Here is a 121,896-nt window from a genome sequence, read left to right as displayed (position 1 = left end):
GATTGCGCTCTCTTCAGAGCAGAGATTGCCTCGTTGTGAAACATCTGGCCTGCTACCAGCACAAATAGGTATAAATAGCAAAACTCTATTAGGCTGGTAATAACCCACGTCTGAAGGGCTGAACATGGAAGAAACAGTCCGAAACGAAACTAACTAAAATAATACTAATCAATCGGAACACCTATCTTAAGACAATCCTTCTACGTCAAAAATGTCACAAAGCTAACTCCAACCAGCTGTGTTTGAACTGGTTCTTCTTGTGGCACTGCTATTGTATCTCCTGTGTTACTAATGGAACTGGTGACTATTAATTCTGCTTTAGCAGTTGGCATAAATGGTTCAAAGCCAACAATTAACCAAAATTTTAAGGGCTGCTTTTTTAAGCAGTCAGCCTTACCAGGGCACCGTTCCAAAGCCATCCTGCTCCTTTTGATACTTAAAACTGAGAAAAGCTGTAAGTGTAGGAACACTCTCATTTAATTCAGCAAGACTCCGTGCTTTCTTAACACTATAAATACAGAATATAGATTGAATCAGTCCTATCCAGATTTCCTAATAGAGAAATAATAATTAGACACACAAGCTCCCTGCCTGCCCCTTCCTGTTAGCCACTCACAGGACAACTTCTGCTGGCTCACACACACACCAGCCATCAGGTGGCAGCCAGAAAACCACAAATTGATAGGAAAACTTCATAAGCCTCAGCATCACAGACCCATTTGTTCTGTTTGAATCAATACTGGCATGCTTGAGTACACTCAGCAAATTAAGAGAGAAAATCAACAAGAGCAAACCCCTTAGTGACAAACCTCTCTCTTTGGGATACGCCTTGGAGGAGTCTTGCTGGACGGCTCCTCTAGGAAACCAAGGCAACCTGTAGAACTCCCAATGGTCGCCTCCAGTGTTGCCTGAGATGGGAGGACCATCTTGATCTTCCCTGGAGGAGGAAAGGAGCTTGTAGTTTTCTGAATGCAGAAAGAAGTCCTTCTAAAGCATTTTCACTCTTTCAGTGCTGATCCAGGGGCTATTAAACTCTTCCCATTTCTCGCTTCATAGGTCTCACACAGTTGTTTTTAATCTGTGCTGTAACTGTTTGCATTCCCTGGCACTACAACCGTTTCTCATACAAAGACATAAACAGCAAGGATTGCAGCTCCAAAAAAGCCATATGTTCTACAAAGCCATCAGACAATGTGTGGGAGGCAGAGGTACAGGGAGAAGGGGAAATGCTTTGCCTGGAGTCACACAGGAGGACAGGACTTGGAACACTACTGTTTGTGAAGCAGCTCTAACCCCCAGGAGGTCCAAAATTGCTAACCAGACAAGTTCGTGGGAGATACTGAGTGTCTCAGGAAGTAAAATGCCACGAGCAGCATCCCAATGCTGTGATAGAGCTAGTACAACATCTTCGAGCAGCTTTGGCTATTGTACAATTGCCATGGGGTTTTATTCCTTTTTATTCTCCTTCCTGTAGGTTAAGAGAGAAGATGCGAGGGTTTGGGAGTAGGAGAAAAGCAGATTGTAAGCTCCATCAGAAAACTTCTGATTTGTATTCTAGTCTATTATGAAAGTTGGTCATCAAAGTTGATAAAAAGAGATTGCAGGTGACGGGAATTAAAAACCCAGTCTGGGAACTGACACAGTACTTTGCATTTTTCTTCTTTATACAGGATCAGTGCAGCCCTGATCAGTACAACTATGCCATCAATGGTGAATCAAAGCCACCACTCCATAGGCAGAAAGTATCTGAATGTTCTGCCCTCAAAAGCCCTTTGATGTTATGTGCATGATGCCATCTGCAAACAAAGGGACTTTTTTTTCTCATCTGTACTTCAACTTTTGAATGTACTCTGAAAACCAGGGAGAATACTTTTTTTTTTTTTTTTTGGTGGAAAAGGATTTTGCTCCTTACCCATGGTTTTTGCCATCTCTAGATTAGACAACTTTAGGTGATGCATTTAGCAGTACTAGTCAATGCAAAATGTATTATTAAGCATCACCATTAGAAATCATACGGTAGTTGGGTAGTTGGTCAAAGGTACAGAGCAGTCAAGGGAAGGAACAGGCTGAAGAGACTGCTTGTCATACGGAGGGTGGATCAACCTCTGGAGATAATCACCTTTTGCATCTGCTGAAGATGCACACAACAAGCTTAGACAGCTTATTTTAAAATGGATTAAATGAAAGGAGAGCTCATCCTTAAGTAGCTAGCTCATCCTGCAAAGAGCCACACCTCTGCTCCATCAAATTCATTACTTCTCTCCCAACATGCTGCCTAACTTGTCTTCTCCTTGTAAGATGGGCATCATGAGTTTTTCCCTAACACTTGAATGCAACCAGAACATTCAAAATCACCATCTTTCATATTTTTGCCATGGGATTTAAGAGTCAGAAATGAGAAAGAAGAGCAACCACCTGAATTTTTCAAGATGGGAGTCAGTGTTCCCCAGTAGAGCCTAAAGTAGAGTCTTTAGGACTCTGCCAGCACATGCCTTACTGCTGGCATTAGCCCAAGCTTATGGTTGAGTAAATTTTCTTCTCTGCATCAATTTTATGCACTGTAAGCAGCTGATGGAAACCATTACAACACTTCAAAGAATTACCTAAAATTTATGAAAAGACAAGTTAACAGGGAAGCAGGGGCTATTTCATAATTAGTTGCATGGCAGATGCAGTAACGAACAGCTGAGTAACAAATAAACAGCTGTACATGGATGTTTTATGAGTAAGGTAACATACGTTCCCCCGAAGGACTTAGCCAATATTCACAACAAAATACATGAAGTCAGGCTACTGCGGTTTTGAAGAACCATTACCAGGCATGAATTCTTTGGAAATGCAAACAGATGAAGAAGGTAGCTTGCTACCTCCTTGGTGGCAACACCAACTTATGGTATGGTCACCACACAAAGTGTAGGGCACCTGCCTACCTTCTGTATGATGGTATGATGTCTATTCACAATGCTCGTTGCTACACTTCTAAAGAAAATACCAACCGACCAACCCAAGTGCTGTAAGCAAGATGTAAACTCACAAGGGTATTAATGCCTAATTTTAAGCGTGCATTAGTGCAGTCTGTGAGCAATGCTACGTGATCCAGAAAAGGTCTATTTCCATTCCACCTTTGACAAAGCCAGTACTGCCCACTTGTGCCCCACGTACAGCTACTTTAGGTTCTTAGGGAACCAGCCTTACTCTTTACTTAAATCCTGACATTGCTCATCACCAGTGAGACTGACACAATAGAAATCAGCGTGTGTGGCAATCACTTGATTCAACCATATGACCCACCGGAGCATTAAGCAGCAAGCTGGATCTTTTAGGTAAGAAAACTTTGCATATTACATTTTTTTTCCCACTTGAATTGAACTTCTTTCCTTTAACATGCACCTACCTTATTGGCTTCTTCCAAAACTCCAGGTGAGGAGTCTCTGCAATTCCTTCTCCCAAGTCCATGATCTTCATGGTGCTGTATTAGACTTTCCTGAAAGTGATCTGACTCTCTCAACAACAGAACGTATGCATACAGATCTCCAGTCAACGTTATCAGGCTTCCAAACAGCCTTAGGAAAGGAATACAATTTGACTTGCTGTTGGCTCAGATGACAATCAGAAATTCAACACGCACGTTTTTAATAAAAATCTACCCAACAGCAGTACTTGCTCACACCTCTGTGAGGCTTTCTAGATTAATAAAAAAAATTACTTGCAGTAAAACAGAGGTAAACATTTGCATTAGAACTGATCATCTTCAATTACATATAAAAATATTCAGGGATTATTTTATGAACTGAAAAGCTACAGTAAATTACAAAAATTACTTTGATGTCCGTAGGTTCCCCCCTGCCATTTAGGCTCTTAATTTCTGTTACTGAAAGAGGGGTGAGGAGTTTTCTATGGATATGTAGCAAACTATTATCTAACTAAGAACGTTAAAGGCTGTGTCAACTCCCAGCTCTGCTTGCTCCAAGACAAATGCAGCAGCTCTCCCCAAGTCTAGTCTCCTTCAAACGGCGCGTGACACACAGATTAGAGGAGAAGCCATGCTTTGTTCATAAACAATTTATTTCAAATATGTGCCCTTGTTAATTCAACAATGATGTATGGAGAATCACGTCCTCCACCAAACAAAGAGAAAACTGATTTGGAAATCTTCCACCTGACTCATTTGCTCATGATACCTTGACAATGCCTCCCTGCTCCTTCCTGAGCTGCTGGAAGTATGGCTCAGAGAGAGCAGAAACTTGCACCTTACTCTGAAATGACCAGAAATACAGTGAACAAAGAATCAGTAAAACAACCATTCAGGGAGGCAGAGGGCTATGAATATACAGACAAATATAAAACATCTTATTGGGATTTCTACTCTTTTTTTTTTCTTTTTCTTTTTCCCTGCAAATAAGATTAAAAAAACACTTTGACTTCAGAGTCCTGCTGTTCCCCACCTTCATTCTCTCATCTCCAACAGAAAGAAATCATTCAAAAAATGCTAGATGTTCCTAACTCCTTTTTATTTTGTTTTCTAAATAAATGTTTGAAATTCTGTGCCTCTCCTTCCCAAAAAGCAGGCAACGTTGCATGGAGTAAACAGGACTGGACAAAGCAGGAGTTTCACATGGATGAACTGCTGATTATCTCTTCTTACTATTTGGTACGGGTGTGTGCTTTGCATTTCTATTGACCTAGATTATAAGACATGAAGCAAGTCATTTTGGACGCTGAATGCCAATCTGAGCATTAAGGAGAAACTAACAGTGCCTGGGTCCCGGTGCAAGTGGTTATGGACTCACGGAACTTCCTTGGTTTAATATTTACATGGATGTTTTAAAATTACTGTCTGTGAAACATTTTCCAAAGATGCCTCTATATCTGAGAAAAGATAAAAGAACCCTTGATCCAAATCCCACCTCCTTTCAGAAGTCTTGTTAAAAATTTTGATTCATCAATTTATCTTAGCACACTTAAAAGCGGAGTAGTGAAGAATGGCTTTTTAAAAAAAGAAGGAAAAAAGAGAAAAACCACCAATCTCTATGGTGACCGTCGCTCTTTTTTCATAAGTAAATGACACTGAATGGTGTGGATTCGATTCTTTGCTGGGGCAAACTCCGGCTGAAGTTTTAATGTTGACTCATACCATTTCATCGCCTTTTCAAACTCTTCCTATAAAAAAAGAACAGAAGGTTGCATAAAGTCAGATTCTAAAAACAGTGAACACTAACTTTCTCATTCTTTCATTTCCTCCTCCAGATAACTCTGGTATTCTCTGGATTCAAATAACTGCAGAACATTACTGACCGATTCTCTTGCCTTTTCTTTTTAATAATCTTGGTACTCTTGCTGTAAAATGGTTAAAAACAAACAAACAAACACAAACCCCAAGATTTAGACTGAATATAACAACTTTTTCTTTTATTTAAAATGGCAGCAAAGCACTGAAACAGGTTGCCCAGAGGGGTGGTAGATGCCCTGTCCCTGGTGACATCCAAGGTAAGGCTGGACAACCTGATCCAGCTGTTGGTATCCCTGCTCGCCGCAGGGGAGTTGGGTCAGATGACCTTTAAAGGTCTGTAACAGCTCAAATGATTTCATCTTTCTTTTCAGCCACTTTCTGCATGTTTTTCCTCCTCTTTCCTCCTTATAAGAACTGAGCTGCTTCTATATTTTTGAGACCGTGGATTATTTATTTCATTTATTTATTTATCTATTTTCCTGAATCTACTAAAGGGGATCCCCCCCCAAAAAAACAGTGTTGGATTTTGGCACCTTTCCTCTTAAACAGCATATTCAGTATTTCCTATGGCAAGGCTATTGATGAACTACTGGTAAAGAGCTAAACTAACATCCCCACGTGAAAGCAGGCAGCAAGTGGCACAGCACTTCCACACTCTCAATTTTCTTTATACATAAAAGACGACAGAACTTCGGGCAGACTATTGCTCCCTACTTGGAACTCCCCAGGATCTCACTCTAAGCATTAGCTCAGCTTTAGTCAGGTTCCTTTTTCTCAGTAATTTGTTCATACACTTCAGGTAATGCTCATTTTTAGCCACATTATAAACACTAACTACATCAATGTTGGAGTTGTAAAGCCTTGATTTTTAAAAAGTGTATTTCCATACAGCGTCAAGAGGACTTACAATGGAAATCCCATATTACCTTATGGGAGTACTGACAAATGAAGATGAAAAAAAAGCAGATTTTTCCAGTATTACTGGTATTACTTTGACAATCGTTTACATTTCTTCTATAACATCCATGCAGAGTTTTTACTCTTTATCAAGGCCAACAGTTTCCACTTTTCAAGGCAATGTGATGAAAAGTCTTGCAAATTAAGGAACGTTGGCCTCTATGATGCTACACTTTTGATTACTGTTTTTTTTTTTTTTCCTCTAAACAATCTGTTGGGCAGACTCAGTTCTTAAAGAAAACTTCCTAAATACAAAATAAATAAATTCACTTCTATATCCGTATAATTTCATCCAGAAGAGAAGTTTTGTCCTGTTGCTAACCATTTCACGTAATGAATATGTGGCTTCACTGAGAAATCTCTCAGATCCAGGAGAATAAAGTTATCCTTAGGCACTGTGCTCACTTGAAAAAGACACTGGCAGCTCAAGCATAAAACTTCATTTCTTTCAAACTACTGTCAGAAGCAATAGCTTAATAGAACAAAGTCATTCCTTTCTTCAGTGTGTTTCTACTGTGTGTTCAACAGTACCACACATTTCAAGTCTTTCCAACCCCGCTAACCACAATACACCATTACCTCTCAAACTTATCCTGTTATCAGCATGATCCCCCCCCAGCCAGAAGAGCAAACCACTACAAACAGATCTATGACAAGTGCTAAATACTGGCAGGGATAGATAGAACATGTGTAATTGAAAATACTTTTGACATGAATATACATATCAACTATGTTCCAGTTTAATGGTGCCACTCTTACCTTGAAATATACTGGTCCTGTTGAAGAAAAAAAAGCAACCAAGAACCAATCCAGCTTTAGTAAGGAAAAAGGAATGAACATTTTGCATTTGTGTGAAATAGCAAAAGCTGAATTACAGACTAGAATACATAGGGAGTGTGAAGAACTTTGAATTCAATCTGTAAATTATTTTGGGTGTTGATAATCCAAATAGTGAAATTAAACATCTCTTTTGCTTGTTTATTGCACCTGCAAACTGGGTTTTACTAACTACATTAAACTAAGCTCTTCAGGATGGAAACTTAGTTTATCATTAATTTCCCAGTGCAACAAAAATATCCTGTGTTTATTTAGAACGGAAGCCAGTCAAAATCATCAATTTTTTGCTGTTGTCTTAACAAAGCTTTGTAGGCAGCATCCTGAAGCCAGCCCGTAACAACACTACCTTCATGTATTAAATGAGTAATAAAAAGCTTTGAAGCTCCAAAAAGTGTATTAAAAAAATATTTTCTTACTGACACTCCCCCTCTTTCATGAATGCTGCTTCTCCAAAATGATTTGTGGAACTATGAATTCCATGTGTCATAAACAAGACACATCAGAGTAACAAACACGCTCACCATCGCTACGTAGACATTCGCCAGTGTGAAATGATTAACCACGAAGTGCGGTGCTATTTCCACTGCCATGGTAGCAACAATGATAGCATCATTCCAAAGTCTGGCGTTGTGGAAGATGTTTGCCAGGCTTATTAGTGGTACATCCTTTAAGAGAAGAGAAAGTGATCAACAGTGAGGTTCTTTCCACTGAAATTGTTTCAGGAGCGAGAAGACTGACAGAAGGCTCCACCACCTGGTCACTTTGAAAGCGATGAGTTACACTTACCAGAAAAAAGGCACTTGACCCTGAGCTATGAACAAAAACGGTAACTCATATACATATATCCGCTCACAAAAGTGAGCAAACATTGCTTTTGCATAGACAACTCAAAAATCAGCTCACATTAAATATCCAAGCACATATATTTATTTTTAAGATGCTGTTACTTTTTCCCCAAAGATAAGATGTACTCTGAGAGACAAGAGAAGCTCTTTGATCCCTCTCCTTCAGCACAAAAGGAATACGAATAAAGAGAAAGTAGGGAAGTGAAAAAAGAGTTAAACATTAATGGAACTCACACGCTGTTTTCTATCCCATCCCTGACACAGATTTCCTATAAGATGCTAACAGCTATATACAAAATCTTCTCAGGTAGTCACCAATGTTTTTATTTCCTGAATTTCCAGACTGTGTCTGACTGACAAAACTGTGGAGCCCTGACAGCTATAACAAGCTCTCAGGGAGATGGACTTCACACCTAGGAAGGGAAAATACCACTCAGAGGTGATCTGCAGATGCATTCAACAGAAAAACTAAAAATTTAGGATGCAATTTGATCCCTTCCTCCTTGATGCCATGCAGATACTACAGAAGCTAGAATCATAGAAGAAACCCCCAGGAAAAAAATTACTACTTATTTGGATGAGGAAAGGTGAGATGGAACACAAAGCCAAAAAGGAGGATTAAACAAATAATACATTGCTATTCATCCAGTGCTAAATCACTAATTCCAAGTTGCAGCTGTATCTTTGCAAACAAGACTCAGAGTTTTTCTCTGGAGCCAGGACAAAAACTAAGCACGGATTTGGTGTGAGCCAGTCCCAGTCAGCTTTATATCATGGTATCAGAAAACAGTCAGCACTACTGCACCATAATAGAAAGACAGGCTTGTTGTGTTGGGCCTTGGTTCCAACCTCGTTTTAAAAGGATGATGATAAAAAGATAGAATTACAGGAGACAAAAGATAGTAATGATGTGAAATAGGAAGAGATCAACATTTCTGAGTTGAGGCCTTTCTTTGGTTAATGGATAAATCTTCTTAATAATAACATGACAGTGTAAACTACTTTGTCTTCTGATTTTCAGGAAACAACTTAAGACCAAGAGTTAAAAAGTGGTTTGCATTTTACGATGTTGAACAATTTGAAAGTGAAATCCACAATGCTGAGTTAGGGGCCTATACTGCATTTACCAGTTCAGGAGGGTGAAGCTGGTGTCTAAGAACAGACATAATATTCAACACCCCATGGGGCAGTGCTAAGGGTGCAAAGCATTGCAGTCAACTGAAACAGTGGGCTATGTCCAAAATATTACCTTTTTTGGATTAAAGCACAAAACTGCCACTCAAAATCAGGCACCAGTCAGCCAAAGCAGTTATGATTTCAGCATTTAAATTATCCTTTCGGATCTCACCTCCTCCCACCCCTTTAAAAGCACAATCATATTTTAGGGTCAAAGATTTGTACAAGACGAGGCTGACAAAGATTCAAAGTCCTACATAGCAGAAGGAGGTTTAAGCCTGTAGTGCCCAACAGAGAAGTGTTAAACCCACTGAAATGCAGGAAATTGCTCTTTTGTAGCCCACATTCACAGCTGGTGAAAGTCTTGCTATTTCATCACAAGTACCTGATATACAGTACGTATACAGACTCCTGATACGCACAATTCTAGTTTTAATAATCGTTATGTGAAAACTAAGCAGCTATCTCACGAGGACATTATTTTATCTGTGTAGCAGGCAGACGTGTACACACCTTCATGTGATGGGGTGCATAGTGTAATGCTTGCCGTAAACAATCAATCGCCTTCTTTCCTTGGCCCTTCACCCTCCAGTAGAGAGCTGCCATGCTAGAGAGGACCCATGAAGTCTGATTCTGCAAGAGAACACAAAAATGAGTCATATAGACACCTGTAGTTAACAACCTTCCTACCTCTCACTCTTTGAGTTTACTCAATATATCGGGATAGAGGATGCTTCACTTAAAAATAGTATTAAACTATTCCAAAGTGTCTTAAGAGTTTATCTAATAACATATAAGCAAAAGCCTCATCAATGAGCCAAATAAAACACAAATTCCAAGCAGGACATAATTTTTCTTAATCTTTTGTACAGTAACAACAGCTTCAGCAGTCACAGTATCTTCTAACCAGCTGTCAGGTGCTGAGCATCTAGATGTGTACATACATTACCATATATAAATCAACAATTTTCACTAGCTAAGATGGCTGATTGTTCTCTTTGGGCTTTCTGTTGCCACCAAAGGAGAAAGGATGCTCTGGGATGCAACTCAAAGCAAAAGCCTGAACAGACTAGCTAATCAAGTTTGTTGCCTCCAGTTGGCGGACTCCCATGCCACATGTTAGAAAGGAAAATACTACGTGCTTGAATTCAATGGACTCAGACACTTTAAGTTAATGTTTATGCTCACATGTGCAATTAATTAAGTAGTCATCTTGATTTGATTAACTCTTGTGAATAACGAATGAGATTGGTAGACAGAAGAACTGTGCTTTATTTTCATCACAGCTAGCCTTATGAAGAATTCTGTTTTTCTTCTGTTAGTAGCAAATTTTCCATGTATTTGGACAAAGCTTGCTGTTTGCAGGGTCAAGTGTAGCACATAAGACAAGACTTAGCATACCTAAAGTCAAAAGAAACTAAGCTTATGCAAACTTAAGAGTAATATCTTCACTTTCTGGGAACAATAAAGGCTTATTGACTTCAGTTTCAAACCACAGTAATTTCCTTAGAGAGCCTTCAGTAGAATAGGCCAGGGGCACCAAACTGTTCTGGTATATCCCTCTTTCGTGTTATAGTTTGAGATATCTTCCTGACAACACTGGAAGTATACAGCAATCACTGCATTCTGATTTGTATGTCATTGGAAAATTATGTCCCTAAGCAACTCTCCAGGTGAGGCCCTCAGTAGCCTTGATCTAGCTAGGAAGCTTGGTTTTCTCAGTGGGGAACACAAATACGCACACATATACAGCCTTGCATATGGTGCTATACCACTGCCTGAATGCATCTGACACTTCAGCTCAACATTGCATAGGGAAAAAACAAATAGGTAGGAAAGAGAAGAACTCTTTTCCTGCCACAAGTGCAATTGGAAGAGCTGAGCCATGGGTTAACTCTGACTTTCCTTAAGCTCCAAGTGAATGCAGCACCTGAAGAAAGACTGAGAGTTATTAAAACAGTTTAATATCATAGAACGGCTAAGGTTGGAGGAAACCTTAAAGATCATCCAGTTTCAATCCTCCTTGCTATGGCCAAATTTGCCACCCACTGGATTAGGCTGCCCAGGGCCCCATCCAATCTGGCTTCAAACGCCTCCCAGAGATGAGGCACCCACAGCTTTCCTGTGCAACCCACTCCAGCACCTCACCACCCCCTCAGTAAACTTTTTCCTCCTAACATCTAACCTAAATCTTCTCTCTTTTTGTTTGAAGCTATTTCTCCACATCCTATCACTATCAGACAATGTAAAAAGTTGGAAGATTGTTAGCTCCCTTCAAATACTGGAAGGCTGCAATGAGGTCTTCTCAGAGCCTTCTTTTCTCCAAGCTAAATAAGTACAGCATTCCCAGCTTTTCTTCACAGAAGGTGCTCCAGACCCTTGATCATCTTCATGGCCTTCCTCTGGACCCACTCCAACAGCTCTGCATCCTTCCTGTATATAATATCCACTGTCAGCCAACAACACAGCTCACAACACGGTTGGAAATATTGGGAAATTTTACAAGCTTAGGTTTTTGTAGAAAGACGGACAAAAGACCTGACAGTGGGACTCCCAAATGTAAGCAAAGTATATAGAGCTCAAGTAAAAGCCTGTGAGGGCATTATAGATGCTAAATAGACACAAATCTCAAGTCCAAGTACAAATTCATCCCTTATTTCAGACAGATGGTTTGAGACTGGATTGACTGCTAAGCCAAGCAGTATGTCCAGACATTATTCTTCTCACATTCATACGTACCTTCTCCAGAGCTTTGGCTATTCGAGTACCAACTTGTTCTAATGACTGTGGTGAGTACTGGTCTTTGCCAAGATTCTGTAGCACCTGTGAAAGAGAAAGGAAAAGTACTTAAAGGAAACTGAGAAAAGATATCCTTCACTTGCTGGCTACTCTCTTCACCCAGCATTTTGCAAATCACTGATTTGTTTGAACCTAACCAATCACTATATAACTAGAGTTGGTACTATCATCATAGAATCTTTTAACTCCATGCCATTGAATACTGAGAATTCTAGAAGTTTGTGCATATTCTGGTTTTATTCTACTAACTCATCTATCTAGAGCGATAAGTACCAAGACAGCAATGGTGTTTTAGTATTTCCCTCATCTCAGATCACAGAAGATTGGGAAAACAGTTTGGTAAATATTCTGGTTAAAAATCACTTTTAGCCTGCATCATTCTTACAGTCTTATTCAGGTGTACATGTACTGCAGGGCACTTTGGGAGACAGGGCACTAAATGTACCTTGAATCTGCCATGGTATAGATGTTTTTGTATGACAGCCTTCAACTGTGGCATACCTCTTTAAGTTGACTCTCTCCAGTGTAATGCAGGCTTGCTCGACTAGAGACACCTTGCAAGTGGTCCAAAGTATGCATACTAGCTGGCAGATTGGGGTTACAAAGGGGCTCCATGGCTGGTTCTTGCAGCTGTGTTGCAAAATCAATGTGTTCTGTAATGCTACAAAGGTAATAAATTGAATCAGTCAGGACAAGAAGAGAGAAGAGTCATTACAAAGCTCCCTAGTGAATGTAAACTGCACAGAAGAATCTCCTTTGAACAGCTTGAGAAGCAAGAGAAACTGGATCTTCAGTCTGAAGTTGCATTCTTCTTTGCAAGACTACTATTAAAAAACCACATCATTATTCCAAATGTCTTAGTAATCCTGATAGTTCCTTCTTACTTTAATGAACAATAAAATCTTTAGTTAATGTACACTTGAGGCCATACAACTGCCTTGCTCTGTGTGAGTGCTTAAGGTCCATATATAAGATACTTACTCAATGTTTTTAGCAGAAACAGCGAGCCATGTGCTGGCCACAGTTGTGAGCTCTACCCTACGGAGTTTCAGACATTCATCAGGACTTGGCCACCCAAGGCTACGATAGTCATGCCTCTTTCCTGAAGAAAAAAAAAAAGAAATAATAAAACTGATTATTTTCAAGCAGAAAGACTTAGTACAATGAATTACAAAATACACCAGTAAATACCTACAACACAAAAGTCACAGAGTTGCCATCAGATTTCTTTAAGAACAATTCCATATCCAAATATACTGAATAGAACTTGTGGGATCCAAAGACAGAAGTGGATGCTATGGCAGATTGAGGTTTGATGAGATTTGATGGCAAAGTTTTAAGATACAAGTTATAAGTTAGAGTTTTTCAATAGCTGCAGATTAAAAACAATTGCCATTCTTGTTCACAAGTCATATCTCTAACTCCTTCAAGTTCTTAAGTGAGTTATCATTTATGATGTACAGCTACAGTAAGAACTAATAAAAGCTGATTACTCCATCTTCTGACAATCTGAGACAAAAAATACTGTCATTTCTTATCCATGAATAAAGGTTTTACTGCATTCACACTCAAGACAGCAACATTTCTGAAACTACTTACAACCTCTCATTTTGGAAATGAGTTAACCAAGGAAGGGAAAGGTTAAATAATTCACTTTATTTTAGGAATCTGATCTTCACTTTTGATCCAAAAATCCACTGAAATCTTCCCCTCACATTTGATGGATCTTGTACCAAATCCTACAAATCCAACTTAACTGCTAGGAAACATGCTTCTCTCATCAAAATCATCTGAACTACTTTGAAGATAAAAACGACTCATTGTAGCCTTAAATTTGCACAGTGAGAGGCCAAATTCACAAACATGAAGGTCTATCATATCAGCTACAGATGCAGTATTCTCGTACCTATTTCTGGTTACCTAAAATTTTGACTTCTTGGATGCAAGATCTATTTCCCATCAAGGTTTAAGTGCTTCACCACAGTTTTGCAAAATGATGATAAAGTCTGCAACACTATGTCTTTTGTAAAACATTCCGATTAAAGGAAAATCTACTCTGAAAAACTTGAGGAAATTCCAAAGGGGAAAGATCATTTTTTGTCAGTGGCACTGTGCAGTACCTGATTTAAAGTTACTACCAGCATGAACAGGAAAAGACTCTGAAAGGCATGAAAATATTACACAGGGACAGATCAGTTATCAGAGTACCAGTCAAACAGAGGACGGTCATTTCCCTGTTCTGCTTGGAACTCCCCAAGTGAACCTCCAAGGCATTATTTAAACTTTTGATAATGTAGTTCTTGTAAAGAGGATGTCAGCAGAGCTTGCCTCTCAGGAGTGTGAGAAAGTTAATGACTTTACAATTAAGGAATGCTGTGTAATAAAGCTAGGAAAGAAGCTCAGGGAGAGAACACACACTGAGAAAAGGAAAGGTGCGTCCTCACAAACAGTTACTTGTTGTCATGCAACCCCCTCCTTATTTAATTTAATAACTTGTATTTGTTAGTTGCTAATAACTTTATAAGCTTGCTAAAGACTTCACGTAAAAGCCTTCAAAAACGTGAATTACTTTCTAGGTCATCAAATTGTCAATGACTGGAATGTAGAGAACATATTTTTGTATGCCCATAACATTAAAATTTTACATCAATTGAAATCACAGTAAGATGAAACGTATGAGGAACAATTGTTCATCCCCTCTTCCTTGGCATCAATAAGTTCTAGAAATTCCAAATTTTAATCAAAGCAATCAAGTGCTGACGATTTCTGTCCAAATGAATGCACTGATGGAACTAACGTGCACTATCTTAATAGATCTCTCCACAATACTTGTTTCTTAAGTAGCAAAATCTCTCTCTCTTTCTGCAAACCTCCTCAACCACATTGGTGCAAGACTGCACTCTTCACTAGCTCTACTAAAAAAGAATTAATTAACTCCCCACTCCATTCACTATTCCTACTGACATTATCACTGTCTTTCACTCTCCACTTCTACCACTTTATCTCCAGAAGTTCTGGGTATTATCTAGAAAGTTTTCATACAGTGGAGGAAGTTATGTTGTACTTCATGTAGAAGATACTCACGGAAGAGAGCTGTTGTTTTTCCACATTCTCATCCAGAATTTATATTCCACTACGTCATCTTTGCGGTACATATTTATAGTAATAAACCAATGTAAAATAAAAGCTGCCATGAAATAAACCATAGTCTAGAGGAAGGTCCCTGCCTACAGCAGGGAGCTGGAACAAGATGATCTTAAAGGTCTCTTTCAACCCAAACCATTCTATGATTGTATAGTAATTCAAAACCTGCAAGGGATTTGCTTTCTCTCAAAGTGGCAAGTTACCTATTGGTCCAGGAGAAGGTATCTTTGGTCCACTGATCTCCAAGGCAGTTTGGTAGAAGTTCTCATTTTCTACGTTAGCCCCTTCTTCTCCATTTCTCCCATTTGGCTCCTGGAGATCCAAGCTATCAGCTTTTGGTTTTTTTAAACGTTTGACCTGAAAAGTGATCTACCAAAAGGACAATATTGGCAAGATTAACATTAAGAAACATCACAAGAATTAGCTGCTCCAATACACTACCTGTTTTAGCCCAAGGATTCAATTCCAAAGATGCTATGATGAGATCTCCTCCCCATCTCAACTCATTCTCTGAGCCTGCTCATTTTTAATGCATCACACTATGCAAACAACATACAACTTCAAACTCTAGCCTAAGAGAAAACCAATTTGACTGCTGAAGAGCTGAAATGCATTTCTCATTACATATTTTGTTGGCAACATGATGACTACAGGTATTTTTGTTATCTTCATGCTAACTAGGACATTTGGTTAAAATCTTGTCTCCTTTGTAACTCTGTACAGGTAGCATGGAGGAACTCAGCAACATTCAACACCCAATCACCTGCTGTTGATAATCAGTGATGTTAGTTTTAGTGGAAGCCTTTCCTTTAGAATGGACTGAAACTAATAGCTCATTTCACGTAAAACACAAACCAGCTCTGTGTAACCTACAGGGGAAGTTCCCAGAAACTGTTTTAGTCTATCCCTCTGTAACAGTAAGTTGGTACAAGTTTTTTACAAACTCACCCAAACTTACCCATTCAGCTTCATCATCATCACCACAGTCCCCAAAACAGGAGCTTGCCAGGCCATCCTGAGCTCCCTTCTTTAGGACACGGATTCCCTGTAAGTCCATTCGACGACCTTTTACTTCCAGCGCCCCTTCAAAAGCTTCTTGAGGCCATGAGTTTTCAAACTCATCCACCAAAGCCAGCATCTCTTCAGACATCTGATCATCTTCTAAACTCTCCATTCCTTCTGAACCATTGCTTTCTGCAGTAACAGTGTCTAAAAGGGAATACCATAACCTCATTTTTTCGTAGCTTCATCCATAAGTTTTATTAAAAAAAAAAAAAAAAAAGGTTTGTTCATTTATTTTTTCCCTGTGATCTGACTCTTTCATTTGCACAAACTAAATACTCCATGCTGCATATGGAGAAAAGGACTGGAGAATGCAGACTACATTCTTTACCTTGGAAAGCATCCTACCTTTAATTTCACTTTTCATGCCAGACTTGGAGAAGAACAGTAAATACCACAAACTAAGTTTTAAGGATCACTTTCCACTTTATAGGCAGAAGCGAATAATGTAGGTCCTCGGAGGAAGGAAGGCAGCTCTTCCAAAAAGTCTAGAAAATCATTCATCTGTCAGTATTGAATTTTAAGGCTGACTTACTTTCCAGTCTCAAGATGGAGGGATCTCTTAATGAATGCTGAGTAAGGATTTCTGTATCTTCTGTACCTCTCCCAGAGTGTCCTTCTGCCATTTCTGTGACTGACTCATGGTGGTCATCAAAGTATTTCTCCTTGTCATGACTACCTTCTGGACTCTTCTCATGACAGTGACCTGAAAGAGAGGAATTTATTGATACACCACATAAGACTTCTCCTTTTAGTCATAAATGCGCAATCTTGCAGTTGTCTACACACAGATTAGTAGTAGGGTTTCACAAAGTATCAAAGCCATTGCTTAGTGGAAAACAAAACCAATCAAAACAACCCTGCTCTGCCTTTTGACAAGGCAGATTACCAAAAAAAGTTACAGAAAATGTTTTTATCTACACACTGTGAATGACTAATGAAAGAAAACACAAGCATCTTTTGATAGGAAGCTGCACAGTACTTGAGAAATAACTGTGTGGTGGTAGCACTTTCAATGAGTGTTTCCAAAGATCTCAGATTTCCTAACTGTAATTCCTTGTCAGATTCTCAGGCACAGTGTCTAAAGGGCTGACCCCCTTCACCTCCCCAGAGTTCCACAGTTACAGGGACGTGCATCTCCCACGCGGTGTGAGGGTTGGGAGCTGCCCTCACTTTGTGGCACAGCTACAGAGCCAAGACACGGGAAGCCTGTCACTGAGAAGTAAAGCAGATATTCCAAGTACTAAACTACTATTCTAAAATCCTTCCTTTCTCCTTCCAATCACTTACGAGTGAACACAGCTCATACACACAAGAGAATTAAGAAGCATGCAGCGAATCAAAGAGCCCATGCTAAATGCAAGATCCTCAAGTATGTTCCCTGCTCTACTTGTGAAAGCTATTTGTACTATACACTGCATATGGAAAGCACTATTTTTCCAACTGGCAGCATGAATTATGAAGAATATGAATACGGCAGTTTTCTCCACACAATGATGCCATGTTACAAAGGAATACTTTTAATGCCTCGCTCTTCATCAGGCCAGCATGAAGGGGACGGCTCAACTCTCAGACAGGTGTCACCTGTTCCACTACTTGTCAGTGATGGAACATACACTGTATGCTCTGTGCTTCTGCATCTGTCAACATTCAGGTAACACCCCTGGAGATGTCAAAAAAACCAAACAAATAACTGTATTCACGAAATTGTCCAGAAAAAGTTTCAGTAAAAACTAATTTTCTGCCAAATATGAAAAGACAAGAATTAGGTAAGCAAACATTCAAACCAGAAGCTGGTAACTTCAGAAACTGTCCTAACATCTACCACGTAATTATATTCTTCCCTTCCTACTTATCCTATTAGTGACTCTTTCTTTAATCCTGCCACATCTCCCTCTGTGCTGTCAATAAAAAAAGTCATTGGTTTCGCTAAAAAAAAAACAACCTTCAATCTATGGAGATCCTCATGTTTATTTCACGAAGAGTGGCGTGCACAGAACACTGAAGCTTAAACAAGTCCCCCTGCCTGCCATCACAACCAGTCTGATTTTGATGCAAGGCAGGTGCTACTCAGTAATGTAATGACCACAACTCCCTCTGCTGAAGGTCAATTCATAATTAGTATGAAGGGGAAGAAAAAAAAAAAAAGCAAAATGAACAACATATACAGACAATTATTTCTGAGATAAAAACACCCAAAAAAACCTAGAAATAGCAAGCAAGAGGGAAAAAAGGCACAATTCTACTTAAGACTAACCTTGCTAATATTAATTTACAAATACTAACTGCTAAAAACAAACTAAATGAGAGTGCTGGTTTTCTTGGGATCTGAGAGCTGCTATATATAGAAATCCGAGTGGCCTGATTTTTTGAAATTACTGCTTTCAGTTGCCTGATGTCACAGGAGGAAAAAAAGACTGGCTGAAAAAAGAAGAGAAGGTCTTGGATGAGCTTACCATGGACGTGGTGGTATGGAAACACCGCCCACAGAATGTTACAGCTTGTATCAGCTGCATGCTTGCAAAGCAACAGGGAAGAACACCTAGCACAAGTTCCACCAAAGGAACAACGCAGCTCCAGGTTCCAGAAACATTCCCCGGCAGCAGAGCGCGACCCACGTCATTTCAATACCTACTGCACACCACCTTGGTGAAGGACAAAAGTGACCACTGCCCTAGGAATGCTCAGTTATACAATATTCATTCTTATTCAGAAATATTCTGGTTGTCCAAATGTGCACATGTGAATTTTGGGTGTTAAGTCCAGACACAGGGATTACAATTACAAAACCTAAAGTCTAAAACCACTTTGCAGTACTTGATCCTCCAGCTTACTGCATGAAAATGTACTGAAGAAGGATCTCTTTGTTGCTCATTCATTTTCTGGGAGCAGATGTTGTGACTTTATATCCGAGCTCAGAAAGCCCAGATAAAAGTGTATCAGACTGTTCTACCTCATGTATTCTAAGACTCCGTTGTTACTCACCAGTCAGTGGAACAAAGATGTTACCAACACAACACATGTAGTCTTTTGCACTTTATATAACATTAATAATAATATAATTATAATAACAATTATAATTCATAAGAGAGGGAAATGCGACAAATAAATAATCTGACTGTGCCTATTTAATGAAAAAAATGGGAGAAAAAGAAATGAGAAAAGTTCATAAGCTATAAAGCAAATCCACTAGATAGAAAAAGCAACACAGATTCTAAAACAAAGCATGGAGATCCTTAAGATGAAAAGCAGAAAACAGTATTAGATGCTAGAAGTCTCTATTCCTCATGTCATTTTAATCTGCTTAATTCTGGGGCTGATGCAGAAGTGCTTGTACAGCACTATTGCAACACATGATCTCAACCACCCTGCCATGAAGAGAAGCATACATTTTAAGTACAGAAAAGATCTGATAAGGTCATCCTTTCCATCTAAAATTGACCACCTTGATTCTAAGGGCCCCTCCTCAATTTCTACCAAAGCTTTAGTGCCTACTATAGACATTACAGCTAAAGAACCTTACAGCAAGAAGTCAAACTCCATGTTTCCTGATGCACACTCAAAACCATATTCTTCACAGAGAGATGCAGTGACAATAACTATCTTTTCTTATGAAGAGTGTTAGATTACCCTTTAAACATGAAGATTAATAACAATCTCATTAGACCACATGAAAACTTTGGGGGTGCCTGCTGTTTCAGTGATACTGCATTTTTAGTATTAAATATATTCACTAGAGAAATGAAACTGAAGAATTGTCATCTATCATTTTATAGGACAAGTCCTGTCCAGTGCTCTTTGAGGAACCCTCCTTCAGGCAACATCTAAAACACGAGCTCTGACTTGGAGAGCGATAATAACTCTGGGGATTACATACTGCACAACCCAATTACCTTGATGTTTCAAGGTGAACAGACCATTTCATAAAGCTCCTGTGAGCTATTACCAGAAAACGTGTTATTCTGCCTGCATACAAAAAGATATTTGGTTGCAAAAGAAACTGATAATCTTTAGATCTTGGAATTTGTTAAAGGGAAAAAAAAAATCCAGGCCAGTTATTTTATGAGTTTTTTAAATCAATAGGATGAACAGTAACAAGAGAAGAGGAACATCTCTAGAAGCCATTGCTGCTCTGCTATACTGAATTATGAACTGTTATGCTTGTATTACGATTTTTGCCCTAAAACTCATGCATTCCTTTTCTTACTCATTTCTTTTAATAAAAAACAAAACAAAACAAAACACACATTTAGACTTCAAAAAATAAAATAAAATCCCATGATTGAGCTCAGAAAGCAGAAACTGCAAACCACACTGCAATGACGGAACAGAGCTGTCACTGGAAACACAACAAATCCACCCGAGCTGCATGACTGAATGGTACTCCAGTAGCTGTATCAAAGTTTTGTGCTTACCACACACTGAAGTGCAAAAATAACAACATATAACAAAGGGATTCTCAGTTTATTTTTAGAGAAAATGATTAACAGTGACAACTGGAGGTGGGAAGAAAAGTAGAAGCTTTTAATTAACAATTACCTGGCTATGCAATACTGATACAAGTGCTCAGTGGGTCTATATTTAACTGAGGAAGAATACCCAAGCTTTACGACATACTCCCTCTATGCTCTAGGGCTCAGAAAAGACACAGAGCAGAAGGGCAGCCTGCATCTTCAGCAGCACAGAACTGCCAAAAGCCCTGTTGCACACTTGAAAAGCGAAGCAGTCCATTCAGCAGTTAAGTCTTGCCCACTGCTAGATTCAACAAGGCACGACTAGGTTTTGCAGTCCAAATACAAATGTACCTCCAGTATCTTTTACAGCTGTAATGTACTCCAGTAATCACTACAAATTGCCCCTGCCATCCACGTATCACCACTGTTACTATTCTGGAATAACAAAGGATAGAGAATAGGAAGTTGCTTCTCAGGCCAAGTATCTCTAGTCAGGTATCAATACTGATACTAGCTGAGAATGACAGCAGCCATGTCTCAACATTTGGACGAAGCTTCTGATATGTTTTCTGCCAAAATGGAAGCACCCTTTATTTTAAGCATTATTCCTTTCATAAAAACCCTCCTTTCCAAAATTGGGGTTACAGGATAAAACCAAAACAAACATCTTCCCCCCCAACTCCCTCAAAAAAAAAAAACACCAAAAAACAACCTAAAAAAACTGTTTCAATATCACAGTGCAGGATGTTTTGCTAACCTAAGGTAAAAGCTTAACAAGCAGCAATGAAAAGCTCTATGAAAGTAGTAGCAAACATTGTAAAAGTTTCATAAATCCCTACCTCATCTTAAGTTCCTCCCCTAGAAGAGCAGTCAGTAGCAACTTCCTCAAAGATGCAGGGGGGCAGACACAAACCCAGTAGTCATAAGAGTGCGCTACATAACAAGCTTTGGTTCGATGCATAGCAAACAACAGAACAATTTACACGGTCAGAGTTTAGACTCATGCACACAAAATGAAGCATTCATTTTTTAAAATTATTTATTCCAATAATGGATTTTCAATTAAGAGGATTATATTGTAAAACAACTGCACTCACTTGTAGCGAAATAGTTTTAAAATGTGATTTGTAACCAAAAGATGCCTCTAAATTGGCTTAGCTATAGATTTGAAGATTAGCTATTTGTCTCATTACAACAGCTTTGAGTAAAGCTTTAAAAACACACAGATGCCAACCATACACGGTCAGATCTCTTCATGCTGATAGAAACACCTCAACATTGTGTAACAGATTAGTCCCTGATGCAGACACCACATTTTCTTTATGAAATATAAATCATTAAATATACACACACACACACACACACACAAAATAGGAAGACATACCTGTTTAAACTTGATCACAGTGCAAGGGACACGCCTGCTAAACTTCTAGAAGAATTCAGCAGTGTATACCATGTAGCAGAACAGAACACTTCAAACTAAACAACCCCGAAACACCTCTTTCATAACTAAGAACAGGGAGGGAAAATCAAGGAAGTTGACTATCTAAAGCCTTCACTGGGCTCCTTCCTCACTGTCCATTACAATAAGAGGTTTTGCTTTTGCTTTATTATGAGGCATACCTAGAAGCCATAACTTGCTCTATGATGCCTAGGAATAGTATCCAAAATATAGAAACATCTAAATTGAAATTCTCAAATATTGTCAGTGAGTAAGTGAGATTGGAATATATCTCATTCAGAGTATGATGGCAGAGTAGCAAGGTAAGCAGCACGTCAGCCTGAATTTCAGTTTGTGCTTCAGAAATAGCATCCTTTTTTTTTTTTTTTTTTTTTTTTTTTTTTTTTTTTTTTTTGAGAAAGAGAGAGAGAGAGAGGGGGAGAAAGTAAGAGAAACAAGTACATATGAATTTCAAAGATTAAGGTTTGTCCTCAGTGAGTTCTCCTGCATGCTTGGGTATTTTTTTTTCTCATGACATATAAAATACCTACTTATTTCTTAACATTAAATGCCCACTACAACAGATCACAGCACAACATACGCTGTGACAACTAAATGGCCAGTATTTGGTTCCTTGATTTCACATAATATACTTCCGAAGTAGGCTTGGATTAAGCCATGGAAATTCTTATTTTAAGTATTGTTATCATAAAACAGAGACATTGTCTCATGTTTGTTTTGCTCTTTTTCTTCTCTTCTCTCCATGTTCAGCCCTATATACCTCTCAACTAAACATTAAATATTTTGCATGACTCAAGCCCAACCCTTAGATCCCCTATTTACGTTCAATATCTATGAACTGAAGTTTAAAAAGGACTAAACACAGGAGTAGCCCACTCTTTAAAAATGAACAGCTAGCAGTTACTCATAATGGGGTTAGCTAACTTTCCACTTTTCTCACCATGCTGACACTGGAAAGTCTGATTTTCATTATACACCTGCTGAGTGTATAATGGTGTTATGCACGTAGATTTAACTACCACAGTCTGTAAGGTTTGTGCTACATGGTGAATTTAAACGGGTTTCTGGAATGAACTGATTTTGCATTTTTAAGAAAATAGTTTTGATAGGTTGTATTTTATGTTCATCTGTGCATCTTTTCTCTACATTATACTCTTTAACCAGAGCAGATTAATGGTTAATACTAACCCACAACAATTCACAGATTTGTTTGGGACAAATATCTGCACAATCTTACTGAAGATCAAAGCACAAAGACACAGACACACTCAAATAACAAAGAAGGTGTTGACTTGCCAGGCAAGTGTGCCCCTTACTAAGATAGCTTCTAAGTGTTCGCTCAGCTGTTTGTCTGACAGGTTATATTTTACACAATTCCTTAAAAAGAGCAAAGTTATTGCTCCAGATGAAATAGACAAAAATCAATCCTTGTTTTGATGGAGCAACAAGCAGAAATTGGATTAGCCTTTTCTAGAATCCAGGCAGGAAACTCCTGCAGAAAATGAAGTTAGACAAGAATACTGTCAATTGCCCCAGCTTAGGATTTAAGAGGAAAACACTCTCCTCGCAATGCCAGTATTGTACAAACCCATAAAGCAGGCCCTGCAAAAATACAGGGATTTTTGGAAGAATTTCCTGCTTCCCCAGAACTGCTGCATCCAAGAAGTATCTATTTCTTCATCTGGGGAAACTGGAATTGTCCTAGTTTCGGTCACTAGTAGCTGGAATGGATGATAGATTTCAAGCTTTGAGGATAATCAGAGCACAGCAGATTCTCACATGAATCAGGCAACCAACCTTAAAAGGAAAAACAAATCAATAAAGTAGACAGATCAGGGGTAGTTAAGTGTCTGGCACTCCATGGCTCAGCATGCAGTGCTCATTTTAATCTGAACACATGGCATCACATGCTGCTTTGAGACAATCTCAACATGGCTCATTACAGGCTGAAGGTACACATCACCACTTTAGAAGTTCTCAGATTTAAGCCAAGTGAATACAGCCTACAAGCTATTGGCAAGTTGTTAATGAGACTAAACAATGCCTTGTCAATTCCCCCCCACACAGGGGCCAGGCCACATGCTCTTTTCCTTCCAAATATGCTTTAACCAACTCACTAATTCAGTCTATGCAGTTTTACTACACAGTTGTTCACACAAACACATCTGCCTTGAAATGTAGTTAGGGAACTACCCCTAAAAAGCCTTTGAAACATATGTAGTTGATGCAGCTTTTAAAAAAGATCTGCTGCATGCAAGAAATCACCACTGGCTAATGCAGCCTCCTAAAAGGAGATGAAGGCAGACAGTAGCACAAAAAAAAATCACCAAGAGCATTGCAGAGAAACATTAATACACCTGAAAATTAAAAATGAAGGTATCAAGTTCTAAAAGATTCAGTCAGAAACTCTTTCCTCTTTCATCCTAACCCCTGATGATCAATTCTCCTATTACATGAACATGTAATTATGTTGAAGTAACAGAAAGATCCAGATAGTATATGAGGAAGAATCATTTGTGCTATGAAGGCAGACAAAAATGGGAATTGTCATACTATATTTAATCTAATACTGTACTACTTTCCCTTTCAGTGTTAATAGTTTTGCATCTGTAAACTCTGACTGAACTCTCCACCATGCTATCCCCATCTCCTTAGTCCTGCAGCTGAGAGAATGGCTTTTTTCTCTTTCCTCTACTGCCAGTTTGTGGTCTTCTGGTCCTGAGAAAAGACAGAATGAATACAGAACACTGTATTTTGCAGATATTCAGATGGTACAAAGTGACAATAGTGAGTTTTGAGAGCAGCTGTTAGATACACCATTATCCCACAAATAAGCAGAGTAAGCACATAAGCTAGCAAGACAGGCTTTGCACATTGTACAGAAATCATTTGATGTGAACATAAAAGGAGTCTGTAGACCAAGTTCACCCACATCATCAGCTTGTTTGACAAATGCAATAGAGAAGGACATCTGAGGAACACAATCTTAAAACAGCATGCACTGTCTGGTGGATACAGGAGCCTTTAAGGTACACAACAGCTTTCCAACAAGCAGTAGCTTGGAAGCAGTGTGCATGGACTATGAAGAATATGAAACAGGTAGTACCTAGAAATGCCATGTTTAACACAGTGCTACATTATTTGATTCTTAAGGTGAAGAATCAACATCTATACTTCTCTGCACAGTACTGAAGACAAAAACAGCTGGAGCATTGGAAAGCAAAGATTTCTTTCAAAGCAGCATGGCTTTTCAATTTTCTGTTAGGCAAATTCCTTCACTTTCAACTTCCTTCAGCGACTCAAGAGAAGCTAGACAAAGACTTTTCAGGGAAAGGTTTAATTTACACAGCAGATACCAAATAAAATAGAAGTATTACAGAGCCCCAAGGAAAGAAACATGCTTCCAAATGCAGCAGTTTGTAAGCTTAGAAGAGAGATTTATCATCTGACAACAACATATCTACTCAAAATCTTCCATATCACAGCAATGAAACTCTATGAATTCCATACATATCCCAGCAAAGTCGGATGGTAGGAACTGATTCTCCTCTTGCTGTGCTAGCAGAGCTGAAATGGTCACGCAACACTGAAACAAGAACTAGGTCTCATTTTTACCAAAGAGCACAATCCCACATAAGGTTTTTTAAGGACCTCCCAGTCAGAGATGCAGCTGACAGTAGCAGGCACCTCCACCAAAAGTGGCCCTCTTTCTCTGTCTCCCACCTGCCTGCATCAGATGTCATGTCTTCATTCTACATGAGTACAATGTAACCTCCCCTTACTCCTTTAGCAGTGCTGAACTCAAGGTAGGTGACCTAGATTCCAACAGCTCCTTCAGATGACCTTATACCTGTTGTCAGGGATACCTGAGAAAGTCTCCAGCTCCATTCTCAGATCCCAATGAAGCTCACTGGGCACAGTGTCCTTACTTGTGTGCACGGGGGGTGTGGAAACAAGCCAAGCAGAATTTCACTTCAACTGACAAGAGTAATTGCAGAACTGCTCCTGTTTAAGACAGGACCCAGTTTCTGCATGGAACTACCTGGTTATTAAGTGACAACACAAACATCTGCCATGACATGTTTCTAGGAGCTTTAACATGCACTCTGCATGCTCAGTAGAAATCCCTGTGTTTGAACAATCTACTGTGGGAGACCATTCCTTTTGCACCGATGAACTTTCCCATAAGATTGCAGTGAGAGTAAGAGCAACACAAAAACAAATGGTCACAGACCCAATCCCTCCCATTAATGTACTCAAATAAATAAAAATACTAACATTAAATGGTAGCTTAAAGGTGTTTCAGGAGAACTAAAGAATTCCGCTTTGACATGACAAGCAAGATAAAGAAAGAAAAAGTAGTGTTCAGTTCCAGAATTCTATTCAATTGGCAGATTCTGGACTTAATTTAAGAATGCTTAAGAACGTGCAAAATGAGTACTTCACATCTCTGCTTTAGCACACCATATTGTAAAGGAAACATATGTTTGTCTTGGAATATCAGGGCCTTTGTTTAGTGTTTGAGTAGCTAAAACTGCTATATGAAACCTGAAGCAATTGCAGCTAATAAGTTAAGATTTGAAGGCTTCAACTGTGATGTTGATTTAAGTTATTTATTTAACCTGCCCATATAAATGGGATTTTAAGCGGAGATTCTCTCTTCAGGTGAGCCTCTCCCTTGTCAGGTCTATGTACTTGAAGGTCAGAACTTACTAACTTTGTAGGACTTAAATGTGCTAGGAGATAAAGGAAAACGTATACACTTAAGTGCTCAAATACTTTTTTCCTCATGTTCTATTATTTTAAGATGAAGCAGATGAAATAAACCAAGAGTTATGATTTTATATGGTATGGGGTATTTGCACCACAAGAGGGCACTAAGCCCACACTTAAAGCGCTGTCGCTAAGCTGAACACATCACAGAGCTCAGAATGTGAACAAGTACGCGCTGCTTCTACAAACTTGCATACTCACTACATACAAGTACTTGGAGATCTTGACAGTGTATAAAGAGAAATTCCTTGCTCTCAGTGCCTCTATTTCCAGAAGGGTTGCACAAAGCTTTTTGTAAAAGCACTATCCTACCAAGTAATGAAACAGTAAGATTAGAGACACTCAAAGCTTAAACATGTTACACTTCATGTATTAGTAGAATGGTATTCCAGACGTTTAAGATCTTGAATTTTGATCTTGACTAAAAGAACACGAAGGGCATGAGCTCTCACATCTGTGAAGTGATTTGAGTTTGAGAAACAAACTTATGTCTAAAACAGAAACAGAAAAAAAACAGCATGAGGCAGAAGTGCAGGCAGGAACATACTAGCAAGCATCCAGTAAGTCAGCATCGGTGCACCAACTTTAAGTCCTGTACTAACAACAAATGTCCCAGTGTGCTTCAGAAAACTCCCGTTTCACTTGTATGAAATATCCATGACACATAATGCAACCCAATACCAGATCATAAATTCAAAATTTTGATCCTATATTCAATTCACTGCACCATGCACCTGACTCCTCCGAGCATTTGCTGCAAGAGCGTGCAGCCTAAAGCACAGGCAGCCCTACTATTGTTACTTTCAAAAATCGTGAAGAAATGCTCAAAGTAATTAGACCAGAGACAATACCTGACATTCCAATTTCTGGGTGATTTTTTTTTTTCAGTGGACCAGGTACTGCAAAACAGCTCTTCTTTAGCTCTCAAAGGAGACGGAGGAGGTAAATATCAGTTTTAGAGACTCACCTTCAACTTTCCCATAGCCTGTCAAGTTTCCTTTCAAGTCTGATGAGAGGAAGAGCAGGGGAAAAATATTTCCCCAAACCATATGAAAATAAGATTTGTCTGCCTTTTCATTTAATTCTCATTTTTTATTTAAACCACAAATCATCACCAAAGCTGAATTAGCCAGCATGTTTATTTTACACTCTGCAGAAGAAGGTACAAAGAACGTTTACACTATTTGTCAGGTTCACGCTTTCAGGTTTTTCTTGCACCCAGACAAAAGATGACCTAAAGGGTATTAGAGATAAAAATGAAAGAGAGAGAAATATTAAGACAGAAGGAGTCCCATGAAAAAGCAAAAATATAAATAAAGAGTAGAATACTTATATACTACAATTCTGAGTCAGAAAGTGACCCCCAAGATGTGCTTTCATACCTATTGCTACTTTAACCAAATAGCACTCAGTTCTCTGCAAAACTGGCATGCTGTAAATTAGTGAAAATGCAGGACCCCATAAAACATACTATTATTCTACTGACACAGACCTGGAATAGCAACTACATTAAAATAATCCATATTTAGGAGGTATATAAGGCCTCTGGCCTGCATTTAGGCAGCCTAATTCTAGATGATAAATCAAAGGAAACTTTTTCCATGTTTCTCACCTGGATGTGGAATTATAGAACAATACAAGAAACAAAACAGTAACAACAACAACAAAAAAACCACAACAGAGAAAGTCCTAGTAATACTAAAAATCAAAAGCATTACTCTCACATGTTCTTTCACAAGGGAAGAAGATACTTTAGTGACAATTTGCAAGAAATCTGGGTTATTAAGCATATTCATAAATGTTCTTGAAGATTGCTTGTGACCAGCATATTAGCTATGTGCAAGACCAGGGAAAGTACTGGAAATATTTAGTGAGACCTACAGAAACAAAACCTGTCTCCAATAGCTATTTGTGGGGGATTTTATTCAAGTAGATACTAAGAGCAATAAAGCATTATGCCTCAACTTTTTAAAAGTATTTTAACTGGGAGAGATTGGGTTCAAACACATTCTTTTTATAGATTTTTGTGAGTTTAGAAGCAGTGAACACAGACCACATATAAACAAAATAATACTGTACTGACATGACTCAGTCTATTCCATGAAGACTGAACACTATAAAATGACATCCAATGGACTCAACACAGTGGAAGGATAAGAAAATTAGAGCTGCTCTTTGCCAATTTCTTCAGCTTTGAGAAAACAAATCCATCTGACTGTAAAATTTGAAAGGATGTACAAAGGGGCTGTTGAGTACCTGAGCCGTACATTTCTCTAAGCATTCCTCATTTACCAGTAAGAGCTATCAGCCAGGCTGTTAAGGTATTACTGACATACTCAGGCAGTAATCTGCACTCACTGGTAGCCCTCTAGATATTTAAGAAGCCATCCTCAAGCACTTCTTAATGGACCATAACTTTTCCATTAAAAGCAGTGCCTCAACCTCGTCCTCACAGGGAGAACACACTACAAAGCAAAAAGGAGAATCCTTGAAAAGAAGCAGCACAGTAAACATGAATTCCAGGTGCACCACTCAAGGCAGATATGGACAGTACTTCACTCACAGTCCATCTTTCAGCAACTGCTTACCACTGCATACAGAAGAGGTGATGTTGTAGAGAAAAGGGTAGAACTGCAGACAGCGAATCATTTTCAGGCTGCTTTCACACTCCAAACACTTGGTAGTCAAATCCAGTGCATGTCTGAAGGCCTGTAGGGCTGCACTAATGTTGTTCAGAGCCAGATAGGCATTTCCCAGGCTCAAAAAAGTCAGGGGCTATGAAGAAAAGAGCAACACACCTCAACATAAGTACGTTTAGCAGCTGAAATGTAAACTAAGTAGGCAAAACTCTTGCCAACCCACACCCTCCCCAGTTTGTCTGGAAGGAATTTGGAAAACTTCTTCAGTAAGGATTGCCTATTCTTCAAACACAGAACTAACAGCTTGATGCATTTGTGCTAAACAAAAGCTGTTCTGATATAAGGTTGTCTTCTGGATTCCAATTTTCCACGATGAAAACCAGCTGAGATGAAGCATTAAATACTTATCTATAAACCATCACAAACATAATGGTCACTGCACAGAACAGCAATAGCTAAACTTAAATGTTTGAAGATATCTTAGAACTACTAGAAGTCAGCAAAAGCATAGAAATATTACTACAGCTCTAGAAGGACAGATGCATTTCATTTGTCAATAATATTCAGCACTTACTTGAGCAGAACTGGGCTACTGAAAACATCAATTTCACACTAGCTTAGAGATGAACATTTATTTTCAACTCTTTATAAAACTTCATATTTTTGCCCTCTGCTTTTGGCAAGTCTCTGCATAACATCCATTGGTGAAGTACAGATTACAAACACCCTTTCACTGGATAGAATTTAATCAGCAAATATAGGCACGAAGTGAAACATTACTTTTTATTTGTTGACTGAAAACAATCACACACACAAAAAATAATAGTTAATATAACGCTACAATAATGACTATAATATTGTAACATAGTTGTTTTAGTTGTTTTTTCCCTTATAAGTAATTTTACATTCATTATCCGAAAATTTGGAGACTGACCAACAGCTTCATATTTGCCAGACTCAGCTTCTATCATTAAGCATTATTCAGAAAATCATGCAACTTCAGCAAGTGCATTCTAATTTATTTATTTATTTATACAAATTTTTGCTCACAGAGCACACACTTAACTCCTGCATCTGCAATTCATTTTGATTTATATCTACTTTTCATTATATTCCAGGAAGTTTAATTTGAGTGCAGATTTTCCTACCAATTTTTTAAAGCAGTATTTTTTTTTACAGGACTGTGACTGACTGAAAAAAAAATAAGAGCAGGCATTTCTGTAGTAGGCAAGACTCACCAACATTTTTGAGGAAAGCCCTAATCCAGGCAGTGTGATCCTTCGTTAACTTTCAGTGTTGTGCTTTCAAGTGTTCCTCTCAAGGCACATGTCTTAAGTTTTTTTTTATAACTCCTTTCTGCACTCCTACCTGCGACTCACATTGGCCAGATCCCTTTACATTAGAAAGGCTTATGCCACTTCTTGCATTTAAGTGCTAGGTGCCTGACAGACTGGTGGGTTACAGCCCTCTATCTCGGTGCAGAAGTACAAGCATGGGAAATATTAGCTTTCACTTCTTACAGAAGTATCGCAAATTTAATACCAAGTCACTTGCCAAATAAAAGGTGGTGTGACACAGATACATACACACCAATCTAAGTTCAGGTCCCACCTCAGTTTAATTCTTTTTCTTCTTCTCTACATTTCACAATTGCTCTGGCCAGTTCCACAGTTTAATCAGTTTACATGGTGAGTTTCTATGTTAGATAGGTGCCCATCTGCAAAATGTCTATAATGTTACTATTCAGGAATGAAAAAACTGTTTTGAATCTGCAACTGGAAGTAAAGGCAAAAGAACACCAACACAGGTTTATACCCAGCTACATACCTTAAATCTAGGGACAAATAAAACTGTATATAATAAAAACTACAAAAACAAGTGGCAGAGAAAGATGTCTATGCAGTCAAAGACCTTCAAGACACATCTGCTGCTTTAAGAGTTTCTTTTTTGCAAACCAAGGTAGAACAACACCATCATAATCTCTTTTTAAGGTGACAGAGTTCCCAAAACATCATGATTGGATTCCTTTGAGCCACTGGTGATGCAGGTTTTTGGAAACAAGAACCTGTCATCTATACAGAAGCATTATGTTCCAGATGTGTATGTTCTCCGTAACCAGCACCAACTGGTTAGAACAAGAATGTAAATGAAAATTAACACTCCTTTCAAACCACAAGCTGGAAGCTAATCAGCATACTTCAGGTAAGTCATCACAGTTACAGAACATGTATCTAACCAAGTAATGGAAAGGCACCCACTGCTGAACTAACACAAAAAAACATCATCTTACCTCAGAGGCATTGATGGCCAAAGCCTGAAGCAAGAGCCTGCTGGCATCCAAATGAAGACCATAATGAATCAAGAGGTTAGCAAGATTGACCAGAGGGATGTCCTGATAGTCATGTGGAGCCAAATTAAATGCTTTTTGCAAACAGGCAACGGCAAAGGTGCTATTTCCAACTGCACGCCAGTACAATCCTGCTTCATTAAGCACAAGCCATAGAGGATCTTGAGGCTACAGGAGAATTAGAATGCAAATACCCACAGAGGTGTTTCAGGGAGACAGAAGTGACTGCTGTCTGGTAAAAACAAAAAAACCTCACCTCTGCACACTGTCTAACTAGGTACACATTACAATTTGCTTTGTTCACAGCTTGAGTTTTATCAGGGCAGAGAAGTTAGTGAACTGATGCAACTCACAGTCTGCACTGTAATTTAGCAGGACCTGTTGCTCACACCATTTACTTGTATGACTATCTTACAATGTAACCACAAAATCCCTTAAAACACAGAACTGATAATGGTTAGTTTGCTTCAGAAGAACATTTGTGAGCCGCTTCAGAGTCTTAAAATTACATCAACATGGGTCTGTGAAAAGATGTCACCAATTTGAAGGTCAATCACTTTCCAACTACTAGTTAGATGTGCTTCCAGGTCCTACATCCTACATCAAGATGTTTTAAGGTTTCAAAGTTGTTTTTTCTTAAATTTAGTTATCTCTGCATGTTTTATGAATAGATGTCAACATGACATGCATGAGATGCTGCTTAAAGTAAAACAGCAAGTGACAAGTGAAGGCATGTGTAATAACAGAGAAAGCATCAAATACACCTTGAATTCCTCCTCCTCCTCTTTGACCTATGGCAGAGGAAACAAACACTCATCCTAGAGGAGAAATAGCAAAATTTTAAAATCCTGACAAGTAGGCAGAGTTAAATAAAACAACTTCTTTCAGACAGAGCAGATAGAATGCTCTAGAAACACCAGTGTTCCATTTTGGTTTTTTAAGTATTTTCAGTATTAACCAGTTACACGTGTTGAAAAAGTTAACCGACAGAAAGATATTAGAGGTTTTACAGACACCTCACACAGAAGGGCTTTTCCTATGGTTCAAGATGCATAGGAAGATATCAGTAGGATACACTACTTTTTCTCATGAGTACCTTATATAATAATCAGTAATTGTAAGATTACCTAACGCCTCTATTTTGCAATGCACGTACATACTATTACTTGCATGTTACTCACAAACTCCTCACTGAACTGCTTTCCATACAGAGGTCTTAATGTTCTCTGACTAAATTCCAAGCAAATTACTAGCATTTTGTCTTTCTCAGTACAAAGATGCCAGCTGTTGCTCTTCTTCAATAGAAGAGTTTATCATTAACAGAATAGGTATTGCACTGCTCCTGTATCAGCATAAGAACGATCAAGTTCAGACTTTCAGCATGAAGGCAACCAAATACTACAGTTAGAAACAAAATATCTATGCACTGCAACAGTTAGACATTAGACATATATAGGACTGTTCTGATCACCCTAATAACAGAAATCAACTCCTACTGCTGATTTTTCCTCTTCTGGGTAAGACAGATGCACATAGTAAACACTACTGATTTTAGACTCAAAACAATACATACATACACTGCCTTGACACAATTTATAGAAGATATTTAATTTAAGAGAGAACAGCTTGACAGGTGAAAAAGAGCCAACCTCTATCTCAATGCTTCCAGTCAGTTGAACAGTGATGACTCAAAGGCCCCACGCAAGATGGAGGTGGCATTCTGCAGGGTGTTACACAGATGTACATGCTCTGCCCCAGAGTGCTAATTATCCTGACAGAAGACTGACAGTGGGTTGGTTGCCTGTGGAGTACAGGGTTGGGGGACTACTGAGGAGGAGGAAGAGCAAAAGGCAGATGTGTTGGGGGAGGTGGAAGAGGGAGTAGGTGCAAGCTGTTATGTTGATCTGAACAAATGTCTGCCAGGATTAGCTGATACATTGATGCCCAACGTCCTGCAGTCACAAAAAGAACAAGTAACCATGGGGCTGTGTGGTATACACTGAGCTAAAGGAAATAGCTATATATTTGAGCTTCTCCTACAAACCTGAATTATCAAGCTAGTTTCATCTCACTCACAGGCACATCAAATCTTTACTTCTAAAACCAATCTGACCATTTTATAAGTATAGAAAGAAGCTTTAAATAAGAATTCCTCATTTATCTTGCGCTATAAATTTTGACTTACCTTTTTCATAGCATGATCAAGAAATGCTTCCATCTTCTCCTGTGTAATAGCTTGATTGTTGATTCGAGAATGCAAGATCTGAACAGAGGATTTTATTTTTATTTTTTTTAAGTGAAATTTTACAATATATAGCTAAACTGGTCATTTAAGTCTCAGTTCCCCAAGTATTTCATTCAGTTTACTAACTAATTCCTAAATCAATCATTATATATTCACATCACATAAGCAGCCAATCTACAAAAAACAATATGAACGAGTAATTTCACCTTAAAGTTGCCCATTTGGAAGAATATAAGAGATACTGGAAATCCCGAGAAGTTGAATCATGTCAAGTAGCCCTTAGAAGTTTCAAAATAAAGGAGTAATTTTAAATAAATTAATTTTCTTACTTCGTGTGCTTTGGTCAGCATTTAAGAGAGGACAGGCAATAGCCTTATGCTGAGTGACAAGCTCTCCCTTCCTCCAGCAATATTAGAAAGCACTTGATTCCACACTTCCGAAAGAAAAAAAGGGAAGCAAGCAAGTCATCTTTTAAATATCAGAAATGGCTGACTTCCTGAACAAGACTTCTAAGGCAAAAAAAGAAGAAAAATTTAAAACAGACAAGAAGCAGTGAGATGTTTCTCTTACTTGTCTTGCTTGATCATCCGGCATCTTCATTTTCAAATCTAGATTACCATCTAGTTCTTTAACAAGTAGGTACAGAGATTCATTGTTACGAGCATCGGTAATGGAAGAACAGTCTGGTACCTGGGTGTCTTCATGCCCAACAGCTTCTCTTGGGATATTTAGGATTGACTGGACTCTAGCAATAAGGAGAACCAAGACAAATCAATAGCTTCCCTACCACCACTGCAGTGCTAAGTGAACAGAACAGTATAAAATTATCATGACTTATGGAAGTAGCTATTGCAGCACAGACACTTTTATTTTCCCCTATTTAATAGTAAGCACTGTTGGCTAATTCACAACTAAGCTGTTTTTCTACCTCTGTCCCAAAAGAATAATCCACGTTCATACCTGCACTTAAATCCTCATTCTTTTAGTAATATTGCAGATGTTTCATGCATTCACCTTGTACTAAAATGTCAGGGAACAATCATCATGAAATTGGGTCTGTTACAGTTATAGAAATAACAACAGTAAAGGAAAATCACTCCTTCACTGGGATGGCCAAAGGAAGAGATCTGAAAGCACTTGTGCTGTTGAACACGAGTTGCATCCACCCTATCCAGAGAGAAAATGTTCATTAAAACATTAAGTGTCAAAAATTATAAATATGAAACTAGAGATATTTAAAAATAAAATTAACACTTGCCTGAATCCCCTATTTTCCGGAGGCAGAAAATAAGTTGGCAGCTCTTCCGGATCAGGAATTTTGGGGAAAGATTTCATACACTCAGAACGCTGAGGCCAAAGAAGATGCTGTTTGTCCTAAAGGGAAAAGGAATTTTTTAATTATTTTCTCAACATTTTCAATATTTTAATGAACATGCTAATAAGAACACAAGAAATAATCTGGAGGAACAAAAGAATAGACATCTTTAAAACTATTATCTTCCAATTTTTTCCAGAACAGCGGCTCAGTTTTCTAGCTGTACAGCTATAATTGCAGCAGATTTCTTCTCAGCTGCCATAGAAAAACAACCCTGTCAGTGCTATAGCAAAGTTTCAGATGACTGGAAACTGGTCCACAGAAACTACAGAGATGTTCAGCATGTTAAAGAAGTGCTAAGAAGTTTCATACAAACAAGGATAAGATGCACACTTTTATAACACCTCTTTGAAGGAGCAAAAAAGCAAAACCTATGCCATTCACTCACTCTATTAGATTCTACACTCCACACTGAAACGATGGAACGAGCAACAGGGGAAGACTGCAAGGATTGGCTGAGGCCACTTTGGTTTGCATGAAGATCGAAATTCAGAGATGTCATACTTGAAGTTGAAGAGTCTTCACCAAACTAGAAACAAAACAGAATTCCATAAAGAAGAGAGATGTCTATCTAAAAAAAGTGGAATGTATACCCCACTATTTACGTAGTTAAACTTCACAAATGAGCTAAAATTTGGGTAGCATTAAAAAGTAGAAATTCAAGCTTGATCCACTTACACCATAGAAAAACACTCATATTGTAAAAAAGTCAACAATGAAAATACAACTGCAAATAAGCAAAAAATGCTAAAATATATCAAGCAAACATTTCTAGCAGGTCATATACAAAATCGACATATCTACACCATGTATATCAATCATTCAAGTTGGAGTTAGTAAGTCTTATGGCTTGCAAAACCCATCCCGATAACCTGAACAGGGAGAACACCCAAGAAGAAAACATAATTAAAAATAAATATTCCTGTTTTCTTAAGCCAGATGACAGGAAACTCCAAAACACATTCCACATTACAAAACAAACAACAATTTTTATGTGTAGCTCTAGCACATCAGTGCGTTGGTTTTCGATCTGGGTTTTCAGTGTTAGAGCACACCCTCCAAAGCTTCCAAAGTTTCCAAAGCTTCCCAATATTCCTGTATCAGATTTCCTTGGTGAACTGTCTAACTGAAGATATACAAATAGCCAATACTTGTTAAATCAGGCTAGCACCTTATTTTAGGGCTACAAAAGCAGTCATTAAACTGATCAGAACGGAGCTCTGCTCTTGTATTTATTAATTGTGTATTGCAGTTTTCTGCTCCTTCTGGTAGAGACAAAATATTAAATTGGAAGAAGTCCTTCCTTGAGTCACACAGTAGCATAACAAAAGAAATTACAATCCACGTAAGGGCTGTAGAAATAATTAATGAAATATTAAACACATATCTGAGCTATCTATGGGAATATTGTTTCCATTAAGGAGTAGTTCTTATTCCAGGTTCCACATGTATATTTGAAAAGAAAATTAAGTCCTTAGGAATCTTTGCCTCTTTCCTGTCCTCTTTGAAGACAAGTAAAACATTTACTCCTGCTAGCATGCCTGAATGTAGCACATTTAAATGAGAGAAAGCTGTAATTTCTCAAGTGAGTAATCTTCGTCCTTCCTAGAAAGAACCAGCTAGCTGTTCCATACAGGTTACAAATGCATAGAAGACTACACAAGTAGCTCAAATCTCCCAGAAAAAGACAACTTCAGAAAAAAATAAAGTAAATAATGATAATCTTTTTTTTTCTTTTTCTTTTTAAGTAAAACAAAGCCTTACTTAATAAAAGCTTGGCATTCCTAAAATCTACTATTGATCTTAGCTTGCACTGCTAGCAAAGTAAACAAGCATTAAATACTTCAAACTCTCAAAAAGGGGACTAAGGCACTTCTTACTATAATTTACAAACTCCAAAGGTACGTCCTCCGATGAGCCTCAAAAAAACCCCAAATCCAACCAGCTCAAAAACTCCACAACCCACAACCTCCACTACTTTACTAATGGGGAAAAACGGGACACAACTTCAAACAGCAGTATCAATTCACAGACAAACCTGAACATATTCCACATTTTCAAAAATGTCTCCACGGTGATAGCGAACAGGCTGGTCCCACTGGCAGTGCAAGCTGTGCTGCTGGTTGCTCAGTCTACAAATCTGATGGTTCCCTGCATAGCACAGAACATGTTATTTTACAGTCTAAGTGAGGTTATTGAGGAGATGAGAAGTGTACAGTAAAAAAAGCTCCACTTCCTCCCAGGTAGTTTTTTATTTTTATTTTTTAAACCCACTCATCATGAATTCCATCTTGTAAAGACTCAAGAAGTACCCATTTGGAGAACATGTCATAATCACTAGTTTGAATAAGCAAAACAGAACAGCAACTCAATATTCAAAGAAGTTACATCCTGACATTAACATTAGGGGAGCAATAAAAAAAGGACGGGACAGACTCTTCAGCAGAGCCGTTGTGATAGGACAAGGGGAAATGGTTTCTAACTAAAAGAGGGGAGAGATTCAGATGAGACATAAGGAAGAAGTTTTTTACAGTGAGGGTGGTGAGGCACTGAAGCAGGCTGCCCAGAGAGGACTCTGAGCACCCTAATCTAGCTTTAGGTGTCCCTAAAGCTAGGGACTTTAGGGGAGTTGGACTTGATGGCCTTTAAAGGTCCCTTTCCAACACAAAGGATTCTGTGTGATTAATCTGAATACATGCAATTCTTCATTCCTATAATAAGCATGAACTCTGAAAAGTTGTACCTAATTGAGCTTCTTTCGCCATTTGGGTCTCATGAATTATGTTCCTCAGGATTTGTTCCTCCTGGATGAGCTTGTATTTGTCTAAAACGTCTTGCTGCCTAAGGTAATGGTCATGCTGCTTCTGATATTCCTTCAATTCATTTAAGGTTCGCTGAAGTGATCTTGAAAATTGGACAGTAGAAAAGATTCGCTTTTATTGTTTTTAAAAATAACAACTTTTCCCATAACACTGTATATTTTCATCCTTGTTCTGGGTTGCTTACAGTAATAACTTTATCATGCACCCTAAGAAATTTAAAAAGTAAGCCAATATTATTCTATTGGAAATGTAAAGAGTTGATGCAGCAGAACAATAAATTGAGACTGTACGCATTTCCACTACAGTGGTGCTTTAATTACCTATGCTGAGCTTCCAGTTTTTGCTCTAATTTTTGCTGACACAATACAGCATGCTTCCTTTTCACAGCTTGCTCAAACCCTGGCTTGGCCTGTAGAGCATGATCATAACATAGGACCGAGTGGTTGTACTCCCCGAGCATCTGAAGAATGATGGAAAGACAAAGAGAGAATGAGCTTGTAACATTTGATCAATTTTCTTGATTTTTAAATAAATCATCAACTCAAAATTTAATATGTGGTAATGAGTGGCCTGGTGGCCTGCCTGCAGAAATTAAAGCCACTCTACCTGTTAAGGTGAGGCTGTGGGAAAATTTCCCTTGAATTTACTTCAAAGTGCAAATAAAAACTTTTGGCAAAGACAGAATGAAAATATTTAAACAGAAATATAAACATCAAGCATGTAATGTGTGTGACACAAAATGCACTGTAAAAGACTAAAGCATTATAAGTTAAGCCAGAAAGATTAAGTATTGTTTTCCTACAGTTGTTGAAAAATGAGATAATATTTACTGCATATATATTTCCCAAAGTGTAATAGCTGGTAAAGAAGTCACTGTAATCCAGAGCTGCGTGGACCACAATAGCAGCATCCGCAGAGAAGTGAGCTCGGTGCAGAATATTTGCCAAATTTACCAATGCAATGTCTTTATTTTGCCTAATTAAAAAAAAAAAAGAAATAAAAAAGCCATTAAAACGTCAGACTAGGTAAGGATTGTGCACAAGGACACACTCATTCTTCAGTTACATACTAAATATGGTTTTTGAAAGAAAAATAATCAAGTGTCTAAATCATATATATGCCTAAGAATATTTAACTGTGTTCATTTCTTTCATTCTTAAAAATGTGCTCAGTAATCAGGCTAACTAGAAAAGCAATCTGACAAAAAATATCTTCACCAGCAATTCTCACCTGGAAGAGAAATGAAGGGCACGCATGGCACATTCTACTACTTGGTACGGTTCATTCTTTATTCGCCAGTAAAAAGAAGCCATATTATAAAGTACCCAGGAAGAAGAGTTCTGCAGTAAAGAGAAACACAAGAACTGTACTATCAAATAAGATGAACTAAAAGGTCATCCATTGGCTTTAATTACTCAGAGATGGAAAACTGAGCATTAATCTGCTCTAAGTTTTCCTCTTCCTCTGGAAAGCTGGCATTTGGCAATGCCTGTGAATATTCAGGAAGAATGAACCGGCACACAGATGTATGAAAGAAACACAACTCTTACATTTTATACTGGTGAAAATTCAAAATGAAACAAGCAGTGACGGCGTTTTATGCAACAGCAGAGTTCCTATGTCTTGCAGGAAGGCATTTAAAAAAAGCATGTGTGACCTTTAAGTACCAGCATTTTTGTTTAAAAGCTCTTATATCCTAACAGAATAATGAATGTGGCCTCCCTACGCCACAGAAGTAAAAGAGTTATAAAAGGTGACAGCATCTGCTTATTGGGTTTGCTAACGCTTTCTCCTGTCTCTGCTTACCTTAGTGAAAATGTTTTTACTCTATCTTTTGTAACTGAAACATAAAACCACAATATACGTGCAAGGCTAGTACTGAATGTGACTGCATGTACTAGGTATGTCTAATCCTTTGAGAACTTTCCAGCACACTTTTTCAACATACTGTAAGTTTACGGCTTCATACCTTCATTAGCCCATCATAAATACGATGACCTATTTCCTCTATACTTCTTCCCAGCCTCCGTGATAAGTATGTGAAGATTGGATCTTCTTTAGGTAACAAGGGTGCAGAAAGATTAACTCTTTCCTGGACACCCTAAAAGAAAAAATGAAGATTAGTTTTAGAGAAACTAAATTCCTGAGAAATATGCACAAGAACACGACTTCCAGGAAAATCTCCAGTTTTACTATTTTACATTCCTATCATCCTTTCATAACAAGATCTCTGACTTCACAGGATATTGTCACCTTTGCCAGATGAATAACATATATTACTATTGATAAGAAAACACTTGAGCAGTCATTAATCCCAATTCTTCCAAGAGCAGCCTTTGCATGATGAATGCTATAGGATAAGCATTAACTTCTGATAGCTTCATATTACTTGGTAGCTATCGGCATCATTGGTCACCACTGAAGCACTTAACTCATGTTTATCAGGTTACACACTACAGAATTGTCCTCTTTTCTTGTTTTCTGAATAGCAGAGGTACAACCAAACCCAGGAACAGAACTAGAAAATTTCCATTCCTGTTTTCTTTATGAGAAAATACTTACTTGTAGATGAAAAATTAATTTTGAGACTAATAATAAAATAAACATAATGAGATGAATGCTAAAGCTAGGTCCGCATTAGAAAATCTGCTCATACAACTTTGTTGACCAAAGCAACTTTTGCATCTCACTTCAGCTGTGATCATTCTGTAGTAGATGAACTTTGCATTAGCAAAGAGCAATTATCTCATCCACTGGCTTAGAGCTTGGCATTCAGATATCAAAGAGACAGTCAGCTACGTTATAAAATGTTGACAGCCATACAAACAACTTTTTGACCCTGAATCTCCATACAGCTTAATGATCCTGCTCAGCAATTTGCTGTCTAATTTGCAACTGAAACAATCCACAAGATAGAAACATTTAAACATATACATAAAAAACTGCCATTTTACTGAAGAAACATGTCACGAAAACAAAATCCTAAGAACATTCTCTAAAATAAGACCAGTAGAAACAAGACACAAATGTGTATCTGACAGAAGCATTCTCCTATAATCAGGTACTTCAATCACAGTAAAATTGTGATTCTAAAGAAGACGAAGACAGCCTTCAAAAAACTGCATTACCTTTCAGCCTTGACTCACAGTTGCCCCTAGGACTTTACTGTTTCTCTTCCAGATAGAGGAAAAAATAAAATAGCACATTTCCATTTGCTCACTTACCCGTAAGTGCTGAAAAGCATGAATGCTGTATGGAAGATCAAGAACTTTTGTACAATCTGGCTGCTGCAGGTCTGGAGGCACTGGAGACTTTGTGTCTATATAGTCTTCAGGCCTGAGGACAGAACATAACACAGTGGACTCCAGATGAAGATACCTTACAGTTTCAGAGATACAATGTTTTAACTAACAGACACAGTATTCTGATTTCACCTACTGTTATAAAAACTGTTTCCACACATGATACCACTTCTGATGCCTCCCCACATTTCAGTTCCCAGGATGCCAACACAGCAGGATAAATAAATTGATATCTGCTTTAGAGAAGATATCAACATTTGGACAGTCGCCAAAATGCATCACTTCAATCTAGTGTTGGTGGTATGATTCATGATTTATATGCCAGGCAAATGACCATGCATGCAAACTCAACACGCCCTGCACCCCCACAAACCAAACTTCACAATCAAACAAGAACAAATAGGTAGTTACAGGTGCAGATGAAGGTATCTGAGGACAAAAATCATCTTTTCCCACCTCATGTTCAAAAAAACAGACGTACAAAATAAAAACAGTTAGCTTTGAAGCAAAAATACAAACAGAGCTGCATATCAGACTGCCCATACAGCCTTCATTTGCTAAAGGCATAGGAAAAAATTTGCCTGTGAGCTTCAACATCTTGGTCTTCCATACAAGTTTATGACAGTTCCCACTACAAGAAGCACATCTAGCTCCAAAAATCCCCAACCCTCAAGCAAGCGTCTGCTCATATCATTACAGAGCTACGCTGACTGGGAGCCTGGGAAAAGCAACGAGAAGGCTCAGGTGACCGAGTTTGAGGGAGGCAGTGCCTCCTTTTTGTAACTACAGGCAGATGTTGTTTCAATGTTATTTCACATTAATATAAAACAACTGTCATCTAAAGAACAGTCTCACGAAAGTATTTTTCTTTTTAATTGCAAGAAGAGATTTTTTTTTCCTTTCAGTAAAGATCTTAAAATACAAAACACCTCATTACCGGATATCTTTGCTCTCCAAGGTGATGTACGTGCCATCGTACAGATCTAGGTCCCCCAAGGGCACCTTTGCTTTAATGCAGTCCGGGTCTTCTTTATTATGCCTTTGTTCCAGGCCCGTGTCTCTGTCCTCATTTTCCTCTATATGAATCTTTTGAGCAACTAACTGTTTCTGTTGGAAATACAAAAAAGGAAAACAGAAAAATGCACATTGACAAAAGCAAACCATATAGTAGCGGACAGGTGAACAATTCAGTTTTTTTCTTAAATCAAAGTCAATTTAAAGGATATGCAAAAAGTTCTATTTAGATAGAAAATGAGTACTTTAAAGAGAGACAATACAACTTAAACAGGCCTTTATTTTTCCTCCTGTACCTAGAAAGAAAACCTATAGGATTTCAAATTCACTGTTGCTCATTCAGAAAATGAAGTAGTAGTTAGCAACACATCAATTTTGTCATATTTGAACCCTTCTCTTAAACTTCAAAACCTCATAAAATTAGTACAAGAGACTGTAAACAAATGAAATCTTAACAAGTCAGTATGTAAACTATAACTGAGGCAGCAGACTAAAAGGAATAGCAGAGAATAATTTCTGTAGATCAGCTTACAGTGTGCCTTTGGGGCTATGCTTCACTCTAGAAAAACTTATTGCTATAAGTAGTGGAGGCTCTGCCCAGGACATCACCTTGTACCTAATTCTCACCCAGATCTGCAAACTGAAAATCCATTAAATATCAGGATTTGCATGTGTTAAATGAGAAGAAATTTTGCATTTTTAATTAACGCCATACACTAACACACTAACATGCGATAATCAACATATTTACACTGACGACATCTTGTGCAAAATCTTAAATCATTTTTGCTGAAAGTCATTTGTATGGCACAAATTGTGCATTAGTCATTTACAAACCTGCAACCCATGTCCCGAACAGCCTAAAGTAATTTTTTTCATCCACAGTGAAAATGCCCAATGACTCGAAGATGAGTATACCTCAATAAGAAAGACTGGCTGAATGTAGTCTCATACGGGGCAGTCCTGCTTTTTTTCCATTCCTCTGTCTCTGAGGAGGAAACTCTGAGGTTATCTCTGGTGCTCATTTAACTTCTTAGTTAGCCAGTTACTCTTATCTGACAAAATGCAAGCTGGCACAAGAGAAAGAGGAGGGAACGCATGGCCAAAAGAACGTCTGAGAGCACTAGCTTTAGGCATTTAAGCTTTAATTCCCATGAAAGTTATCAGTTCAAAATTCACTGAAGCTCTTTTTAGAAAGGTGTTTTCAAAATCCAGTTCAACAATAATTATGCAGCACTTCTGTGATGTGCATGTGACAGAGCACAGGTTGCCCAGAGAAGCTGTGGAGTCTCGTCCTTGCAGACATTCAGAAGCCACCCGGGCACCTGGCTCTGGTTGGCTCAGGGTTGGACCAGATGGACCCAGAAGTCTCTGCCAACCTCAGCCATTCTGAAGCTTTGGAATAAAGGAGCTTTAAATAAAACAGTGGTGACTTGCTCTCTCACATGTCCTACACAGAGCAGTGAAAATGGTCTGACCAGTCCAGAGAGGTGTACAAAGAAATTCACAGCCTCCTGTGTGTGTACTCTCACTGCCCACAGGACGTACTCTCATTAGCTGCTATAACAAATCTAAGAGAACACTTCCATAGAAAGTTCTGGAAAACAGTAGCCAACAATAAAAGTTCAAGTTCAAAAATGCAGATGCAACCGAGGACAACGATAACTAATTCAACAAACCCAAGCCACAAAAATCCTGAAATCTGAAGAATTCTTTATCCATTTGTGGGAGTTGTGCTGATAATGGCTTTTGTTCCTCGTCTACATCTATCACTAACACCATTACAAGAAAAATCTATATCTTAAATGTTAGTGGCTTTACCTCCAGTTCTTTGAGGTAGTTAACTGTTGTTTCTTGTCTCATTAGTATTACCAAATCATGTGGGTTCCTCAAGTTCATTGGTGAATCCACCTGCAAGACAGTTCAACAGCCTGAGTAAGACATTCCCCAAAGAAAGTGATTTTAAAACACAGGAATCCATGCTCATTCCGCTATAGTTTGTTAATTCAGAGGCTTTTTGCTCACTTAACATTCACAATACACCTGGATTTTTAAGCTGTATGTTCAACTGCATTGTGATTTGAAAATCCAATTCAACCAATGCTTTATTTTCAGACCTATTGTAGTTTATTCAGGTGTACAAGTTCTAGGCACAAGAGGCAAGTGAAACCCTCACACAGTAACATCACTATGAGTACTTACCGCTGAAGTACTAGCTAACCTTAAACAGCAATTACAAAAATCTATTTTCTCTTACAGCTTTAAAACTCCTCCATCAAGACTCTCAATAGGCAGAAAGTACTTCAGATTCAAGTCAACTCCTCTGTACAACCAATTTAACACGCTGGCCTAGCATTAAGTCTTTCAAGGTTCTATTGCATTCAGGATTAAGGAATAAATGAACAAAATCAAAAGGTAATCAGACAAAGACTGAAAACTCTATTAGAGAAGACCACGCCACAGCTTCCACTGCTACGTACAGGAACTGGCAGCTCAATAAAGTGTGACATTATGGATAAGTCACAGACAAGAGAGGTTATATGCTGACTTTCACTAGTCCCTAAATGGCTTCAGTAAGATGCAGCTCTTCATTCTGCAGCTGAAATATCCCAGCCCTGTCTCCTTGCCAAGCCCAGGCTAGGGGAAAGCCCTAACAGTGGAAAAGATGCTCTGTGGGTGTCACCACAGCCTTTCAGTCCTGGTTCCCCCATTCTGTCACCGCGACAGTCAGTCCCTTGTGTCACCTCTGGAGCTCATTAGTTCAACAGGACATCATCTGCTGTTGGCTGCTTTATCTGAACTAGTAAATTAAAATTAGCTCGAGGAAGACTGAATGAATATGAGAACAAAAGGAAATGGATGGGAATATGTGACGACAGGACCAGAAGAAGGCTGGACAGCAAGGACAGCAAGAATTCAGATTTTTAACATGTTTTTTTGAATGTTGATGAGTTCATTCCCTTTCATAGGATTGTACCTCAAGCTGCTAAGACAGATGATCCACAGAAAGGTATCTGTGGATCTGTTCAGCTTCCATTCAAGTTTTCAGAAAATGGAACCAGCTACTGCATAAAGGCATACACAACGCCTGTGTTAGCACGGATACCTCCCCTACAAGGGCTGCCCACCACTTCCTGCCATAATCTGTTCCTATTTTTTTAATTTGTTGAAATAATAGGAACATTCTGTGCCAAAAGTGATTGCTTTTTGTTGCCTTTATGTAGTCTATCTGAAATTGGATGGAAAAGCCTACCACAAACACATGTGCAGCAGAACCTCTGAGCTCTCACTTTTCTTTTTTTTTTTTTTTTTTTCCACCTTTCCAAACAATTTGGGCATGTTTCTGGAACTCTCTTACTGCAGAGAAGTGCAGATCCAGCAGGACAGCAGCAAACTGCCACCACAATTTAAAGTGACCTCTCAACAGATCAAGCCTTGAGCCAGATTCTGTTGGCTACAAGTCAAGTAAGAAGCTCAGAACTACTCTCCCTCAACTCCTAACTGTTATGTCTACCTCTTTACAAACCGCCTTAGTAAGCAAGGACTCATATCTCCAAGGCAAAGACAAGCATTTGCCTGTGTTCCCTCTACCTCAAAAATAAAACAATAATCTACACAATGTTACTTTTGGCTCAATTCCTCTTCAAATGAAAAGCTGAACTGCTCCCCTTAGCAAGCAGACATTTTGAAGGGTGGCTATCTACACAGCCCAGATACTCATGCCTCATCTTATTCCCTGGTGGATTAATGCTTATACCATCAGATGATGTAATAATTGATACCAGTTAGATTTTACACTATGAACCTGTAAAGTATGGATTGCCAAAGGGCGATAGACTATCCACAATGATCCCAGAAGCATAGAAAATATTGCATTGAAAAAAATCAACACCACCATCAGCAGAATTACTAAACTCCACAGAACTTTGCCTACAGCTGTATTTCTTACTTCCTCCTATGGGCTCCACCTCACTTTGAGCAGGTTGCTCATAAAACTGAGTTTCTGTGATGACTGAAGAACTAGTTCGTAGCTCATTTGCTAGAAGAACTGTCGTGGTACATCCAAAAAAAATGTAGCATGGCTCTGCAAAGAAAATGAAGTTACACCTTAACGTTTAAGTTTAACTCCACAGTCCAAAATAGGAGGATTGTTAATGCCTACAGAAGGCTGCTTTCATGATACTTTACAGTTGCTGAGAGCAAAGATAACAATGAGCTTTGCCTTCAGTGACTAATTGTACCTGGGGAGTGATTGTTTGCAAAAGGTTATACAGACATCACCATTTAAAAACCTCATTAAGAAAGCTGAATGATCTCAGGTGATCATTCGTTCAGAAGGAGAATGAAATAGAGAAATGGTTTCCATTCAATTTTTGACAAAACAATCCTATCAGAGTTAGTTCTGAGATTAGGGTGTGGGAATTTGGGGTGGTACAGTACCAGCCATGCATGCACAGGTTGACAGAAAAGCACTGGCAGGTGCCACAACTATGAGTGGTTCCACATTCCTATCAAACGATACCTGGCAGCAGAAACAAAAGCAACAAAAGCATCCGAACAGCAACGTCCTTGAACTCACTCAAAAGTTACGTCATCCACCAGGAAATGCTATCAAGTTTAGCAGCTTAAGCAGCACTCAGTAAGTTTTTATTCAGTCTCTAGGTTTTTGCTTCCAGATCTGACCTCAGTTTGTCACCTGCAAATGAGGACCTTCTAATGATAGCAAAAGATTTCAACCTAGTAGAAAATTACTAGGAAATAATGTTAGCAGCTATTATTTTCTTAAGACCAATGTAGCGTCAGAACAAAGAGCCCTAAAACCAAAACCTCAGTAGTCCACCTAACCTTGCATATATATTTCACCATTTTTGACAACGAAATGTCAAGATTTCCATTGTAAGAAATTATCAGGGACTTGCTATTGGCTCCCAGAATTAAAACTCCATTTGGGTCCAATCATTTTCGAAGAACAACCTGAATGGGAAAAAACTAAGCAGCAACATCAGACAATATCAGGTTTGCAAAGGAAACTCCAGCATATACAAGTGCTCAAATCATTTTGTTAGCTCATAAAACAGATTTAGTGCAATGTATGGAATTGTATGCAATTGACAGTTATACTATATGATCTTGCAGGTCCTTTCCAATCTCGTGATTCTATGATTTTATGTATCAATACTTTTCTTCAGTTTTTAACTGAGGAAACACAAAGCATCCAGATCTACAGAGGAACACTGTGTAACACAAAGAAAAGCAGGTTCTTAATGGAAAACTACAAGAGAGACCCTGCCTACCAATCAGAAAAATAGCAATGGCCTGGTCCTCACCAGGCTTCAGCCTGGAGGATGATGGTGCTCATGCTTAAGAACGTCACAGAATTTGAAGCGCCGTTCCCTGACTTGCTTAGGTGAATCCAAAAAAATCACCCTGGTGCCGGGTGGAGGAATCCTCCCTTTTCTTACTCTCTGTAGTCTTCCAGCTCAACTGTGAGAAAGCTAACTCAGTTCAGCTAAGAAGTAATTTAAGAGGACCACTCCATTGGTTACCAGCCCAAGTTGGCCTCAGCTTGCACATCGCTGCCCATTCACCCTATAGAAGTATGGCTCAGGAGTTGCCCTGAATACACAGCCTTCCCCTCTCAGATCCAGCCAAGAACACTATTGGGACCTGGACGAGCTGAGGATGTTACCATTCATTCAAATGGCACTGGAAATGTTAGCTTTTATAGCATGCTTTTATGTGATATGGACAGCGGCCTGCCAATGCTACAGATCCTTCACCCCTTCAACGCCTGCACCTTACGTGCCCTCTCATCCCATCACGACAAAGAGCAAAACCACAGGTGGTTACTGACATTTAGTTCATCTCCTGCAAAGCTCCCCAGAATGCTCTTTCAGGTGGAAAAGCAGTGGAAGCCAACTTGCAGAACGCCTCAGGTTAGCAGGGACTCCTGCGCCAGAAGAGATGCTCCAGCCAATTATTTATTTTTAACCTGGCTGCTGGCAGAGCTCTGTGCTCATTTACTTCTCCTCTGGAAATGGTGACATTGAAGACAAACTGCTTGAAATGCTAGAATCTGACTTTGAGTCAAGCATAGTAAACAGGGAAAAAATAGTGCTGAAAAGCTTTCCTTGGAACTCTAATGAGTGCTACAGCTACGCTGCAGAAATCCTGCCAGGAAACCACTTCTAAAATACGTGTTCGCTGTTCATCTTTGCCCAAAGGTGACAGTTTCTCTATAAAGCACAGTTCAGGTTTATTCACTGTCACAACGCACACCCAGAACCTGATTCGGCAAGACACACCGAATCTGCGCAACAAAAAACCACAGGAGTTCAGTCAATCCCTCAAGCTCTGGAAAGCCTCCGTTACCTGCATGTATCAAAGCCTCTGAACACTTGGGCTTGTAAGGTTTCCCAACTGTTCCAGAACATTTTTTTTCCTTACAGTCCAGTTACATTATACCAGGAGGTAATCTTTTTTTTTTTTAGATGAAGGGTAGATTAATGCCTCAATCAACTGTTTTTAGGTAATATTTTTCTTTTCCTCTTAAAAATAATGCAGAAATCCCACTGTTAATTGAGACATAGGAGAGCCAAAATCAGAACAGATGAGCACACCCTAAAAGCCATGATAGGCAGAAAGCAGATGATGAGAGGAAGAAGCTGGAAAAGGCACTGCGTTCACCTATGGCGTGCAGCAAAATGGGTTCCTTGTCATACAGACCACAAATATTGAACCTTTTGTCACTTCACTTGCAAAATAAAAGCAATTCCTACTCAAAGACTAGAACTCCTTGCGGCCTCAAGGAGGAGAGAAGGATCTTAAAAACTGACACTTGCCTTTTGTTATATTCCTGCCAACAGGAGATGCTCTACATAGTGTGATACAACCATGGTATTTCCAAAAAAGCTGCAGAAATTTCTGTGTGAGTTTCAAGACAAGACAAGCTACTAAATTGGAAGACAGACTCTGTGGCTGTCTTCCTAAATGATGATCAGGGAGTGTTAGAAGGTTCCAATGGATGTCACAAAGATTCACATAGAAAAAATGGTGCTGATTTTTTTTTAATAATAAATACTCAGCTACTTAAAAAGTTACAGCTGTAGTATGTTAAAAAGCAGCATCAGTCATATGGGTATCATTAAGAAGAGTGGAGCTACAGGGAGTAGAGAAATTTTATGTGTAGCACTTCAAACATGAAAATCTACAGACTAAGCTACACTACAAACCTCCATAAGAAAGAGGAATTGATTTTGTTTAGCACACAACAGACTCAGTAGGATAAGAGATTCAGTCAAGAAAAAGTTTGTGTGGTCAAGTAAAAGAACCTTAAGAGAAACAGAAGAGCAAAGACCCACCCATCATTTTCAAGATGAGACTGAGCAACTGCTTAATGTATCACAGAAAACGTTCTTGGAAACAGCAAATACCTTTCATTTGTCTGCACTAGATTTTTGCTTCCCTGGCTTTGGAGGCTGCTTTTTCTCTGCTCTGAGCATACGCCTGGACACAACTTGGGCTCCAGCCCCGGGCTGTGCCATCAGTCCATAGCCAAGCAGTAGCAGCTGGGTTTACAGCTTGTAGGCCTTGCAGCCACCCATGAGCCATCTTGTCATGCCACAGCTTAGGACACACTCATGTTCAAACCTGTCTCCACAGGAAGAACTGTTGGGTAATGCTTCCCTTCATGAACTAAGTAGAAACAAACACAATGCTGCTCTGCGTGGAATTCAGGTGCTGTTCCTACTGAAGAGCTTTACTCTCAGCACCGGACAGACCAAAGCCTTGTACTTCCATGATGGTCTCCAGTTCATCTCTTAACAAACTTCAAAATCTACAGCAGCACATCAAAAGCAAAATGACATTCTGCCAACTCAGAGGCCTTGCCAGAGGCTCTACTCCTGGCAATATTTCCTCAGCCCTGCCTTGAACCATCTGCCTAGGAGCTCAGAACTAACATGAGGGCAGTTCTTCCCCCCCACAACATGCTGGGCTGCAGCTGTCTCCACCAAGCCCAAACATAGTATCTACAAGGATCCATCTCAGCTCAGTTATGTCTTTGGTACGCAGCAGCAGCCAGTCTGCACCAACAGAGCTGCAACTGACTGCTGGAACTGCTTACAGCATTGTATTTAATCCATCCTCCTTGTGCCACGTTTCTCCGTTATCTGGAAGGACACCTGTATTTCAGTAGGGTAGCCAGCCTTCCTACTATCAGACAAGCACAACCTAAAACAGGTTATATATCAGTCTGAACTTTATACTGGAAGTTGTGAAATGAAAAGGTTTATAAACACGTACACTGTGTAGATATCATCTCGGTAAATGGTCTGCCCCCAACTCTCCAGGAACACACAACTGAAGGACTCAGACGAAAAAAAAAGAACAGGATCTGAGTGAGAATGATGTATTTGACCTGAAAACAGCTCCTAGAGCAAAAGACAGAGCTTGATGGCTTTCACTTGATGGCTTAGTGCATGTAACATTCTCTTGTCTCACTGCCGAGAATTAACTTGCTTTATCATTCAGAAATGCTCACTGGAACAGCAGTGCCTACTTAGCAAACACTCCCATTTATTGCATGGGATCTTGCTGATACATTGCAAACTGTTGGGTATGTCATAGCTCTGCCACCTGCCTGGTTGTTATAGCTCCAGGAGCTCCAGAAGGCAGTCAGGGTTGTTAACTATCAGTCAGTCAGATTGTTAACTAACAGTCAGGCTGTTAACTATCTTATAGGAACATCATTCACACTTGAACACAGTCTCATATTAAAGGCTTACATACTTGCTGTATTGTGAGAAAACACTTACTGGAGATTTTAAGGTAATAGTATAAATTATTCCCTCAGATTCAGATTGTCTCAGGTCAGGATCTGCAGCCTTTCCACTCACGAGCCACAGTGTTCTTTGGTAACAAGGGGAATGCAATTCACGGCAGCAAACTCAAGGCTGCAGGGAATCTCTTTTCATTGGTGCTTCTCTGGATTTCCACAGCTAGCGAACCACCCACAACATGAATGCCTGGATTTGACTATCACTTAAGCTTAATTATTTGGGCTTCATTCAGATAACTAGTCCAAGTGAAAATTAAACTCTCTCTGCTCCCAAAAAGGCAACAATTTAATGCATTTCACACTCTGAGAAAGCTAACACTCCTACTAAACCTAACAACAGAAATACTAATTGATGCCACAACTGTTTGTCACCGGACAGCACTGGGCACTTCCAGTGTGAGTCTGCTGTGCTCAGCAGTGCAAAGTCCAGTGGTGGCCAGTCACCAGCAGCGTCCCTTGGGGATTAATCCTGGGGCCAGCACTGTTTAATGTCTTCATAAATGGGGAACAACCAAACCTCAGCAAGCTGGGCACCCTCTGCAAACACGGGTGGCACAGCAGTGGGAAGGGCTGGAAGCAACGCAGCTGGAGAAGTCACTGTGCAGATCAGAGAAGGCAAAAGCAAACACAGCACCCCTGCACCAGGAAGGGCTGGGGCTGACCAAATTGAAATGGCATTGCAGAAACGGACATGTGGGTTCTGCTAGGGGAAAAATTTATGATGAGTCAGCAGCACATGCTTGTGCAGCAGAGAAGGTTAGCTGCATGCTGGGCTGCAGACTGGAGCCAGCAGGCCAAGGAAAGTGAAGCAGTTGTGAGAGTTCACCAGCTTTCATGGCATGGTACCATACATTGACACACCTGAACAAGCCCTGCAAAACCCATGTGGAAAGGATGAAAATCAGGCTCAGCTTCAAGGAGCCAGCCAAAGGGAGACGCTGCTGCCTCCAGCTTCCTCATGAGAAGGCGCAGAGAAGACTGAGCCAGATGCTTTTTGTGGTGCCATAATCAGAGGAATCAGCCAAAACTGATGGACAGGAAGTTCTAATGAGCAAAGAAAAAAAACCATAACAACACTCTGAAAGAGCTGAGCCCTGGAGCAGGTGCCCTTGAATCTCCATCCACAGACACAGCCAAGCACTGTGTGAACTTGTGAACTGATCTAGCTGCCACTGCTCTGAGCTGTGAGGAAGGCAGCATTGCCCTGTGCTTCTCTTTATGTTTTTGTACTCAAATCAGAAGCACATGAAGCTTGTTCCAAATGTGAGTCCTCACTTACACGCTGTCATATCGTAGATAAGGTCCTTCAAAATCCAAACATGGACTGCCATGCACACAGCAGGAAATATCACAGCGAACCACTATTTCAAAGTTCAAAGGAAAAGACTGGCGTAATACAGAGAATCCTGATGTGATGATATATTTTTTTCTGCAAAAAAACCCCAACAGTTTTATTAAACCTGGCAGAAAAACTGGTATGCGGGTACTGCTCCCCATACGCTGGGAAGCTGAAATGTTGGACACTGCAGAGAAACACAAGAAACTGCATAGCCAAGGATCTGCAAGAACACAGAGGAAAGCCCCAGAAAGGATGACTGAATTACTAACTGTAGTAGTAAAAATAAATTCTTACAAAAATATCAACTTAATGAAAGATACTCTGAACATTTAAAAGAATACTTTGAAGGGAAATTTTAAGTTCTGTTAAAAGTACTTGTGTATTCGTCTTAAGAACTCAGTTATTTTGGAATATTATACTTCTATCAAAGAAGTGATAATAAATCTGTTACAAATCACCCCCTTACCAATGAATGAAGAGGTCATCTATCGTGATTCAACATTTAGCAGCAATACACATACACACATAGCGGAAAAATATGTATTTATATTTGTGTATATGTATGTATACACACACATACACACTTAAAATATAAGCTCACTCTAGAAAAACGTCCACATCTCTCATTTTCCAGCACACAAATAAATGGAAAAAGTGAAGGTGCGAGGTACTCCGCAGGGGTGGTGATAGCAAGAGACACAAAGATCAGGTCCACTTTTTCAAGAGCCAGAGAGAAAAAGCTAACAGATGCTGAAGTACATCCTATTACAAATAACTCACTGAAGAATAAGCACCACTTCATGAAAAAGCGCTGCATCCCAGCTACTGAGGAACCCAGCTTCTCATATCCCAAGTATATTGTATTTATAATTTGGGTTTCCTTACTGGTAGTGGGTGAATTCATTCTGATGGCACAGGTTAAAAAAACAAAAAGTTAACTTGTTCTACAGACATTATTTTATCACGTCAACTCAGTTTTCAAGTAGTTTACAAAAGGAACATGAGAATGCCACTAGTTAGAAGACTAATGCAATTAAATAACTTACAGCAGAGCAGTGGTTCAATAGAAACTTCTAAATGCATCCATCATTTATGCAACATCATAAGAAGTCACTTCTTAAAAGCAGTGCTGGATTTAGCTAATTAGATCTGCCAGTCATTTTAGCTAATTAGATTTTTTCAAGTCACAGCTGCTTTTCACGCAATAATCAAAATCAACACTTCACCCAGAATTGATAATATACAATTAATATACACACACACGGATGCTTCCAGTCCATTAACATTTACTTTCATCATTTCCCCACTCACATAAGTGGGAAAAGGAGGAGAAATAACACTGAGTGCTGTCATTCATTAGCATGTGATTAAGCGAGGTTAGAGCGCTGGGATCCATGCAGGCAGCCCATGAGGCACGGCCTAGGCTGATGTAGGCAGCAGGGCCTCCTCCAGGCAGTTTGCTCCTCCTGCCTCAGCACTACAGATGCACACAGGAGAGCCGGGCAAAAGCCTCTCAGAAGAAAAGCAATGCTAACAGACTCTCATTGCTCCACGCTGTTCTACTGTTGATAAAAAAATGATGGAGGCATAGGTTTCTGCAATGACTGCCTCCCACTCCAGCCAAGGACAGCCGTGGCAGTGACGTTTACAACCAAAGCACATCTGACACTGCAACAGATGAACAAGAGATCACAGCCCGTATGACAGAACTCCAACATGAAACCCAAACATTCTCAGCGTGCGTGAGGCACGGCCCAGCACCAAGATAAGGCACGCCGAGTACTCCCACAGGAACTGAAGGAGGCCAGAGTACACCCCTGCATCCAGCTGCCACGGTGCCACTTCAACGTTCTGCTTCCAGAAGAAGCGAAAAGCGGGCGGGGCGGGGCGGTGGAACAAGAAATCGCACACTCATTCACAAGCCCAACCGCACCGATCGCGTCCAAAGAGCCGCTCCCACAGCTAACGGGGCTCGGCGGCTGGCAACGGCCGCGCGGCAAAGGGCAATAGGGCAGCTGCCGGCCCGAGAGCTCCCGCTGCTCGCCCCGCCGCGGGGAGGCCGGGAGGGGCTCAGGCTGCGACGAAGGGCGGCGCGGGCAGGAGATCCCCCACCGCCGCGGCTCCCGGCTGCCCCCCGCTCCCAGCCTCACCTGCTGCTGGATCTTCCCGTCCTCCGTGACCACCCAGTGCGTGGTGGCGGCGGCGGGTCGCGTCCCCGAGGCCAGCAACGAGCACAAGCCCAGCGCCCAGCCAGAGAAGACCCACGCCCGCCCCAGCCCGCCCCACCCGGACGCCGCTGCCGCCGCCATCTTCCCCAATCCCGGCCTGCCCGCACCACCCGGAACCGGAAACGCTCGCTCCGCCATTTTGGGAGGTGGGCTCCGGGAGGGGGGGGCGGGGCCGCGCTTCGCGAGGGGGCCGTCCGGGGGGGGTGGTCCGCCGCTACTTCCAATACTTTTGAACTACTTCTCATTTCTCCAGCTGACGGCACCCACGTTCACCACGAGTTACACCGGCTCAGCTGCAGCTACGCTGTCCCAGGTCCAAGCAGGATTTCCACGTTCAGTTTTCCCTCCGTTGTAGCCGAATTGCGAGCAGTTGTGCTCCTCCGGAACACCAGCCTTCCTCAGCCTGCCGAACAGAAAAACGTGCCTGTAACACACGGCCAGCACCTACAATTAAGGAAAAAGCTTACAAATGCCGATGGAGCACTTGGCTAACACAAGGGTTTGCGTTCCTTAAGGGCAGATGGAGAATACAGTCCCGCAGCTGTGCTACTTACAGTTGCCCAGGTTTTCACACGAGGCACGCTGCACTCCTCACCAAATAAATCAGGCTGTTACTCCAAGCTGCTGTTGCTGTCAAGACACCAACATATTTTATTGCATTGCCAACATCTAGAATATTATGTGAATGTGACGTCTCCTTTTCACAATACATTCCCAAATAAAATATAACGGATCTGTGAGACATGCAACTTGTGTTGAATATTTAAATGCCTGTGCAAGATTTTGCATTTAAGTTAAGTTACTCACACTGAAGCAGCTCATATAGTCTTGATAAATATTCCTTAATGACAAACGGCCCGATATATCCATGGCAATCTGATGAGTAAGTCCCTAAACCAAAATGTAGCACAGCACCCTGCTACTAAGCCAGCATAAAATGCTGCAGAGTAACTGTAAAACAATGAGCCGAACAAAATTACAAAATGAATTTATTCCAAAAGCATAAGGGAACATTTACAAGTCATCAAGATGGTAAACAGGTGCCTCTGCAAGAACTCACTGCATTAAAATTAGGTACTAAATGGAGAAAATCTAACTACTTCTGAGGCCACAAGAACTTTGCATGTCATCTCTGGAAAACAGGAGCCCCACAAAAACTCACTCCAAACTCAGTGAGAAAATAAGCTGCTAGTGCCTAGCTACTAGTCTAAATGCAAGCTACATTTAGGCTTGGAGATTACATTCTTAAATTTCCTCAAGACAACAAATTATAGCCACAAGTGCAAAATATATTTTTTTCCTTCAATGAAAGCTTATTACCATCTAGTGCCTGTTTTCAGAGTGACACTTTGATCTCATGAATTTGTACTTGAAAAATGCTTTGCTAAGTTTGTTGCTTTTAGAGACAAATATGATTTGCAGCTGGCATATATTCAGAAGCACAAGTAAGCTCCCCTGTCTTGGAATGTCCTAAGTTTAATGCCTGCTGCTCGAGAGGTGAGCAAAAATAGACTCACAATTTGGTTAATAACTCCAACTTCGATATAATTCTGGTATTCCGCCCTTTTGATTGCAGTGATAAATATGGAAGTGTTACTGAAGACACCTGAGTCAGATTCACAAGCAAATACAAATGGAACTGGGTGGCAAAACATCACTTTCAAGCATTCATATGTGGATACCAAATGACTGCAGAAAAAAAAAAAAAAAAAAAAAAAAAAAAAAAAAAAAAAAAAGAGGATAAGAAAAGATCTTCATTCTTCTAAAACCTAAGCTATTTTACACCAACATGCCCTGGAAGTCTTGTTAGAAATTCTCTTCCCCTGCCCCAACTTTTTTTTTTTTTCTTTTCTTTTTTACTACCAGCTAACCCCTTTACAATGTTGAGTGACCTGAGAAGTAAAAATTCTAAGTGGTGAGAATAAAAAAAAAGCATTGTGCTCTTACATTGTATTTTCTGGGTGTACACCAGCAAATAAGAACTCCAAGTTGCTATGAAAAAAGCAATAGCATGGATTTGTTAATTTTTCCACTTGAATTCGACTACACTGCTGGAATTTTTGAATGTTACCCAAAATACAATTTTATTTATATATTTTTAAATGAAACTGTATTGGTAAAAAGACAAAACAAAAACACAACCCTTGAGTACCAACTAACCCAGAAATTTGCAAAGCACAGAAAAGAGCCAGGTACTGCTACGGTCCAGCTCCAGTCTACAAAGCTTAATCACTGCATCAGTCTTCACCCATTCCTGGAACAATTCTAGTGATTTATTGTTTTGTTTTTCCTGCTCATTTCCTGTAATTTCATGGCATAATTATATGCACGTATTCATATCAAACATTTAAAATTCCTTTGCAAAACACCACTTTTGCATTACAATGCACGGAGAAGAGTAAGATGTACAAAACAAAAGAACACCACATTCTCCACTTTTCTAAGTAGAAGGACTGCTTCATGCTACAAGCAAAATAAATTTCCAACCAAGTTGCAAACTTCAAAAAACCAGCAGGTCTCTCAGTCAAGTTCATTGTAAGTAAATAAAAGCAAATCTAACAACGGTACTCTTCTCCACATATTGCAAAATACGATTACAGACTAGGAAAGGATTACTTTAGGTGCTAAGCTTTTCTGACATATCTCTGTAATCATGCCTTTCCTATCCATTACTTCATACATAAAATCAATTACATAGTATCAGTAACGCGGTAGCTGATTTTTAGGTTAATATGCAAACAATCAAGATGTAAATTTCGATAAAACACCTATGCTCCTTTCCAATTTTGAATAAATCCTGAAGACACTTCAAAAACAAGAACCCAAAACTGCTGACTGTAAGCATCCAAAAATACAGTTGTAGTTTCACTATGGACAAGTTGTAGTCCGTTAGAAAAGTAGATCATACATACAAAGGTATAAAGAACATTTAAATCAGTCTTAGCGGAAGGCAGTCCTTGAAGGAAACAATACTCCAAGCAATCTTTTGCTGAGTGTACTTTTGCCTTAGGCCACAGGGACCATGGAACATACGATGGTCTACTCAGTAGATTCTTCCTCGACTACGATTGCCACGTCCTCCCCAGCCTCTTCCTCGTCCACCCCGGAAACCACCTCTTTGCTCTGAAATAGAAATCAAAAACTTGTCATATAGGTTTCATGCTGTGTACCGATGAGAACTAAACAGCAATAGCTAGAGGTATTGAGGCTGACTTCAATCTCTGAGGTTAATCTTGCTTGTTGTAAGATCTGAGTTGTACTCGGGAGTGCTAATTGTAAAAGGATGCCAGGAGAACCAGCCTCTTTAAACTAAGCACAGTATTTCTGTGTACTGTGACTGAGCTAGCCCTGAAAACTGGGCTGTAAATAACTCCACCTGGCCATCTAGTTCATCCTTCAGTCCAATAACACCATGCTGATCTTGACATATGTTCACCTGACTTGCTCCTATGGATTTTATAAAATGATGGAAACTCACAACTTTTTCAGCCTGCCTTTTTCTATCCTTAAGTTATAGGCATACTTAAGTTTCTTTGTTAGCTGGTACCACGATGTATATCTGAATGAAAGATCTTAGGTATAACTGGATACTACACAAACTACTTTCTATACTGTAAAAGATGTTTTGTTTCTCCCTGTGAAGAACAAATTTGATCACAGTGGAGAAAAAAAAAAAAAAAAAGTGAATCGAACTCTCATTCTTCTTCTATGCTTTCTCTCCAATGTACAGTCTTTTAATCTATGAGGAGAACCATGGACATATTTTAAAATGTACAGAAATTGAAAGTGGATGAGAGGCCTTGGCATCTCAATATAAAAAAAAAAACAACAAAAAACTAGCCAACTAAGAAGTTTCTAGTTTTTACAACTGCTATAATTACAAGTATTATTATATTAAAGTACAGAACTGCATCAGCTCAAGTCTGCACTAAAAAATTCTCAGACTTCCCCTTTTCCTTCTTTTAGATATAAGAATGTTTTATATCAGTTTTTTTTTTTTCTTTTATCTACGGACATAGGTGATAAATTGTCATGGCAAGACATTTACTTGGCAGAAGTAGGCCCAATAGACATCTGGGCAAGATGGTGAGAACAGGCTGCTGCAACTGTTGCACTTGTTCATCCAGCCTGCAGCTGCTGTAACCCACAAAAATGACTTTCAGAAAGACAGATTGACTCTGACATTGGGAGTATGCACTGTACATCTGACAAATCCTAAAAGCTTTGGAAAAGGGCTGCAGCGTCAGCAATAAGAAAAACTGAACACAGGTCAAGTCATAAGACAGGCAGGGGTCACTTGCAGAAATTGAACTGCCACTTGGAAATCCAGGGTACATTCTCTATTATGAGATAAAGCACTGGAAACAGTTACCTTAAAAAGCTTGTGTATTTAAACACTACTAAAACTAATTTGGCAAGTCACATTACAGTCTATATAGGCTGATAGTACTCAAACACTAATTGATCAGCAATTAGAAAAAGGTCATTACACACAAAAATTGGTGACAGTACAATGTGAGCTTCTAAGAACGTGCTTAATTTGCCCTTTCCCCCCACCCCCAAAGGCACAACTGTAACTGGACAAAGCTTTTGCAAGCTGCCTAACTCACCGTACGAAAAACTGCCCAGGTTACTACTGTATTTTCCACTGGGAGGATTATATATCTGCCTGGCATCCCTTTTTGGTCCTGCCGAAGCTTTCTTTGGAGGTGAACTTGAGGTTGTATCTTCACTTGTTCTTTTTTGACTGACAGAAGAAAACAAAACCAGATCATTTTACCCCTGTGGTGACAAGTACAGGAATGACTATTCAGCTTCAAAGATTAACAACTGTAAACTAGCAGTAACTACTGAAGATGTCCTGAACAATAATTCTGAAGAGCAAGTAGACTAGTCTCTAGTTGATTCAGTCTATCACATCCCTAAATCAAGACCTAGATTATTTTATCCCAGCCTTAAGTCCTTTCAGGGTGGGTTTCAATTTCGGTTGCGAAACTTTTAACTCGTGCTGTGTACATTATATAAATGCACACTTGGAATCTGTGTTTTGTGAACAGCAAAAGTTAACAACATTTTTTTCATCATTGCTGTTAATGAAAAACCTCTTACTTTGCATCTGCCTTCTGTACTGGTTTCCAGGACAGTGTGACTGTACTTTTGTAAGAAGGAGGAATGTGGAAGAGATCCTGTGGAGACAAAATTGGACAATTCATTCTGCAGTCAAATCCACATCCATTGCACTCAAAGTTTTAGTTGCCCATTGAAGCTCCAGAAAAGCACATGCCTTTGAAGAGTTTTAAAACCCAAACCTTTAAAATTCTGTGGCAGAAAAGGGAACAGAAGCTAACTATTTTAGTTCCATATCGTTTAGTAGGAAATTCAAAAGAGATTTGAATTAACCAGAATAAGACCTAATACTGCAAAAATACACTTAATTTCTCTACCTATGCAAGAAAACCAAAAAAAAAACAAAAAAAAACCAAAAAAAAACAAAAAACCACCCTCTATCTTTTAAAGAACTAAATGGCTCCTGCAGGCACATCTGATATTCCTGTTGTGAAGGTTAAAAAAAGTTTCTTGATAGCATGGGAAAGATGAGGGATGGGATATGAAGAAAGGCAGCTAGTGAAATTAGTGGTTTTAAAAATGTTGTTCAAAGAAATAAGAATGTTTCCAAGGTCTGTGGATAAAAGTTTATTTCCTCAGCCCATCTCTTCCAGACTGTTTGGAGAAAACAGCTCTAAACGGCAGTTTACTTTGCCTCTTCCTTCCTTTACATCTCTTTGCAATTCTTTGAACTATTCCTTACCTGTCTCTAGCACAGCAGGAATGAGAAGGAAAGAAGGCTCAGAAGGCTGTAATCCACACTCCCTTAAAACAAGGTTATCTACTCCTGCTGGCAACTGCTGCCACTAAAAAGAGCCTCAATACATACCCTTTCCAAACAGCGGCAAAGGAGCAGAAGCAGCAGATTCACGTCTCTTCAGAAATGGAAGAGTAGGCAGCACACTAGCTAAGACTAACTTAACATGATACAATTTGTTTCAAATTATTCCCTTTTTTCTCCATAGGTTACTCTACTTATTATTTGCTCATAATGTTAAGACTTACCTTGATTAAAACATTAATATTATTGGTTATTTTCAAAGCAACCACTTTGATCTTGTTCTGTTAAAAAAAAAAAATTAAAAATTACCACTGAATACTTGCTGTTTCAGTAGCTTAAAATTATACCAGTTGCTATTCAGTGAACTGCTGTAGCAGCAGTGAAAGGTGTGTGCACATTCTCAAGGTTACAGTTTTTTAGGCTCCCAGCAGCTCTGCAACAGTCAGTTCCTTGTTATGCTCCAGTGTAATTCCCACTCCCTTCCTCCAAGTGCATTCTTCTGTTGTTAGACTGCAGTTACACCAGAGGACCCACTTTAAAACAATGCTTTAAAATCATGCAAGATAAACCATAACCCAATCGGGTACTGAACCATTATCACAACTGCAGCCCCAGTAGAGCTTCAGTATTATTCAAAGCCTTCTTGATTATTTTGAAACTGGCCAACCTGCAGAACTCACACCAAGTTGAAGGCAGTGTCCTCAGTGCCAAGCAACATTTTCAATTTATTTGAATTATATAACCTGTAGCCTTTTCTGTTATTTCATATCTGAGAGGATCCAGAAATATGAAGTTTAGTAGTTGGTAACTGAATTTTAATAATGAACCATAATCTCACATGCAAAAAATAAAATAAAATAAAACCACATCTTTGAAATAAGATTAGTGGACAAGCTGAGCTTATATCAATCATCTAAAACATAGGCAACACAAATAAGTGTAAAGAGAAAGCACCAGTAGATATTAGCAGCATGCTCCCTTCACCTATTTGCATGCTTACAACAGGTGGCAGCCTATCATTATGCACCAGTGATTATTTCTGTACACTCAACTATACAGTCACTATTTCCACAATACTTACCTCCTCTGTTTTCAAGGCTTCTCCTGTTTTACCTTGGAGTGCTAGACGAAGCTGCCGAATATACACCTGCAGCCCTCGAGCAAAATACTGTAGCCTAGAAAGTTGAAAAGCAAGTGGTTAGTTTTACATATTCCTATAAAATGTGTAAGCAAAATGAAGTTCTAAACATTTTTCGATGAAGAAAAATCCTTACAGTAACACCTCTTAACAGAATTCCAAGACCTGCCCCTAAACAATTACCTGATTTTAAAGTCTTTCAATTTCTCTGCATTCAGCTTGGCTGTGAGGAAGTCTGGAAGTTTACGACCCAGCTGATGGAAGCTATACAAGAGACACTCAACATAACTGAACTGCAACTTGGGCTCTTCACCACCAGCATTTTCCCCATTCTCTGCTTCCTCTGGAGGAAGTGGCATATACTCCTAATGAACAGAAAGGAGAAACAAATATATGAGGCACATATAATGAGGAACTGGAGGCTTCATTTTTGCTGACAATTTAAGAAGAATTTCCCATCCTGACACTATTGCGTGGAGCTGCTCCACAAGTCCTGGTTCCTGCAGTTAGCCTACACTCATGTTCACTGACATCTCTGAGTCATAGGAGACTGTGGTAGCACTTCTACTACAGAAAGCAACAACAAACTGTATCAATGTTTCTGAAATATTGCAGAATTTATTTAACACTTGCAGTGCAGATATAGCATTTAATGAGATTCAACATGAGTCTCTCATTGCTATGCTGTTTTTTTTCCTCCCTTTTCCTGCAAGTATACTGGATTAAGACCAACATGCCTTTCTTTATTTTCAGAAGGGCTCTGAATAGCACATGTCGTTTGTCCTTGTATTATGGAGAACGTTACCTGTGATGCAGCCACTTTTGAAAAGGATAAACAGATTAATGGATTAGCATAACTTGTGATGAAAAGTGTTTATTTTAGTGTTTTACACCAGTAAAAAGTTGAATTAGTCTTACCAGCAATTTATCAAATAGTTTCTTCAAATTTGATTCCAGCTTTTCCATATCTCCACAAAATGAACTCATTTCAGCAAGAAGCTTCAAGACCTACACATAAGGATAGTTGTTTTTTATGTGTTAATAGAGAAGAAAGGAAGCTTAACTTTCAGACCAAATGAAATCATCATATAATTATTGTTGGTGCAGTAGAAGTCAGCTACTACAGATTAAAAAAAAATAATAATGAAATCAAACTCCTGGTCTCAGGAAAGAATTTAAGTGGGAATATGCCCAGTCTGCTCACATCCCCAAACAGAAACACAGGTATTGCTGTCCACTCTCAGCAAGCAACACTAACACTTTTCTGCAAACAAAAACCTTGTTCTCTCATGCATAGCTCACCTTTACATGGAAATTCATAACGATTTAAGTGCAACTGCAACACTGATTAACGTAAGCAAAATTACTGACATTAAGCCACTCCCTTAGGAGACTAAATTAACACAAGCTACGCAACAATAATTTCCGTAAATGCTACCTGCTTAAAAAAAATTGACAGCAATATAAAGATGATTACACTGATCTATTTATATTCAAGCCTTGTCTCAATAGCTTGGACAAATAACGTGCTTTAAAAGTCAATGCTCAGCTGTGCTTCAATACAGCAAACATTATTTTCCTAGTGTAGCTAGGTTTCCTACAGTACAGATGCATACTTCTCAGGATTTCAAAGACACTGTAACCTTGTCTTACCTCTAACTGGATATCAAGACCCTCCACTGGAGTAGTCAAAGCACTGAGGTTTGGAAGCACATGCTCACAGAAGTAAGTAACAAATTTTGTGGAATGAACGTTCTTCTGCAGAAAACAACACAGGCTTCAGATGACTCTTTTGAATGAATTAAAAACTCCCCCCATCACTTGCCAGCCTTGTAAATGTCTACCACACAGATATACCTTAAAGCTTTATTAAACTTATCTTTAACTCTGAAAGGCAAAGACCCTTCTAAGGTAGCTTAAACTTCGAGGCATTCTGCAACAAGGGCTAAAAAGAGTGCCTATAACATGGTAAAAGGACAGTGCATGCTGCAGTTGCCTGGCATCAGACCTGAATCGATCAAACACATATACAAACCTCGTGTGAGACTCTTGTCATAATTGGCTGTAACATCTAAATTTGAAAGAAAACATCTGAATACACAAAAGCTCTCTATTTGTGGGCTTAAAGGCTGCCTACCAACATTCTCACATGTGAAAGGCAGAGAAGTATTGGTATGTTTTCATTCTAATGTAATCACTCAGAATACTTAAGATGAGCTACGGCTATCAACTTTCCACATTACTTCTCATATGAAAGAGACAAATACATACTGAGAAGAGTGGCACTGCCTGTCGAGTACACTGCAGAAGTCTGTCCACACAATCTGGATCTGCCGGATTGAATGTTTGTTCCAGGTCAGCTTGTTCGGCTACCAGCTCCACTAGTTGCTGCCTTCCACTTACTGTCTGTAAGCTTTTTAATCCAGACAATATTTTCATGAATAGAACAAATTCTTCACCTGTCACATCTTCCAGTACCTTAATAAAACACCAGAAAACATATTTCCATTGTAGCCATTTGCAAACCTCCAGGCCAAAACTACTTGATTTAAAAAGATAAAGCACACAACAACCTAACATTTAAATCATCCCCTATTTATTTAGAAGGAAGCTTAAAGGAACACAGAAAAACACACAGTGTAATTGTACAAATCTCCGAGACAAAGTAACCGCTGTCAACCTGCACACAAGTCATGTTTTTTTTGAACACTAACTTTATGACACATTTCCTACCTATAGAACTATATGTTTCAGGCAGAACAAATGTTAAATGACTATCAATTTAGTATCCATTGTATTAATACATTTTTATTTTCTCAGTTTAGGCAGCGCATTGGAATCTCATGAAATTTAACAAGGACAAATAGCAAGTCCTACATCTGGGAAAAACTCCCTGCCCTGCGCTCACACATTCTGGGAACCAAGTGCCCGAGGAACTGCTCTGCTGCAAATGTACTATGGAACCTGGGGACACGAGGTTGTATGAATTAGAGCATTCTTTGAGTAGTGAACAATATCCTGGGCCAAAAGCATAACCAGTATGCCAAAGAAAGCAAGGGGATCGAGGATTCTGGAATACTGCTCCTAGTAGGGGGTCCTTCACCACAAGAAAACTGTTGATAAGCTTCAGAAGTCCAGCCACCTACACCAACAGTGTCTGGAACACGTGCCCTAAGAGAAGAGCTTAAGCAAACTAGCCTTTTTCAGTGTAAAGGAATGGAGAGAGGTGGTACCTATCAGCAGTACACCAATTCTTAAGAGCATGTGATCAAGATTACAAGCTACACTTTTTACTAAGCCTTTACTGTGACTGGTTTTAAGTAACAGACCTGAAAACATTGCCAGTGATAGTTTAGTAATATCTAAACTTGTAGCATAAGATGCTCACCTTCTTTGATTCAGCTAATATGAACTCTTCAACCTCCTTATTCAGCACCTCTTCAGGAAGGGTTTTCAGTTTTGTAGAGAGGAATTTGATGGCTCTTTCTCTCACAATATCCTCCCCCTGAAGAATTTGACTGAATAAGCCTCCCAGAGTCCCTGAAAGGAGAATGAATCAGGAAACACCAATTATTTCAAAACTTAGCAGCTGAGCCACTCATACAGAAGACAGTAGTTTCCTTTAAGACCCCACAAAACATTTACAAAACAGTTTTCATAGTTTGATATAAGAGATACGATTCTTTTATTAATCTGTATAATTCAGATCCACAGCTATTACAAATTCCAGTACTGTTTGCAAAACAAAGTAATGAATACATCTCCATCTTTCGCACTGCACTAAAACAGCACAAATTTTGGCCCAGCTCTCACCGCATTAGGTAGTAGAAAGTATTAAACAAATACATTTAAGAAAAATGTGTCCTTTACCTTTAGCATCCATCTTAAATATACTGAGCAAAGCATTGTTCACCAAATTGAATTCTGCAGAATCATCTGAAGAGAGAAAAAAAATCACATTCATATCCTTGAAAAGCAAACATAAATGCAGAAAGATTTCTGATGTCAAACAAGAAGGATTCTATCACCAGCATTATAAATAATGTAACTTGTATTTTAACTGCTATTAGACTGTGGAAATAGTCATGGTTGTGAAAGATGAAGATCTCATCTTAATTCCCTTGTCCCCCAAAACTTCAACATTATAAATGTGGCAGGCTTGAAAACTTGAAAGTTTTAACGCAGTAAGTTTGATAATTTTAAGGAGCAGTTGAATAAGCTCGCCTTCTTTAAATTCAGGCAAAAGAAACAATACCTTCTTTTTAATCTATGGAATTTCCCAATGGAAGAAACAATTTTCCCTAAACTAAGATATGCCCATGTCCCTTAAAAATATTTCTCTTCTGAGACGCAATACTGTAGAGACTCAAGCATGCATTTTTAATACAGTTTTGAACATCTAATATTTAGCACTCCATAAACCTACTGAATTATTAAAAAAACATCGTATATGAAATTCCAAATTAGATATTTTGTACAAAAAATGCATTCCATCTTTTTGTTAAGGTTTCTGGATTAGAAATCCAATAGCTCTTGGTCAGAAGGTAATTTAGTGCAGTCTGTAACTGCAGATTTATCTTCCTCTCCTGCTTTAAAAGAACTTGAATGAAAAAGGTTCAAGGCAAAAAAAGATTCAAAATAATAGTTCACAAAAAATTCACAACATAATTCACAATAGTAGCAACATAAGGGGAGAGTAAACAAAAGAGGGGAAGAGGAGCAACAGCTGGGTGTGGGTGCCACTGGGACAGGCTGCTGTGCAGCAAAATAATCAACTGAAAACAGAACAAACTGCATACATTTCCAGGTGTGCATCTCCTACCTGACTGCAGAAGCTGAGTCAGTATGTCTGCTACCCGGGGAAGATTATCTCCGGTGGCAAACTGAGGCAGCTCCTTAATGGCCTGGCGCCGGATCTGTGGAATTTGAAAAGAAAAAGTAATGGAAAATTGTGGAAAAGTAACACAAAAAGAAAGATTAAAGAGTCCCATATCAAGTTTGGCGGAAAAAATCAGCCAAATTTGAGGAAACGACCACAAATCTTCTTAGCAGGAGCATCATATTCTCACAGTGATGTTCAACTCTCAGACTCCGATGACAGTCCAACCATCCTCTTTGCTATGAAACTATGAAGACATACTTTGGAAGATGAAAAAAATATATTTTTCTTAGATTCAAGCAGAACTGGAGAAAAGACAATTTGACCAGCAACTACATTCACAGAATAATTAATCTGATCAACAGTTTAAGTAACAAACACAACAAAGGGCTGGAATATGAGTTATTATGGAATCTTATTTGCTAATGGAAAGGACACTGTTACAGGTGTGCATATGGCAGAGAAATGATGTTTTTTCCCAGCATTGCCAAAACTCCTTCAATCATCTGCTTACATCCTTTAAGATCCAGCTTATTTCAAAACAAGAAGCAGCACAAAGCATCTCAAGACTTCTGCATGAAGCCAGATCACAACCTTATGGTTCTCAGGTGCAAAGGAAATTTTCTTGCCTTCCAGCAAGATTTATTGGAGTCCATTACCACAAAGTGCTTTGAAAGGAGAAATGCAATAGATATTCAAAGAAACCACATCTAAGCTTCTTTCTACAGAATTATTCTGTTGATCAATGATGGGAGTGAAAAGACAAAGAAAAAATGATTTATCTTCCCACACCATCACACAATAGATTTTTCTATTGCAGGAATACTACTACGTGTTTAGGGCTTCCAGAGGCCAAAGTCCCCTCCTAGACATAGGCTAAGAAACTAAAAAGAAAGGAAAATGAGAACAAAATATAAATCATCACAGCAACTGGATAGAAGTTTCTGGTCCCCATTCTTACAGAAACATCTTCATCCTCACAGAGGTCCAACTGGGCATTGATAGCTGAGTCAGCTAATTCAGGAAAATGCTTGAAGAATTTTGGAATAAACTGGGCTGCAAGTCGCTTCTCCTTGGCGCCTCCTTTCACACCATCCAAGATCACCTGGTAGGCATCCTTGTGCTGGAAGAGGAAAAAAACAGAACATGCAAATAGAAAAAATTTTGGTGTATTCTTAAGAAATGAAAGAATTTTCTCTTTCCTCTTCTATTGCACCTATTAAAATGAACTGAATTATACAAGCCTCATACAAAGAAGTGCATTTCTCTCTTAGAGCAATCTAATCTCGCTGAACCAATAAAATTTGTCCCTATTGACTGTACTGTTCTTCTGGTTCCAGTACCTGTTCAAGTGCTTACTGTTCAAAAACTCTTTGCCCTAAGGCTAACAGCTCTTACATGCCACTTGTCATTAGATTAGCACAGACTAAAGGAATTACATTATCACTTTCTTCACTGAATTTAAGCATTATTTTTCTGACAAGTTTCTGTCTTTTGTCTGCTCTCTTATGCAGAGGTTACCTCTCCCAACAACTGTACAACTGCAACAAATCATGAGTGACTTCTATGATCTACTGCTCTCAAGCATCTCTGGCATCTATTTGAATGGCTGAATTGATGTATGAGAGTTTTGAAAAATCTGATAGCAAGGATTGGATGCAATAAATAAATAAACATGCAGTTGAAATACTGAGGAAAAAACAGCACTTAAGCAACCGGGTGGAAAAGTCTCCATTCAGTTCTTCCAACCAAACCACACAGGCATTTCTGACATGCCTGTAGGACCGAACCTTCACAATAAATTCAAGCCTTTGTTGTAGTTAGCTATTCACACAATGGTTTTCGTTGGGAGAGACCTTAAAGATCACCCAGTTCTATCCCTGCTGTGGGCAGGGAGACCTTCTGCTAGAAATAAAAGTTCCTATCACTAGGATGCTAGCAGAAATCATCATCTTCTATCATTAATTTTCTTAATTTTTGTGAAAGGAAGATTCAGGCAGTGTATCCCACTTTGAAGAGCAACTCAACAGTACAGGACACTTTCCTTTATCTGCTCTGAGTTTCTTAGAGTCACACATATCATCACCGCTACTCCATATAAAAGTTCACCTGCAGCAAGTAGAGATACTAATTTACAAAGCAGTATGCTACTTTTACTCCCTTTGTAGCAAGCTATATTTTAATATTCAGGACCAATGCTTATTGGTCCTGAATAATACACTCCTTATTCCATTTGACACCCATCTGTGCCAGATTCTGAACCAGACTGAGACACTGATGTGGAAGGAAAACTACCAAGGCAAATTTGTTTTCCAGCTGACCCACACCCCCATCTGACCTGCCTCAGCATGTGCACGAACGAGCCAGTGCAAACTAATGATCAAATACAGATTGTTACGGTTACAAATTCAAAGGCAGCATGCAAATAATGACTTTTTGTGAAACAAACTGCTTAAACTTCACATGTACTTAAAAACCATCCAGAAAGCAAATGAAATAGAATAGCCTGTGTTCCAGGAATTTCTATTACTGCATGCTAATTACTCCTAATACTCAGTGGAGGCAGAAGTTTGTCTTACCACCCATCTAGCAGCAATCAATGCCCAAGAAAGAGCAGCTAACTGCAGAAACAGTAATCCTGCACTTTTGCACATTTCCTCCCAATCACTAACACAAGAATGTTTGAGCTTCTGACCACTCATCCATTGATTTCTCTTAATCAGCTCTTGAACTGATTTAATACTTTGAAACACCTCATGACAAGTTTAACAAAGTGTTATGGAAAAGCGCGTTGTCTTCTTTATTTTAAACCACTTCTTGATAGTTGTTTTTTTTCTTTTGACATTCTCACCTTCTTTCTACTTGTGACGCAGACTCATCCTATCAGTCCTTTTCACAACTGAAATACTTTTAGAAGCCGAATACTTCTGGTGCTTTAAATTACTCCATTCAACGTTATATTTCTAGTGGTCTCCTGGCTCATTTCCTCATGTTCAAACTTTCCTTTTTGAGATAGCGTGACTATGAGTTTTTTTTATAGTCAAAGAATGTGAGACATCACATTCACAGGGATATTAAGGGATAATGGAGAGGGATAAAAATGATGAATAAAGAACAATTACTCACTGCTTCTCAGAATCCAGAAATAAGAGACATTGTGATTATGAAATGAGAAGTTTAAAGAAGGTAATTGCTTCACAAAGCAATGGAACATTTTGTCACAGAACATTTGCATGACAGAAATACAATCAGTTTAAAAAAAGTGTCAGAAAAGACTAGGGAAGATCAACCCAGCACAATACACTAATCACAAAGAGGCTCTGGAAACTTGTAAGTGGAAAACGCACCAGGATCCATCATTCTCCATCACCCTCTTCTGACACTGAGAGGTTCTGGCAGCTCCGGGGGTACCGATCCCTGCTACAGGCAGCAATTGTAGCCATTCTGGAGTTTGTTCTACCTCATGCAGCCATTCCTGTCTTACAAGAGCTACCCACAACTCTGAAAATGATGAGTGACTACACACTTTAAAACAGCATACTTATGGCACCTAATTATTTTCTCTCCTCATAGCTCCCAACATTTTAGCTCCATATTTTCAACACTCTGAACTCATATTTTTATTGACCTGCCTGCAACTTCGTTTCGCTGGGGCACAGTTACACAAGCAAAGTAAACAGACTGGAGCTTAAACTAACTTTAAAAACAAACTACAAAACCTTAAAGGACTGCCCAAATAACCTCGTGTCGTAGTACATACTTACAATCCACTGTTAGGTACGCGGTGTTATCCACTACTTACGCATGTTATAACAACACCGCACCACACCAGCAGGGCTACCGACACCCTCCTAAAGGCTGGAACCCGGTAGGAGAAACTCCGCGTCCCCACGCCACGAGCAGCCCGCTTCTTGTTACTGACTCCTAAATAGCCGCATCTAAGCGAAGGGCATCCACCGCAGGAGCTGCTCCACTCCCTTTCCCCCCCACCCCGCAGGATCGCAGCCGTAAGGGTCGTTTCACAACGTGCCCCGAGCCGTGGAAACCCGCACGCAATCAGCACGGAAGCAGCCCCCTTTGCAGCGTCGCCCCGGCGGCAGCCCGGCCCGCCCAGCCCAGAGCTCCCCGCCGCACCACTCGAGCCCCAGGCCTGCCGAGGCCTTGCAGGCCGCAGCCGCGCCGCACCTGGCCCGCCGTCTCTGTGGCGTCCGCTAGGATGCCGTAGTTGCGGTAAAGCTCCTCGACGGTGGGCATGGCACGGCGGGGAAGGGGAAGAGCCGTCGCTGCAACCGAGGCCGCCGCTGACGCCACCGCCGCCACTCGGGCCGCCGCCGCTCCGCGCAGGCCGCCGCCGTCAGCACCAACGAGGCGGAAGTCCCAGAGCGGCCGCGGCGCGGCGGGAGCGGTGCTCGCATCGCGCCCCCTGCAGGGCTGCGCGGCTGCCGGCGGACCGCCTGCCCTGCTGTGCGAAGCCTGTCGGCGTTCGGCGCTTAAAGGAAACGAAATGGGCCCGGTGCAGCGTTGGCTGCGTTTATAAATCACCAGCACCCGACAAATCGCACCGATTCCAGAAGGGGCGCCAAGGCTGCTCCTACAGGCTTCAGAAGGGGAAAGGGTATTCAGAGCCACTTTAGAAGAACTGTCCTCTGGGCTTATTCTGTTGCTGTCTTCCTCATTCTATGCATCACTTTTTTTCTTCTTTTTTTTTTTCTTCATCTACTTTCCTATTGCTTTGCATCATTACTGCAGTGTTATACACAGAATTGTGTAGTGGAGCTAGGAAAAGACCTCTGAGGCCATCTGGTCCGACAGTGAGCCCACTCCCATCATGCCCACTAATCGTGTCCCTCTGTGCCACAGCCATGTCCCCGAGTGCCTAAATTCTCTCCTTACAACCATTTCCATCTTCCACTCTCTAGCTTCCACCTTACACACCTATACATATTTGTAACTGAACTTTAAAACAAGTTACTGCAAGTCTTTACTGTTAATATGGAAAGAAAATGAACAAAGAGCTGAAGTTGATACAAATCTAGGAGATACCAAAATTATTTTTCAATGTTAATCAGGCAGCTGTTGGTCTGTTAAAATGGAGATATCTAAAGAAATGCATCTCTAGAAACTCAAAAACTTGAAATGCATATCCACGAGTGGCAACATAGCTTCAAACAGGCTGTGCAGTGCATGCCTCCTGGATTTCAAATGATGTAACCAATCAGTCAGGATTTTAATCCCTTCTTTCTCCTGAGTCTGCTCGCACCAGTTCAAGTGGCAATTGCCCTACGGTAATTTTACAGAGCTATCTGATAATGAATTGCTACCACTGCGCACTTGACTTCCATTCCTGTACACTGTCCACTAAACTCCATACAGTGACATCATTTCAGACCTCTGCACAATTTTCAGTGGGTTTTCCAAAGGAAAAACAATTTACTTGTGAAATTGTTGGAATTTGTTTATGTCTTCAGGATAAAACATTACTGCTCATGTCCCACAGCTGCCCTGCCTGTTGGTGAAGAACAGACCAGATGAAGCTGCATTTAACAGACTTGTGCTATGACTGTGTGGACAAGCATAGAAGATTCTCACAGGAACTGTGGTTTAGCTGCACGAATCCTCAGGGACCAGGGCTGAAAAGCTTCTGTGGGACAGATTCCCATTGGAAGATAAGGTGACCGCAGTCAACTCATTGAATCATAGAATGGCTTAGATTGGAGGGAACCTTAGAGGTCATCCCGTTCCATTTATCCGTTTATGCCAGACGAGCAATCAGTCCCGAATTCTAATTCTTCTAACCAGCCGCCCGCCGATTCCCGGGCCGTGCAGCAGGCGGCGCTCGGCCACCACGGATGGAGCGGGGTGTCTCAGCCTCCGCTCCCGTCGGGAAGGGCTCAGCGGCGGCAGCTCAGCCGTCCCGAGGAGATGAAGAGTTATTTCCTCGGCTGTCTGCCAGAACAGTACTGAGTCTTTATTAAACGATTTCTATGCAGCATTGAGAACCATGCTGCATTTCTGTCCAAAAAAAGCGTTACAATAGGCTGTTCCCGGTGACATCGCCAAAATCAGCAGGAGAACGAGATAAGGGAAATAAAATGTTTATTTTTCCTATTTTTCCAGCTTGTGGACTTTGTATGTGTGATAGCAGCCTGATTATATCAGTTTTGCCACTTACCTCACTGCGTTGAGTAGCAATTGCAGAACATCCTTCTAAGGATTTGTGAGCCAGGTAGTAATCTTAGCTCTCTTCTGTTGCTCAAAAGCTGCTAAGGGCCTGGCAGGAAGCATTCGTGCCTTGCATGTTAACTATCACTAATTGGCACTATTATTTGGAGCCCATAATGCTGCGTGCCTTTCGACATAGGGAAGGCCATGTAAAGATTGAAAACTCATGCCAAAGCCAATTGCATTTTGTTTGTCTGGATCATTCATAGAGTAATAATAGAAAGCAAACATCTCAAAGCATAGAAAAATGTGACTGTGAAGTGCAGTGTTTGGCAAGACAACTTAAAAATGGAGATAGCGGCTACAGATTGTACAGCTCAAAGGAATCTATGAAAGGGAGGTGGATAATTGTTTTATTCTAGGTTTGTTCTACCCGTACTATAAAGATCCACATGTATACAATACTGGTTATGGAAAATAATTCGGGCAGACACCTACTTTTGCCTCCAGGTGTTTGTGTGTCTGTACTGTTGGCCTGCAAACAGCATCCTGGAGCAGGACAGCAGCTGTCCTGCTCCCACTGTTTAGTTTTGGCTGATTGCAGACTCCCAGGAAGGAGGAGGAGGTGCAGAGACACAACTGGGAAGAGGATGTTTAGAAAGCTCTAATGAACTGGGAAACTAAACCAGTGTCTGTGCCTATGTTTCATACTTACTGAAAAACCCTTTCACGTCTACACAATCATTAAGAAGGAAAGAGAGCTATTGTTCTCAAAGTATTTTTGAATTAAGCATTAGCATAATTGAAAAGTGGTAGTAATATTTTGAGGAAGGTACAAAAAGAAAGCTTTGTAAAAAATTCTTCCCAAATGGTTGTATGGCTAGTCATGAAACATCTCAAGCAGTTTCATATGAATATTCGAGCGATATTTCATGAATTATTCCTTGCCATTCTGATTAAGTGTTTCTACAGCTTGAATAAGACATAACCCTGGAATCACACAAATCAGACCATACGAAATACTCATCAGGTATCTTGTGAAATATTTCATGTAACTACATAAAACATTTGTGCTACCATCCATGAAGCATTGTCTCTTGATACTCTGTTAAATTCATGAAATTTCATAGCAGTATCGATGGAATGCCACACCAAGCATAAAGAAAGCAATGCAACTACAAGTTTAATGAAGCAAAAGGACAAAATCAGAACATAAGGAATCCTTGCGTACATGTCCCAGGCAGCTGTCACTTTGGAGAAGGAATTATGCATGGCTACCTCACAATGCTCAGAGCACATTTCCACCTTGTTCTCACAAGTATAGGGCAAAACTGCTTCTGCCTCCAACGGGTAGCCCTCTATGGTCTTCCCATTTACTGAGAGGCAGCTGCATTTCCCTTTTTGACACTAAAATGCTTTCTAATGTTATCCTGAAGCTACAAATGATTAAACAACTCATTTCTAGTGTGTACGTTTTTGAGTAGAAGATTTAATCACACATAAATGGTCTAGGGAATTACGGGGAGAATATGAACAACATTTATGTCTGTTATGGTGATCACCAGTTGTATTGAATATGAAAGTTTCCAGACCATCTGCATTCTCACTAGTAAGCCTGCTGTTGTACTCATCCAGATATTGCAGCCCAATGCATTGGTACCCATTTCTACTAACAGGTTCTGACACCTTGTAAGAGCATTCAGTGTTTTTCCTCTCAAACTCCAAACCATGTGTGTACAAAGCCCTCAGTGAGCGGTGGCATGCCTTGTAACATCTGCTGGCACCACCTTTCTCATGTCACTGCCCACCTCCAGCAGAGCATCCCATCTGTCTGCACCAAACTGAGCCTAGTCAAACATGGGCGGCATGTTTACCTTCAGGAACTCTGATGCTTAAGTAGTAAGTGGCAGTGACTTTGAGCTGAATCTTGCACAGACATCCAAAAATTTGACCTGTTTTTACCCAGATACCCAACAGATGCTGCCTATTGTCCCAGGACATTCCCTACCACTTGCCTCTTGAATTATACATTCAAAAAGAGAATTTCCACCCTGAATGCTGACTCTCCTGCCCCCTGCATCTTCCAGCACTCCTGAGCTGGTGGGACAGCTGTTGTAATCATGTCCAGAACCCTGAGGGCCAATCCACAGCATGGTGGCAGGTTACAGAGCTAAGGCCACATGGCAGCAATCTGTGAGAACATCTCCACAGCTTCTGTGTGTTTGCAGTGGCAATTGGAATGGCACAGAGCGCTGCTTTCATCTGTGCTGGCTGATGAGACTGTGAAAATGGTGCAGGCTGCGTGGGAGGAGATGGATGGTGACAAAAGAGAGAAAAGAATCAGAAGGATTTGAGGTTTATTCTTAGCAGGCTTTGGAAATATTTTCCAGAGGTACTTAAGGAAAATCCCAAGTATATAGGGTTGAATATCTGAAATAATTGGAATAGCCATTCAAAAAAGCACTTAACACTTTATGAAAGGTCTCAGTCACCTGGGTGAAATATGGCAGCAAGCTGTGTGAGCGTGGCTACAGAAACCACAGCCTGCAGCAGGTACTGTTCTTGTATTGCAGTTTAAAAAGAGTCTGGGAGCAGTCAGATCTGAACAGAAATCCAGATTTTGACTAGATTTGAGTTAAATAACATTCCTTTAACACCGTGAGCCATTTTAATGAGAGAAATCATCCTAAGCAGATTCAGGTCTTTGTTAAGCTGGAAAAAGTTTGATGGTAATTTGTATCTCAAATTATCCTAAAAAAATAGAGGAAAATGTTATTTTCCCTTCTCCCATTTCACAAGCTAGAGAAATTAGACTGTCAAGGAGATTTCTTCTGGCATAGCTCTAAGACTTTTGTTGTCATGGGGATGTCAATTAACTTGCTCATTTGTTATCTTCTTAACTTAGCTGTGCCAGCAAAACTTTGGGATGTAGACCAGTTCCTACACTAATCTGAAAACTCAAAAATAGGAACAGGGCTTTCTGTTTAATAAATTGTTTTCTGAAGTCTTCACTGCATTCCATTGCATTGCTTTTCTCCTCATTACCATGCTGTACTAAGTAAATGGATATACAGGCATGTACTTTATATGTATAGATTCAAAGATGCAGTAAACCACACAGGTTTTGTTAATGCACATAGGTATAACCAATTGGAAATTTACTGGGAGGGCTGATGGTAGGCAGATCCTACAAGAGCATGTTGAAAGGTGCATGCTGCTCCTGTGCCTTGTCTGACTGGGGAAGACGTTCATTTATAATGCACTGCACATATATGCCTATATAAAAAATGTCTGGTATGCAGATGCCAAGTATTTAGACATACGCGTAATGCATGTCTGAGTGTGCGACTTCATACTTTGTTGGGTAAACACAAAGTGTTTTATAATTTGTATATTCATTTGTCATACTATGTGGAAGTGTATATAAATGCATGAAAAGATTTTTGCATATGCAATGTGATGTGTATACATGATTTAAAGACTATGAAGCATGCTTGTGAGCATATCTAATGATACTGCATTGGTAATTCTACCTTCTTCATTAAAAAAATACTTTAATATTTTAATACACTCAGCATACTGAGTTCTTCCTTGATTGCTCAAAGACTGCAAACGAACCCTGAAGAGAGACAGACTTTGCGGCATTTTCACAGAAACATAGAATCATTTAAGTTGGAAAGGACCTTTAAAGCCCATCCAGTCCATCTCCCCTGCAATGAACAGGGACACTTGAATCTAGATCAGGTTGCTTGGAGTCCTGTCCAGCTTGATTTGAACATCTCCAGGGATGGGGCATCCACCAGCTCTTTGGGCAACCTGTTCCAGTGCCTCACCACCTTACTGTAAAGAACTTCCTTATATCCAATCGGAATCTCCACTCTTTTAGTCTGAAACCATTTCCCCTGTATGCATATTTTGCTAGATGCTTTGTATTGGAGCTCTGCATCTGTATCCTCTGCCCCAGAAATCTGTCCTCCTTGGAGTATATGAATATTCTGTGCTGAGCTGAAAGCCTTGCTGTCTGCCAGAAAGTGTTGACAGTGCCCTTTGTTGGCTTCCCTGGGGACTTCATGCAAGCCACTTCAGAAATACAACAAACCATAGGATCCCTGAATGCTTCTAAACAAGACCAAATTAGAAAAAGGCTTCACACTGAAAACATAATTTTCAATTAGTGTCTATTCAGTGGGAATGGGAATGGGGCGGGGGAGAACTGGCATGTGAGATAAGCTGGATTTGTTAACATGCTTTAAAAATGCTTGCTGGCTAGCAGGTCTTTTTCTTTTTCTTCCTTTTTTCCCTTGTAAATGCTCACCTTGCTGTAATTTGGTGACATTTTCACAGTTGCAATATGCTCTGCTCTTGTACCTCAGACAGAAGAGAATTCTGCCCAGAAGGAGGTAGACTAGTTGCAACCATCAGCAGGCTGTATTAGTGTGCTATATAAATAGGTAAGAAGTGCTGCACAGGATGAAAGGTAGAGAAGAAACAAGTCATTTCCCTTCTCAGTCCACTCCGGTTAGTATCATCTGGTGCATTTATGAGAGTACTGAGCAGGAAAGCTAGTGACTGAACGGGTGATGTCTCATTCCCCTCAGAACAGCACAGTGCGTCTCTGTTGTAAGTGATGAGGGTGTGCTTTCTCTATGGACAGATGATGCCACTCTGCAGGAAAAGCACTGGGGACCCTTCACTGTGTAAGTGCATTTTGTCAGCATTCCTGTTTCCTGGCAGAGGAAGAGGAGCAAGTCAGTTGCCAGCGTGACTGTAATTAGAGGAGGGAGAGACACAAAGTACATTACTCCTTAATTAGCTACTGCTTCTTTTATCCCTTATTCTTCTCTCTACTCTCCAACATGTGGCAGCAGTGAGTGTTTGTCCTTGTCTTATATTTTGTTCCTTTTTGTTGCTCTTAGAAATTATCCCTTCCCAGCCTTTAATCTCAGGAAATACCAGCAGCCATCGAGACATATCAGCAGTGACACTTCTTGGCAGGGCTCTGCCACTCCTGCCCAGTGTGTGGAGTCCTGTTCTTGTGCAGTTTAGTTTATTTGCCTTCCCTCTTGCATTTCTGGTCACTTTGATGCTCTCACTCATATCTGTCTGGGCATCCCAAGGCACTCAGGAACTCACAGGACGAGGGCCTGTCAGCTCCTCACCTGGTCAGCCCAGAAGATACAGGACACTAATTAATTACATCCACCGTGGCAACAGTGTGAAGATTTTGTGATTTTGTGATGTTAGGAATACTGTACACAGTTGACCTTCCTTGCTTTTTCAGAGGGACGTGGACCTAAAGTCCTCCGTGGACCTTAAAACATGGACCTTAGCAAGTGACAGAGAAATGTGGGGAATACAGATCCACTGTTAACAGGAGATTGAAATAACTTCTGTGGCTGTTGGATATGCTTTGGTGAAGAGGATGCTGTAAGTTTCAATAGTGGAAATAAGAACAAAGAAACTTCACAATGAAAGGTTTTTAAGAAAATACTTCTGGCTTTTCAAAATGTTTTAAGGCTTTTGAAGAAGGACATAAAGCTTCATGAATTTTCTAAATAAGTGTTACTGTTTACTAAGCTTGCTGACTGACAAAGCATCTGGAGACTTTGCATTTGCATTTGCATTCTGCAGTTTGCACCCCTAAAAACTCTACTATTTTACTTTAGAGATACTTGTCTGTGTGTTTTTCATGTCTGAATTTCTTGACCTCCCTTAAAAGGGTATAGTCTCTGTTTGAGGTCTACCAGTTTGGGTCTACAGATAAAGGCAAGGGAACTGTTACCACTCTGTCCTGTTCATCCATACGGCAAAAAAAACCCAACACCCACTAACATCTCACTTTTATAAGTAGTCAGGAATGCTGCAGAAAGTTTAGCCTACTGAATATCCACAAATTACTGTGATATACAGACAGAAACATCAACATTCTGTGTTTTGAGCAAGGTGACAGACAGTAAGAGGGCTTTCCTGGTAAGTCAGGCCATTACTGGAAACCCCTGGATATATTTGGCACTAACAGACTCGAAGTCATTTGCTTATCATTTTCTGCCAGTGTTTTAATTCTTATTTTACTTCTCACATTTATTCTTTGTTTCTCTCTTTTCCAAGGCTCAAAGGCCAGAATAGCTCATTATGTACACATCTGTATTAATACCTCTGGAAGAACGGTACCTCAGCTCTGTGAACTGGCCATTTTTCTTTCTTTTCCTCATCTTATCTATACCACATTCTAAACAAGCACTTGCTCCTTGATGTAGTGCCACTTTTCTCTCTGTGTCCTTTAGAGAATCCTAATGAACTGTTATTGTAGTTTAAATTATATCCTTTCATAAAGGAAACCTGAAATCACAATATAATCTTACACCCAACGTAAAAAAAAGAGCAGAATATATAGTAGAAGTGCAATATTCACTTAAGAACATTGCTACACCCACCATGTTATCTCATGTTAGTTTGGAAGGGCTCGATTGTAGGGGATTAATCTCAGTTCTGCCTTTAAAATATTTCAAACCTGTGGCTAGTGAAGGTAACTGAGCATGAGCATTACAATGGCAACTTTTGTGGACTAGCTACACTTTCCTCATTTCCTACTCACTCCTCTTCCTGCACTGAACTTATGACAATGGGACACCAATGAATTCTTAGCCCTTACCTACTGCTGACCAAAGCAGCCAATTCTCTGTCCAGACTTGGCAAGATAGATGAGAAGATGCTCCACAGCTATGCTTCTCTTCCTCGGTCATTCACAATATTAACTGCCTCCGCAGGGAATAAATAGATAGCAGCTCTCTTTTGCTCAGGGAACTATCCTAGTTCAAAGGTCTTGATTATTTACTGCTCATATTTTTGCTAAGAATACATCCCAGAGCATGAAAAGCTCTGAAAGAGAGACCTACGCGTATCCTATTAAGACAGAGACATAAATATCAGCCACTGACAAAGAAACAGCAAGAAGTTAAACTGCTTAATGTGCACTTGATAGAAGCGAACAATACAGACTGTTTCCTCATTAGTTTTATCAGCCTCAGTGAGCTATTCCACTTAATCCCTTTCTCTTGCCACTGAATTTGGCCCTTCTGGCAGCCAAATCAGCTGGCAATGGCTTATGTATTTGTATCTTGAAATAGAGCAAGACAAAAATAAATGTCTGACGTACATATTGAACAGAAGCTTTCACGTTTCTGAAGAAAACCTGTGGTTTTCTCAGAACTCTACAGGTCATAAGTGAATGTCTCTGATATTTGGCTCAGAATAGGAATTAAGAACCAGTTCTATTCCTCCTTCCAGATTTGCTTTCCTGGAGCCAGCAGACAACCTAATCAAATGTCATCTTGAGTATGCCTCAAATGATATGTAAATTGGAATACTGGACCAGTATTGATGATCCAAAATCCATCCTGGTGCTGCAACCCAAACTCACTTCTCATAGACCTTCTTCATATGTGAAGGAGGAATGTGACTTTCCTGCATCATATACTCATAGCCCTTTCACACCTGCCAGAAAACTTCGGAGTTAGAGATGAATTAAACCAACATTTATGTTCACCCCTATTAAAACCCTGTATGACTTCAATTGAATATTCTATTGTAAACAGGCTGTGGGTTTTTCTTTGCTCTACTGAACAGCTGCAGTGTTCTCTCCTGTGTTCGCTGCATCTCACTGGCAAGTCAAAGGATTTATGAGAGGGATTATATGACATGGTTGCCTGTGATAGCAGGGGACTGGACTCAATGACTTAAGCAATCCCTGCCAATCCTATGTCCCTATCTATTTTCCTGTGATTCCTGTCGAGTATGTAAATTATGTTAGGATTCCTGGCAAGAAAACCACAATGCTAATCTGTTTTATTATTGCCTTATCCATTTTGAGCTGGCATATCCATATCACAGTGTTTGATTTTTTGTTGTCTTGCTGCTTAGGTTGTCATTTAAACTTACTCATAAAGAGTGTTGAAACTCAACTAATTAAAATGGAGAAGCTTGATGTTAATTTTCACAGATGTAAAATGATTGCCCAGGCAGGGGGATATCAGCTTGCATGTATATGTTGATAAACCAGAGCTCCAAATGCATTTTTGGGCTATTGGTCTGTGAAGTGTCCTCTTCCAGTGGTTTAGCCCTTCAAAGTATGGTCACCCCTGTGCAAACAGAGGATTAAGGTTTTTCCAGGCACAGGATTATGAATGAGGAGAACTTTCATGCAATGAAGAGCTTATTTACAGGAGATTTACCACAGTAAATAAACGTGTAGTTATGAAAGCAAAGGAGCTAATGGAGTCTGTTTTATTTTCTGGTGGTTTTGTGTGTCATGGCTGTTTTTTTCTTCAATCTTGTAAGGTACAAGCTGCAGGTGAGGCTTTTCAGTCAGTTTTCTTAATATGGACTGTTTCATGACGAGTGTGGACAATCATATCTCAAAAATACATTTTCTCAGATAGGAAAAATAAGTCAAGAATGAGATTTACTTCCCAGCATTGCCACTGGGGCAGACTGGCCATGAGAGGGAAGCAGCAACCTTTCTTTGACTTAGAACCATATTCATACATCCTAGTGCAGCGCGCTGTCACGATTCAGGAACAAATGCACGTATAGCTGTATCACAGATCACTATCAGTTCTGCAGCTGTTTAGCTGCGAGCAACTATTAATTTAGAGACAGAACTGCACATACGTTCTATAATAAGTTGGCTGCTTTTACAAGTGCTTTTATAAAGCATGATCTGCTGCTTTCAGTCACTGTGGAACTCCTCATCATAGAATAAGAAATTTTTTGTAATGAGGATGTAATAAAACACCCACAACCTACATAAACATGTGAATCTCCAGCATGGCTCTAGGTAACTCTCAAACTCTATCATTATGTTAAAGCCCCAAAGTGATCATTTTATCGGCCTCTGTGAAGTACAGAAAATTAGATTGCTTTATACTTCTTGGTTATTTTATTATAACAAATGAATTGGAGATTGAACTTCTAAATTAATATCTGGAAAAGAAAGGGAAGAATCTACTATTGAAACCATTAGGCCTTTTAAAGGAGAGAGTAAGAGCTGGAACGAGCTGGAGAAAAAGAAATCAAAGGGCTTCCTCAGAGATACTCTCCTTAATACTCCTCTGATGTTCAGATACAAGGGGAGCAGGATTCTTTTTCAGTGGAGGTTACATCCTAGGACCATCATAGAGATAAAATGATGGTATAATTTGGGTCAGCATCGTCTTTTGTCTTTCCTGAGTCATTTTCTCTGAAGGTTCCCAAATCAATTGAATTCTACCCTTTGGAGAACAGTGTGTAAGTATTGTGGTCTCCTTTTTCAATACAGCAAAGTGAAAAACCACAAGGTGGCAGAGGAAGGTGACAGCAAGGAGGTCAGCAACTTCTGAAAATAATGCTCCTGTATCCTCTCTACTTCTGCTGGTGATGTAAATGCAACCTGATGGTCATTTCTATTTGCAGATTCAGAATATGTTTATTCTGTTTTCTGCTGGAGAACCAGAAAGGTAGTATGACAGCACGCATGGTTTCAAATAGGGAGATGTTACACTTCTAACACACAGGGTTTCTTCCAGTCTAGGTGGACAGTACCAGTGTAGGCTTCTTATACTTGTAGCACAAAACTGGCTCGAACATGCGGAAGACTGGGAAGATTATATTCCTCTCAGCTGAAACCTGAACTGCTGATAATTCCCTTGTAAACATTGAGTTTGCATACAAAACAGAAACTTAAAGGAAGAAAGATTAGACCTATTATTTGGTAAAACATAACAAATCAAATCAGGAACAGTTATCAGCAATAATTACAACTCAAAATCTTCAGTCTCTTGGGCAGCTTTTTTTCATTCAGCTTCTCAGCCTGCCAGGATGAATGCTCAACATTCAAAAGACCCTATTATATAATTTTTTTCCCTCTCTGTTGCTGTGTCCACTTACAGTTTGATATTGGATGTTAGCATCCAGTGATGCACTCTGGTCAGTTTAACTTCAGCTCAGATGAAGAACGCTGCTTGAATTTTGTGAGCAGATATTTTGGTGTCACCGATGTCTGGTCTCTCACTGGTTTCATCACTGAGGCTCTAAAGTGACCCACTGCTGCTTTACTACTTCTAATATTGGAGATGTTACCATGTAAGCCAACTCTACCCACTGCTCTATCTGGTTGTATGGTATGTCAGTAACACTAGCATCCAGCCACCAACATCCAAACTGAACAGCAAGAATGCTTCTGGTTTTGGTGTTAGATGGGCTGGCATTAGTGGAGTGCACAAAACCACACTGGACAGTGCAGGCAGAAGTTAGCCATTCTCATTCTCAAGATCCGTGGGTTCTGAACGATGTTTCAGCTTGGCTACATTTAAGGTAGAACCAAAAAAATATTTGTGCTGCCAGGTTGGTTGAGGATTAAAAGGGCTGTGGTCCAGACCCACAAACCTAATTCAGATGAGCTGTTCATTCACCCTTGGGAAAATAGGCTTGCACCTCATCATGAACATGCATTAAAATAGCACAACAGCTGCTACTTGTCTTTTCACCAGACATGTTCCTGGGAAGCTTGAGGAGAGCTTGAAGCAACATCCTTTGATAATTAAGATCTGACTGGATGAATGACTCTGACAAACTTCTGAAGCACTGAACTGGAGGACCAGTAGCAGATTCTCTCTTGGCATGCTAATACAAGTCTGCACTGTGAGCGACTCCAAAGAACCATGTAAATGCAAATGAAGCCAGAAGATGAGTTTTTGGAACAAATACCAAGTTTGTCTCTCTTTCTCTTTGCTTTGATCTCTGCTAGCAATTAAAAGATAAAAAACTTTTATAGTACATATAAGTCCAATTAGATCTTGTAATGAAATCCTCAAGTGCTACTGAGGTGTAACTTACAATAATTAGTTTTGATACATAAATAAAATTTCCAGATGCAATTTGTTCTTTTAAATTCATGTTCCTCTTTTAGTTCACAGAGTTTCATTATTTCACTGATGTGTAAGAAGTTGCTTCCAATGTCTCTGTTCCCATAGCTCTTATAGACTCTGTGCTAATGCATTAAAAAGAACTAGAATTAATGACAAATATAATAAGTAATTTTTCAAATGGCAATGCTATGAACCGAATTTCCAACTTCAAGAATAGGTAGAAAGCATTCATAACCCTTAGTTCCACCCCTTTATCTATCCACAACTGCATTTTGTGAGATTATTTGTATTAAAACCCAAACATATGTTCCAGCTCCCCTCCCTTTTTTTTTTTTTTTTTTTTTAAATATTTAATGAATTTATGCAGATAGAGCTTTATCCTGACAGATTTATCAGAATATTTTCACTTGCTACTTGTGATACTGAGTTGGAGCTGGTGTTGTTCAGCCTGGCGAAAGGAAGGCACCAGGGAGACATCATTGCAGCCTTCCAGTTCCAAGGGGGACCTAAAGGAAAGCTAGAGAGAGACTTCTTACAGGGGCATGTAGTGACAGAACAAGAGGCAACGGCTTAAAACTAGAAGAGGGTAGGTCTATATTAGATATAAGGGAGAAATTATTCACTGTAAGGGTGGTGAGGCAATGGCACAGGCTTCCCAGTGAAGCTGTGTGTACCCCCATCCCTGGTGGTGTTCAAGGCCAGGTTGGATGGGGCTCTGGGGCAGCCTGATCCAGTGGGTGGCAACCCTGCTTGTGACAGGGGCTTGGAACTAGATGATCTTTAAGATCCCTTCCAACTCAGGCCATTCTATGACTCAATGTTCCTTTAAGACATATTTCCATTTAAAAAGTGTATATTGGAGCCACACACAGAAATGATGGTCTTTTGGCTGAAAGGTCCTTATTCACAGGATGGGAATAATAAATTATGTACCTTATAGCTTTGTTGTGAAACTAAATACATGAATATTTATAACAAACATATGGAAATCCAGATAAGAGTTGATTTAGTCATCGTTAAGCAGTGATGCAGTAGGGTGCATGTACCATGGTACCGGGAAATCAGTGACAGTATAAAAAAGATAGGGAGATGCTAATTACCACTGCTTGTGTCTTGCTTATCTTCAACATCCATAGATATTCAAAGGGCAGAGACTCTCAGACTCTTTCAGCATTCAATGCATAGTATTTGCAGATGCTACCAGGACTAATTCTTCTAAGAAGCTTTGTGCCCAGGCTGCTGCTTTGTCACCTCTCAAGTCACTTCTCTGGACCCCAGCCTCGGCTGCTGTACTTCTCATGCTATCTTTTTTCTTCTTCCTGACCGATACTCTCGGCAAGTAATCTTAGCTCTGTCAAAATAATTTAATGCTACATCCTTGATACATGTCTCAGGTTTTATCATTGCTGCCGTAAAGGGAAACTGAAGGAAGGCCTGGGCATGTGCATTTCAGATCTAAGCCACTGCAGACCGCAAAAGAGGGAAAGGCCAAGCTTATCAACCCGTAACACAGCCTGCGGCCATAAGAAACCTTACAGAGAAGCAATCCATCACCTGGAAGGGCCTAGGAGTGGGTGGAAATGATGCAACAGTGTGCTTTATACTCCAGAACAGCCAATATTGATTAAAATATCTTCCAACCCCAAATACCACACAAGTTTGTACAATGGACTGCTCACTGTATTGGTTGTCTAAATACATTTAAAGTTAATATAGGATGGCCAAGCCACTTCTGGTCCAGTGATAACGTTTGTTAAAATGGGAATATTTTCAGCTTCTCAAACTGTGGATCCAGCCTGATGTAGGCTGTACACTTTAGCAGTCTCTCTGAAAAACCACAGTTTTAATCTCTTTGAATTCATCAGGGTTGTATTGCCTTCCATGGCTCTTAATGAAGGAGGGGTTGTGCACGACTGGCTGCATTCTGTTTAGAGTAAAATGTGTAAGTTAGATACTTTTACTGGGAACCAAGATTTACCAAGATATCTATAGTCAAGGGAAAGAAGGAGAGGGACCTTCAGAGAATAATTCAGATTTAGATAGTGAGAGGCAGTTTTATAGGAACATCCCTTAAATTAACAGGACATGACAGCTAACTGAAATAACACCTGTAGTCCAGAAGCCATACAGATGTATCAACATGGCTCTGTGTCCCCAATTTCCAACAAAACTAGCTTTCTGGAATGCGATATGTTTGAACGATATGAACTGTTTATGCACTCCTTCCAAAGCAGGGCTGGAACCAAGCCAATTTACAGTGTTGTTTCAGTGTCTGGCAAATAACAGTCAGTGAATTCCCAGCTCAGACTACAGCTGATACTAACGTGGCTATAAAAGTCTGCTTTTCTCAAAGCCAACAGACAACAAGCATTTTTCATCCCAGGACTGCTCAGGCAGTGAAAATATAAGCCATTCAATGAGATGCTCCTCATTGAGTAATTTAAAATAAAATAAAGAAAACAAAAGAAAAAACTTGCTTACAATCACTCAGCAATCATGACCATCGTATAATGGCTATTTATAAAATGAATCAATATAAATTCCATTGCTTGGAGGGCAATAGAAATATCTAAGCATCAAAGATACTGAATCTCATTAAAAACATGAGATAAGGTTGTTCTACCATCTATCATTTATAGGATAAACACGTTCATTTATATTAACAGTTGCAGGATATGTGTCAATGAGTGACATGTGACAAGTGACATGTGGCACTGAGGGACATAGTTAGTGGGCATGGTGGGGATGTGTTGGTGGTTGGACTAGACGATCCAGCCTTAATAATTCTATAATTCTGTATCTGACTATTCACTGCACGTCATTCAGCAAAAAAAAAGGTGAAATATCTTCTTCAAAACCACTGTCAGGGTTCAGGCTTGCTTTAGCAATCCAGCAGTCCAGTGCTTACTAGAAAGTGTTCAAAAGCAGAGGAGCAAGGATGGCTTAGTCCTTGACCCCAGCATGCTGTGGTGCCTTACCCCTTGTCAAATAATGACAGGATTAAAACAGGAGTGGAGGTGTTCATGCACACAGAAAATAAGACTTTCTTCTTACACACAACTCTTCCATCTTCCTCATCACAGAGATGTGCTGAAACCTGCTAACATACTTTTAATTGAAGAGTTTAAATCACCAATCATGAAAAAGAACTTGCTGCTCTCTGTGCTGCCCACCACCTGCTTATGAGGAAAAAATAGAAAGTACCAAACGAGCATATGAATTGAATTGTACTGAAAATTTACTCAGTCAGTCATTCAGGACCAATTCTTATCTCTCAGAACTGATTTCACAGCACTTTTTCTTTTGGTAATATAACCAGAAATCCTTTTTTCCTTCTGGGAATTGAAATGCTTGTTTCCTTAACCTCTCCTGTGTGACAGCTGAAGAAAACCACAGGGGCTGTGTTATCCACTGGGCACATTTTTAGCCATTAAAACCTTTATTTTCTATCGTGGCCCACTTTAAGGTGCCCTCTCTTCTTTACAGAAAAGACAGCCATCAGGCCCGTTACACTTCTCCTGCAGGGATGCTCAGTTCAGTGCATGCTAGCTCTGACTTGTGCTACTGTCCAGCAGTGGACCATGGGCCATGAAATAGCTCAGAGCTAGATAAGCAATTCAATCCAATTAAATGATGCAGTTATTCATTCATTTATTTATTTTTTTAGCCCAAGTCTCTAATAGGAAATGTAGTACACAAACTCCAGAGAATTGGTTTCTGTTAAAAAAGGGCCAGAAGCATGATGGGAACTGCTTCAGCCACACTGAATCCAGCTCTGTGGACTCAGAGAGCAGTATCCTGAAGATTGCATTCCATTATCTAAGCACTATGGTCCTTTTGGATCTCAGGGCTGCTCTCATAGTCTATTGTAAATTGTACTTTCAACAGCTGCATTAGTTTATGAGTGCAAAAAGAAAGCTGGGTCAGCTCACAGCACTCAGGAACTGTCCTGAGCAAGTAGAATCACTTTTTATTGATGAATGTAGCATTGCTGTAGAAAACTGCAGTGGAGAGAGGAGTAAGGGGCAGGGGTGAGTTGGTCAGAGCAAAGAGCTGCTTGAGATCTCCTTGTGGACCTGAGGGTGCAGCTGTTGGAGGTACTAGCCAGAAAGTCATTTACACAAAGAGATCCTACTGTGCAGCCATGTGACACTTTTCAGTTAGCTCTGAGCTACCAATAGTTTTGCAAAGATTTATTTTCTAACATATTTGTATTGATTTTTGCAGTACAAGAGAACTCTTACGAGAAGAGCAAGGCTTTCTTCTTGTCTTAATATTTCCCCCAAGGGGTCTGTTCCCAAATATCCTTGGTATCATCTCTTGCCTTTTCCTGACACTTCTTCTGAGTCTTATTCTACAAGATTGATTTGTCTGCAGTGTGCATGGGAAATCCTCACATGTCCACTATACACAAGCCTCTAGTCCAAGCAATTTCTCACCTGCTGCTGTTGTGATCTATGGGAACAATATATATTGATTAGTGGCTGGACATGAAACTGTGCAAGGCTGAAGGACGCATCTTTTATTGAGAACCAATTCCCTGCTTGCTCCATTTTCCTGTTATGAGCTCCAGAAGCAAAGATTAATGACAGCCGTTCCACTTGTTTAAACAGCTGATGTCTCAGGCCTAGGTCCCACCTGGGGCTCCCTTCTGGGAAATAACAACAGACCATTACTGAGATGAGCAAAAGAACACCATAAAAATAGCAAAGTTTTATCTTCCAAGAAGGCAAAGAAAATAATTTCTTCAGGAGCAGAAAACCCAATGAAGTACAGAAAATGAGATCCATTGCAAACAGCAACAAATTTTTTACTATTGTCCCGTACTATTGTGTTTTCATAGATGCAGATTGCAGAATGCAGACATTGCTGGGATGAGATACAGCTGCTGAATATGAAGAAACACAATTGCCATAACTATATGATGTATGTGCTCACCGTGAATGAAATGCAGAAAGTGACAGGGTCAATGATAACAGATGCATAGATACAGAGGAAGAAGCTGGGAGAACTCAAACATCCAGAGTAGGAAAAAAGACAAATGGACCTATTTTGGGCACCTATAGCAAGTGTTTTTGACACAGAGAATGAAGAGGATGTAGACAACAGGCCAGCACAGCTGGACCATGGGTTAAAAACAGTTCATTAAAGAGAAGAAACCTAAAGGGTGGAGCAAACCTGGCATTTCTTACTCTGCACCCAAAGAATCCATGGAGGATATATATAGCCTAAAGAAAGGATAGAGGTTGTTTTGCATCTTCTTGCACGAAAGAAAAGAAGAAAACACTAATAGTGAAGGATGGAGAGGTCATGTTGCTGCTGCACGTTCCTTATTTATCCTCTGATAGAGGATTCAGAGTTCCAAGAATCTTGCTCTGTTATGTTTTACCAGTACAAAATTAATATACTGGCAAAAGTGGTCAATAATACAAGTTAATCAAGAGAACTAATAATACTCCAACATGTGAGAACTAAGGTTTCATTGCCTTCTGCTTCTTTAAAAGCTCTACAGTCACTTGTATTGCATTATTTCTATAACATAATTTTGTATGCAAAATTTCACACTTAGCTCTCAGCTGAAATCACAGAAATAAGAGATGAGGCTCAAGTAGTCATCAAGCCTTCCAATTATATTTTCTAGCCTCATTCCTTGTGAAAAATACCAGCCGACCTTTGAGTTACATTTCAAACCACTGAGCTAATGAAGAAGTACATCCTGCAGCTGCTGTTACCTTGCAGAGAAGGGGGAGTTTGGAGCATGTTATTTGGCTGCTGTTTGTTTCACTAAGGAGCAAAAAACAAAGAGAAATGCTGCACCCCCCACCTCTGCTGTCACCAGTCTATCTCCATTTGTCATCCATGTAGGTGCTGAGTGATGAAATTTATAAGCACTTTCAGGCACACTGAGTACTGCTGAATCAGGAGAATCTCAATCTAGTCTCAACAGTGTTTCTTTTAACCAACAACTTAATCTTTTAAGCCTCACACTAGCTAAAAGGGCTTTTACAGGCCCTTGGCAAAACTCAGATGTTACTTTCAGAGATCCTGTAAGTACCAGAGCGGAGGACATGGTCTCAGCTCTCAGTTCAGGCATGTTTCCTTCATCATTCCAGAATGCTGTCTGCTTACTTTCGGGTCATAAGAGGCAAATTTATCCCTAGAATGAGTCAGTGGATTTCCACTTGAGCTGAGTAAGTTCCACTCTCTTTTGTAAGAGGAATAAAATAAATACATTTTTAAAAAAGAATAAAAAAAAAGCTTGTGGTATCCCTAAAATCAAACTAGCACCTGGTGAATTGTTTCAGTGTCAGATACAAAACCCTCTGCCCTGCTCTCTCCAGCAGCTCCCTGCTCAGGAATGCTCCCATACGTTGCAGTAATCCTCCTGTGGAGACAATAAGGCAGTGGAACAGCACACACATGCTGAGAGGGGGGGAGATGTGCTTGGGGACATTTGGGTGGTGAGACCTCTGGCCACAACTGCAAAGTGCCTCTGGCAATAAAGGCTCAGCTTTACAGCATCCAGTGCATCCTGGCCACGTTCCCTCCCTTGCTGGAGGTAGGACGTTAGGGCAATTATCATTTGCCTGTTTTCCTTGTGTGTACTTTCAAACCTCTTCAGGAGGACTTCGCGTTGTTACTCTGTTTCTATAATTGCCCTCTCCTTTTGGATTTTCTACTGTACTTCACATAGATGAGTAGAAGGAAGGATGACCGGAAGGTAGCAAAGCAGGTTGCTGGCACACATTCATTTCCATTTATTATAAAAGAGAGTATCTGACAGCATACAAAAACTGATGCTTCAAAAACCTCAGATTATTTTTATTTTCTGCCCGACAAACAGAAATCACAGTGCAGATTCTGTCCAGTGATGATGGACTTGCCCAGAACTGGCGCACACATTTACAGCAGGTGATATTTTGGCCATCACTGGCTGAATCACAGAATCACAGAATCACAGAATCACCCGGGTTGGAAGGGACCTCAAGGATCATGTAGTTCCAACCTCCCTGCCTAGCAGGGCCACCAAACGTACACATTCAGATCAGGTTGCCCAGGACCCCGTCCAACCTGGCCTTGAACACGTCCAAGGACGGGGCATCCACAACCTCCCTGGGCAGCCCGTTCCAGGGCCTAACCACTCTCCTTGTGAAGAACTTCCCCCTAACATCCAACCTAAATCTTTCCTCCTTCAACTTGGATCCATTTCCCCTAGTCCTGCTGGATTCTGCTGTCATTGATGGCAGCAGAATAAGGAATGGTCATTTAGATGCCAATGGCATAACTTTGGTTTTGTTCCTGAGCATTGAGCTAATTCATGGTCCTCAGTTCTCCCTCCTTTACACTCAAAACAACCTTCTATGGAGCATATTCTTCCATTTGTATCTCTCTTTTCATCTTTTCAGCAGAAGTAACAACTTAGATGCAGTAATCAAGCAGATAGATCCAAAGGAGGTAAGGAACTTAAAGGTTAATTTTTCCTTCACAGATCTCCATGTAAAAATGTTACCGAACATGATGAGAGTTCTTTCCAAGTTTTTTCAATGACTTCCAGTACTCTGTGCAGAGCAGGCTTTGGCCATCCATTCCTTCTTACACTTCCTGGCTTCCTGTGCATCCCTTTGAAATCCTTCACTCTTTCACAGGAGCTTTCCCCAGTCTAGGACACTTCTTTGCATTTTTGAACAGAGCACGGTTAAAGTAGGAACACTGTCCCTTCTTTCAGCATCACAGTGAAACTGACTTTCTAGGCAGCTGCACTTTGCTAGCCAGGCTGCAGGTTTGACAGACCTGAGTAGCGGAGTCTCCTGGGGAGCAGAGTTCTCTGTTAAAAAGCAGTGACTCTTCAGAAACCTGTAAAGAAAGCTTTCCCAGAGTGGCTTTGTCTCATCACATCTCATCTTTTCAGGGAACTCTAGGTATTTTATTCTTTATCCTTTCTCTCTTTTTTTTTTTTTTCCCCCTTCTCTTCATTTTCTTTGTATTCCAAAAGACAGCTGCTATGGAGGGAGCATCTACTTCCTCATATTTAAATCTAATTTAAGTCAGCCCCCTGATCCCTACACACAGATGATGCCATGTTTGATGTATGCTCACTCAGGTTGTCTCCAAAGATTTCTAGTATTTTTAGAAACTTCCATTTTAGCCACATCTTCTCTCCTATTCTTTTCCTTTATACTTTTTTCTTTGTTTCTCTACCATCCCAAAGTATCATTCTTGAATCTTTTCATTGCTCCTTTCTGTAATAGTGCCCTGAAGATCGTTGTTGTCAAATCCCATATTCATCTTAGTAGTTTTTTGAACCACTCAGGAGGTTTTGAACCTCAGCCTCTCCAGCTCTGTTTAAAATACTTTCATAAAGTAATTCATGTATGGAAATGTGCTAACAGATTTGTCTCAGTAGCATTATGCAGCTGCAGCAGTTCCTGTGTTCCTCAGAGACAGTCCCCAGCTAACAATCCCAAGAGGGCTACAGACAGCTGAAAAAATCACCCAGTTCCTGAGGAATGTGAATGGATGGATTTTTGTGAGCATGTTCCTCATGGGGTATGTTATTGGGAATTTGGGAATTTGGGATCCATCTATATTTTAATTAATATGGTTGTCCTACATTCTCTTCTGGGAAGAAGGGCAAAAGCAAGGAATTTTAGTGAAACACTGTAGGTTTTTGCCAGGTAAGTGATAATATCTAAAGGCCAAATTCAATGAGTTAGGTCAAGGGCATCATAAGAAAATGTCTAGTTAATGGATCTGGTTTTGTATTACAGGGAACATTGCCATAGCTCATATCAATTGGAGAAAATGTAATAGTACCTTAAAGCTAGGAACATTGTTTTTTATCTGAACTGAAAGGCACTGACTGTAGAGGGACACAGACATCAAAACAAGAATAGGAGGTGGAAAGGAGCGGAAAGGTAAAAGAATTTTTAATGAAGCCAAGAAGATAGGTAGCCATGGAAAGGGAATGGTCATGCAGTTGAATGGATTTGTACGAGGCTGTCTGGAAATGACAGAAATGGGGATGAAATTGAAGTAAAGAAGGAATTAAGACTGATGAAAAGCACCATCTGTTTTTCATATTTCGGTTTACTTGAAACACATTTTCACAGAATTTGTGTTTTATGTTTACTTCTGATATCGTAAGGTAAAATATTTTTCAACAGAAATTGGAACAGAATGTTTTTTCTTTAAAAAATATATTCCTTTCAGCTGAAAGAAGAACGTATATGTAAATATTGTCTCTGTAAACAATATGGACATAATTTTACAACTCAGTCGAGTAAATAGAAAGAAGATGAAGGGTTTTAAAGCCAGAAATAATTAATCCTTCTCAAGGAGGGAGAAGAGTGCCATTGGTATGCAGGAAAGACAGATACTGGGGCACTAGGAATGGGACTTTGCCCTGTATACAGGGCATATGTATACAGTCCCCTTTCTGACTGGAATCATGCATTCAAAAGTCCTCCTTCTTTGGTGGCAGGAGAACAAAGGTGACTGTTATTCAATAGCTCACTTTGGAGAAACTCACGATTGTAAAACAAATGTTTGTTTGTGTGTGCTTTAGTTACCAAAGAGGTGAACCTGCCTGACAGACAGGATTGATACACCCAAACACAAACCACAGCACTTGCAGTTTGCAATGTCAAGTTCAAAACTGGCATGCATTATTTCCAGCCAGCTGCTTGCTGATGTGGCTAATTGTTTGACTTACTGAGTTCTTGTAGACTTACTGAAAAGCATTTGGAAATAACCCAGCTCCTCTTCCAAAAATCACTTCATTTCAGGCTTCTTAACTTTTCACAGAACAATGTGAAAATGCTCCTTAGCTGCCTTCATAAAGAAAGGTTGCTTCCATACAGAAGTATCAGGCAAAGTATTACTGTAGGGTCTGAGGTGGAGAAATGGTTGAGGGGATGTTGTTCCAGAGAACAGTGAAAGAACTTGGAACTCTTCATTAGCATTTTCTGTCCTTCTCCTTTACCTGTATTCTTAATATATAATCAGCGCTCCAGGCATTTTACAAAAATTGAATCGTAAGGCACAATTTTTCTGAGGCAAAATGTGGTTGACTGGAAGATTTGCAATGCAACAATTCAAGCCCACCATGTATACATATATACTTTGTTTTTCTTTAAATGGAGCTTTTTCCACAAATGACATAAGGCAAAAAAAAAGTCAAAACTTTCAGAACTTAAACATTGTTGCTCATTTCTTGCCTCACTTTTGAATAGACAGATTTTTTACTTCCCCTTTCTGACCTTCCTTCCTCCATCTGCTTCTATAATTTTTACAACTGTTGTGATTTGTTTTATAAACTGCCTCTCTCTGGGCTGCTTCTGTTCTAAGTGCTTTTTGTTTGGGGCTGATGTGTCGCCTAAATTGTTTCCCATTCTTTGATGATATTAACAAATTGAGTTGCCTCACTGGGTTGACTTTTCCCTTCATTTATTTCAGAGTGCATTTTGGATTGAAGTCTCTAAACCCATCAAAAGTGCCATTGTAAATCAAACTGACAGTCAATTACAAGATGAACCATGCTTTTGAACAAGTCCAGCTTAGAAAGCCCAGCCATCTCTAATATACTTATAGGCCTGCAAATGCTCTTCATTTGCAGGACAGAAGGGTGACCACTGCATGTGATCAGCTGCTGCTGAGGTGTGGTGCATAAAAAATCTGAGTTCCTGTAAAGGAATTCAGTCAAAATGATCAGAAAAGTGTTATCTGCCTTCCAAGGAATACACTTGAGTTGATGAAGGTGCTAACTTTCCTGAAGCTTTATTGCATCTGAGACATTAACACTTTCATTACTGATATATGTCATCCACATTCTGACACACAAATGCATGTTTCAAAACAGCAGGGTACATATTACCAATATAATGGTATCTGAGTGCATATGAAGCATATAATCCATGGAGAAATGCACAGTAACACCTCTTGCACCACTTTTAGATTAGTGGAAAAATATTGCCACAAGACAGTTTGTGGAATGGGCGTATGTGTCTGTGAGTAAACTCAAGATAGCACTTGGCAGTTTAACTCCTCTCCATTTGGCAAATCATCTGGTATTCTCCCTTCTGTTCCATATCCCAGAATAAAATAGAAGAAGCTGACTTAAAATGTACAAGAGCGAGCGAGCTTAGGCTGCAAAACTGCCATCTAATACATCAGAAACTAAGGTAATTCTGTTGGATTCACCATGCTGTTAGTGTCCCCAAGAGTCTACAGAGATGTGGAAACAGCACCAGCTGGATAATTGTGGCAGAAAGCATGCCATGGTATTCAGTATGGGTTTTTCTCATGAAAACTGCTCCAATTGGGCAGTGTGTATTACTTTATATAACCTTGCATTGAAAAAGCAAAGAAATCCAGCTCTTAGGAAAGATGCAGTCAATCCAGTCCAAGCATGGAGGAACAGCCTTTATGTGAGTGTCTCCGTCAGTCTTCCATCTTGTCATGACAGTAAATCTGTTGTCTTGATTTTAACTGTAAGAAGAATATTTTAAAAATCTAAAAGAGATACAGAAGAGCTGAACTGATGGAAGAAATGGAAGATTTAATTTTCAAGTGTTACTTTTGAAGCTGTTGATTTGCTTAGAGAATTAACATATACTCTATGACTCAGGTGTATGTAGATTGGAAGTAAAGACAAAAATCAGAGCTCACGTGCTGTGCTGGTGTTTCAAGCAACTGTCTCTTCCTTGCAGGAATTCCAACAGCACAAAGCAAAGCACAGAAGAGGATGTGGTAACTGAGAACATCAGGACTGAGGAGGAACAGGCCTGTCTCCATCAGCTTCTTTGCACCCTGTGGATTTGCAGGAACATTGTGTCCCTGTGTGGGCTTTGGCTGGGATAGAACAAGAAGGAAAGAAAGCCACGGTGTCAAAACTTGAATTACTGCAGTAGCTACAGATAGAGGAATGGCCATTAGCATTAGCTATTGTGACAATGTGCTCCATCCATCAGTTTGAGTACCTTATGTTAAGTGGCAGTGGACTTCAGAGAGATCAATCTCCCCTGCTTTTCCCATCACTCTCAGTCTTGCTCCTAACCCACTGCTTTCCTGATATTCCTTTGTTAAGTCAATAAATGGTCTCCTTCATGGGCCAGAATAACATGACATTTAGTTGGATAAGTAGTTTCTTTCCTGAATGAATTGTGTTTCACCTGGCATCCAAACCCACTGTGTCTTCAATTATATCTTTAAAAGAAACTTAACAATGTCTTCTGTTACTTGATTGCTTTGAGGGGTCACAATTCTTTAACTGCTCCAGTGCTAGATGTGGACAGCAAAGCTATGTGCTGTGTATTGCACCTAGAAGCATATACACATTTGTTCCTGTATACTTCAATGGTTTCTTCTCCCAGAGCTCATGAGGCTGAAAAATGGAGTGCTTCTTGTGCTTCCACCTCCTTGGCAGCTGGCTGCTGGTCTGTTTAGACTGGACTGAGGTGGGGATGACTTGTTTGCTGTTACAGGATCCCACTTATGCAACAAACCTAGCAACTACCCAAGGAGATGAAAGAGTATGTTTTTTGGAGAGGGTGTGTACAGAAGGAACTCCGGAAATACTTGACATCCAAAAAAGAGAGGATGCTGATAGGCTGGAATGGAGACCAGATAATAAAGGGAAGGAGAAAATGACTTACTTATGAGTAAGGAAGTAAATATATATGGACTATTTCTGAAACCTTTGGGCAGTGTTAGGTTATTGTAGGAATGTAAGAAACACGTGTCTTTATGTGGAGTGCATAATGCTCGTAAAGTTGACTCATGTTTTTTCTTGGCCCTGTGCATGCTTTAGATAAAACTCATGAATTTTGCCTTTTACTTATCTGAGTATTTTATGGCTCCAGCACTGTTCCCGTCTCCACCTTATGTTGAAACAAGTATTTTCTTCCTTTTTTGGCCACTTGCACAAAATCACAGCTGCAGTGTACCATAGCAGTTAACACACATAACTCCCTTGACCTTTTTCCTGACAATTTTTTTTCTGATGCTTTCCTATTTCCATTCATATTTATTTTATACTGATATTAATAGTTCCATTATTAATAGTTCTGTTACTGACTTCTCAGATGAATAGCAGAATCAGCCACAGTAAACTATACAGTACCAAAAAGTGATATTTGTTCCTTGCAGAGAGCCACAGAGAGGTCTATGTACTGCTCAAGTCCCATGTGACAGCTGAAGAATTAGCTGAGACTTTATATGAAAAAGTGAAATTCATCCACAGCCCTTTTTTGGCTGTCAGATCTCTGTAGGATTGAGAGCTATACAGCAGCCATAAGCATGACCAAAAATTCAGGAAGAGAAAAGCCTTCATATTTAGCTAACTAGTGTCAGCTAGTACTGCTCCTGATGCTGCGGTGGGGCTGTGACATAACTGCTGCAAATTGCTTTGGCAGGTGGCATACAAAGATGGCTCATTTATTCATGCTGGCTTCTGAACTGAGTCTTTCTTTTGCTCTATCTTTGTATTATTTCCCTTAGTCTTTTCCACATTATTAATAACAATCAAGACAGATCCACGATCTTTTCATAAATTGTGACATTTCTGAGCAATCTTCATGGAACAATGCCTCATATTTGTACAGAATTCTATTTTCTCCCTTTTGTTTCTGTGTATCATCTTACTTGGCAGAAGTGTGTCTGGTGAATAAAGGCAGGGTGCTACCTGGAATGTTGCAGTGGAAGACCAGGGTGGTGGGAAGTGGGTTCAGAATGAATGGTCCAAAGCTGCTATATGATTTTAATATTCATTGTAAGACTTAAGAAATCCAAAGACATTAAGCTCAATTTCTGAGCCAGGTAAATCACAATCTAACTAATTATTCATAAGTAATGAAGTATGTGCCCTACAATTTATTTATTTCACTCATCTTCTCCTAGGGAATACCATTCTTTCCTCCACTCATTCATGGGGCTTTTCCACCTAGTGGGCACATTTCCATCACTGTTAACTTTGTCTGAAACACCAGAAGGAATGCACAGGGAAGGAAAAAAAAAAAAAAAAGAAAATGAAAAGGAAAATTATATCCCAACTGAAAACTGATATTTCAAATGCTGAGAAAGTAAATCTGGGAAAAAAAAAAAAAAAAAAAAAAAAGATGGACCATTTCTTGATGAAGTTGTTCTCTTTCTCTTCAGGTATTTTGTTTCAGAGCTATGTGAAGATCAAAAGTTTTTGTTGTAGTCTTCAGCTTTCGTACTTAATGGAAATAAGGCCTGTTTTTCTCTCATGCTTTGTACAGCCTTGTTTTGGCTGAAAGAGATATGTTTGCTTTGATATTAAGTATCCCTTGAAGGACTTGGCTGCTCTAAAGATCAGGAAGTTAATGATTTTTTTGTCTCACAGCAGGGTGACTTTTTAATGTACACTTTAGATAATACAGCAGTTCAGTGATAATATTGTAGATTACTGCGTTTCCTTCCTGAGGGTTCATATTAAATGGCTAAGTATTTCTGGGCAAGCAAAGCCATCTTCAGTTTCAAAGTTTTTTTTCTTCTTCTCCTTTATGCCAATGCATTCCTATTAGAGAGACTTTTGTGATTGTGTTTTTTGTGCTGGCTTTTGTTGAGGATAATTCTTACCTGTGGAGACTGCTAACATGAAAACTCTGTGCCCTATCCAGGCAAAAGATGTAAGATTAAGGCCTTCAATTCTGCATATGGAGTCACAGAAGCCATTCCCCATAACAGCATCATCTCAAGTTTAGCAATTGAGTCAGACAGCCCTGTGGGTCAGAACACAGTAGTTGCTTGTGCAAAGTAGCTTTGCATCACTGTATATCTATTATTTAATGTGCGTTTTTTTCCTATGGATCTTCCCTATGGAAGATGATATCCCAAAAGATGGATAGAGTATATTGTAGAATTCCTGTTTTGAACCCAGTTTATATTTTCTATACCACTCCATTTAAGATTCTGCCTTTTACAGTGACAAGCAGCTAGGGCAGTAGCTGTTGCATGCATGATACAGGACAGTTTGAATTTGAAGTGACTGATGAGCCTCACTGGGAGAGGAAAAAGGATATGCTCTAGACACAGTTTATGCTGCCAGAGTTCACTTTAGACAAAAACTGTGACTCACTTGCCCTGGTTACAAATGCTTTTCACTGAGAACATAAGCAACAGAAGTCTCATCTACAATGCCTTGGAGTGTGGCTGAGGTCTCTGCATAACCATTGAGCAGGCTGTATTGCTGTGCAACCTTGTCTGGAGATACTGGCTTTTGCCCTGACATCAGCTTGACCACCTTGGCAAGAAGCTCAGTATGAGCTACAGCTAATTCTTTCCAGAGCTCTGCCAAACTATTCTGCCTAGGGATCTCCTCTCACTTGTGTGCTCTAGTGTGTGATGCAATATAATCATGATGGCAAACAATTGTATAAGCAAGCAAAATCTTTCACTCTGTGATTTGAGATAATTTGATGTATTATAGAGATGTTCTGCTTATGAAATTCCTGATCATTCTTTCTGAACTTCTGAAGAGTCTTATTCATTGAAATGGCAGAGAGGTTAGATATCACCAGTTGCGCAGAAACAAAAGCTCCTGATGAGTAGAAGACTTTAGAGGTGAGGATGGGTCCCAAACCTGCACACAGCCGGGCATATTCCCCACCCAAATTCAGATGGAGCTGAGAAGAAGCAGGCATTCTCTCACTGTGCTGCACACCAGATGTAGTTCCTCATGAAAGACCACAGAAATTATCCTCTATTTCAAAAGGATACATGCTGACAGTCTACACAAAAGAAAATGATTTACCTATCTGAGCAGATGACAGTAAATGCCTGGCACAGAGCCATGCAACTTCAAGTCTAAAGATACTGCAGCTGTAATAAAGGAATGAAAATGCATGAGGTATGTTAATTGAAATGTATGATTAAATGAAGAGGTAACCTTTGCAAGGTAGTCCCTCTTAGTGCATGTTACTTTGCATCATTCCTTTGGGCTTTTCTAGGCTAGAAAAAGGAGCAGAAATAAGGTCATGTTGGGTGCAGTTAACTCTGACATAAAGATGACCATTTTGCTAATGTAGTTGTGCTGCAATGTTTTTTACCTCAATTGAGCAGGTCAGGAGGTAGTCTTGACTCCCTACAGACTCAGTGTTCATAACAGTAGTGGTTTCTAGCACCTATGCTCCTGCTTTACCCTCTGCCTGTACGTACCACCACAGCTTCCCAAATTGCAACAGGCATCAGGCACTTGTGAGGTGAATGTGAGGGTGAGCTAAAAGAGCAGACAGTTAATTCACTCCAGATTCCTCCCACAGGGCACAGCTAGAAGTCTGTAGGAAAATTCCTCCCCTTTTTTCCCTTCTGAAGGTCAGAAAAATGTTTATGAATACTGGTAACTGTGAAGCTACACACATGTCTGGAACATATAGTAATGAAGAACAGGAGGTTGACTAAGCAAGTTGTTTCTGTTTTCAAGGATGATGTGATGTTACAGGTATCACAAGGGTGTGCTTTTGTGGCAGAAGTTTGTCTCAGTCTTTTCTGAGTCCACCTTATGATGCTTGTAAAGGTGGCTCTGTACTTTTGACCTTTGATGTTCAATCTTAATTAGGATAATGCAGTGCCCTTACACTGACCACTGATAGCTTGTATTTTGCTCCCAATTCTCTGTAGTTCATGAGGGATTTGTCTGCTTTGTGGCTCCAGACAGCCTCATCTAGTGGTTGGTGACCCTGTCCGTGGCAGCAGGGTTGGAACTAGATGATCTCTGAAGTCCTTTTCAACCCAGACCAGTCCATGATTCTATGATCCTATGATTTTTTTCTACTGAGTAGGTGGGGCCACTGTGTCATGCTGATAAACACTGATGTCTTGCAACTGCATGAAGGCTTTTATAGGATCTTTCTGCTTCATGAACCATGGTTGCATACCCAGGCATGCTCTTTTGTCTAGCGAGGTGTGGACCCACTTAATAGCAGTAGGTAGCATAGAGGGCTCAGAGCATCACACATATGATGGATTCTGTTGTGGCCAGTCACACGTGGACCTCACTGCCTTCTGCTGGCTGCTGTGCCTCTGAACAGTGCTGTATCAAGGAAAGTCTGGGTGGCTCAGCTGAACAGTGAGGGAGATCAGACTGAAAGCAGCAAAAATTGAGAGCTGTCCTTTGAGTGTGTATGTATGAAGAATTTAATTTACAGCCAGTAAGTGGAGCTAAAGTTCCATGACAGGTTGTTCCATTAGAGAACATACGGTTAAAAACTGCTAATGAAACTTTTTTCTCCCCATTTCCTTGTATTTACTTAGTCCTTTTGTTGCACATAAACAGTCACGCTGCTGGGAGCTCATGGTGTGAGCCCTTAACTTTTCTATTTCATTCCTTGAGTCATAGGCTGAACACAGGATCTTTGCTGCATTGACTGTGCAGTTTGTACTTTCTCATCCTATTTATTTTGCAATAGTTCTCCTTGTTGCTAATTTCACATACAAATCTCTCTTGTCTGCTAAACACAAAATAATTGCAACTGTGTACGTGAGCAGCTATATTTTCAAAGGGGACATTCACATTCCTATTAATCTAATTCTATTTACATCCTCAGTGGCAGTACTGTGGCCAAGCATTTGGGGAAAGTTGTCCTTCAGCAGTACTGTTATTCAATACAGCAGCTCATTTACTGCATCTACTCTACATTTAGCGATGTGCCTTGCATCCATTCAGTCTCTCTCTACTTCCTTTCTTGATTGGAAACACTTTGCAACTGCATTTGCCAGTCTCCATTTTTGGATCTCTCTGTGCTTTTATTCAGCTTGCCTACTGTTTATAAATGTTAGCTCTTCATTTGGAGGATTTAGGCAGAAAAATACTTTTATGTGTGTCTACCTTTGAGCATTTGAGCTGTGAGTTTGATTCTAATAGGACTAATCATAGTATCAAAGTTAGGATGTGACTGAATGCTTCCTTGCACCAAAACCATTATTAGCTCACACTGACTTCTCTGGCTAAGAACCCAGCTCAAGAATGGATAACCAGAGAGACTCAGGAAATTCTCAGAAAAAAATAAATAAATTCAAAATCCACTGAAAATAGTACAAGTCCTTTGTTAAATAAATGCAGACTTTTTCTTTTTTTCTAAACTGGGATATACCTTGGAACTATAAAATGAATAGGACTGAGCTTGGCTTCCAAGTGTGGGACCTTCTTTATTGATTTTGACAAACTCTCAATTCATTACTGCTGTGGCTATCCATTTAGCTCAAGTTCTTGGCCAGTAGTCTGGGAAAAAGAAGGTCACGGAAGAGGCTTAGCATGTGTTTTTGGAACAGTTAATGTCTGGTGCTAGCAGACCCATAGCACATTGAATCTGGCTTTTAATTTATTAAATCTGTAAAATGAGCAGCTGCTGTTATGTAAAGGTTCAGTATGATCCATTAAGCACATTTTGCTGACATGGACTGGGAGGGAGAGGGAGTGTGGAGTGTTAAAGAAGAGAATTTCTGGCAAATTATTCTGTAAAGGTGACTAATTCACCAGTTCTTGCATATGTTCTGCATCCTCCCCTTCTTGATGCTTTTCCATGGACAATGATGGAGATATTCCAAGTTTTATTACACAGGCATACATGCACTTGTGTTTGTTTCTCCAAAAGCTCTGTGACACGAGCAAGATTTCTGGCATTAGAATAATATTGGAGAGAACCTCAGATGCAGAGATATGCAGAGATGGAAGGGAGGATTAACACTGTAGGATGATGTTCTGCCAAAGATATTTTTACACATATTTTTCTGCTCAGCAAAATTCAGCATTCGATCAAATCAGAATATGCCCATCCCTGCTGTATACTCAATCCATAGCTGTACCTACAGCAGCATAGCTCTTCCCTCAGAAGGATGAAGAATATGTGTGGGCATCTGTTCCTTTGCCATATACCAGAGAGGGCTCCACAGGGACAATTGGAGGAGCTCAGTAGAGATGGCAGCAGTTCCAGGAATTCCTTGCCAGAGTCAGCTACAATATTTTTAAAAGGCCCTAGTTTCATGAGATTGTCTCAGAGTTCAGTAGTCTTTCTAGGTAATGAGGTCAAATTATGAGTTGTTCTAGAAAAAAATCGTCATCATAGTAGTATTCAGAACATTGTGATCTGAAATTTTCACAGGCTGATCAGAAAACATCATTTTATTGATAATAAAATATTATTTTTCTTGTAAGCATTTCTGAAGGTTGAGATAACCAAAATGATTTCGGGACTGGACTTAATGAAAACATAAAATTATATCAGGTAAATCAGGAAAGCTACATAAGCTTGCTTTCTTAACTCAGTAGAGGTTTAAATTTATGCATATGCTTTTAGCACCTTCTTGCTATATTTCATCTTCCGTTGCAAATTTCTAATAAAAACAGTGGTTATGAATAATTTTTTTATATAAGTTTAAGCTCGTTCAGTATCCTCTCAACCCTCAAACAAAACCTTTTTGCCCCAGAATAATTTTATCTCCCGGAGAATGATGGTGCATTTAAGCTTTTTCCAGTAAGAAAGGACGACTGGGACATCATCTGATTGTCACATCCATCACGCAGTTGTGTGCACTCAAAGCACTCATAACACCCTGCCAGCTCTGGATTGGCTTTTCTTTTGCTTCTAATGGCTCTTTGGGCTGACATCAAACCCATTTCTTAAGCTGTCCCTCTCTTGCCATGAACCATTGTCTCTTTTCAAACCACTTCACTGAAATCCAAGCAAGAGACAAATAATACAAAGCAGGAGATAAACACAACACTTACTTGTAACAAGTGAGCATCTGTATGAAGTGGCAGACAAAATGTCACTAGCCTCAATGACTTGTGTTTACTCTGCCAAGACATGGTACATACAGCCAAAGTTATTTGCTGTATTTGAAGCAAATGTTATGCTTTAGTGAGTGCTGGGCATACGCTGCAACATTTGTTCTCAGCCTGACACTGGACGTGATTAGCCTTGGGCTAAGGAATCACAGCACCCTTGCACTCACCCAGTGAGGAAGCAATATGCAGGAGCAGAGTGAGGAAAGCACTGGGATCTGGCAGATCGTGGTCAGAACAGCTGGCCATAGTGTGAAATGTTATGAGGGAGGCTCAGTGCTGGAGGATTGCTGTACATTACAAGAAGAAGGCTGAAATGCAGCTCAGCAACTAGACCCACACTACTGGATGGAAAGAAGATGCTCCTGATATACTGTGATTTTATACAAGCAGCTTCTCCGAAATATTTCTAACATGCTGTCACCAAGACACAAACTCCTTTAGGTGGTTAGGGAAGTTACTTACTGCCTTTTTCTTTGATTGGTAAATCCCTCTAGACTCTGTTGTTTCAGTGAGTGTGGAGGCATGATTATTATCTCCTATTTCTGTAATAAGAATTTGGAGACACTTGAGTACCTTGGACATTTTCTGCTTTCTGCTCTATCAATGCACTAGAGAAGATCCTAGAGAATATCCTAGAGAAGATATGAAGGAAAACATAGAGAATGGAGGGCAGAAGAAACAGAAACCTCACTAGCAGCATGTGGAGTTTCAAGTTATAAATTTTAGAAAGATTTAGATGAACTGAAAGAGTTCAAACAGATTTTAGTAAGGTGCCTACCCTGTGTAAAGTGGTGAGGCATCTGACAGAGTTGAAGAGGTATCTGAAGGTACCTGAAGATCTAAAGGTATCTGAAGATACCTTTAAGATACAGGAGAAAAAAGAAATAATTTTATGGACAGGAACAAGGTTCTTAGGAACAGTTTGGTAGCCTTGGTGGATCATCATTCTCTTTTAGCATGTGGCTTTGCCTCCACAGAAGAACTTGCTTTTCAGCTACTGCTCTTTAGTAACAATTTTTTGGAAAGTTTGAGGCTGCACAAGACAGGAGAAACAGTAACCTGTGAATTCAGCTAACAAAAACCTAGGAAATACTGAAAAATTTTGGCTTTTTTTGTTATAAATTGGGGCCTCGGTGACACTCAAGACCAAACAAGTTGATTTCTGTATTGTATAGTATTTGCTCATTTTTTAACTCAATGTCATTAAGCTGGCAAAATAAGTAGGAAATCTCAGATACAGGGCTTAGCCCCAGCAAGAAAAGTAGATGTAACCAAACTTGCCCTTGAAATCTTGTCTGTAATTCTTTTATGTTTTAGGACGTGCTCTTTGATGATGCTATGGCATACCTTTTCTCATGGAATCTCATTCACTGCACAGCAGGGGCCCTGCTTGTGGACCGTGTCAGGCTTGCACAGTGCATGAAATCATTTCATGTACAGCGCTTTTGTCATATGTTGAAATGCTAACCTAAGTGCAGTCAATAAGACAAGTGTCATGAAGAAATGGAATTGGTAGCACAGAAGCATATTCTGCGCTTGCTCCTCTGCTTCTTCATCTGTTGTGTAAAAATATTAATAGAAAATTTCTATTATGAAATTGACAAGTAATTTAAACCAGCTTTTTGTTTTCTTTTAAACACAGCATGTGTGTTTCTCATTTTCTGGGTGCATAGCTTCTAGTTTCTTTTGGCCTCAAATCAAGGCCAAGTTGAGGATAGAGACTGGTACTAAGAACTTAATTCCTTGTACTCCGGGAAGCTTATGTACTCAGCTGAAGACTGGTAGGAGGATTTCCCATAACCTCTGAGGCTGAGGTAATGTATTGTAGCTTTCTTTACTAGTTGGATTTTCATAAGAAGTGTTGTGAGAATTCAGCATATGTGACTGAGGACATAGAAAATTGTCTATGCAGACTTTTCACCAAAGGTGCTTTTATATCAGTAGCCTAAGTTGCCTGCACCATAACGGTGTAATCCATGAGCAGTGCTGTCAGCCACTTGGTCTGTTTTGTCTGCATTCAATTTCAATCACCTTTTTTCATCCGTGAGCTTTGACTGGACACAGGAAAGAGAAACAGAGCTGTTCCTCTGATTATTGCCGACAGTGACTGATTGTTTTGTGTTCTCTAAACTCTCCTTGAAGAATCCTAGCAAATGAAGAAACATGTGTAGACATTTTCAAAAAGATACCGCAGTACTTATTTAGGCAGTGCCCAGCTTTTCATACCTTCAGGGAAAAGACTAAGGAAATTGATAGTGGAGGAGAGTGGAGAGAGAAGGAGCTAATTATTCTGATTGAAGAGATGGGGGAGGCTTCTCTTGGAGACTGAAGAGGCGTGCAATGTGATTGAAGGTATTCTGTCATTACCTGAGGACTGAAAGGCACAAAATAGCTGGAACCCACTCTGAGCTGTCTTCACACAGAATGAGTCCAATTTCACCTCTGCTTTTGCAAGCCTTTATTATATTCACAAGAGATATACTCAACACAGTTACTTGCTGTTAATGCTAAGTAAACATCTATAAATATTCATCTAGTATTTCAACACTGTGCTATAATTTCTAATGTAAGTGAAATTAAATATGAAATGAAGCATAAATATCCATGGATGATATAAAATATTTTCCACAGACATGATTACACTCCTCTGGACAGTTTTTCAGCCACCTAGACAAATACACTTCTTTAGCAAGAGGGAAAGCTTTTCCCTGTCAGTTAATGTTCCTGTGGTTAATTCCTCTGCATCCACAGGACCGAGCAGCTTTGTGTAGCATAGTGAATGTTCCTTCTGTAATCTTTGATACTGCCAGAGATAAAACAGGTTTTATTTGCATGATCTTTCACTTGAGATTCTGTTCACAACCAGCAGCTGGGTACTTTTCTGCGTATCATATTATCGCTCCAGGCTGTTCAGAGGCCAATATTTCAAAACCATAAATGCAGATCCCACTCTGGTCTTTCCCTTACGAGCAGCTGAGCAGCAACTTTTGCTGCTAGTGGAATATAATTTGAGCTATTGATTTTGATCATCAGAGTAGCAATGGTAGCTGGTACATAGAAAGCTCCCATGTTAACTAACCAGGAAGATGAAGTCAACATCAAGTTTGTGTAAATTGGGAAGAGGACTGAGGATGAGATGCAGAATTGCTTTTGATGGATTTTTTTTTTCCTTTAAATTACTGTGAAGCAACAACAAAAAATGCAATAGAGAAACTTTGTTATATAAGAAGCAGCTCAGTTTTTACTATAGCAAGAGCTTAAAGCTGAGTGGAATGGTTCTGTTGCTTTAACAAAATTCTTTTAACTTTTCTTGATAATAACAGAGAAGTTTATTTGGAGTTAGTCTTTGATGTTGATATCTTGCACTTGGCCTCACATTTCTCTGATGACACAAGGGATGGCACGTAGTCTCAGTGAGTTCTTCCAAGACCCCTGAGCTGAGACCAACTGTGGGGTGTAGTGCTTTGGACACACAAGTACAGTCATAGGCTGCATCCCTGCCCAGGGGTCAAGAGGGTCAAGGGGGCAGAACTTGGTTTTGCATCTACTCATTGCTGACTCACTGTCAGGAAAAAGATAATTTAGTGACAAAGGCCTAATGTGAAAGAAATTGGAGATATTTGTTACCTTTTATGCAAAATGTGGTGGATATCAATACACATTATTGATATTCTTTGAGATCTTCTGAGGAAGGATAGAATGAATGTATGCACTATGCTACTCTGAACTGGTTGGCACTTAGTGCAGTGCTGCATCATGCAAGCACTCATGCTTTTAGCTTACTTGCCTGTTCCCACTTTTATGAGTAAGCATATAGGCACGAAGACAAGAATTGAAGGTACTAGTGGGACACTTTCTGCAGTTCTTCCAAAAATACAGGATCTTTAAGGTTCATCTCATTGGGGTAGTAAAAGGACACTAAATATTTAATATCAAAAAGTTAAATATTATCATAAAAGTGATTTAATATAAATGGCTTTCAGAAAATCCTTATCCATATTTCATAACTGAAATGGGTGGCTGGTTTCTAATGTTTGCATGCAATTAATTTTAATGGGTGCTGCACATTACTTCCAATCCTTTGTCCCATAGAGACCCTGACCCCATCAAGAAAAGCAAAGACAGGACATCAAATGTCAGTGACACAGAGGATGATGCAGCACCCTGTGTATAGACCTGGAAATGACAAGTTGATAGGCTATTGATAGCTCTTGAAGTGTATCGAGAATAATTATTCTATGTATCTAGGGGTAAATGAGGAATGACAGGAACTCCGTAAGGTAAAGATATCTGAAAATATGAATATATATTAGGGACATATAAAACTTCAATTCTGTGTGCCTTTGTAAGGTGTGATCTGGAGTCCATTTAAATAGATGGCAGTCCTCCCACTGATTTTACAGTTTAGAAGAGGTCTTCGGTGAGCTTTATATTATGGGTATCATAACCAGCTTTGTATGGGTGAGACCAAAAGCCATTTCTCAAGTCCTCCAAACTCATTCATTTGCACAAAAATATTTTGTGAAGGAAGAAGCCTCAAGAGGAAGCAGCATGTGTATGTCATGGGTTTTAAGTTGCGGGGTTTCTTGGATGTTCGTATACGTCCCTCCAAATTCCATGAACTAAACACAGTGTAAGGTGTCTGATGACATATGAAATAATAGTTGAGATTTTAAAACTAACCAAACATGTCTCAGACTATTAAACTGGGCAGAGGAATAGCCTGGCACAAATTATCCCAGAAGAAATTTCTGAAAGGGTAAGAGCAAAAACAAACTGCTAATGCAATAGACTTTTTAACACTAAAACTAACTTCACTGAGGGTTTCTGCGTATGGCACTCTCCAGCTTTAATTAGTATCAAGCTTAACTGTCTTCTATTTCAATCCTGAATATTAATTAGTGATGCCCTTGGGGTAATCAACCCTTGTGGATCTCTGAGAAAAATGAACTGCTTAGTAGATTGACCTTGACAGTTCCCAGGGAAGAAGATAAAAATACAGACTGTTCAGCTGTGCTGTACTGGAAGCTTAACTTAGAGTAATCTAGTGTACTGGGAAGCACAAAAGAAGAGGAAAACTTAATGAGGAAGTTATTTATGAAAGACGTCATTTGTTTTTCCACTTAAAAAATGCAAGTCTTTTTTTGCATTCAAGCCCTGAATGGAAGATAAAACACTAAATACCTGAAGTTGCCCAGTACTAACATACCCATTTTATTTAAACATTACTCATCTATTATCTGAGTTCTGGCAAAGTGAAGTTAGAATATCTGAAATTATTTTCAAAAGAGTCCCATACTTCCCATGAGATGCTTCTCTGAAACATATCTCAGTTAATTCAAGTTTACTTGTTGCTTCTTACCAATAAGCAGTTAACGTTTTCAAGAAGCAGAAGAGATTTTGGAACAAATGGAGAGAAATGTTTTGAGTACAACATCAGATTTGGAGTCAGGAAATTCTATACCCAGCACTCTCACGTTTGGTTGTTGCCACAAATTCTTCTTTATTGGGTTCTTCCTCTTTGTCATTAGTTATGCAAACTCGAACAGAAAAAATGTGTCTGCTTGCTTTTCCTGTTTAGAAATGAGGAATAATAATCTCAATTGTCTGGGATACTACATGATGCTCAGAATACAAAGGACAACAGCTTAAAAAAATTCCTTTCCCTTCACAACATTTTGTATCAAACTTCATTGCTTCTCCTTCATACAGTTTGTTATCAAATGATTTACCCTTAGATAGATGTGTTATGCTGTTTCCCACTTTCTTGTTCTCTAAGGGCATCTTACAGCATGGAGCAGCTCCTCTGTCCTTCCTGTGCCATTCAAACCTACTGATGCCCCAGCTAAGAATGTCTCTCTGAACAAGACCCAAAGCTGTCATTCAAATATATCAATGCTTTTCAGATTTAATTTCCCAAAAGCGATAAGAAGATGTGAAAGAGTCATTATTGTGAAACCATAGGTTTGTATTAAAAAGCACATTTGAAGTTAGATAAGCTGAAAAAAAAAAATAACAACCACAAAAAAACCTTCAGGCAATGAAGGAATCTCAGTCTTACACTAAAAAGAGAAAAGATAAGTAATGATGTGCTCTTGGCACACAGCTAGGTGGTCTGGATTTTTTTTTATTATTATTGTGGGCTAAAAATAAGATAACATCATGATGTGTATTCCCTAATAGAGATTGCTAACATAGGACACACAGTGATGTTGAAGGGTAGATAACAGCATTCTAAACTGTAAAATTCATTGATGTTATCTTACCCCTCTAAAAGAGTCAAACAAAAGATTTCTGGTATATAATACTTAGACAAAATTTGATGCTAATTGAGGTGTTAGCTTTTTTTGATATGGTGGAGGCTCACAGTCACAGTTTATCGGGACACTGGCACAGCAGACTATCAGGTGCCTAGAAGAGCCTCTGCTGAAAGAGAGAGGCTGTTTGTGATGCATGGCCCACTCAAGTAGAAACCACTGTGTAACTGCCAGCAAGAGAATAGACTAGTGTCTCCTTCTTTTAATGTTTCCTGCAAATATCATATGTGTTCAGTGAGGCTTGTTGGCAGTAACAGGAATGTCTGCTCCTGAATGGGCCAGAGGCTTGACAAGTCAGAGCTCAGGTCAGCCTGTGGCATTGTGAGGCTGCAGAATTGCACAAAGAGCGTGAAACAGCTTTACAGAGGTGCAGGGGGTGCATCAGGAACCAGAAGACAGGCAGTGGCACAGGCTGCATGTTGCTGGGCTTAGCAGATAGCCTTTGTAAAGCAGGCAGGCTGCTGCCACTGGAGCTGTGCTGTCAGTGGTTTCTCCTGTTGAGGCAATTGATGGTAACTCCTCACCAGTAGCCTGTGTCACTGACAGTTCAGAGATAAAATTCTGCCTACTGAGGGCTCACCAACATTCAGCTCTTCGTGGCTCTATGTCCACATTCATGGAACTGCAAATTGCAGCCTATTTTTCCCCCATAAATTTACTGCATCAGAAAGAGACATTTTACTGCAGCAAAGATTGCTTGGGTGAAGTGTAAGTGAGTCTAAATGGAGATCTATGCTACCATAACTAAGCTATTTGTGGTATCTATGTTAGGTTGTTTCAAAGCCGGATCAAGTTTTGCGGACTACAAACATCCCTGCCATATCATCAGAATCAGAGGCAGCATATCAGAATGTATAGAACATTCTGGCATGTTGTTTTTACTATGCTGTACCACTGAATGGCTGCCAGATTCAGACTTAATGTTAGCCCATTCCATTGCATAAAGTTAATACATTAGAAATAATCTAAATAGACTGGCTGAGAGAATGTAATTAACATTTTAGACTGCATTTTCAATTTTCTTTGCTTCTTAGTGTTATACATCTTCCTATGTGCAAGTGTTTTTGGAAAGAAGTTGCATTTTTTTGTGTGATGTGGTTACAGGGAGTCCAAAACCACTGAAATCCCTCATGGAAATGCTTTTGGCATATAAACAAATATAACATTTTCCGACAGAGCCATCCAGACTGCTAAAACTGACAACACTCTGAGAAGGATGTGGGGCCTGAGGCACCAGAGGCTGTTGAAAACGTATTAGTAGAGCAGTGAGACTGGCTCATGACTAAAAAGCCAAGTTTTGCATGGGCACAATTCCACTCATTGATTGACTTGTGCCTGCCTGAGTAAAACTTAAGAATGAAATGCCTAGGGACTGCAAGAAAATGAGAGAGTATCTAAATTTAGCTAGTGCTATTGCATCTCCTTATTTGAATGAGCATTTTATGTTTGATTCATTCAGAAACTAATGTGCATTTTGCTTAAAATCTGCAGGAAATAAGGTGAAAGCCCTAGCGACTTTCTCTTAAAGTTCCATTTCCTTTAATTCCTTCATGGCAAAGGTCCAATTTGCTACATATTATAGCAATCACTTCTGTGAAACTTGCTGGTGTTTGGCTGTAGTTAAAGTAGACCTATATTTTACAAGATCATTGGCAAGCATTTGCATTTACAATGCATTTATAAAGTTTGGACTTGAAGCAACAGAAAACAGAGGGTGTGGGAGGCTTCCATGGAGCTGCAGCACATTCTTTGAGACAGATTGGGCTCAGTGTCAGCCATGGGTGTGCAGTGCCGCCCTGCAGTATGTCTGTTACCAGGAAAGTCCAGGACTGCAAGCTCTTGCATGGATTTAATGCATTGTGCACCTAGAGCAGGATTGTAATTTCATGCCAGCTGAATCTGTCTTTCATCCTGTTCCTAAAAACTACAATTACTTTCAGGATACGGGATTTCTCTGAAACTGGCTGTATCAGCCTTTCTATAATTCCTGATTACCATCTTGGAAGTTTTTCAGGGCGGTGCTTATATGGGTACTGGGGGATTCTGTAATGAGGTAGATGGCTTCTCCATTAAACATAGACGCATTAGAAAAATGCCAAGCCATCAGTTTCAAACCACGAGGTTAAGGAGTCCTAGTATACCATAAGACTCCCTCAGTTTAAAACATCATTTGGGACAACACATACAGGCAGGCTGGCTGCTTCCATACTACATTCTGGCAAGTTAACAATTAGTAAATTGGTGCTGCTAATTACAGTGTTCATTAAGCAATCCCAAGTGACAGGTTTATCCTTGCCATCCATATCACTGAAACAGTCTGAATAAGATTTCATGCACTAGTGGAAGCAATGGCACTTCCAGTGTCTCACATGCAGATATAGTATGGTATCATACACGATATTCAGCCTCCCATGTCAAGTATTACATCTCCATCTGGGATTACTTCCTGGACTCACTTCAAAGAGGAGAGCTGTGTTCTTCTTCTGTAGAAAAACTACTTTATTTTCCTTGTTAATATCTACGTATTTTGCCCAGAGAATAAAGATGTTTAGTTTCTTTGGGATGATACCATTAATAATGCATAGGACTTGCAAAGAAACAGTGATTTACATTCTGAAGTATTAATAACCCATAAGAATTTCTATCATCATAATCTCAGAAATAGAATTCAGAAAGGATGTACTAGGCTCCATGTAATCAATCCTTTCCATTTTTATTTCTAGATGGCTGTAACTAGTGGTACAAGGCACATAACCTAAGCTGTTAATGGTTGTTTAAAGGATGCCCTACTGACTCCTGCTCCTCAAGGCATCAAGTAACATTTTTGGAGTTCTAGAATTCCGGTACACAGTTATCTCATCTCCCCAAGAAAGCCAAATACAAAAGGCCTTTTTTCTCCAGGATTCTGCACTGTGTCTCTCTGCCTTGTTTATTCAATATCTTTCTTCATATTTAAGTTGAAAATCCTCTAACTTCTCTACGCTTTTATCTCTTCAGCTCTGTTTTTCCTGCCCTCACCCACTTTACTTTCAAGGCTTTGTTTAGAAGCACAGGCAATATGGGCTGTAGTGTTGACTGAATTACTTCAGAGTGAAAGGAACAAAACATCCTTGCCTTAGTTTTCCAACCAATAAAAAGGGGAAATTGTCAGCTAAAAGGCACTGCATACAGACTAGTGTGATACCTCTTTCATAGATCTCCATAAATATTCAGATAAATTGTTTCTGTTACTATGCTAGCATAGTTTGTTTAATCCCTTGGATGTTCTTAGGACATTGAGTTGTTGGAGCTGGTCCAGAATAGGGCCACAAAGATGATCAGAGCAGCACATCCTCTATCAGGAGGCTGAAGGAACTGAGGCTCTTCAGCCTGGAGAAGAGAAGGCTCTGGGAGAACCTTCCACTGGCCTTCCAGTACCTGAAGGGTGTCTACAGGAAAGCTGGGGAAGGACTTTTTACAAGGGCAGGTAATGACAAGACAAAGGGAAATGGCTTTAAAGTAGAAGAGGGTAGATTTAGACTGGATATTAGGAAGAAAATCTTTACTGTGAGGGTGGATCAGGGTGCCCAGCAGAGCTGTGGATTCCCCCCTTCATGCAGGCATTCAAGGCCAGGCTGGATGGGACTTTGAGCAACCTGGTCTAGAGGGAGGTGTCCCTGCCTATAGCAGAGGAGTTGGAACTAGATGATCTTATAAGTCCCTTCCAATCCAAACCATTCTATAATTCTGTGGGTCTATGACTTTTCAATCAGAAAAGCTCTTTGTGATGCACCAACATGAGTGATGTGACACTACGCTAAAAGTGTTCTCTGATTCCATGATTCTATTATGATGATTTCAATAAAACTGTGATTGACGATGCACTGCGTGGATTAATCTATGGGACACAGACAGTGCTTTTCTTTTCATATATTAAGGTGCCTTTATTTTTCAAAAGAAAAAGCCATCTGTTTTCAAGCACTCTGTGCACCATTCACACTCCTTGAAACCCAGACTACTTATTGCAATGATATACAAGCTATAAAAGTGAACAGTGTGGAGTCAAAGTTCCTTTTGAACATATTGTAAAATGAACTTTTAACTAAATCTCTCACATGATGCCTAAAAGAAGTTGTGCAAACAGCTATTCCATTTAGAAGATTGTGTACAGGCTCATAGCTGAACTCTGGCAAGTATCATATGAATACTTATATAAATAATTCTGGAAGGATAACCAAAATGTAACTCTATCTAAGTAGAAGGTTAATCAAAACTATGAAAGCTTCTTTTTCTTTGATTCCTTACAGCACACTCCTGCAATGTTCTAGCTCTTTTTTAGACTCTTCCGGAAGCTGATGTAAAGCTCTTGAAGTTTCATCAGGAAACGATGAACACTCCTGTCAACTATGTTCATTATAAGACATTGACTAGAACAATTACTCTAGTGTCTCAGCGTGCTCCTGAGCAGTCACAGAGAGCTACAGACAGGTAGCTGTAATCAATTGCTCTGTGATAGAAGTGTATGGTATTAGAGTATGGTTTGGCAATGAGTGCTGAACACTTTGAGTTCAGCAGGTGAATGGTACAGGTCTTGTGCTGAGCTGCTCTCTGAACAACGTGGAGGAACCAAAGATTCTCAGCATGGTGACTTCCAGAGGAGACTCTCACGGTTTGGCCAGGACAGCATGTCTTGATGAGAGGAGACTTTTTTCCCCTAGAGTTTCAAAGTGCTTGCCCCCCACAACCATTTTCCTTTAATTGGCTTTTTTTCTTAGCGTTTAAGATGAACTTCTACTCCCCTCTTAGCAGATTTTTAATTATCCTAATGCCACATGAGCTGCAGCTGAGATGGAGATTCCAGCCATTTTTGAGTCACATCTGCAGATCTTTTAGGTATAATCTCTATGGTAACTGACCCATGTTAGTTGGAAGGAAAAAAATCTCAGAACTAAAGGTTAATTGATGTTTCATTTACACGTTTTATGCAGTCCCACTATTGCAAATCAAGTATCTAATTAGAATGAAATTATTAACAAACAGAGCTTCTGTTTTGTTACTTGAAGAACTACTTCAAATATTTTAGAAATAGTGACTCCTTTTTTATACACTTTCTTGGATGCAAAATCCTGGCTAGTTCTTTTTCTAAAGGCAGAAGGAAGATACTTGTCACCACAGAGGGATATCATTTACTTATTATATAAAAGAAAAGACATATATCCCTGTCATATCCCATTTGTGTGATCATTGTCCTAGGAGGTCATATAGGATAATTTTAGAAGTATCTAATATTTAATTCTTTAATGTGAGGAAAAAGCAACTAACTAAACAAACTCATACACAGAAATTCTCCAAAATTCTCATGACAAGTCAAAATACATGATGATTTTACAGAGGTTTGGAAGTTCTTTTGGTGCTCAAATTGTACCCCACTCATGAAATCTGATTATTTGTGATACACTGGTCTGCAAATGACTGAGCCATTAAAATAGCTCAGATGTTAAAAATGTAAAGCAGAAATGTCTGATTTTTCCATCAGGAGGTTCCTTAGATTCACCCAAGTGAGAAAGCCAAGAGAATTTCAATGAAAAAATATCAAGTGTGTTGACTTGCAATATTTGCTAGCTCTGGAAAAAACTTTAAGAGGAACTATCAAACTGAAGAAAAGTATATGTATATGTATAGCTTTTTTTAGTTTTCATAGTTTTTCCACTGTTATGGACTTCACAGACATTTCTGTGATGAAATATTTGTTCTAATTCATTGAGACAGCTGGAAATTGTAGATAATAACCACATAAAATCAACCTCAAGGTGAGACTGCCTTATCTGGATGATCGGTTTAATTTATCCATCATGCACTTTTGAGTTGTACTGCTCATGAAAACAGACTCTTCCTTTCATTTCAGTATCTCCACCTTATTATTAAGATATTTGAGATTGATCTTTTTGCTTTCCATGGACCCAATATAATCTCCTTAGGGGAAAAAAAAAGGTAATATTATTTTGCATTTATACTGAACAAAGTGGCTCTCTGGGAGTACCTCTTTTGATATCCTTCACAATAAGCATGAAAATTCCTAGTAACTTTTCATTATTTTATTTATTGTGTTGAAAGAAGCATCTCCATTGTTCTCTTGCAATTAAAATTCTTTCAACAATTCTTGCAGAACTCCAGGGATCTCCCTTTTCTCTTGGATCTCAGCATAGTGAACTAATCTACATTCAAAAAAAGTTAGAGACGTAATTACTCGATAACCTTTAAAAGGTTGATTATATTCTTAACGCAATCACCCATGTTTTGTAGATCCTATTTCGAAGACTTCTGGCTTCTCTTACAGACTGTTTCCTTTTCTCCATACTCACTAATTTTGTGATCTGAACAGAAAGGTTAGACTTTTGGGTGCCTTGGGTGAAAATTCATGACCTATGACTTCTGACTGTAACATTTGGTATTTCTCATTTTGCTTTGATTGTTGTTTGGGAATTGAATCTTAGAACCTATGAGTAATATTCTGAGCACAGGAACTCTGCTTAAATTGAATGAAAAAATCACAGCTAGGGATGCTTAGGACTACTACTTTTATAAATGTAAAATATTTGCCATTTGTCTGTAACTCAGTAAAAGCAGGAATATTATGATACATTCAGGTGCTTAAAAAATATTTTCTTCCAGCATACATTCATATAAAATGTCACAAAATGTCACCTTGGAGTTGTGTATTTATTGCCTTTCTGTACTTCCAAATTAAATCTGTTCATCCAACAAATGCAAAAAATGTTCTACTTTAAAACCAAATCTTAGATTTAATAGTCTCATGCTTGCTTGCATGCTACTAACCAGAAGGACTCTACCTTTTTTTGTACAGCGATATTATTGATGACCTGTGTGCTAGCTTCTTCACAGACTGTTTCACTCCTGCAAAATTACTATGAATAAAATGTAAATAACAGTTGCAGTTTGCACAATCAGCAAAATGATGCATATCTGTGTTAGGAGTACAGAAATGTAGAACTGGAACACAAATTAAGCATGTTCTAATTTGCACGATAATTAATATTCATACTAGTATTTACATAATAACAGCACGTGTTTTGAAAGTCAAAAAATGAAGGGTGAAATACATCTTAGGAATACTGTACAGTCCTTCCTACTAGTTTTGGTATCTCAGTGTGTTAGTACTTAAATGTTTAAATGTTTTAGATGACTAAACATGTAAAGGTGGGTTAGCTGAGAGCTTTAGAAACATCACAATCTTATCAACATAATACGATGTATGCAGACATAGTGTATAATTTAATACAGTCAGAAGACAGAATATAGGTAAAATGCTTGATTACTAGAAAATACACTACAGTAAAATAGAGCTTGATCACGTGTCAACTGGATAAATATTATGGTATGATCTGCCCAGCTGACTCATCTTAGAGGTGGTGGAGACGTCCGTTAGCTATCATTTGAGCATTCTGAACTGGCTGACCCACCAGTCACCAAGGTCACTGAACTCAGGCCCAGCAAAAAACTGAGTTCTCCTACAAGTGAACACTACATGGTTTCATAAACTCTAACATAATACCTTTTTGTCTGACTAGTTCTTTGACAGGGTTAGAGAAATCTGTATTAATAAAAAGACTTAAATCCATATTTAATCCATCTAGAACCTATTTCAAGCCTGTTAGAGCCAGGAAGGAAGGAGTTTAAGAGTTTCCATTGCTTGTAAGGCAACAGTCAAAGATTCCTTTTGAAGACTACATAAAAAGAATGTCTCAACTCCTGAAGAAAATTTAAACTTAATTGTTCCAGTCTACTACTTTCTGCCTTAAGCAGTCACATATTTAATGATTGTAAAACCTAATTTCAAGCAAAACTGGAGGAGCCTGTGCAAATGGACATGCCTCTAAAGATCTTTTGGGATGAAAGACATAATAAAAACTAAAAAGCATTGATATTTCAAAATATCCAGCAGGACCACTTAAAATAAATAAATTGTTTTCTCAGAGGCACACTTAATTGAATAAAGTAGATGATTTCACTTCTGCACTTTATCACTGTTCTAAATATTCACTGCTGCCTAAATGTTTTTTTTTGTAATGCATATCAGGCTGATGCCTGACTACTTGCCTAATGCTCTAAGTGAGGACAAAGAGAAATAAAGATTTTTGTTCCTGATACCCCACCTATTCCCCTCTTTTGGTAGAAATGTCCCCCATATGTGTGTAGCAAGTTACAAAGTTACGTTAGCTGCCTCGTGGTTGTCTATTCTTAAGCTTCATAAATGTCTACTGAGAAATCCTTAAGAAATAAGGGAAAGCTATAAGGCACTGTTTGTACTTTATTAAAAGCAGTGGGAGAGAGAGCTTTAGAAATATTATAAAGCTGGAAGAGGAAGGTGTTAGGTATCCTGATCACACATTTTCTGGTATAATGGTTTGTGTTACTGAATCATTTTGCAGAGAAAAATAAATTTACAGTCATTTAATAAAGAAAATAATTTTGTTGCTAGAGCATATCCTACAGAGTAGAGTCAAATATGTGTCTGCCAAGTATGTGACTTGCAAATGAAGACATGCCAGGCTGCCAAGGCAGATAACTCTGTTTTCACCTCTGCTTTCTTTCAGGTTTGTCGTGGTGTTGTGGCTATGTTTTTATTTCATAATGAAATCAGTCTTTGCTGACTATCTGTAGTGCTACATTTCTGAGCAGGTTCCTGGCTGTGTCCATTGTAATTACTGCACTAACTTGCAAAAGGATTCAGTGTGAGAAGAATAATGTTCAACCTCTTTTGACTGGTACTCTCAACTTCTTTGACTATGGATCTTTGCCATACCAATAAGCATCCTTGTGGAAATAACAGAATTGCACAGAAATATGTAATATGGGGAAACTTCTTGAGTACTTCTTGAGTTTATTTTACAGTAATGTCTGCAGCTTTGCTTTTGTCCATATGGGGTAAGAATTTAAATGTAAAAAATTTAATAGCATGTTAATAAGTATGCTGCCTTCTCTGCTTTATCCATGCATTCAGAATTACTTCTCATGAGATTAATTGCAGACATAGTTTATCCTTGTTTCAAATTGACCAAACTAAGGAATACCGAAGTTTTTCCTAGGAAAAATACCTAGGAGTCTTGGTTATATAGTCATATACAAATTACTGGAAAGAAAAGGAGTGTCTCTTGGAATACATTTCTGGGCAAGAGATGAAGGTGCCTAGAAACAGTCAGCACTAATTGCCCAATAAATCATGCCATAACAACCTGATTATCTTTTATGATCAAATAACTGGATTCATGGATGAAGAGAGAGTTATAAATGTCATTTACCTCAGTGTTTGCAAAGCTTTCATGCAGTCTCTCACAATATGCTTGTATCCAAGTTGGAACATTATAGTCTGAACTGGCAGACAACTGGAGAGGTGAAACACTCGCTAAAGATCAGGTTTGGAAGGTCATACTCCCTGAAAGGTCTCTGGAAATAAATATACTGCAGGGTTTGATCCTGAGCCCTGTTCTGTTCAAGATCCTTATCATGGCGTTTAAGCACCAGAAGTGTCCTACATTACTCTATTAAAATGGCTTCACAATTTAGAAAAATATGCAAGCTTTTCTCCAGTAGCTATCTACATGGATGGCTGAACCTGAAGTAAATCTGAGATAATTACAAGTTTCTTACTCTTTATTACTAACTGAAATTTTATGCCATACCAGGTAATATGACAACTGCTTAATTTGGTCATTTTCTCATGTTCTTTATTTTGAAACTGAGCAGAATGCAAGGACAAGAAAACTTACATTTTAATTTGTTGATTCTAAGGATCTGGTATTTGCGATAGGAAACTGCACTGTCATCACAGGGAAACTGAATGCATGTAGTTCCATTGATGCATTCCTAGGTTCGTTTGCTATTGAGCCAGTCTTTGGTGGATAATCTTCAGTGTTCTTATTCATCAAGAAGTAAGCGAAGTGCAGCCTTAAGAAGACTGCTGGGAACTGTCTCCCTTGTTTCACAGTGAAGACTTAGATCTCCGAAAAAGGCTCGTGCTTGGGCTTGGAATACAATTGATGGCATGAAATGAAGGACCTCTGGGAAGAGGCTTCATCTTCATAGTTTTCTTATCTAGTACAACTTTGTTTAATTTTGGTGCTGGGCAACACCAAGCACTTAGTTTGACAGAGGCTGACATCACGATTTATGCCCTGACATGTCTTTTCTTGTCTTAAATTAAAAGGAGAATCGAGTGGGATAGACAGGGGTGATTTACTTCTCACAGGGTGCCATGATCTCCTCACATAAATACAACCACAGGAGCATTTATCTTGCAATAAAACACTTTCTGCTGCTAGTGTGCAGGTTCATAGTGGCAGCTCTGGGCATTCAGATGTTTTGTAATTTATTAAGAGTTGCAGTGAGTATGGACATCTTAAAATACCAGTCTGTTCATCACTGTGAAGGATTTAGGGTGAAATTTTCATGTAGAAATCATTCTGGATCCATCCATTTAGTTCCCCTAACTCTTGGGTCAAATACAAATATACTGTTTCTCCAGAAAAACAAATGTGGAGGGCAGACATCTACTTACATCCCACTACTTCAGGGCTGGGCACAGGCACAAGCTAAGGAGATAATCACTATGGGTTTGCTTGATGAGATAAAGCTAGCATATGGGGGTCCTAACCTGTGGTGGCAGCTTCTAGAAGCTATAGTGATACAGATAAATAGTTGCTTGTTTAATCACAATGTTATTACCATTAATAGGAATAATAATGATGATGATAATAATAATAATGATGATGACTACAGTAATAATAATAATGATTGTTTATCTTCATGTACTGCATAAGTACTTTCTGTTTAGTTGCAGGCCGGCAAATCAAGACGTGGGGAATTAAGTCCCTTAGCTGCATTTTGTACAGGTTCTGACTGTCAGAACACACAAGTCAGGGTGGATCAGTTTGCCTTAGGATGGAAACAGAGAAATTAGATGCTAGTTTTGTTTTTTCTTCTTTTTCGTTTTAAAAACTGCAAGTAGCCAGATGTTTTTTGCTTTACTGATTCAATTTTGTTTTTTTTTTTCAGCTGCTCTTTTTCAGGAAGCCTTGCCTTAAAGAACATAATTCAGTGGGTGATCTGCCTATGTTGTTCACAAGTGTTCTGTAGAGTAATCATTACAGAGAGCTCACAGTTTCCATTGTCTGACAGGTTGGCTGAGTTATATGATATGGTTTTTATTTTCTATGGGCTGCCCAAAACAAGATATACATCTGCAGCTTTCCACAAAATCTCATTCATCCAAAATTATCTGTAACTGGAAAAACATAGGCTCACAACAAAGCAAACAGAATTCAGCTGTTCAAATCCTCACAGAAGTGAAGCTGAAAACATGATCAAAGCAACTCAGGTATCCCCACAGCTCACTTAGATGTACGTTTGCAGAACTGAATATGTGGTGAGAGAATTGAAGAAGAAAAGACGCAGCAAGGTTGTAGATAGTGGCTTTGTAAGAGCTGCACAGAGGCCCACAGGAGCTGTAGCTACTATGAGGTACTACAATCTCTAATAGTTTAAGAAGGTTTTGCCTCCACTGTGATGCTTTCTGCAGCATGGCTCTTCTGGTCCCTAGTGTACAGTGCAGCCATAGACTACCTTTCTATCAGGAAGGGATACGGGTATATCTCAGCTCACCATGGGCTCTTATCTCCTTGCAGGGAAACTCACACACAAAGGCTGGAAAGCTCTTCATTTTACTCTGCTTGGACCATAGAGCAATTTATTCTGTAACACCATTAGGATGAATATATCATGAAGAAGAGCCATGGTAGAAGCTGCTGAAATCTAAATATTACAATTTGCCCAAATACTAAGAAATGACTGGCTCTAAAGTATTGAAACAAAACAACATGAAGAGTCAAGTAAGGTATGATATCATGCTTGACATATCCA

General features: G+C 39.5%; 2 protein-coding genes across 2 annotated transcripts; both read right to left on the bottom strand.

The window, feature by feature from the left end:
* Window positions 1-4,047: 4,047 nt before the first annotated feature.
* On the bottom strand, window positions 4,048-55,039 carry TTC17 (tetratricopeptide repeat domain 17). Its single transcript, XM_052693439.1, has 25 exons — window positions 54,812-55,039; window positions 44,305-44,394; window positions 42,407-42,576; window positions 41,392-41,503; window positions 40,137-40,268; window positions 39,398-39,507; window positions 38,998-39,142; window positions 38,488-38,627; window positions 38,089-38,249; window positions 37,384-37,496; window positions 35,734-35,874; window positions 35,229-35,344; window positions 34,541-34,715; window positions 33,911-33,988; window positions 31,669-31,893; window positions 29,328-29,514; window positions 16,586-16,756; window positions 15,947-16,197; window positions 15,192-15,357; window positions 12,826-12,946; window positions 12,346-12,505; window positions 11,785-11,868; window positions 9,559-9,678; window positions 7,546-7,689; window positions 4,048-5,160 (listed from the first exon to the last, which is right to left on the bottom strand). Exons 1-25 carry the CDS (start codon window positions 55,025-55,027, stop codon window positions 5,029-5,031), a joined length of 3,660 nt encoding a protein of 1,219 aa, XP_052549399.1. The 5' UTR covers window positions 55,028-55,039; the 3' UTR covers window positions 4,048-5,028.
* Window positions 55,040-55,861: 822 nt separating this feature from the next.
* Window positions 55,862-71,151, bottom strand: API5 (apoptosis inhibitor 5). Its single transcript, XM_052694477.1, has 14 exons — window positions 70,979-71,151; window positions 67,755-67,916; window positions 66,737-66,830; window positions 65,785-65,850; window positions 65,303-65,454; window positions 64,186-64,392; window positions 63,568-63,672; window positions 62,833-62,922; window positions 62,098-62,279; window positions 61,858-61,951; window positions 61,001-61,057; window positions 59,999-60,075; window positions 59,500-59,636; window positions 55,862-58,012 (listed from the first exon to the last, which is right to left on the bottom strand). Exons 1-14 carry the CDS (start codon window positions 71,045-71,047, stop codon window positions 57,933-57,935), a joined length of 1,572 nt encoding a protein of 523 aa, XP_052550437.1. The 5' UTR covers window positions 71,048-71,151; the 3' UTR covers window positions 55,862-57,932.
* Between the last annotated feature and the right edge of the window lie 50,745 nt (window positions 71,152-121,896).

Source organism: Tympanuchus pallidicinctus, unplaced genomic scaffold (assembly GCF_026119805.1).
Source record: "Tympanuchus pallidicinctus isolate F22 unplaced genomic scaffold, pur_lepc_1.0 scaffold3, whole genome shotgun sequence".
Classification (NCBI taxonomy): Eukaryota; Metazoa; Chordata; class Aves; order Galliformes; family Phasianidae; genus Tympanuchus; species Tympanuchus pallidicinctus.
The sequence above is the reverse complement of the archived record's forward strand: the minus strand, read 5'-3'. Positions and strand labels throughout refer to the sequence as shown.

Excerpts from the sequence above, each read along its gene's own strand:
- API5 (XM_052694477.1), bottom strand. The coding sequence starts at position 71,047 with ATGCCCACCGTCGAGGAGCTTTACCGCAACTACGGCATCCTAGCGGAC. Across the intron at positions 62,923-63,567 it reads GTCTTGATATCCAGTTAGAG|GTCTTGAAGCTTCTTGCTGA; the intron begins GTAAGACAAGGT and ends CCTTATGTGTAG. Across the intron at positions 59,637-59,998 it reads GTACAGAAGGCAGATGCAAA|TCAAAAAAGAACAAGTGAAG; the intron begins GTAAGAGGTTTT and ends TTCTTCTGTCAG.
- TTC17 (XM_052693439.1), bottom strand. The coding sequence starts at position 55,027 with ATGGCGGAGCGAGCGTTTCCGGTTCCGGGTGGTGCGGGCAGGCCGGGA. Across the intron at positions 41,504-42,406 it reads TTGGAGAGCAAAGATATCCG|GCCTGAAGACTATATAGACA; the intron begins GTAATGAGGTGT and ends TTCTGTCCTCAG. Across the intron at positions 16,198-16,585 it reads CTCCATCTTGAGACTGGAAA|ACACTGTTACTGCAGAAAGC; the intron begins GTAAGTCAGCCT and ends ATTCCCTTTTAG.